We start from the raw sequence: 144,179 nt of genomic DNA, 5'->3' as shown, positions 1-144,179 counted from the left end.
ACTACCACAATAAGTCACTTGACAAGAAACAATCCTGATCTTGTTCTATTGATTGGTGATGTTACTTATGCAAACCTCTACCTCACAAATGGAATTGGCTCTGACTGCTATTCTTGCTCATTTCCAAACTCTCCGATACACGAGACCTATTAGCCTCGATGGGATTACTGGGGAAGGTTAAAACATAAATTGCTTTATTTTTACACGCAATGGCTGCTTTAAATTAGGGCATAGAACTTGTTTTCTTATGTTGTCATTGCTGGGTAATTTGTGTAGGTATATGCAGAGTTTAGTGTCCAAAGTTCCAATAATGGTTGTTGAAGGGAACCATGAAATAGAACAACAGGCTGAAAATAAGACTTTTGAGGCTTATAGTTCTCGGTTTGCAATCACATCTGAAGAAAGCGGATTTTATCATGCTTTGATCATGATTTTACTCATTTAATGCAGGGGGGATTCATTTTATCCTGATTTTATCATGCTTGGAGCCTACACTGATTTTAGCAAATCAGGTAATTAAAGTTTGCCTAAATTTTGAGCTCATTCCTTGCCTAAATATTCCTGTTTTTGCATTTCTTTTTCTTTACAAGTGTTTTCTTTATTTTTTCTATCCCCATTAAATCACTGATTACTTTGCCTACAGGGAGACAATACAAGTGGCTGGAGCAATATTTGGCTAATGTGGACGGATCCACAACTCCCTGGTTGGTAGCTACTTGGCATCCTCCCTGGTATAGTACCTACGAGGCCCATTACCGAGAGGCAGACTGTATGAGGTTGGAAATGGAAGAGCTACTGTACTCTTATGGCGTTGATATAGTGTTCAATGGACATGTAAGTAACGATAACCACCAATGATTGTCACAATCTTTGATAGGTAACAGGTTTCTTTCTTATAGCCAGAAACCATGTGGAAGAAGTGGTATAAAGGTCTTCGACTGAGGGTTTCGTGCATACTAGTAACCACTGGTTTAGGGTTAACCAGATAGTAATAGAAAGTTAGAAGGAACTGCTGTTTATGCTTTAAACTTCTGAGAAAACAAATTTAATGTGAAATTAATTGGTACTTGGTTCCCTCATTGCTAAAACACATAATACAAATCTTATTTGAAACGCTATCAGATGCAATGTCCTTATCTTGAAACTCGTATCACAGCAGTACCATTTGGTTCCGATCCCAAGCATGTTTTTATTAAGTTGTCCTTAGTGTCTATGAATGACGAACAACTTTCCTCATTGTAATTAAATATCTTCTTGCTTTAAAGTGCACTGAATGTTCTTCTGTTTTCTTGAATAAAATAATAGGTTCATGCCTACGAGAGATCGAATCGAGTTTATGATTAGAACTTAGATTCCTGTGGTCCTGTGTATCTCACAGTTGGTGATGGGGGTACTCGGGAGAAGATGGCAGTTCAACATGCTGACGAACCTGCTCATTGCCTAGAGCCATCAACTACTCCTGATCAACACCTAGGTGCTGGTGCCTTTTGCGCAGAGAACTTTACCTCCGGCCCAGCAGCAGTTAAATTTTGTTGGGATTGGCAACCGGATTACAGTGCTTTCAGAGAAAGCAGCTTTGGCCATGGGATCCTTGGGGTACTCCTTTTTGTGTTTTTCTGTTTGGCAAATATCTAGTCTGACAATGCATTCAATTGTCTATAAACGTTATACTTTAATTTGTATGACCCTACACTACATATGATACAACTTGAAAATGATTGATGGAAAGATGAGCATGCGCTTGACAGTCAATGGGCATAGAAAGACCACACATGGATAAATATTATGGAACCAGTTTAAATCATTTTTACCATTCCACTGCAATGTCACGAGAAAATCACTTAGCACCAATATCTGTTTATTCAAAGTGCGCAAATCCTGTGACTCACTTGAACATCCTTGATCGGTTATTGAGTAGCAAACATATAGATGTAGTTACAGCTCAGTTTTGTTGGAATTTTTGATCCTCAAGTGTGGGGTTTTACAGCAAAAGGCCTCGGTGTTAGTTAGAGTGGGGTAATACTATTTAAACCCCCTTTGGTTTTCTTCACCCCATCAATGTGGGACAGTTTTAACACTCCCCCTCACGCATAACCTCATTTATTGGTTCACATATGAAGACTATTTAAACCCCCTTTGGTTTTCTTCACCCCACCAATGTGGGACAGTTTTAACACTCCCCCTCACGTGTAACCTCATTTAGTGGTTCACATATGAAGATCCACATCGGTAATTGAAACTCAGACCCCACCAATGTGGGACAGTTTTAACACTCCCCCTCACGTGTAACCTCATTTAGTGGTTCACATATGAAGATCCATATTTGTTTTCAATGGAACTCAGCGGTCGTCTCTTTGTTCAGAGTTCAGACTTGTTTCCTTCTTGGTGACAAGCTCATTGGCTTGCACGGGCCCGCAACCGTGGGCTCTGATACCATGTTGAAATTTTTGGATCACCAAGCATGCCTCACTCTAACGACACCGATATTGTTCCCAACTTAACCACCTGCACAATCCTCAGGTGTGAGATTTTTACCACAAAAGGCCTCGGTATTAGTTAGAGTGGGGTAATACTATTTAAACCCCTTTGGTTTTCTTCACCCCACCGATGTGGGACAGCTTTAACAAGTTTCATCATCTGGATTATACACTAACCGTGCATTTTGATGTGCATAACTTGCAGGTGAAGAATGAGACTTGGGCTTTGTGGACATGGTACCGGAACCAGGACTTCGACAATAAAATTAGAGATCGAATTTATATAGTGAGGCAGCCTGATAAATGCCGCATCCGCCATGTGTTCGAAAGTTGGCTTGCTGACCTCTAATTCTCACTGCTGCTTGCTAGGAAAATTATTATTGAGATCCCAAATCAAGTGACCATTCTTATCTAGATAGGAATAGGACGGAAGGTGCAAAAAGAGTAGGAAGATGGGGTTTCACCTATGTATACACACTATATATATGGGGAGAGGGAGAGAGGGAGAGAGAGAGAGAGAGAGAGAGAGAGCAGAAGAAGAAGAGCAACTTCGCTATTGTTGTATGTAAATGATAAAATCTCATTTATACATCTCCATTGTAACTTGAATATGTACTCTCAACCAATTTATACAACAACAGACGTGTAAGATTGGTTCCTGGAGCAATTTCAGATATCGAATTCTGAACCATTTGTGTATTTTGTTGAGTTATTGCAAATTGGTTCAACTGATGAACCAAAAATCACCCCCCCTCCCCCTATTGTGAAGCCAACAAATTGTTGGAAGTGACTTTTATTCTGTCACTTAGTGTTACAAGTTCACTAATGTTATGGTGGCACCGCTTATAAGGGTGGTGTTTCGACAAAACCCTTAGCTCCCGAGCTCCCAATGCGCCCCCGCCTATAAGTCATTCGGAGTTTGGAAGGAGCAATGAGGTTTGCTATAACCTCCGTAAAAAAAAAAAAAAAAAAAAAAAAAAAAACCTTCAACAACTTCTCATTCATTGTATTCTCCATTAAATTCCAGGCCAGGGTTTCCACCTCCATCTCATAGAGATTATATCACCTGTTTTTTGTGTGAATAATATAATTTCTTACCGTCTCTTGTCCAAAACATTTGTAATATTGCGCCAATTATGTTATATATTTGCAGGATGCATAGCAATTTGGTGTCAGTAAAACATTGTCCGCCGCATATTTGATCATGTTTTAACTTAGGAATTTCATGGTCTAGTTAATTTTGACGGATTTGAAAGGCTTTTAAAACAAATTAGAATCAAACTTTCGAAATTACTACCCCAAACAAATTGCACTGCAAATTATCATAATCAGAATTCATCAGGTCATGTACATACTACATAACATTTACTTTGGATATGAAATGGTGAGATCTATAAATTCGAAATCATCATTATATTGTTGTTCTTATTACATTAATATAGATACATGCAGCCACTATATATACATGTTAGATCGATAAATTTGTAATCATCATTATATTGTTGTTCTTATTACATTAATATAGATACATGCAGCCACTATATATACATATTAGATCGATAAATTTGAAATCATTGTTGTACTGATCCTCCCAGAAATCCATATTTGTCTGTCTAATGTTGAAGTTGGGCCAGGAATTGGACAAAAGTAATTGCAGATAATGATCAGCATTCATCTGAAGCACAAAGACGAGAAGTTACAAGCATTTCAGAGAGCTGCAGGACAAACTGAAATGAGTATATATATTCGATGTCTACCTCATTTCTGTTGAATATGGTACCAGTGAAGTGTATAGGTGCAGATGGATGGGTAAAGTTGCTCGGCCAGAGGCCGTGCGTCGTAAAGGTATGCGGCAGAACTGGTTGGTTTCCACAAATTCCGTTCGGGAGGCAGAAGACGAATGGGGATTGCTGGACGAACTGGAAGATATCACATGGTGTGGCAGCATTGCTCTTTCCGAGATAAGTGACGAAGCAAAGAGCGATGATAACGAGAACAATCTTGAAGAAGTGCATGGTTGTCAAGCAATTATCAAAAGAACAAAGGGAGGGAGGGAGGATGGGATGAGAAATAATAAGGAAAGCTAAAGAGTGAAGCAAGTATGAATTTTCAAAGAAATGAAGAGGTGTTTAAATAGTTAGAGTTGAGGTTAAGGGTAGGGTTTGGAGAAATTAATTAAGGTGAAGCTAACTAGCAAAGATGATAATGTGTCTGGTGGCCTCAAGACACGATAAAAAGAAACTAAACCTACTGATGGATGAGTTGGAAGCCTTATAGGGCATCACTTTGATACATTAGTCTCTCCAAGTCTGGCTCTCTATTCCAAATCGACAAAGTAGATTCGAACAAAGTGGTGTACTGCAGCATGTTTACTTGCAGCATGGTATAAAATATTGATGATATCGGATATATCGGTAGTCCAAAAACATAGAAATTTCGATGGAAATATCGGGATATTATCGATATCAATAAAAATTGAATAAAAATCACAGAAATTGTAAGAAAAACTTGGAAATTTTTATTGAAACTTTGGAGAATGTTTATTTAGTCAATTATCTATTAGTTTATCAAAAAAAATTAGAAGGAAATGCATTACATGATGGATTTAACTGATTTAAGTTGATTATACAGCAGGCTGGCAAACACCGTGAGTGTAGAAATTATGTAGTAATTAATGAAAAAAAGATTAAACACACCATAATCATTTATATATAATGATTTACTACAATATTTTACACTTTATATATTGCATGGTAAGATACATGAGTGATTTAGTACCACATAAAGTTCCTATGAGGTTCAAAATTTTCCCTGTCTTCATCATCTCTATGTGTAGAGTAAGTTTATTGTGAAGAGTATTCATCAAATGATAAATCCCTAAAATAGTTTTACATGTTATTGTTAACATGCCACTCATATAAATATAAATATTTTAGCATATTATCATTAAAACATAAGTGATATATGGTGGTTACGGTGTTGGAGGAGTAAAATGGGAGGGGTTCAAATCCCCTTTGTGTTTTTTTTTTCCTCCCTTTTTTCCCTTTTTTCCTTCTTTTTTTTTTTTCCTTCCTTTACATCGATATTTCGATATTTTAGCGATATTACACCAATATCGATATTTTCCGATATTATCATCAATATTGTCGATATTTGTACGATATTTATATAGATATGTTCCGAAATATCCGTGATTCGAAAAAACCAAAATATCCTTGATATTTCGTTGATATTATCGATATTTCAGACTATGACTTGCAGCATGTTTACAAACAAGGAAGTTCCTTGACCTCTTTCTTTTTCTTTTCTTTTCTTTGTTTTATACTCCTATTCCATATTTCTTTGTGTCCTAATTACATTGCATTTCTTTCCTTTTAACATTGAGGACAATGTTAATTCAAGTTTGGGGGTAGGGTATTTTATTTTGGTCTTTTAAAAGTTGAAAAGCATGAAAAAAAAATTAAAAATAAATAAATAAACCCAAAAAAATATTTCTTTATATGTTTCTTTCTCTTTTCCTTTGAGTCACTTTCTAAATTCCCATGATGAAATTGAGTTGATAACTTGTATAACTTGAATGAGAAAAGTGTGGTAACATATGGGGTTTTAGCTTTGTTCACTTTATAACATTATTCTGCCATGGTGGGTTTGATGAACAATAGCCTTTGGTTGATATTACGTAAATGTGATTAAGTTGAGCATGCTTAATTTGAATGAAACCCGCACCCATGTGAGCTTTTGTGCCTAAATATAGTGCGTGTATCTTTCATACACTTTTATTCTTTTCATGAGTGCAATCTTATATGTTATGCATCTCCAGAACTTGCTTTGAGACCTTTTTGAGACTTTGTGTCATGTATTGCTTCAACTTGGAGACTTTACCATCATTGCCATATATGCCAGTGTCCTATACATTACTCCTAGTTAGCCCATTTGAGCCTTCAATGGAGCTTTTTCTTTGTGAGCCAAACTCCCTACCATTCTTAACCCCTATTTATATATCCTACCCTTAACTATTCTGAGAAAATGATAGAGTGATTGTTTCATTGGAGCTTAATTTGTTTGCATAAAAGGGATGTATGGATGAAGGTGGTTGGTTATCAAGGCTAGAAGTATGCGCTTTAATGTTATTTAAAAAGAGTTGAAAGCTGGAAGTGGTGACATTGAAAAAAAAGAAAAAAGAAAGAAGAAGAATAAGAAGAACCAATGAAGAAGATGTGAGATTGTGTCATGTACATGCATAAGGGTAATGAAAGCAGCTCGAATTTGTTGGTGATGTCAAGTGCTTATTTTCATATGAATCTGGGGTATGAGAGAACATGTGCTGCTGTCTTTGCTCTGGTGATTTACAGAATTTGTATTGTGCATGAGAGAATATTTGATATAAAAAAAGGAAAAGTAGACTGAAGATGCTACGCTTGTTGATGCTATTTTTTAAAGTGATTTGTGTTTTGTGCTTATGGTAATTAGAAATACTCTAATAGTTTCTCAAAATTTTTGTATTCCTAATCCTTTCATTTGTTTAGCCATTCATCATAAGCCTCTGTTACAACCTTCGATAAAGACCTACTTGATCCAAGGAGAGTAATTTTTTATTTGTGGAGATTAGATCGATCTGCAAGCTTATGGTAAAGCATCGTGTAATGATCTTTTGAGTGTGTACACTTAACCTTAAACACTTTGAGTGCTATTTGAGCGTTTTTTTTTTTTTTTTGTGAGTTTAAGGGTTGAAGTTGGGTTAAGCATGTTGAGCTCACTTGCATTTGTGTTGTATCAACTTTTGGCTATTTTTACACAAGCATGTTATGTCTCTAGAATGTGTTATTTTGTGACTATGGTTTGAGCCTTATATGTTGTTATACTCTATTATTCTTGGTATGCATGTGTGTAGACTCCCTGAGTTGTTTAGAAAGATCAGTTTTTAATTGTGTCTTTTTGTTTTGCTCGAGGATTAGCAAATATAAGTTTGGGGATATTTGATAGACACATAATTATTACATTTATTACATTTATTACCCTTATATTTATATTTAGGGTAAAGTACAAAAAACTACCTGAACTATTGGTGTGACTACACTTTCATACCTCATATTTTTGACAATGTCATACCTCATCTTACGAATTTGTGTCAATGTCGTACCTCCGTCAGTTTTTCTATTAATTTTTCTGTTAAGTACTGACGTGGCTAGATACGGGGGCCACTCACTAATCCAACTGGATTAAAATAATAATTAAAAATTAAAAAATTAATTTTTTTTTATTAAATCTCTCTCTCCCCCATCTATCTCGCCTCTCTCTCTTCTCTGCATCCCCAAAACCCCTTCCCACCCTCCCCCTCCCCCCCCCCCCCCGACCCCTTCCCACCCGTCCCCCTAACCTTCCTCCACCACCCTTTCTCTCTTCTCTCTCTCTAGACACCCACATGCATCCCTCAAACCCTTCCCACCCGTCATCCCCCCAACCTTCCTCCCCCTCACCCTTTACCTAGTGTACATTGTCCCATCATTCGACACTGCCAACGTATTCACGGTGTCCTTATGCGCCTTGACCGACTCGACACAGCGGAGATCCAACCCATCAAATCTTCAGGCTCAACGCAGTAGAGATCCAGAGGCATTTCTCGTGGCCCAATGCAGCGTGGAAGAGGTTGTGGTTGATGGCAAAGCAGGTGGGAGACAGAGAGGTCAATGGGCTCTAGAGGGGAGAGCTTTTGAAGAGAGAGGTTGCGCATAGAAGATGGGAGGGGTGGGAAGAAAGGGTGAGGGGGAGGAAGGTTGGGGGGGACGGGTGGGAAGGGTGGGAAGGGTGGGAAGGTTTTGGGGATGCAGATAGGTGTCTAGAGAGAGAGAAGAGAGAAAGGCGATAAAGAGAGAGGGTGGTGGAAAAAGGTTGGGAAGGACGGGTGGGAAAGGGTTTTGGGGATGCAGATAAGAGATATAAGCGAGAGAGATAGGGGAGAGAGATTTAATAAAAAAATATTTAATTTTTTTTATTTTTAATTATTAAAATATTATATTTTAATCCAATTGGATTAGTGAGTGGCCCCCGTATCTAGCCATGTTGGCACTTAACAGAAAAACTGATGGAGGTACGACATTGACACAAATTCGTAAGATGAGGTATGACATTGTCATTTTAAAAAGATAAGATATGAAAATGTCGTGACACTAATAGTTGAGGTAGTTTTTTGTACCTTACCCTTATATTTATTAGTGCCTGATACTGATTATTTGGAGTAAATTACTTTAGTTTTGTAATTTATAAGAATTATGAGGCTTATTGATAAAACTGGAATTTAACATGGTCTTAATACATCATATATGTTTTAGTCTTCCTAATTTCATTGGCTTCATCCATTTAATTAAATGTTATTTTATTCTTAGGGTGAAGGCCAATAGGCGGGGTGATTTTTGATTACTTATGTGGACCAAAAGCCAATACTTTCAAGGGAGGGCTTTTCGACTTATTTGAGAAGGATGAATCAAATTCACATGCCCAAAAACCAAATTCCAGTCCGTGGCTTTTAAGTGGGGATGTGGAGATATTTTGAGAAAGGAATCTCAACTTGACTTAAACTCCTATTTTTTTTAGAAAACTTGGACTAGAGGCACGGATAAAGAGGAGGGAGAGTGGTGGAACAAATGAGGACTCGAATTTCTTCTTCTGCAGGGGTGAAATAAGGCAGCGACGAGCACCAGCAATTCGATCCTTTCCAGTTTTATTTTATGCAAAATTTTCTTCTTAGAATTACTATGAATTCTTTGTTCATGGGGTTCTAAACTCTTAACTAAGGCTAAGAGGAAGCCCTAATTATGATTACTCTAGTTATTTAATTGTTCAATTTTTGAATTTCAGATTGATGATTAGTTTTCATTCACTGGTGGAATTGCAATTTTGATATTGGGTTCTTTGTGCTTGAACATAGCCTAGGATTTTGAAATTGAAATTATTTGCATATTTATTTATTTCTGACCATGAATTGGATTCTATTGATACTTTGTGAATGAGAATCATGAACTTATATTTTGATCCGACCTTAGACGAATATTGGTTTGTGTGGCTCTTAGAAAATTAGCTATTTGTTTGACGTGGCCAAGTTGATCATTGGTTAATTTGTTTCTCACTTTGCTTAATTGGATTTCTACATGTTTGTGTATACCGGACCATCGATATAGAGACTGTAGGAATAGTTAAGTTTAAGCCTGACCACAGTAAAATTCACATCTCTTTGGGAAATTATTGGCATGTGTACTTGACCGTGGACATATGTACGGAAGTTGTTTTCATTAATTTGATAATTCATGGGTTGACAATTGGACATTAGGGTATGACAATTAGTGGTGGAATGAAAACCTTAGTGTTTTCTTACATTTGTTCTCAATCATATTTTTGTTTAAGCATTGTTCATTTTAATTATTCTTCGATACAAATCCAATCTTTATTTCAAGGGAACTTTAACAAAAAGTTTCCGGTACTGTTCACTTTAACACTACAAAAGTCAATCCTGGTACTATTCATTGTACCCTTTATTTTGTCCTTATCATTAAAACTCCAAGTTTTCAAGCCATTTTCAGTAGTTTTCCTTCATTTCAATTCGTTAAATAATAGTTATAGGATTAAATTGTTAAATCAACTCCGGTGGATTTGATCTCGTATTTACATATTTCCACTACAACTGATTCGTGCACTTGCGAGTAAATTTGGTCTAAATTAATCTATTTATAACACTTCCCGACCCTAATATTCCCCGAATACCAGGATAGACACATGTTGGCCGACATCCGAGGGTGACGAAAGCCATTAATTGATTACAAGAGTAATAATTAGGAGAAAATATTCATGAATAAACATAAGAATTTAAGAGTAATAAACAAAGTTTAAGGAAGTGTCTAGGGTGCACAAGACACAATCTAAAACAAAATTTACAAAAAGGAAAGATCATTACAAGATATCACACAAGTGAGTGATAGATTGCTACTAGTAAGGGAATGCCTCGTATGCCGTCTCGTAGTCCTCGTTTCTATGACCTGAATGGGGGCGCAAAACAAAGGTGAGTGGACCAAGTTCATATATACAATAATAATAAAACAGTTATCAAAGTACTAACCCCCACAGTTTATATAATGAAAACTACTAACATAATAAGTGATGGATTTAGTGAAAATCCTAGCATGCCAAAATATCTCAAAAAGCTATATCGCGGAAATCAAAACAGTAAACGCATCCTAGATCGTCTCGTAAGCGCGGCGTGCTACTAGAAAGATCAATGAATAATATAACTCCCGACCCAATACCTGCTCCGTGGTCTCTGTGCCTGTAGCCAGAGATTACCAACTCCCGACCCAATGCTTGCTCCATGTCCCTCAGCCTGTAGCTAGGGGTTATTTCTCTCGACCTAAATGCCAACACCAGATCCTCACCTCAAGCAGCATAGTGTCCTCTAGGTACGCACAAATAGTTACGCCTCTCATAAATAACCACTTCATAGTATAAAATCGTCCATCGTCTATACTATAAAGAAGGGTTTCTAAAACATGTTCTAGCATCCTATCGTCATCCATCAGGTAGTCTACCAAATCATGGTTTTTATAGAAAATACGATATATTAAAATATAGCTCAAAATAGGCTAACATTTATTTCCTCACCAAAAACACGAGACGAAAATAATAAATTCAGTAAACAAACTTAACATAAATCGAATCATAAATTCGTAGGCATGCTAATCATTTAAGCAATTAAATTATAAAATCATGTAATTTTATAAGGAGTCCACTCACAAATATTCCTTAGCAGAAGAGTCGTGCGGATAAGGATTAAGAATTTCTCCACTAGCAACTTTACCTAAGCACAAAAATGGTAATAAATAAATAAAAAGGATTTTCTAAAAGATTGGGCTTGAACTAAATAAAATAAGGAAATTGGGTTGGATGGGTTAGGCCCTAATAGGTTTTAGAATTCTAAGGTTTTAGGGTTAAAAAGGCTTTAGGGTAAAGAAAGGGGGTTTGGGCTTAAGCCCAAACACACACACACACACTACAAACACACACTACAAACACACACACACACACACACACACACACACACACAAGCATGGCATACACATGCATGCATGGCATGCATATACACACACGCACTAAACGTACACACACACACCCTAAACACACACACACACACACACACACACACACGCCCACACATGGGCTGCATACCCACAGCTCACATACACACACACTCACACAAAGGCCAGCCTTAAGGCCTCACAAAAGGGCAGGGTTTTAAGCCCTTTAATGAAAATCAGCCCAAGGCCTTTCAGAATAAGGCCCGTGGCATTTTGGGGTTTTAAAACAACATAACTAAAAATAAAAATCAAGCGGGCTAAGGTACTGGGCTGGGCCAAAAAGGCTGAAGCCCGATGGTGGTTCTAAACGGCCTAAGAGGCCTGGTTTGCCGAGGAAGAAGTAGGTCGGAGCTGCTACAGCTCCCGTCACCTGAAAACAAGGGCTCTAGGTTCCGATCTAAGTACGAACATGAAGAACAAGAGGAAAGGAAGAGATTGCTACCTTCAAATAATCGTAACACGGTTGAAGGTGACAGGAAATCCCCTCGAAGCTCACGGTTTGTCGGAAAAATGGGTGTGCTCAACCCAACTCGATTCCAAGGTACAACCTACGTAAAAAGGGAAGGATCAAGGTCATAAAATGCAACCAAGCGTCATGCCAACAACAAGAAAGAGAGATTCATGACTTACCTAATAGAAAAAGAGAAAAGGTTCGCCAGAGCTTTTCTTCGTGCCGTCGAACTTGCAGGGCAAGGGTCCTGGGCTAGTTGCGAGCTTCCTCGCTGGTGACATGGTCCTAGTGTCCAGAGGAAGAGAGTGATGATAGAAGTAGAGGGAGAGAGGTACGAGAGAGGTGAGAAAGAGAGCTACGGGTGAGTTGAGAGAGACAGAGTACAGAGAGAGGTCTCGGGGGAGGGGGGACAAAAAGAGAGAAAAGAAAGAGGGTTAGATGGCTGCCACTTGGCAGTCTAGGGTAAAATAGCAAATAAAACAATTATTTGGGGGTGGTTGTAACAATATACCCCCCTTAAAATAATTTCGTCCTCAAAATTGCAAAATTACACGAAAAGAAAAGGATATTGGTTCTGCATTGATTTCTCTATCTCCCAAGTAGCTTCTTCGACTGCATGGTTCCTCCACAATACCTTTACCAAATGAATAACTTTGTTGCGCAATACCTTATCATGCATGTCAAGGATAGCCACTGGTTCTTCTACATAGCTAGCATCCGGATTTACTTCCAATGGTTCTATCTGGATGATATGAGAGGGATCCGGTACATATTTCTGAAGCATGGAAACATGGAAAACGTTATGGATATGAGTTAACTCCGATGGTAGCTCCAACCTATAAGCAACTGCACCAATTCTCTCAATAATCTGGTAGGGACCAACATATCAAGGACTCAGCTTTCCTCACTTACCAAAACGAACAACGCCCTTCCTTCCATGGAGATAATTTCCAGAACACAAAGTCACCCACTGTATACTCACGATCCTTGGAGTGTTTGTCTGCAATGCTTTTCTGTCGGTCTAGTGCTGTTTTCAAATTCGCCTTAATCAAACGGATATTAGTGTTGGTGGTATCCACAATCTCTGGTCCCACCAACGGCCTTTCTCCTGCCTCTGACCAACATAATGGCGTCTTACACACCTTCCCATAAAGTGCTTCAAAAAGCGCCGTCCTAATACTCGAGTGATAACTATTATTATAAGAAAACTCCACCAACGGTAAATAGTTATCCCAACTACCTTTCCATTGTAACACCGACACTCTCAACATGTCCTCTAAAGTCTGAATTGTCCGCTCGGATTGACCATCAGTTTGTGGATGATAAGCAGTGCTGAACAGTAATTGAGTACCCATAGCGGCATTAAAAGCTTTCCAAAACCTTGAAGTAAATCTAGGATCTCTGTCTGACACAATGGAGACGGGTACACCATGTAGACGAACAATATGATCAACAAATAATTTCGCCAATTTCTCCAGCGAGTGGGTCTGTCAAACTGGTAAGAAATGAGCAGTCTTGGTAAGCCGATCAACAATTACCCATATACCATCATACCTTGACGGTGTTCTAGGTAGCCCATACACAAAGTCCATAATGGTATCCTTCCACTTCCAAACTGGTATCGGAAGATTCTGCATCAATCCCCCATGTCTCTGTCTGTCTGCTTTAACCTGCTGACAGATTAAACATCTGCTCACATACTCTGCTACATCTTGTTTCATCCCTTCCTAGTAATAGAAAAGATAAATGGTGTGATACAATTTAGTACTCCCTAGATGCATAGCATAAGCTGAAGTATGAGGCTCATCAAGAATTTCCTTCTTAACCGCTTCATTATCTTTAGGCACGAACAAATGGTTCCCTTTCAATAATGCTCTGTCCTTACGGATGATGAATTTATCATTCTTCCCCTTCAACATTTGTACCTTTAATTCGTCGCATTCTGGATTAAGTTCTTGAGCTTCTATGACCATGTCAACAAAAATAGGTCTAACCTGGAAATGTGCTAGCCAAGCTACGTGCTCACCTGGTTCCAAATTGACACCCATTTCCTGAAGAGAAAATAGTAACGGAACATGTACAATTTGAAGTGATGCAAGTTACTCGTGATGTTTCCGACTAAGAACATCAGCCACTACATTAGCATGCCCAGGGTGGTACTCGATTGAACAATCATAATCACTGATAAGCTCCATCCACCTTCTCTGTCTCAAATTCAGCTCATTCTTAGTGAACACATACTTAAGACTCTTATGATCCGTAAAAATACGACATTTCTTTCCATAAAGGTAGTGCCTCCAAATCTTCAAAGCGAAAATCACTGGTCCAAACTCCAAATCATGAGTGGAATAATTTCTTTCATGGATTTTGAGTTGTCTGGAAGCTTAGGCAATAACTTTTCCATGCTGCATCAGTACACAACCAAAACCTGATAGAGAAGCATCAGTATACACCTCAAATTCACCACTGTCATCTGGAAGAGTGAGAACAGGGGCCTGAGTGAGGCGTCGCTTAAGCACCTGAAAACTTTGCTCACAATTTTCATCCCACATGAACTGAACACCTTTGCGAGTCAACTTAGTAAGAGGTAGAGAAATTGTAGAAAAATTCTAAATAAATCTTCTATAATACCCTACCAAACCTAGAAAACTTCTGATTTCAGTGACACTCTTCGGTTGTTCCCAGTTAGATATTGCTGACACCTTTTGGGGATCCACACTAATTCCTTCAGCAGAAACTATGTGCCCGAGAAAACCAACCTGAGTTAACCAAAATTGGCACTTACTGAACTTGGCATAAAGCTGGTCATCCCTCAATCGTTCCAGCACTAGTCTCAAATGCTTCTTGTGCTCATTAACACTTCTAGAATAAATTAGAATGTCATCAATGAACACAATCACAAATCGATCCAGATACGGTCTAAAGAATCTGTTCATCAAATCCATAAATGTTGCAGGTGCATTTGTCAATCCAAAAAGCATGACACGAAATTCATAATGCCCATACCTTGTACAGAAAGCAGTCTTCAGGACATCATCCTCGCGAATCCTCAATTAATGGTAACCCGATCGAAGATCAATTTTGGAAAATACCTGAGCACATTTCAATTGATCAAACAAATCATCGATCCGAGGCAGAGGGTAACGATTCTTCACTGTCACCTAATTCAGTTGCCTATAATCAATACAAAGTCTTATCGATCCATCTTTCCTTCTCACAAAAAGAACAGGAGCTCCCCACGGGAATGTACTTGGCTGAATGTAACCTTTGTCTACCAATTCCTGGACTTGAATCTTTAATTCTCTCAACTCCGCCGGTGCTATTCGATAAAGTGCCAAGGAAATGGGATTGGTACCTGGAGTAAATTGATAGTAAACTCAATTTCCCTCGTAGGTGGCAATCCTGGTAAATCATCAGGAAACAAATCAATGAAATGCCTTACAACTGGCACATCTTCTGGACGCAAAGAAAATTCATCCTTCACAACTACATGGGCTAAAAACCCCACACAACCCTTATTCAGCAACCTTGTTGCCTGAATGGCAAAAATAATACTATTGGGGAGGACATGTTGCTCACCCATAATTGTCACTGCTAGAAGTCCCAAAATGCGACATTCGCTCGGTGCTTAGATAGGCAATCTATTCCCAAAATGACATCAAACTCAGCCAGTTTAAAAGGAATTAGATCAACCTCTAAGTTTTCCCCTTCCACAATAACTGGACAATTCAAATATTGCCATTGAGCACAAAATAATTCACCACTTGGCATTTGAATCAGCATATCAAAACCTAGTGGCTGAGGTTGAGAAGGCATAACCCGAGTAAAAGATGAAGAAACAAAAGACTGCATAGCACCCGGATCAATTAAAACTCTAGCCCAAGTATTACAAACAGGTAACGTACCGGTAATAACTCGAGGATCCTGCTCAGCCTCCTGCTGAGTCATGGCGTTCATACATCAATGAACCGGGTACCTCGCGTTATTGTTTCGACCGCCATGACCTCGAGAACTACGTCATGCTCTGTTCCCCTGATTATTGCCACCAAAAGATGTTCCAGCCTGCTGCTTGGTCGGAAACTGAGTACTCCGACTATCATTTCCTCTAAAACTCTGGCTACCTCTGCCACCAAATTGCAGACCTCTACTACCTCCATAGTTCAGAATAGTACTGCTACCATAGCTCTAACTACTACTGCCACTACCATCATAGCTTTGTCGAGCGCCAACATTCTGCACTGGCCGATATCCACCGTAGTTTGAGCCAGAGGTACAATTACCAGGTGGTGCTGAAAGACAATCACGAACAAAATGCCCGGTACCTCCACACCTGTGACAAACTACAACAGTCATCCCACAACTCCCTCGATAACGTAACCCACACTAATTACAGACTAAATATCCTGGAGTGAAATGACTGAAATATCGTCTCTCTGACTCGTTGCCTTCATTGGAAGACCCTAAGCCCCATCTTGATCGTTTAAAGGAAAAAGAATGTCTGGGACCCACAGAACTGGAGGGGCCTACTCATTCCCTGGTACTCCGCGACCGAAAATTTTGATTCCGCTGTCTATTCTGTCTTTGGGGTTGGTTCCAAGTCTGAGGTTGATCCTGTATTTCCGTATCCCACTTAGACTGTTCTATACTCAGACTTATCTTGATTATATTCTCATAAGTTCTGGGTCTCTGAGCAGCTACTAGTGTACGGTACTCCTGATTCAGTGCAATTATCGCCTGATCCATCTGTGCATGCAGATTATCATAAGTCCCGTCATGATGTCTAGCCAGGTGCCTGAAAGTGCTGTCAAATTCTGTGATGCTAAGATCACCCTATTGGAACTCTAAGTACTTCTGTCTCTTCCTTAGTCTATAGCTAGGGCTTAGAAAATAGGCAATAAAACGTTTCCTGAAGGCAGCCCAAGTCATCCAAGAACCAGGTGGATGAGATTCCTTCGTTGATTTCCACCAACTCCTAGCTTCACCCTGAATAAAGAAACCTGCAGTGCTTGCCCACTCATTTAGAGGACACTTCATAGCCTGTAAAATATCATCCATTTTCTCCAACCATTGCTCAGCCTCTTCACCATTCCCCATAGATCTCAACTCAACAACTCCATGACTTCTAGCAATTTCTAAGTATGTCTGATTCAGTCTATGACCAGGAAGAACATTCATTAAAGCATTAGTAAACTGTTGGATTCCTCCCATTATAGAAGTACGAGGTTGCCGATGCACATTCCCACCAGGAATAGCCATGATTCTGACAAAGATAACAAGATTTAGAAACACTAAAATTTACCAAATTGGTGGAAAGAAACCCTAACCATGCTCTGATACCATTTGCCACCTCCCGGCTCGGGGTGGACCACTTCCCGGGCCCGCTCCACCACTGTAGCACGATATTGTCCGCTTTAGGCCCCAACTACACCCTCACGGTTTTGTTTTTAGGAACTCACATAAGAACGTCCCAGTGGGTCACCCATCATGGGAGTGCTTTCGTGCGCTACTCGCTTAACTTCGAAGTTCCGATGGAACCCGAAGCTAGTGAGCTCCCAAAAACCCTCGTTCTAGGTAGGGATGGGAATATACATTTGAGGATCACTCCCCTAGGCGATGTGGGATGTTACAATCCACTTCCCTTAAGGGGCCCGTTGACCTCGTCGACACACCACGGCCAAGGTTACGCTCTGATACCAATCTGATACGCCCCAACCTTCATATTCTCCGAATACCAGGATAAACAATTTCTGGTCGACACCCGAGGGTGACGAAAGCCATTAATTGATTACAAGAGTAATAATTAGGAGAAAATATTCATGAATAAACATCAGAATTTAAGAGTAATAAACAAAGTTTAAGGAAGTGTCTAAGGTGCACAAGACACAATCTAAAAGAAAATTTACAAAAAGGAAAGATCATTACAAGATATCACACAAGTGAGTGATAGATTGCTACTGGTAGGGAATGCCTCTCATGCCGTCTCGTAGTCCTCGTTTCTATGACATGAATGGGGGCGTAAAACAAAGGTGAGTGGACCAAGCTCATATATACAATAACAATAAAATAATTATCAAAGTACTAACCCCTACAGTTTGTATAATGAAAACTACTAGCATAATAAGTGATGGATTTAATCAAAATCCTAGCATGCCAAAATATCTCAAAAAGCCATATCGCGGAACAACATCACGGAAATCAAAATAGTAAACGCATCGTAGATCGTCTCGTAAGCGCGGTGTGCTGCTAGAAAGATCACTGAATTATATAACTCCCGGCCCAATACCTGTTCTGTGATCTCTGCGCCCGTAGCCAGAGATTACCAACTCCCGGCCTAATGCTTGCTCCATGTCCCTCAACCTATAGCTAGGGATTATTTCTCCCGGCCTAAATACCAACACCAAATTCTCGCCCCAGGCGGCATAATGTCCTCTAGGTACGCACAAATAGTTACGCCTCTCATAAATAACCACTTCATAGTATAAAGTCATCCATCATCTAAATTATAAAGAGGGGTTTCTAAAACATGTTATGGCATCCTATTGTCATCCATCAGATAGTCTACCAGATCACGATTTTTATAGAAAATATGATATATTAAAATATAGCTCAAAATAGGCTAACATTTATTTCCTCACCAAAAACACGAGACGAAAACAATAAATTCAGTAAACAGGCTTAACATAAATCGAATCATAAATTTGTAGGCATGCTAATCATTTATGCAATTAAATTATAAAATCATGTAATTTTAGAAGGGGTCAACTCACAAATATTCCTTAGCAGAAGAGTCGTGCGGATAAGGATTAAGAATTTCTCCACTAGCAACTTTACCTAAGCACAAAAATGGTAATAAATAAATAAAAAGGATTTTCTAAAAGATTGGGCTTGAACTAAATAAAATAAGGAAATTGGGTTGGATGGGTTAAGCCCTAATAGGTTTTAGAATTCTAAGGTTTTAGGGTCAAAAAGGCTTTAGGGTAAAGAAAAGGGGTTTGGGCTTAAGCCCAAATACACACACACACACACACATACACACACACACGCGCGCAAGCACAACATGCATATGCATGCATGGCATGCATATACACACACGCACCCTAAACACACACACACACGGGCTGCACACCCACTGCTTACATACACACACAAAGGCCGACCCTAAGGCCTCATAAAAGGGCAGGCCTTTAAGCCCTTTAATGAAAACCGACCCAAGGCCTTTCAAAATAAGGCCCGTGGCCTTTTGGGGTTTTAAAACAACATAACTAAAAATAAAAGGTTGAAGCCCAAAGGTGGTTCTAAAAGGCCTAAGAGGCCTGGTTTGCCGAGAAAGAAGAAGGCCAGAGCTGCTACGGCTTCGGTCACCTGAAAACAAGGGCTCTAGGTTCTGATCTAAGTACAAACATGAAGAACAAGAGGAGAGGAAGAGATTGCTACCTTCAAATAATCGTAACACGGTCGGAGGTGACCGGAAATCCCCTCGAAGCTCACGGTTCGCCAGAAAAATAGGTGTGCTCAACCCAACTCGATTCCATGGTACAACCTACGTAAAAAGGGAATGATCAAGCTCATAAAACGCAACCAAGCATCATGCCAACAACGAGAATGAGAGATTCGTGACTTACCTAACAGAAAAAGAGAAAAGGTTCGCCGGAGCTTTGCTCCGTGCCGTCGAACTCGCAGGGCAGGGGTCCTGGGCTCGTTGCAAGCCTCCTCACTGGTGACACGGTCCTAGTGTCCAGAGGAAGAGAGTGATGCGAGAGGTAGAGGGAGAGAGGTACAGGAGAGCTGAGAGAGATAGCTACGGGATAGTTGAGAGAGACAGAGTACAGAGTGAGAGAGATGAAGAATAGAGAGGTCTTGGAGGGAGGGGGACAGAAAAAGAGAAAAGAAATAGGGTTAGATGGCTGCCACATGGCAGTCTACGTTAAAATAACAAATAATACAATTATTTTGGGGGCGGTTGTAACAATTTATTAGGTTAGTTTAAATTCACATCAATGGCTTCTTGAGCTTTAGCCCTATCGGGGCACGTTGCAAGATTTTTGACTTATAGAGTCATTAGCTGGACTCGTGCTTTTCATAGGAAGCAGATGAGGTCCGCATAGCTGCTATAGTCGTGACACTCGACTTTGTGGCTTCTTGAGCTTTGGCCTTTCCGGGGCACATTGCGAGATTTTTTACTTATAGAGCCATCATGCGGAATCGTACTTCTCGTAGGAAGCAGAGGAAGTCCATGTAGCTGCTATAGTTGTGACACACGACCTTGTCCCAGCAAAACTTAAATCATAGACTGATGGCCGGAAGTGCTGCTGTAAGTAAGCAAGCAAGTCCGCGTACTCATAGCAGGTGTAAGTCTCGGCTTACAGGCTACCTTAGGCCTGTAGTCGTAGGGTCGTTGGTTGGGTGTCTTACTTACAGAATCAGACGACCCACGTGACCACTTCAGGAGTAATCTCTGGCTCTTGGATGTGTTTTTTAGTGTGAGGTGTAGGCGAAGTCGTTCCTCAAAAACCATATCCTTCCGATTCGCAACTTTGATCCCATAAGTCGTTTAACTAGTATTGAAACACTTTGAAATCAAGCCACTTCATGAAGATTTGCACGTCAAGGACAGACCATCTTGTTCACGCGACATCTTTCATGGGCAGGGGTCCTGCACTTAATTATCTCTTCCGATTAGAGACTTGGGTCCCACAGAATTGAATCATTCAATTGGCTAAGCCTATTCTCATGGAATGACTATTTTGGCCAATTCTAGGAGTCGTCTAGCTCAGGTAGTCACTGACATCAAGGGAAACTGAGCAGTCGTACTACCCATCCACGTCTAGATATTCCGGATACGCCATGTCTATAAGTGCAGTGGGCGTCTTCTGCTTGTCACAGGGATGTAGTTCCTTCTAACTTTCTATCACTATCTAGTTACTGGTATGCAAGAAAGCCTCAGTCGAATGACCCTTATACCACTTCTTCCACATGGTTTCTGGCTATAAGAAAGAAACTTGTTACCTATCAAAGATTGTGACAATCATTGGTTTGTGACAATTATTGGTGGTTATCGTTACTTACATGTCCATTGAACACTATATCAATGCCATAAGAGCACATTAGCTTTTCCATTTCCAAACTCATACATTCTGCCTCTTTGTAATGGGCCTCGTAGGTATTATACCAGGGAGAATGCCAAGTAGCTACCAACCAAGGAGTTGTAGATCTGTCCACATTAGCCAGATCTTGCTTCAGCCACCTGTATTGTTGCCCTATGGGCAAAGTGATCACTGATTTAATGGGGATAGAAACAATAAAGAAATGACTTGTAAAGAAAAAGAAATGCAAAAAATAAGAATATTTAGGCAAGGAATAAGCTAAAACATCAGGCAAACTTTAATAACCTGATTTGCTAAAGTCAGTGTAAACTCCAAGCATGATAAAATGAACGGACCCGCTGATCGTCGTCCGGCAAATCAAAGGTGTTGCCGCGCAGACTGGGATCAAAAGGGACGGTGAGGGGCTAGGACGGGCCGTCCAAGGTGGTGGGAATTCGAGCCAATAAGAACCCATGACAGCTGCAATCAAACACGTTATCGTAGCAATTGCAGGAATCGAGGAGCACGAAAAAAATGCCATTTCTATTGGGGAAGAAAACACATTGCTTTAGTTCTCGTCCGCCATTAAATTATAATGCAATTGAATGCATTGTCAAACTGGATATTTGCCAAACAGAAAAATGAGTACCTCAAAGATCCCATGGCCAAAGCTACTTTCTCTGAATGCATTGTGAGGTAGAGGTTTGTATAAGTAACATCACCAATCAATAGAACAAGATCAGGATTGTTACTTGTCAAGTGACTTATTGTGGTAGTTGTGTTGTAAGTAAGGCCAATGTCTCCCACAACCGCTATTCTCACAGGGTAGCTCCGAGGACCAAAAACTGGCATAGTCCTGAAATGGTGGATTTCAGTCATTGCAGCTATAGAAGGATCCCCGCATTGATTAAAGTACAGTGTATTCGGTTTCAACCCTACATCGAAACAACAATTGGATCGGCAATTTATCAGAAGAACCACATTCCATCACAACTTATGTTTGGGGGATTTAAAAGTTCAGTCATTTCAGCAAAACCCAACCTTAATTCTCCATTGAAACTTTGAAGAAAATAAGAAGCAAACGAAATCAAACCTGTGAGACAAACATGGTGGATGATTCCGGAAGTGTAATTTTGGAGGCCTTCAAAATGGTAGAGCTGATCGTAAAGAAGAGAATACCCTATGGCTTCATGTGTTGGTGGATATCTCAGCTTCCCATAATGAACAACGCTTGCCACACTTTTGGGGTCCAATAGACATGTGTTACCGTTGTGGTTTCAAAGCGTGATTCTCCAGATCTCAAGACTTTCAACTTCAAGAATAAAGGTAAGACACAACCACCATAGAAATAGACATATGTTACCATTGTGGTTCCAAGGACTATTGGTCATGCATTTGCCGAGCACTTACTCATGTTGTTGCTAAGTATCATTCACGTCGTAAAGTCATACAGACTAACTTTGTTCAAGTTGATAATCCCGAAGTTACCACTATGTAGTTTTTTGATTTTCAAGAGTCATCTACACTGATGGAAGATTATAACTTTTAAACAGGGGCCAACATGTATCCGAGTTCCCCCTAGTGGCTAAACGCCCTCTTAATATTTGGTTCAAGTTTTTGAACAATTTTCTATGGAGTAATGTTAGGATCCTTAGGGAGACTAAATTTAAAGACAATTTTGTGAATTAAATGACATCTAAGTTGTTGATTAGATTATTAATTAAAATGGATGAACGTGATCATTTCTTATTGGTGACACATCATTTGGTTTGCAAATTTTGTCTACAAATTTAGCCTCCTAGCATTACTCTTTTTCTATGTATTTCAATTATTTATTGGTGTTTTGTTTTAAATTTTGGATAATTACTTTATGAGTATGATTCTCGGGTGATTAGTGAATGAATGAAATTTAAATTTCCTTATACATGTGACTAAAGGCGAATTCAAACAAAAGCAATATTGCTAGCCACTGTGAGGTTTGGCCATTCTTCGACCCTTTAGTATAGATAATATCGAATGTATTAAAATAAATAAATTTTAGCAATTTTTGAGATTCAAAGACCGTTTTACAAGTAATTATCGAGTAAGGCTACCAATCCTTGATATTTATATGGTTGGGCATAATGCATGTGGTCCAATATCCTAGTAGATTGGAAGTTGATTTCTACCTTGTGTGTTAAGTTCGAACATCCCTCCTCATCTAAGTTATTATAAAAGTTTCGAATCATCTATTTAATAATAATAATTTTAAAAAATATGGTTGGCATAAGGCTGCGTCCTTTTTATTTTATTTTTATATGCAACGATAGCTTGTATTAACAAGCCATAAATGAGGGAACAAAAAACAAAAAAACAAAAAAAGTTTCTGATTTCTAGAAATCCTTAACTAAACAACAAAAACAACTACTGTGAAGGGCAAATCAAGCTAGCTGATGGATTATGTCGGTGGCTAAAAGGCACACATGGGAAGGTGTTTAGGCCCAAATAGTTTTTAGGGTCAATAAAAGATAAACTCTGGTGATTGTAATCATCATTGGTGTAGATAATATCGTTTGTTCAAAACAAAAAAAGTTTGGGGTAGTATTCAAAACAAGGCCGTAAGACAGTACCCCAAAAGTAACTCATTTAGGAATGTACCAATAATTTCCAGTCAAGTATTCAAACGAAGAATTGCAGACTTCAAGCATTAAAAATCAACTCTAACAAATCCAATAATCTCAACAGTTTACACTTATCAGCAAAATTAGACCGATACTGGAGGCATGAGTATCTCATAGCATGCTTTCTCCTTATCATTTTCTTTGTTCTTGTTCTTCCTTGCAAGACAAAGAGAAAGAGAGCAATCAGCCGGCACTTGAAATCAACTTTCCGATTTCATTCAAGATCAAGCCTCGACGACCCTTGAAGAAATCACAAGTCTGATTCAAGATCAAGTGTCCACCACCCTTGAATCAAATTTAGCTCCGAATAAAAGGAGTAAATTCGGTCATTGGAGGAAGTCTAGCAGAAATAAATAAATAAATAAATAAACCCGCCAGCCCAATTCAAGATTAAGCCTGTGGAAAATCAACCTTTGGAGGAAACCAGAAAACCCTCCAGCTCTGTTCAAGATTAATCCTATGGAAAATCAACAAATTGGAGGAAATTAGAAAATTTTCCAGCCGAATTCAAGATCAAGTCTCGACGGCTCTTGGATCGACATCTACGTTAAGGGACTTCAAAATGCATCTTGTACACATGACAAGCACATGTATATGACGCGTCTTGAAGTGGGGGCATTTGTAGACATCGAAATTTCGATGAAATAAATATTGACCAATGCATTAAAATTTCAACGTTCACGTGTCACATAAATTTTACACGTAGCATGTGACTTAACAAAAAGTCGAAAAGAAATCTTATAAGTCATCAAATACAAATAGGACACGTGTGAACACATGGCAAAAATGATTCATTTCATCTGAATATTATATTCAAAATTAGACCTTGAAAAATTCTATAAATAGAAGCCAATTTAATTCATTTCACTTCACCAATGGACAAATACATTTCTCTACTCCCAAATTGAAAGAGAATTCCCCAAATCCTTGAAGCTTTGAAACTCTAAAGCTTTCAAGCATCCAACCTCCCAAATTCCCAAGAATCCCAAAGGATCAAGAAAGCTCTCTTCATTCTTTGTCAAATCCTTGGAGAAATTGTTCATCAAGATCAAGCCCCGAAGGCCCTTGAAAATCCGTTCATCCTCGTTCATCAAGATCAAGCCTAACGGCCCTTGAAGAAATCCACACAATTGTTCATCAAGATCAAGCCCCGAAGACCCTTGAAGATCTGTTCATCCTCATTCATCAAGATCAAGCCCAACGACCTCTTGAAGAAATCCACACAACTGTTCATCAAGATCAAGCCTCGAAGGCCCTTGAAAATCCGTTCATCCTCGTTCATTAAGATCAAGCCCAAAGGCCCTTGAAGAAATCCACACAACTGTTCATCAAGATCAAGCCCCAACGACCATTTGGATCAACAGTCCATCCACAAATCTACACCTTACGATAATAGAATCAAATGATCAAATTGTAAAAGAGATTGTAACCCCAAAATTAATACAAAATATTATTTTGTACACGTGTTCTCGTTTCATTTGTCACAGGAATTTCCATGTTTACAGGCTCCTTTAACATTGTTACAATATGGGGAAAGGGAACCTCTCCGGATCTCTTCCTCCTAATCCACCAAGTCCAGGAATCTAATGGCTACAAATAAGGGCCCACTTTAAAAGTTATAATAACTTTGGTTGTTGGATCAAATTTCAATGGCCCGGATCCCTAGACTTGGTGGATTATGAGGAAGGGATCGGGAGAGGATCCTTTTCCACAATATGGTAGTTGTGCTCTCAATGATTAAATTTTGTAATCCTCTCTTTGCTCCTTTTTTCCCTAAACATTCTTTAGACCCTACAGTCGCGACCTTAAAGGGGGAGATACCATTATTAATGTAACCTTCCATTAATTTTAATGTAATAAATAAAAACAAATTGAGGGGCCAGGAGTTTGATGTCCCAAAACTAGTGTCTTCATCATGTCTTCTTTCTAACTTTGTGACACTTATGCTTCAACATAACACCAATTCAATAGTGTTTTTTTAGTACATCAATATTTTTTATACTAAGGGGAGAATGAGTTCGGCTAAGCCACACAATGGGCAGCCTAATTTGGTATCAATTTTACCATCCACGAGATTCAAACTTAAGACCTCTCACTTCTAAGTGAAGAGGAATACCACCAGACCGTAGTACTGAGTGGCAACACTAATTCAACAGTGTTAACATTAAAAAAAATTAAAGAAAAACAATAGCATCCCTTAACTACCCAACGACCATCTATCTCAACCAGTCCCACCCGTCGTCTGCGAAGCTCTTCATTAGCGACGAAGCTTACCACTTCACCATTTCTCTCATTTCCTCTCTCTTCAAATTAGAGAAGTGTTGTTGCAAAAACCCTTATATGATGGATCTAGCCCATCAACAAATTTTTGGTATTTTGGAATCTAAGGATTAGCCACAATTCATTATTTTTTTTCTGGAATTTGAGGATAGCCACAATTCATTTTTTTGGTTCTTTCTGAAATTTGAGGATAGCCACATTTTCTAAAAAACCAAAGAAAGCCAAAGATTTCAATTCCTTCAAAAGTATTGTGCGTTGATTTGGATTGCGTTGTTGATTAGTGTGGCCGCCAACGAGCTTGTGTGTGGTTTGGTGGTTGATTATGGGCCAATGTTCTAAAATACGCTAGGCGCTAGTAGGACAGTAGGTTAGGATCTAGAATTTAAGTAAATTATTATATCGTATAAATAACTGCCTATGTACACTTAAAAAAATACATAATTTTTATTGAGAGACATAAATTGCAAATTAGAATGACATAAAGATTATAAAGTATTAACATAATGAAAACATGGAAGCAAACATATAATATGTGTTCAAATAAGTATTTAACAAATCTCGTACAAATTATTGAAAAAGATAAATACAAAATAATGGTTATCTATTTTATGTCTAAATAAGAGTTGCAAACTAAGCAAGTGTCTAGGCGGGTTTGGGCAGCCTAGGCAGGTGCCTAAGCGGTTTAGGCAACCGCTAAGCAGGTCTAGACTCTATTTCTTAATTTTCAAATGCCTAGAGATTAATCGAAACGATAATCAGCCGTCTAGCGCTTAGGCGGAGATTTTTAAAACAGTGTTATCGGGTAGGTGGAGAGTTTGGCACCTTTTGCTTTTCTTTATTTTCTTTTTATTTGTTATATTAGTCTTTTGAAAAAATAACACCGTTAAATTAAAAGTTAAGTTTATAGGCATAGATAACTGTTAAAAAGTTAAGAGAGCAAACACAAATGAGACACTGAAAAGGAGACAGCAAACTGTGGACGAATTTCCGAGGGTAAGTTTGTAAATTTGGGACGGTGTTGAAAAACGGTCGCACAAGAATCAAAATAAAAACCCCTCTCTGCCATCGCATTATCGCAGGCAGCTGCACGAACAAAACGCAGAAGATAGATTTTCTGCGCCGAGTCTGCCCCTTTCCCTCTCACTCGCAGCGCTGCTTCTGCTTCGGTCTCTTCCTCTTCCTACTGCCTAGTATACAACAAGGTAACTTTATTTCTAGCTTTTTATTATTCAATTTCAGTTTATATATATATCTTTTTTTAAATGAAAGAACGATACTTTTTTTGTTTCAATTCTTATTTCGCTTTTGAATTTCAATTGGCATTTTCAGTAGGGTTAAATTTTTTAATGTATCCATGAGTTTTTTTTTTTAATTAGTAAATTAAAGCAAATTCAAATGCTACTGAGTTTTTCAGAATCTTTTAGCCAAGATCATGCTTTTGTCGCTGATTTTAACGTTTGTGCCAGATGATATGAGCTTTTGAGAATCAGCTTAATTAAAGAGAATGTGTAATTGTGGAATCTTCTGATCTTGTTGTGTTGGCTTTTGTGAGTGTAATAGAACAAGGGTGAGGTCGATACTTGACATTGCACGAATGACGAACAAAACATCCAAAATTGGACAAGATTTGTTGGTGAATATTCTGTCAACTTTGCCTCCGAAATCTCTGATACGATTCAAGTGCGTCGCTAAATGGTGGCATGCTCTCATCAACGACCCCTGGTTCGTCGACAAACACCTCTCCCATTCCTTGCTGGACGATCAATCCACTCGTGTCCTTTTAAAAAGAATGTTAGTCCCTCCTACAGAAGACCCAAATGGTGACAAAATTCAATCCGTATTCTCAGTACTTACTTTTGACAATGTCATTGTTGATGATGACGATGATGGTGTGCATAAGTGTAGCACTCTTTCTGGGATCGAGGACATCAATATTCCTCTTTCTATGAGTCTAGAGATTGGAGATGATCGATCATTTCATGTTATAGGTCATTGTGATGGGATCATTTGTCTAGCTCGGCCTAATTCTACTAAGGTGCTTTTGTGGAATCCGGCAATTCAGGAATTCAGGGTCCTTCCCTTGGAGACATACATTCCAGATTGGTTTGACGAAGCATCCCGTAGGGATCCTCATCCTTGGTGGTTGGGTATGCCTTACATGCCACTAACAAGTCGGTTCAACGATGTTTTGGGATTAGGCTATGATCCTAAATCCAAAGATTACAAAGTTGTCAAAATTGGATTTTCTGGTTCAGAATTGCATGGCGACACAAAACATTTGATTATTCATCCTCCCAAGGTAGTAGTGTATACCTTGGGAACAGATTCGTGGAGAGAGATCAAGCCTTGTTCTTTAGAAACGGAAACTACTTTCCTTTGGCCTGAAACTTTTCAGGTGTACTTCAAGGGGATGTGTTATTGGATAGGAAGTGAGCAACAAAAGGAATTTGTCCATAGCTATGATGCCGCCTATCAGGAGGAAGAAAAGATTAGGCGAGTGATCGTGTTGTTTGACATGAGTTGTGAGGTGTTTCATGACATACTGTTACCACATGAGATGCTAGAGTTCAACGATTTCAGAGGAGTTGGCCTTGACATTCGTCTTAAGGTGTGGAATGAATCCATCGCTCTTTTTCGCTTGAATATATATACTTTTGAGGATGGTGATGCACTAACCTTTGAAATGTGGCTAATGGATGATGATTCTGGTGGTGGTGGGACTAATGAAGGTAGTGTTTGGACAAAACACTTTGCATCCAAGATCCCAACGTTCTCAATGTCCCCTGTCCACCTGCGCAACACATTGGCAATGTGGAAGAGCGACGAGGTTCTTCTGTTAACGGATAATGGATGCATAGTCTGCTATAACATCCGTACTAAAAACCTTAAAAATCTTCCAATTCAAACTGCTGTAAGGATTATTCCCTGTTTTCCTCCACCACCGTCTTATTTTCCACTGTGCAAAGCAAATCATTCGCCTCTTGTATATGTGAAGAGTATAGTTTCGGTCATGGAAGGCAACTAGAAGTACAAGAGTACGTAGTACTTGATACAACATGCATCAATAAGGGCGTAGAACTTGGAGTCGATAGAAATTTATATGTTGTATATTTGATTATGTTTGATTATTGTATTAACAATCCGCAACTGTGAAGAAATACAACCGTGAAATGAAATGATGAGTACCCGCAAATATCCACCTTGTGGTGTCGCCTTGCAGCGACCAAGATGGTGTCAATACTCAATAGGGCGATATGAGGGCTTGTGGTAGGTATTTTTACCACCTACAAAAGTAGGGATAAAAACACTTAAAAATACTTGCAAGAGTACAAGGTTGTCGTAGTATAGCAGCTCAAGCAAGGTCGTTTTCCACAGAGATTGATTGAATAATTTGTATTTAAACTAATCCTTAGCTAATTATTTAGAACAAAATTGCTTAAAGGTTGATTTTGGAATTTAAAATAATAAAAACGAATTTTAAAATAAAACAATTAAAGAAGTTAACAAAGAAAAACTAAAGAAAATAATTTTGAAAATAAAGTTAAAAACCTAGGGTTCCGCCGTCCCCTTAACAATCCTATGTAGTTTTACCAATTACTTATGAATTACACATGCAACTTTGAAGGTTAGGTTTTCCTTATGCATATTATCCTCGTGATATTCAAGCAAGAACATATATCTAACACGCAATCCGTCTGTGATATTCAGATCAAATATAAAGATGCAAGACTCATTAAGTTTTATGAAAACCTTTTGAAAAACCATGCAACCCCTAAGAGCGTAATATTCGCCTTAGGTGAAATTACAATTATTAACCACAAGAAGCAATACTCAATCCTCCGGTGATATTCCGATCGAATTGCATCCGATTACTTATCTAAACATCCTAATGGTAGCTAAGCATTAAGACATAGAGACAGTTCAAGCACAATGATTAATAATTCAAAGTATACATGCATAATATCATGAGCAATTGAATAAAGACTACATATTCATGCTAAGGCTCAAGGCTTCGCCCTAGCAAACGAAAATTAGTTACTAACAATCATACAACGAAATATTATTAAAAATAAGGGTAGAGAACACCTTGAAAATAAACTTCAAAGTCTCTCTAAATTAGTGTGTGCGTTCTCTCCTATGTTGCCTCTCCTCCCTCAACCCTAATGGCTAAAAGTCTTATTTATACTATTACAAAATAAAACCCTAAAAGGTCTTAGAATAAAACTAGGAAACCAAATAAATTGAAATAAAATAGGAAACATAATCCTAAATTAACTAGATAAATTCGTCCAAAATCTGCACAGCCTCAAAACAGCCACGTTTCTGGATCTTCAGGTCTCCAAAACAGGTCCAAAACGGCTAGAAATAAAGCTTGAGATGTCCCGAACATAAGTGCAGAAGGCTTTGAACCCAAAAGACATCATCTTAGATGCCAAAAAGCCCAAAGAAACCCAATACGTCAGTTTGACAGCACTGCACGCTGCTCCTTTATTCTATCGCCAGAAAATCATCGCTTGGTAGAAAAATCTGATATTTTGATATGATCAAGCCAAGTGACTCATGAACGTCTTCCAACTAGAATTACTCCAAAATTCATCCATTTGACCACGTTTTGCTCCAAAGGAATTCGAAAGTCCTCTATCGAAAATACAATTCAAAGTATCAAAATTCTTCCAAAATAAGAACCAAAATATACCAAGAATAGGGTTAAATATATAATATAAAATTCACTTATCAGCTAGCACTAGGGTTAGCAGCAGGAAAGGGTTTTAAAACTTCGAGTTTTAACGAAAATGACAAAATAAAGGGTAAAGTGAATAGTACCAGGATTGACATTTTAGTGTTAAAATGTGGTTTTTCGTTAAAGTGAATAGTACCGGGAGCTTTTCATTAAAGTTCCCAATTGAAATAGCTATTTACTTAATCCTTAAGTTAATTAATTATCTGCAAGCGTTATAAGTAAGTTCAAAAGAAACCATGAAGAGGAGAGCTCCAAAATTTCAAAGATAAGAATAACTACTGCTAGAAGGTAGTGGTTGAAACTTCAATAATCAATTGAATGGACGTCCAAATCGAGTGTAGTGTAAGTTGTACGTTTTTAGAAGATAGGATACACAAAAAATGTCCAAATTGTTTATGAATTTATTCGATTAGAACCATGTTTAGCTAGCGTGATCTTGAGTAGATTTTTGAAACAAAATTATAATCTAAAAGTTGAGACTATTAGCTAGCATAGGGTCTGAATCTGATATATGAGGAACCACTGTAATTGGGTTGATTGGGTTCATGATGAATCATCCAATAGACAGTTACTACCCTTTATAGCATGCATATGAGAATGCAATGCCTTGGACATCAAGAAAGAGGCATTCCCTAATTCAGAATATGTTCACACACTCACTTCGCCTTAATTAATTCTTTGCTAGCTATCTTCAACTGAATCTTTCTCTACACTACCCTTAACCTCAATTCTAACTACTCAAACTTGGAGTCGATAAAAATTTATTTGTTGTATATTTGATCATGTTTGATTAATGAATTAACTAAACAAACGGCATGTTGTATTAACAATCTGCAAATATGAAGCAATACAACCATGAAACGAAATGATGATTGACGACTATCCGCAGATATCCATCCTGCGGTGTCGCCTTGCAACGACAAAGCGGGTGTCAATAGGACGATATGAGTTCCCCGGTCTGAAGGCTAGCTCCTGGGTTAGCAGCAGCAAATTGAAATAGCTTTTTACTTTAATCCACAAGTTAATTAATTATCTGCAAGTGGGATAAGTTCAATAGAAGCCATGAAGAGGAGAGCTCCAAAATTTTCAGTAAGAATTATTACTGCTAGAAGGTAGTGGTTGAAAGTTGAAACTTCAATAATCAATTGAATGGACGACCAAATCAAGTGTAGTGTAAGTTGTGCGTTTTTACAAGATAAGATACACAAATAATGTCCAAATCGTTTATGTATTTATTCGATCAGAACCATGTTTAGCTAGCATGGTCCTGAATGGATTTTTGAAACAGAATTATAATCTAAAATTGAGACTATTAGCTAGCTTAGGGTCTGAATCTGATATATGAGAAACCACTATTGGGTTGATTGGGTTGATGATGAATCAACCACTACACGCTTACTGCCCTTTATAGCATGCATATGAGAATGCAATGCCTTGGATAACAAGAAAGAGGCATATTCCCTAATTCAGTATATGTTCACACTTACTTGACCTTAATTATTATCTTGTTTGCTAGCTAGCTTCACCTTAATTCTAACTATTTAAACACCTGTTAATTCCTTGGAAATGTTAATTCACACCTACTTCACTCTTTAGCCTTCTTTATTTTTTCTCCTCCCATCCTCCCTCCCTGTGTTCTTCTGATAACCGCTTGACAATCATGCACTTCTTCAAGATTGCTCTCCTTGTCCTCACTCTTTACTTCATCACCTCTCTCGGAAAGATCAATGCTGCCACACCATATGACATCTTCCAGTTCGTCTAGCAATCCCCATTGGCCTTCTGCTACGGAACCGATATCTGCGGAGACCAACCAGTACTGCCCCGTACCTTTACGACGCACGGCCTCTGGCCAAGCAGCAGCACCAATCCAGCTGCTCCTTTAACCTGCGCTGGTACCGCATTCAGCCGTAGTGAGGTGCACATCGCATACATATACTCATTTCAGTTTTTTTTTTTTTTTTAATGCGGCTTTCTGAAATGCATGTACTTTCTCGTCTTTGTGCTTCAGATGAATGATCCCGACAATCAATATCTGCAACTACTTTTGTCCTATTCCTGGCCCAACTTCAACATTAGACAAACAAATACGGATTTCTGGGAGTATGAGTACAACAAGCACGGCAGGTGCTCGGACAATACATTTTCCCAGACACAATACTTCCGTGAAGCTTATAGATTGTGGTCTACCTACAATGCACTCCATCTATTTTCTCAAACAACTTGGATTGTACCAGGCTATCCATATCGTTATATCGACCTTGAATTGGCCATTCGACGGACTATAGGAGGGAAAGCACCTCTTCTTATGTGCAAGTATGACGGGGTGAGCCCGTATCTGGTGGAAGTCGTCATCTGCTTTGACTACACTGCAGCGAATCCGGTCGATTGTGTCAGGACAACAAATTGTGGAAATCCTAATGCATTGGTATGGTATTTACTCTTCTAGGTATATATAGTGGCTACATATATCTATATTAATGTAATAAGAACAACAATATAATGATGATTTCGAATTTATCGATCTCACCATTTCATATCCTAAGTAAATGTTATGTAGTATGTAGTTATGTACATGACCTGATGAATTCTGATTACGGTAATTTGCAGTGTGTTACTTTTGTGCTTTGATTTTTCTTTGCCAATTTGTTTGGGGTAGTAGATTCCAAAGTTCGGTTCTAATTTGTTTTAAAAGCCTTTCAAATCCGTCAAAATTAATTAGACCATGAAATGCCCCAGTTAAACATGATCAAATATGGGGCAGACAGTTGTACTGAAACCCAATTGCTATGCATCCTGCAAATATATAACATAATTGGCACAATATTACAAATGTTTTGGACAAGAGACGGTAAGAAATTATATCATTCACTCAAACAACAGGTGATAATGATAGAATTACCAAATTCCGACCAACTCTAAAAATTACCAAATTTTACAGGCGAGTAGAGTTCAAGGAGAGGAACAACTTTCACACATGTGACCAAGGCCAATTTGGCCTGGAAAAGCGTCAATTCAACACGAACCCGCCGGAACTCTATAATTTGGGTGTCCTCAATTCGACTCCATAGCAACTCCGACGCCCCCAAACTTGTTTGGGCTTTGTTCCTGAGCTCCAAAGGAGTATTTTGGTGGTGGTAATTGAAGGATTTTGTATCAGATTTGGTGGATTGACACCTATGAACTCACACACCCACCGATGCGGTTTGCATAATTTCAGGGCAAATTTTCATCTAATTTATGGTGGAATAGGCAGAGGGAAGGTCATGGAACCCTTTTTCAGTTGGTTTGGTACCATAGTTCGTCGAAAAAATCGACGAAAAACCATCGGAGGAGGTGGAGAAGGCCGGGTCAGGTCGGAAATATAGAATCGGTTTGAAGGATCCGGTGCACTTCCTCTCCTTTCCCCTCCTTGTTCTCTCTTCTCATTGGCCCATTTCTCTCCTCCTCCCTCTCCTTTGTCCGGTTCCTCCTTTTTCTCTCCTTTCTTTTCCATCTCCACCCTCAATTTCTCTCATTCCTTCAATCTTGGCCACACACGTGGCTCCCCAAATTTTGCTCCAAAAATCTGAAGCCTTCTAGAATGTAGGAAAATTACCAAAATATCCCTAACTTTCAACGTTAATAACTTCTTCGTTATAACTCCGATACACGAACAGTTTGCGCCCACGTGTTCATGAGATCGAGCTCTATTTAAAAATAAAAATTTTGATCTCAAATGGTCTATGGATTTTAAAAAATAAATTTCCAAATTCCAAACTTTGTAATTAGTTTAATTTTAAGACTAAACTCAAATAAATTATTATAAATTCTCAAATAAAAATCATATAAAATCTCAATAATACCAATACATAAATTATAAAAATTTCCGGAAACAAAACACTAAAATTTCCCAAATCTATTTTTATAACTATAAATCGATTTATTTTCGATTTTCTCCACACATTCATATATTTAAATTTTCAGGGTATTACAATTTAATTGGGTCCTTTGGTTTAAAAGGCTAAGGGATTGGGCTGCCCAAATGGGTTGGGTGAAAAGGGTTTTGGGTCTAAGGTTTATGGGTCACCGGACAAAAGGAAGAAGAAGGCCAGAAATCGGCCGGAGAATTCTCGAGCTTCAATGGAGCTCGAAACTTAGTCAAAACAAGTGAACTAAAATACCAAAATGAAGCTCGTGAAGCAAGGAGTCGAAATATACCTTCCTCATGGCTAATCGTGGCCAGAATATGATCAGAAAATGTTTGCAAGTCCCGGCACCTCGTCAAAAAACAGGGAATATAGTCCTTCGAGGTGTTTATTCGTATTTTGACGTCCAAAACACAACAACATGGTCATAAAAGAACTATAGGTGACACGTCCCGATCCCGATGTCCTCGGGACATCGGGATGGCCACGTGTTGGCCGACACCCGAAGGGTGACGAAAGCCATTTAACTAAGTAAAAGCTTAGAAATAAGCTAAAACGGGCAGAAGGAACTAGCAACATAATATAAAAATTCAACTTCTAATTAATAAAATTATGGTCATACACATAATATCAGAGCATACGTCTAGTCACAGAGTACAAATAGAATTCAAGATAGAGGAGTGCTATATTACAATAGATGTCGAAGCAGAGGAAATATAACACTGAATCATTGGTAGGGAAAAGCCTCGTAGCTTAAATCGTAATCCTCGTTCGTATGTCCTGAAGGGGGCGCAAAACAAACATGAGTGGACCAATTTGATATAAATATAATAAAACAGTTATCAACATACTAACCCCTAGGTTTATGAAAACACATATATATAATGAAAAACATAGGTTTTCTGAAACCTAACATGATGTGCAGTGTCTAAAAATCATAACTTGTATATATAATAATCATTAGTGAATTGTCCGATAACCCCCAGACCCCATGCAGGCTCCCCGTCTCTGAGCAGACAGTCAGAGGAAAATAAATTTCAGGCCCCATGCCGGCTCCCCGTCTCTGTGCTAAATAGCCAGAGAAAACACACTCCAGGCCCTATGCCAACACCAAACCGTCGCCCGGGACGAACCGGAATCTATCCCTACGTCCCGTAGCGGAAAGGACAACTAGGTAAGCACAAAACCACTGAACATATATATATTGAAAAGCAACTTCATAGTATAAAGTCATCCATCATCTATACTATAAAGAGGTGTGCAAAACATGTTCTAAATATCATATCGTCATCCATCGGATATTCTATAAGAACATGGGTTATAGGAAAAATAGTAATAATTCAAACTAGCCTCAGTAAGCATGTTATCTCAAAGCGTCTCATAAAACATAATTATTAAATCATGCTTTTCATGTATGCATTTCTACTATCAAAACATGCATTTTAGAAGGGGTCCACTCACAGTACTTCGCCGCCGAAGAGCCACGCAACTAGCGAAGACAGAAACGCCACTATAATTGCTCCTAAGCACATAAAGGGCTCAATTAATAAAACTATGTAATAGAAATTGAATTTGGGAAGACGGACGTTGGAAACGGATTCAGAACATCGAATTACCTTAAGAAGAGTTTCGGTTAAATTCGTAAACGTCAATAGAATATTCCTAGAATATTCCCTAACAGAATATTCCCTAACAGAATATTTCCCATAAAGGGTTTGGACCGGATAGGGTTACGGGTTTAGCTAATTAGGTGGGCTAGGTTTAGAGGAGAAGGCTTAGGGCCCTGGTTCAAAAGGCCAGAAAGCCTTAAGCCTAAGGGTTTTGGGTTTCTAGATAAAAAGGCTTAGGGCCTTAGCTAATTTGGCCCAAAGGCCTTTAACTTAAAACAATTAATAAAATAAATAATAAAACTAAAATGGGTTTTGGGTTGGGCTTGGCAGAAAAGGCCCAAAGGGCCTGGGTTTGGTAGGTCGTCGGACCCAAGGATGAGAAGGCAAGAATTCGGCCAAAAATCCACACCAACTTTAAACGGCCATAACTTTGTCAAAACTCAACGAAATCGAGGGATTCAAAAACAAAACTTGTAGCCCTCGAAGAGAGGAAGAGAATGGTACCTACACGACATCTAACTCGCCGTTTTTTGGCCATAAAACCCCTCGAAAGCCACTAAGGTTGCCGGAAACTGGGTAAGATTCAAATGGATATAACTTCTTCAATACTCAACGAAATTGGGTGAAACAAAAAGGAAAGTTGTAGTACTCAGCGAGACGAAGAGATTGATACCTTGCACACCGGCCAACTCGCCATGGTTTGGCCAAAAATGGCCTCGAAAGTGGCGGGTTCCTCGTCGGAATCTGAGAAAAGGTTTTATCAAGTTGGTTTCTATATAAAACTCACCCAAACTCCCGTGTAAGCTCAAGATCGTGCCAGGAGTAGAAAAACTAAAATGAAATGACGTGATACGGTCCTTACCCAAAGTCGGGGATACAAGGCTCGTCGAGAGATTCGTCAAGGACGACAGCTCTGCTGCGATGGTGAGTAGTAAGGGTGATAGGGGTGAGTGATAGTGATGAAGTTCAAGAAGGGTGGGGGAGAGGAGGCGCACATAGTGGTGGTTGGGTGTGTGCTGCTCGGATAGAGGGAGAGAAAGACAGAGAGAGCGGGTGGGGGAGAGAGCTCGGGGGAAACAAAAGGAGAAAAGAAGAAAGAAAGCTTAGGGAGACTTCCATGTGGCAGCTAAGAAGAGGGGACTGGGGACAAACAGGGGGTGGGCCCCTTGGGCTCACCAATTAAGACACAAAACCATTTTTAAAAGCAAGATAAACTCAAACTTAATGAAAATACAATTTAAATTAGGGGTGGGTGTAACAATAGGGACGAAAAGAGAAGCATTTGGAGTGTTTTGAGGCTTACCCAAATTGGAAAAGTTACAAAATCATTTGAAGTCACGTTGGGGAACTTTGTTCTCGTCGGAGCTTGGAGTTAGAGTCTCACGGCTCGGTTTTTCCCACGTAACAGGGCTCGGGTTCGAGCTCGTGAGGTCTATAAGGTGAAATGGGTGGTTTCTCAGGTGGTGCTTTACCCCACGGCACCCTTCGGTGCTTGCTGAGAAAGAAGGGAAAGAAGTGAGAGTGAGAGAGATAAAGTGAGAGGGAGAGTGAGACTCACGGGAGGGAAGAAAGAGAGAAATAGAGTGAGAGAGAGAGAGAAGGGAGAGGGTAAGGACAAACTCCAAAGGTGGGCCCCTTGGGCACACCTATTAAGGCCCTCAAAAATAATATTTTAAACCAATATCCCAATCCAACATGAAATTACAACATTACCCTTTCATTCTGTAAAAATCCAGGATAGGTTGTTACACATGTACTCCTTAACTCTAGTGTGATAATCAATCAGCTATCTCTCTTGCCAAAAATCCTTTGTTTCATGCTAGAACAAAGCATGTAGAGATTGATTACCACTACATTCGAGAAAAGGTGTTATCAAAGGTCATCTCATTCCATTTTATCTTCACTCAAAATCAAATTTCATATATCCGCACAAAATCTCTTTCTAAAGATCGGTTTTAGCTCTTAAGATCCAAATTGTCCCTTCGAACTCCTTAGTTCAGTTTGAGGGGGGATGTTAAGGATAGTATTGTTAAAGATTCAATTGGTGATAAAACTTAGAGCTAGTTAGTTTGTTGTGGTTGTTGTATTAGACTAGTAATTAGTTAAGATTGTTGTATAGGTGGCAAGGTGGTTAGAAGGCTAGAGTTATATGAGAGTGTGTATATATATAAACATACCACAACATTGTAATTTATTCTCTTAATCAAGGAAATTCATTTTCTCAAACAGAATGCAGCCTCATTGACGAAAGGTTAAGGTGCTTGTCAAGGTGAACGGCGTGAACGTTGCGAAATTGCAGCGAGGAGGCCGACGACGAGGTTCGGGTTGCTGGTGGCACCGATTCAGAGGGCGGTGTTGCTGAGGTGCTCGAGGGTGAGCTAGCGCTTGTAGACGATGGAGCAGGCATCACAGTTGGGCTTGGAGTCGAGCTGCTGGAATACCTCGACGATCTTTTTACTACATAGACTTTCCTCCGAATACTCTATCACCACGGAAACTATTAATTTGATTTACAAATTGAGGGCCAGGAGTCTAATGTCTAGTGTCTTCGTCATGTCTTCTTTCTAACTTAGTGACACATGCTTCAACTTAATACCAATTCCACAGTGTTAACATTTAAAAAAAAAAACTAAAAATTAAAGAAAAACAACAACATTCCCTGAAAAGATAACACTGTTAAATTAAACAGTGATATAGTGTTATCGGGTAGGTGGAGAGTTTTGCACCTTTTATTTTTCTTTTATTTCTTTTTTATTTGTTATATTAGTCTTTTGAAAAGATAGCACCGTTAAATTAAAAGTTAAGTTTATAGACAGCTGTTAAAAAGTTAAGAGAACAGACACAAAGAAGACACTGAATTGGAGGCCGCAAACCAAGGCCGAATTTCGAAGGGTAAGTTCGTAAATTTGGGAGGGTGTTGAAAAACGATCGCACAAGAATCAAAATAAAAACCCCTCTCTGCCATCGCATTATCGCACGAAGCTGCATGAACAAAATGCAGAAAATACATTTTCTGCGCCGAGTCTGCCCCTTTCCCTCTCACTCACAGCGCTGCTTCTGCTTCGGTCTCTTCCTCTTCCTACTGCCTAGTATACAACAAGGTAACCTTATTTCTAACTTTTTATTATTCAATTTCAATTTTCATATTTTTTTTAAATGAAAGAAGGATACTATTTTTTGCTTCAATTCTTATTTCGCTTTTGAATTTCAATTGGCATTTTCAGTAAGGCTAAATTTTTTCGTAAGTTGTACGTTTTTACAAGATGCGATACACAAGCAATATATTGAAAAATATCATATATATATATATATATATATATTGAAAAACAACTTCGTAGTATAAAGTCATCCATCATCTATACTACAAAGAGGTGTTCTAAACATGTTCTAAATATCATATCGTCATCCATCGGATATTCTATAAGAACATGGGTTATAAGAAAAATAGTAATAATTCAATCTAGCATCAGTAAGCATATTATCTCATAAAGTACTTCATAAAACATAAGTATTAAATCATGCTTTTCATGTATGCATTTATATTATTAAAACATGCTTTTGAAGAGGTCCACTCACCGTACACCGATGGTGCAAAGCTATACCAAAAAGGTATAACGGGATCACCGTTAATAATTGCACCTATTCACAAAAAGGAGTACCTTTAGTCAAACTATATTCAAACGATTGAATTTGGGAAAACGGACTTCAAAAACGGGTTCAGGACGTCGAAATTAGCCTAGGAGAGGTCCTGGACGAAACCTCAAAAAGTCAACTTAAAAAGTCAATGTTGATCGTTGATCGGTCAAAGTCAAAGCCAAAGTCAACATCAAAGTCAACTCTGATCGTTGACCAAGTCAACAGTCAGAGTCAACTGGTCAAGGTCAAAGTCAGATAGGGCTTGGGGTTTGGGTTTTAATTAAGCTAAAGGGATTTGGGAAAATGGCTGAAAGCCCACTTTATAATTGGCTCAAGGCCTTATTTATAATTCAGAAAATGAATAAAAACATTAAAAGGTTTTTGGGCTTGACTAATGGGCTACGGCCCTAAACATAAATGGCCCAAAGGCCTTTTGGGTCTTAAACAATAACAATTAATTAAAACAATTAAAAGGAAATAAATGGGCTAGGGCTTGAGCTCCCTCACCACACGGGCCTAAGGCCCGCTTGACATGGAACCGGCCTGGGAGGCCTGTCTCACCGGAGCACCACCACCAGAGCTTCACAGCTCCGCCCGACTACCACACACAACCCTAGACCCCGATCTAGGTACCAAAACGAAGAGCAAGACGAGGGGAGAGTTTTTATACCTTCCTTTCATCATGGAACGGCCGGAGATGGCCGGAAAAACCCCCGGGGTCGCCGGAGTTAGGTGTGCTTACACCCAGCTTCGATTTTGTCCTATAACCTCCAAATATACGAAAAACAACTCAATTAAAACCCATTCTCACAGATTCTAGGACGAAAGAGAAGGATTTGAGGCTTACCAAACCGGAGGAAAAAAAGAAACTCGCCGGAGTTCCTCTCCGGGTTTTACTGGGGTCGCGGGAATGAGAGGGAGAGAGAGAGAGAGAGAGAGAGAGAGAGAGAGAGAGCATGACGAGATGATGATGACGATGGACTTCCTCGTGCGAGGAGATTGGTGCGTGCATGCTGCTGCGGTGCAGAGAAGAGAGAGAGAAGAGAGATATGAGAGAGGTCCGAGAGGGAGAGAGACAGGATAGACAGAAACGAAGAAGAATGAAGAAGGGGTTCACGGGGGGACAGAGAGAGAAGTGAGGTGAGTGAAGGGGGTGCTGCCACGTGGCATCTTAAAGGAAAGAAAGGAATCCATTTTCAAATTGGGTAGATAAAATAGGACAAAATTGATATATTTAAAATGTTTTGGGATAATTACATACATATATCTTTATAATTAGGGGTAGGTGTTACAATCTACCCCCCTTATAAAAATTTCGCCCCCGAAATTTAAAATCATTTACTAAATTGAAGTACTCGAAAATAGTAAGAAGAATATATGTATAAAGAGAAATCAAGTCAGAGTGGGTGCATCAAAGAGAATATGCCACACTGTCGCGAGCAGGTTGCAAAATCCTCTATTATGCCTTCAAGCTCTTACTTTCTTCCCCATCAGTGTGAAAGTAGAAAACATACTTTAATAAGATATAAGGTCGAAAACATAAAATAGCTTAAGGTCAAAAGTAAGTACATAAAATACAATAACGTCAAAATAGAGATGTAATAACATATAGGTCGAAAACTCGTGCTGAACTTAAAATTGAAAACGGAAAACACTTTCCTCAAAACATTTATAACGACTAAAAAAAATTAACTAAATTAAAGGAAGTTAAAATACTTGTACTGAAAATGGAAGTGGGTCTCGCCCAAGAATTCGTAACTTCACGTACTCCGAGAAAAGATGAGTCTTTGGGTCGAGTCCCAAGAATAGCGAATCTGTAACAATTGTCGTAGACGGATCTTCCTGCCCACTTGCTTAACGAACCCAACAAATAAGTTATCGATACAACAGTCGGCCGCTCGTGATATCGATCACACATTTGTTGTCTCGATAAGCAAGCAGTAATTTCCTAAGGGTACACAATTTCACACGTCGTAAATTCAATCCTCCAACTACTAGTTCACAATACTCCTCTATCAACCAGTGTTGTCTGTAGAAACTTTCATACCAGGTCGCAATAATGCCATACTCAAACTGAACAAAATAAGAACTGTCGTCGTAACAACTCCATCCAGGACCAAGCATCATATCCTCCTCAGATCTTCTAAATGTGACCAGTTACTCCAGTGTTTTGCCAGCAAAGAACTCACTTGGAAATTGTACCTTGGAATTCAAGAGAAGTGTAAAGATTATCCAATTCTCACATCGACCGTGCTGTAGTGTCATCCCATAATGCACCAAACAGATATGCTAGAAGTGTTTCGACAACCACGTACTCATCACAATATGGTTCAGAAGTGAAGCAGTGGAAATATGCGCTGAGACGAACACATATCGTTGGAAAATAACCGATGTGATGCCTATGAATTCTAGTAAGATGGTGATACAATATGTTGACCTTTTGTACTAAAACCTTCAACCAACTCTTACTAAAAGACCGCTTAAACCTCATGCCCACGTGCTCTCGAACCGAAAGATCCTGGTGCGAGGAAGTGGAAACCTACGTTGAGGTGCGTTGAGGCGAACACATCACATAATCGAAAAGATCTACCAGAGTACGATATGATGGTTATGAGTTGTAGCAAGATAATGAGTGGTGACCAATCAATTCAACGTGAAGATAGTGATGCAATTTGCTGATCATCTGCCCTACAATCTTCACCGGTCTCTTACCAAAAGATGACTTAAACTTCACACCCACGAGGAACTCTTTCTGGTAAGTCTGGTAAGCTTGTCAAAATATTATGCTCCCAACATTCCTGTCCAAAACGATAAGAATTAGGCACACACTTCCGCCGAATCGATCGATCGTGAATTCCTCACTGATTGAGCGAGAAACCATGTCGAGAAGGCTAAAAGAACACTCAAGAATTTGAGAGTCAAAACAAGTCCATTAAAACTGGAGTACAAGATATCGGGATTTAAACCAAAAACCATGCCGAGAACAAACCTTTTTTTTTTTCCAGCATGATTCAGTTTACATTGAGAAACAAACAAGCGAAGGAAAATGAAGATGCAGAAATAAAAGTCACTGTTTATGATTATTTGACTAATCATCACAATAAGGTCGACTGGTTTCTTAGCCAAAAGGAACAGGTCTAATCTCAAGAATAGTTAAGAACTGTTAATAAGATTCGACGAGGCCAAAGACATTTCGAAATTCACAATACTTTGTGAGATTTGTTTCAAAGTTTAAAATTAAACATAGAACCTCTGAATCAATAGAATAACGATGAAGAAAGATATGAAGCATCCCGCGTACGCATGCAGTGACACAATTGGCTACCTTAAAATGATGCCTCTGAGCAAACCAAAGCTCAATGAGTCCAGAGAAGTTTAGAGTAAGGCTCGATCTTCGTACAATGATTAATATGGTAGAGTCTCAAGTCATTACACTGAAAATTACAAGGCTAAACAGTTAACGGACAAGAGCACTGGTCAGTTGGGCTACAAGCAAGAGGTTAAGTTTACCTCTACTGAAAGTACGAGGACAAGGGGCATTTTACCATCGAGTACCAGACCCAGGTGAAATTCAAGGAATCTGTTTATCTAAACAAGTTTGGATTTTCATCATCTAAGTCCAACTACCACAACAACAAGAATCGTAAGTCCATTTTGGGAAAATTGATGGGAATAGCATCTGCTACCGAGTAGTTTCCCAAGAAAAATGTAATATCTAGACGAAGTCAATTTTTAAAGGATTTGATGTGAAGTTAACGATCAAAGGTTCGAGAACTTGACTTCGTCGTTGAGTAAACAAGAAGGTAACCGATAGAACAATCGCCGAGAATTGTTATAAAGATCCCCACGAATTTCTTCAGTGGTAATAAGTCCAAGAACATTGATTTGCTCCCACCAACTACCACCTACTAACCGTCGTCACCACTAGCACTTACTCACTTTTTTAGCACGCACTTCGAATATTTCAAGCAATTTCCAAGAGATATGACTCTGCCCGCCATTCCTAGGGAACGCATGTTGCAGAGTGATATCATCGCTTCAGATCTCCAGTTGGTAATTCGTATCACCAGGGTTTTTCCGTTTCCCAAGATTTCGATGCAAAGCCGACCCTGCTCGCAATTCCTAGGGAATGCATGTTGTAGAGTGGCATCGCCATTTCGGATTTACAGCTGGTGTTGACCAGGCTTCCTCAAACTAAGATTTCTAAAATACGCTGTTTCCAAGTAACACCGACTTTACCCGTCATTCCCAGGGAATGCACGTCGTAGAGCATCGATCCGAAGTTGAAAGTCGTCCAACAATTCAAACACGTCACTGATGAGGCACAATCCCGACACGAATCCTTGTATATCAACCAGAAGGTGACAATTCAAACAGAGAAAGATTCGCATAACTGCGCCAAACAACACTAAATCCAGAAGTCCTGACATCTAAATGACGTCAAAACCGACACACTACTTTAGTAAGAGAAGATCCTAAGTATGCTCTGAACAAACCACGCTTTGATACCAATCTGACACGCCCCGATCCTGATATTTCCCCGAATACCAGGATAGGCACGTGCTGGCCGACACCCGAGGGTGACGAAAGCCATTTATTAAGTGCAAATGCTGAAAACAAGGAATAATTAAGACTTATAAATATAAAAGAATAATGAATATGCATTTAAGGAACATTTTCAGAGCACACATCTAATCTAGAACATTAAAAGAATTAATATAAAAATTGAATGAACACAGAAGTGGGTCCTACACCGAGAAGACTCGAAGATACCGATGCGAAAGTGCCTGGATGCCGGGATTGTACGCCTCGATTCTTTGTCCTGAAGGGGGCACAAAACAAACATGAGTGGACCAAGTTGATATATATATATATATATATATATAATAAAATAGTTATCAACGTACTAACCCCCAGGTTTTATGAAAACACATATATAATGTTAAACATAGGTTTTCTGAAACCTAGCATGCCGTGCAATGTCTCAAATCATAACTTATATATAATAATCACTAGTAAATTGTCCGATAACCCCCAGGCCCCATGCCGGCTTCCCGTCTCTAAGCAGACAGTCAGAGGAAAATACACTTCAGGCCTCATGCCGGCTCTCATGTCCCTGTGCTAAATAGCCAGAGGAAACACACTTCAGGCCCTATTCCAACACCAAACCGTCGCCCGGGATGGACTGAAATCTATCCCTACGTCCCGTAGCGGAAAGGACCACTAGGTAAGTACAAAACCATTGAACATATATATATTGAAAAACAACTTCGTAGTATAAAGTCATCCATCATCTATACTACAAAGAGGTGTTCTAAACATATTCTAAATATCATATCGTCATCCATTGGATATTCTATAAGAACATGGGTTATAGGAATATCATATCGTCATCCATTGGATATTCTATAAGAACATGGGTTATAGGAAAAATAGTAATAATTCAATCTAGCCTCCTCAGTAAGCATATTATCTCATAAAGTACTTCATAAAACATAATTATTAAATCATGCTTTTCATGTATGCATTTCTATTATTAAAACATGCTTTTGAAGGGGTCCATTCACCGTACACCGATAGTACAAAGCTATACCAAAAAGGTATAATGGGATCACCGTTAATAATTGCACCTATTCACAAAAAGGAGTACCTTTAGTCAAACTATATTCAAACGATTGAATTTGGGAAACGGACTTCAAAAACAGGTTCAGGACGTCGAAATTAGCCTATGAGAGGTCTTGGACGAAATCTCGAAAAGTCAACACAAAAAGTCAACGTTGACTGTTGACCGGTCAAAGTCAAAGCCAAAGTCAACATCAAAGTCAACTCTGACCGTTGACCAAGTCAACAGTCAGAGTTAACTGGTCAAGGTCAAAGTCAGATTGGGCTTGGGGTTTAGGTTTTAATTAAGCTAAAGGGATTTGGGAAAATGGCTGAAAGCCCACTTTATAATTGGCTCAAGGCCTTATTTATAATTCAGAAAATGAATAAAAACATTAAAAGGTTTTTGGGCTTGACTAATGGGCTACGGCTCTAAAGATAAACGGCCCGAAGGCCTTTTGGGTCTTAAACAATAACAATTAATTAAAACAATTAAAAGGAAATAAATGGGCTAGGGCTTGGGCTCCCTCACCACACAGGCCTAAGGCCCGCTTGACATGGAACCGGCCTGGGAGGCCTGTCTCACCGGAGCACCACCATCGGAGCTTCACAGCTCCGGCCGACTACCACACACAATCCTAAACCTCAATCTAGGTACCAAAATGAAGATCAAGACGAGGGGAGAGTTTTATACCTTCCTTTCGTCGTGGAACGGCTGGAGATGGCTGAAAAAACCCCCGAGGTCGCCGGAGTTGGGTATGCTTACACCCGACTTCGATTTCATCCTATAACCTCCAAATATACGAAAAACAACTCAATTAAAACCCATTCACATAGATTCTAGGACGAAAGAGAGGGATTTGAGGCTTACCAAATCGGAGGAAAAAGAGAAACTCGCCGGAGTTCCTCTCCGGGTTTTACTGGGGTCACGGGAACGAGAGCAAGAGAGAGAGAGAGAGAGAGAGAGCAGGACAAGATGATGATGACGATGGACTTCCTCGCGCGGGGAGATGGGTGCGTGCGTGCTGCTGTGGTGCAGAGAAGAGGGAGAAAAGAGAGATATGAGAGAGGTCCGAGAGGGAGAGAGACATGACAGACGGAAATGAATAAGACAGAGAAAGGGGTTCACCGAGGGGGGGACAGATAGAGAAGTGAGGTGAGTGAAGGGGGTGCTGCCACATGGCAGCTTGAGGGAAAGAAAGGAATCCATTTTCAGATTGGGTAGATAAAATGGGACAAAATTGATATATTTAAAATGTTTTGGGATAATTACACACATATATCTTTATAATTAGGGGGCGGGTGTTACAACCTCTCTGTAATGCCAAGTAGCTACCAACCAGGGAGTTGTGGATCTGTCCACATTAGCCAAATCTTGCTCCAGCCACTTGTATTGTTTCCTTGTAGGCAAAGAAATCACTGATTAATGGGGATAGAAACAATAACGAAATCATTTGTAAAGAAAAAGAAATGCAAAAATACAAATATTTGGGCAAGGAATGAGCTCAAAAATTAGGCAAACTTTAATTACCTGATTTGCTAAAGTCAGTGTAGGCTCCAAGCATGATAAAATGAATCCCCCCTAGATTAAATGAGTAGTAGAATGTGGACGAAGATCCGCTTTCTTCAGATGGGAATGCAAACCAAGAACTATAAGCCTCAAAAGTCTTATTTTCAGCCTGTTCTTCTATTTCATGTTTCCCTTCAACAACCATTATTGGAACTTTGGACACTAAACTCTGCATATACCTACACAAATTACCCAGCAATGACAACATAAGAAAACAAGTTCTATACCATAATTTACAGCAGCCATTGCATGCGATAGAAATAAAGCAATTTATGTTTTAACCTTCCCCAATAATCCCATCGAGGCTGATAGGTTTCATGTATCGGAGAGTTTGGAAATGAGCAAGAATAGCAGTCAGAGCCAGTTCCATTTGTGTGTGGTCGAGGTTTGTATAAGTAACATCACCAATCAATAGAACAAGATCAGGATTGTTACTTGTCAAGTGACTTATTGTGGTAGTTGTGTTGTAAGGCCAAGGTCTCCCACAACCGCTATTCTTTCAGGGTAGCTCCGAGGACCAGAAACTAGCATAGTCTTGAAATGGTGGATTTCACTCATTGCAGGTATAGAAGGATCCCCGCATCGTTAAAAGTACAGTGTATTCGGTTTCAACCCTACATCGAAACAGCAATTAGATCACCAACTTATCAAAAGAACCACATTCCATCAAAACTTATGTTTAGGGGATTTAAAAGTTTAGTCATTTCAGCAAAACCCAACTTTGTAAATCTCCATTGAAACTTTGAAGAAAATAAGAAGCAAAGGAAATCAAACCTGTGAGACAAACATTGTGGATGATTCCGGAAGTGTAATTTCGGAGGCCTTCAAAAGGGTGAAGCTGATTGTAAACAAGAGAATACCGTGGCTTCATGTGTTGGTGGATATCTCAGCTTCCCATAACGAACGCCGCTTGCCACACTTTTGGGGTCCAATAGACATGTGTTACCGTTGTGGTTTCAACGCACAATTCTCTAGATCCCAAAACTTTTAACCTTAAGAATAAAGGTAAGGCACAACCACCATAGAAATAGACATATGTTACCGTTGTGGTTCCAATGACTATTGGTCATGCATCTGCCGAACACTTGCTCATGTTGTTGCTAAGTATCATTCACGTCGTAAAGTCATACAGACTAACTTTGTTAAAGTTGATAATCCTGAACATACCACTATGTAATTTTTTTATTTTCAAAAGTCATCTACACCGATGGAAGATTAAATCTTTTAAACAAGGGCCAACATGTGTCCAAGTTCCCCCTATTGGCTAAACGCCCTCTTAATATTTGGTTCAAGTTTTTGAACAATTTTCTATGGAGTAATGTTAGGGTCCTTAGGGAGACTAAATTTAAAGACAATTTTGTGAATTAAATGACATCGAAGTTGTTGATTGGATTATTAATTAAAAAAGGATAAATGTGATCATTCCTTATTGGTGACACATCATTTGGTTTGCAAATTTTGTCTACAAATTTAGCCTCCCTAGCATTACTCTTTTTCTATGTATTTGGTGTTTTGTTTTAAATTTTGGATAATTACTTTATGAATATGATTCTCGGGTGATTAGTGAATGAACGAAATTTAAATTTCCTTATACATGTGACTAAAGGCGAATTCAAACAAAAGAAATATTACTAGCCGCTGTGAGGTTTGGCCATTCTTCGACCCTTTAGTATAGATAATATCGAATGTATTAAAATAAATAAATTTTACCAATTTTTGAGATTCAAAGATCATTTAACAGGAAATTATCGAGTAAGGCTACCAATCCATGATATTTATAAGGTTGGGCATAATGCATGTGGTCCATTATCCTAGTAGATTGGAAGTTGATTTCTACCTTGCATGTTAGGTTCGAACATCCCTCCTCATCTAAGTTATTATAAAAGTTTCGAATCATCCATTTAATAATAATAATTTTAAAAAATATGGTTGTCTTTTTTTTTAACAAGCCATAAATGAGGGAACAAAAAAAAAGTTTCTGATTTCTAGAAATCCTTAACTAAACAACAAAAACAACTACTGTGAAGGGCAAATCGAGCTTGCTGATGGATTATGTCGATGGCTAAAAGGCACACAAGGGAAGGTGTTTAGGCCCAAATAGTTTTTAGGGTCAACAAAAAATAAACTCAAGGGATTGTAGTCATCATTGGTATAAATAATATCGTTTGTTCCAAAAAAAAGTTTAGGGTAGTATTCAAAACAAGATTGCAAGATGGTACCCCAAAAGTAACCCATTTAGGAATGTACCAATAATTTCTAGTTAAGTATTCAAACGAAGAATTGCAGGCTTCAAGCATTCAAATTCAACTCTAAAAAATCCAATGATTTCAACAATTTACACTTATCAACAAAATTAGACCGATACTAGAGGCATTGGAGCACCAGATTAAGCTCAGATTTTTTAGCCTAAGGAATCTATCGCTGATAGCAGTCATACTGGAGTCCTATAAGCTATTCAAATCAAGCAAGTTGTTGTCGGAGCCATTGGCAAAATGTGTTAAGGATAGTATTGTTAAAGATTAAATTGGTGATAAAACTTAGAGCTAGTTAGTTTGTTGTGATTGTTGTATTAGACTAGTAATTAGTTAAGATTGTTGTTTAGGTGGCAAGGTGGTTAGAATGTTAGAGTTATGTGAGAGTGTATATATATATATACACACACACACCACAACATTGTAATTTTATTCTCTTAATCAATGAAATTCATTTTCTCTAACATGGTATCACCCGCCTTCTATCTACCGACTTGATCCAATCCACATTTTCCTTTCTCCAGCTTCTTCGCTAAGCTTTCTTCCTTCCTAAGCTTCTTCGCTAAGCTTTCACTGCCAAACCCTAACTCTCTCCCATGGCGACCTCAGCTTCTCCCTCTTCCGAATCGGCAACACAAATTCATCCTAATTCTCTCTCAAATTGCAATTATACTCTTTCCACACCTTCAATCACGATCCAGAATATCGGATCCATGGTGCCGATCAAGCTGACTCTGACCAATTATCTCACCTTGAGTGCGTTGTTTGCTCCGATCTTCCTTCATTATAATCTCACTAGAACTCTTGATGGATCAATGCCTCCTCCATCTCAATTCATCTCTGATGCCGTTGGAAATCAAATTCTAAATCTTACATATGTTTATTGGTTTGAGAACGATAAGAACATCCTCATCTGGATCAATTCCACGTTCTCTAAATCGATCATCCTTACATTGTTGGAGTTACTACATCCAGAGAGCTTTGGGTAAAATTGGAGTCACGCCTTGCGATGACGTCTCAATTGTACATCCACGAGCTCTGATCATGTCTGCACAACATTTTGAAGGGCGATTCCACAGCTGCTCAATATCTTCAACAAATTGAAGAGATCATTGATGTTCTTGCTAGTGTCGGTGCTCCAGTTGAGGATTCTGAATTAACCTCTGTCACACATCATGATTTACCACTAGAGTACAAATCTTTTGTTGATGCGATACAATTCCGGCTTGGTTCCACCACACTTGTGTTGGAAATGTGCCCTAAAGCCAATCATATGATGATACTTTACGAACATTTCACATGTTAAACTAATTTAGTTTACATATAAAGGGCAAAGATTATTGTTTGAGCCGTCTCATATAAATGTTATATGCTTAAACGATAAGTCCAAGGAATATGTGATTGGGAGAATACGATCTAAAGAAGTTAGATTCATGAGACCATTCTTTCGTAGACACATCCTAAACGTTCTTAATCATAGGATTGCCAATTGGGCATTGACAGTCCGTTAAGATCGGTACGTGATGTGTCTTCTCTCAGGAAGAGTGACTAGTCTCGAGTCATTGGTGTGTGTGACATCAAGACAAGTACGTAGGTGCTCAATAGAGAATGAGTTCACTGAACACGATCAACGAAGAGTTCTCATATTCATGTCATATGAGATCTCATGGTTGGGATAATGCAAATTAGTCCTTTGACCTGAGGCATCACAGTTGTCTTGTGGTTAAGTCTTTGATCTTTGATTATGTCAAAGTCACCCCATCGGGGTGTCCACGGCATCATTGGGGTTAAGCCACTTAGTCATGGAGGCAAGTGAATGCGCAACAAGGGATCTCTAACCTTCAAGCCGTTTGAGGGAGAATACTCTATGATATGATTAAGAATCTTTGGCCAAAGTATGAATGAGATTTAGGAAAGCGTTCCAAATCACATTCAAGGTAATCATATAAGCACACGAATCACATTGGATAGTAGACATGAATAAATAAACTATCAAACCAAACAATGTGGTCAAGAGTATTGTATTAGAGAAAGACCGTATTGCATTTGTAATCCTAAACTGAATAGGTTCTCCACCTCTTCTGATTAGCTTGGGTAACCATGATATGCTGCTAGGTGTCACTCATGGTTTGTGGAAGCCCTAAACGTGTGTAATCACTAAAGGGAGAATTGAAAGTAAGCTTCAATTCACAATCAATGTGAAATGGTTTTAATCGCCCACTGCCTCGCTAAAAGGAACCTAATGGATCGTACACCGTGTAAGGTGGAGATTGAAGAAACAATTGAGATGAGTAAGAATAATTAAATGGTTTAATTATTTATGGCAAGGATTAATTAATATGTTAATTAATCAAACAAATAAGTTCGTTAAAGACCACGGGTTAGTTTTGGGCCTCAAGGCCCAATGGGCTTCGAACGTCAAGTCCATTGACTTAAGTTGTATGACAACTTAATTCACAAAGGCCCAAAAGCCCAAACAAAACCCCATGGCCGGCCATTTAGAGGAAGGGTAGTGAACTTGCTTTAATTACAAGTTTGCCACTCAAATGAATAAAGGTATAAATATGACTTTATAGCCAAAATTCATTTAGGGTTTGTTTTGGAGAAAATTGGAGAGAACATGTCTCTCCATTTCTCTCTAAAGAGGCTGGCCCCTTGGAGGGTGCATCTAGCAATCCCACTACTCCAAGGTCACTCATTTCTTCTCCAATCTAACTTTGGTGAAGAGACTTAGAGGTTCTCAATTTTGGGAACTTGGAGAAACCTATTCTTCCATCCAAATCCATAGATTTTAGATGCAAGGAATGAAGGCCCTCTCTTTGGGTGATTAGCCTTTGCTTATGCAAAGAGGAATCTACAAAGGTATATTTCTCAACTCACTTTGATTTGAGTTGAGTATTGGTTCACCAATCTACTAGGCTTTGAATTTCATGGGTAATGTTTTGTTTTTTAATGCATGCAAGCATGATTCCGCCTTTTAATTGTTAATTGCATGCTATATGATGTTATTCAAATGAACATGTTTTTCACAAATCATCCTTCAAGTGGTATCAGAGCCTAGGTCTAGTAGTTGGTGAATCCTTTTGGGTTTTGTAGTTCATAGTTTGTGATTTAAAAGTTGTAATATGTTACAAGCTTTATTCTTGTTTCTTTGAATGTAAATTTTGTTAGAAAATTTGCCATCTCAAATGTTGTAGATGTAGTTCATATGAGCATGAATATTGGAGCTAAAATTTGGTGCCATGCTTTTGGGAATTTTCGGCCAAATACAAAGGGTGATTTTTTGGGTTCTTGTTTGACTTGTTAAAAGTGTTTTCAAGTGACTTTTGGAACCCCTATGTACCCTAGTTTGGTTAGATGTTATTTCCCTTAAGTTTGAATGGTTTTGGAATGTTTTTGGGTGAAAAAAGTTCATGGAAAAATTTTGGGTTTTTCATGAATGTTCTTCATTGTTCTTGACATTTTTGCCAAGAACAAAAAGGTTTGTGTTTTGATTCAAAGTTTTGATTAATTTCATAAAATTTATGTTTTATGCATTTTCAAATGTTTAAATGTTTTAGATTTTTGTTTAAATGGCAATAGAAATAATGGTGGGTGTAAAAGGATTAATTCCCTTTCACACACACCACTTGTGCACTTGCATGCTTTATGTCAAAACTCACAAATCAACACACACATCACTCCATTTCTTCTTCCAAAACCGGCCACCCCCTAGTGGGGTACTTTTGGGGCTTTTATGCAAATTACATAAAGTTTTGATACTTTTTTGTATTTGCACTTTGGCCCAAAAGTTTACGTTTTTACGTTAAGGTCCAAAAACGCTAAAGGACAAATTGTTTTGCTCCTTTAATGAAGTTTTTGCATTGATTAAATTTTGGGTTCTAATGTAATTACATGAAGTAGTGGACTTTTGTGTCTTTACAAAGTGACCCCAAAAGTTTTGCAATATAGCCCAAAAGTTGAGGTTAATTGCTTTATGACCCAAATAAGTTGTGGTTATTGCATGATGGCCCAAATTAGGTTGAGAACAAAATTGTTTTGTCTCTTTAAATGAGAATTGGATTTTCATTTTATTTAGCTCCATTTAAATCAATTTTATGGATACAAAAACCAAATGAAAATGTTGCATTCAATTTAATTAGTTAAAGTGTTGATTAATTAAAGGGTGATTATGAACCTAAGCCTACGATAATTGAGCTATGTGAAAAGGCCGTTTCAAATTTGTTTGAACCATGGAAATGTGTAGATTAATTTTGGTTGTAATTTGATTTGATCAAATGTTGTAAAAGGGCTTAAGCTCTTCTTTACTTTAAAGTAATTTGTTTTATGCAAATGTTGTAATGAGCATAAGCTCACCTTTACTTTGAAGTACTTCTTTCTTGCTTTATTTGATATGCATGAAAATGAAGTAGTTGGGTCCAACGCCCCTAAGACAACACGCCTTAATGTGATTAAATGCGTAACTAAAATCAATCACCATCCCTAGACCGAGATTCAACACAAGGCTCGTGTTGAATCTAAACAAAGGTTCATAATCATCCTAAGGCCCTAAGGCAACTATATAGTCCATTAAATGAATGCAAACCTTATGTTAGTAGTATCATATACTCTTGCTTTAAAAACCGTTTTATAAGCATAGTGGGAGTATTATATACAACTAAATTCAATCCAATGGACCAATAGTTGTAATAGGACCAAAATTGTTTTAATAAAGATTAAAATGAATATTTGTATGTGATGAGACCTAAAACCCTCAACCAAACCATTATTAAGTTGATAAGCGTGAGAGTGCTTTGAACACTCTTTCGTGGCCTTCCACCGTGGTGGGATCCAATCGTTTATGACTTGTACACCAGCTTCACCCTATCATGGGGGAGTACAAAGTGCATGCTTATACTCAGGAGGAATCCATAAACATATGATGAGGTTAGTGTAGGCAACGAGGATAGCCAATATCATATCATTGTGAGGCTATTCTTGAACCCCTTCACAAACTAAGCATGGTGGGAATGACTTAACTAAGTGCAATGGAGCCAATATCATATCATTGTGAGGTAACATTCTCTAGAGGCCAAATAAGATGGGTACTTGCAAGAGGTTGTTGCAAATGAGTAAGTGTACTATCTCATTATTATTAATGCTAGCCAATATCATATCATTGTGAGGTGGGCTTGGTAGTAGTGAGTCTCCCATACCCTACTAAGAGTTTCATCCAAAACTCTCGAATTCCGATGAGGGATATGGAATTTGCCAAAAATAGTGGGTGGTGCTATTTGATTTAAAGACCCGAATCAAATGGCTTAAAATCAATCAATTTATATTCGTTATGTATTTGTTTACCAATATATTTGCAAACGCTATCCAACACTTGACAAATAAAACCGAATGTTTTAGTTTCCGGACTTAGTACCACAATCCCAAAGAATGTCTTAAAAGGATTGCATATGTATCTAAGTAGTCTCATCCTCACAATCTTCCTAATGATAATGTATCATTGGAAGAACATGTTAGAAAAGTCTATCATGAAGAGGACAACACAAACAACCAATGCTTAATCCTTTGTTAAATGAACAAAGGAACTTACGAAGATTAGTATAAAGAAAATGACACTTTTAGTGTTATTAGTTCTTCACTTACAAATCGTTGTATGAAGAAATAATGAGTTGTTTTGAACAACCCTTAGTCAATGCAAACACTTAGTGCTTGTTTCTTTGTTACATGAACAAGGAACTTAAGAAGAAAGCACAAAGGCATGGACACTTAATGTGCCATGATTCTTCACTTACAAATTGTTGTATGAAGAAATCAGAGTTGTCTTAAACAACTCTTGAAAGTTTGTAATTATGTTTAGAACATAATGGTTGGTTGACAAAAATAGTCCATAAACATGGACTTATGATGATTTTGAATCATTGAGTGTTGAAGTGTTAAAACACTTCTAGAGACGGGAACTTGGCAAGGACTTCACCTTTGTGTCCCTATCCTAATCGTTCACTAAGTTTATTGTAAACTATGTAGTGTACAATAAACACATGCTCTCCAAAATGTTTGATGTGTATAACACAATTGAAATAAGTTTCAAGAGAGATAGTGGGAGTTTAGGGACCTTGACTATGGTAGTCAAAGGAGAAGTCAAATGAAGAAAGCGAAATAACTCCAAGGGAACAAACTTTCTTTATGAAAGGATGGACATTGGAAGGGGTATTTGCAAGAAATATCTTGCAAGTGTCAAGAACACACCTTTCGAAGGCGTTGTAAATTGTTCTTGAATAGTTCAAAACAGTTGGTTCTTCTATTTTGAATGCTTGATTCCGTATTAGTAACAATGTTTTACAATCGTTGTAAAAGTGTGGCTAATAAGAAGTAGAAGATTAATGAGAGAAGAGAAAGTACTTCACATTCGGAAAGTGAATCAAATATAGATCTCTGCGAAAGCAGATGGTACTTACTTCCTCATATGAACTACCAAAGAAATTGGAAAAACATAGATTGTCTTTATATTCCAATTTTAAGGAACTAAATTCCGTCACTATGTGAAATGGATAAATGTTTTGTTTGACAAAACATTGTTCTTTATTAATGAATGATTAGATTATTGTAATCTAATTAATTATTATCTCTATAGTAGAGATGATATGGTAGTGTTAACTGTTTAGAATACAACGATGCTTAAAACCCAAAAGGTTGCAAGGTAGTGATTAATCCCAACTAAAGTTGTGATACCTCTAAAAACATAAATTACGAGTTAGTCATAGATGGATACTTAGGATCGTTAGATCCGGATCCAATGCCTTCTTGTTAAAATTGTATGGAGGCAAAATGTTTGAATCTTCATTCTTTTGGAAAGAATAAAGAATCACAAAGTTGTTGAGGTTAATTCACTTAGATGTTAGTGGCACTTGTCCACAACATAATACTACTCATGTTGTATGACATTCACCGAAGATCACCCTCGGTTGGACTATAGTTTATTTTAAATAAACACAAGTCCGAATACTTTGCAAAATGTTTCAAAGAATTCAAGAAATGTAAGTTGATGAGTAAGACGTCTAAAATGTTTACATCCTTAGATTTGATCCAAGGAATGGTAACACTTTAGAATAGTTTCCTTGAAAGACATTCAAGGAAAATAGCATCATAAGATAATGAATTTCTCCATTAGGAGAAGAACGAACTTGAATAAGATTTGGTTCGTTGGATATTATCAATTACCCATATATAGGATATATACTTCTAAAACAATATGATTGTCAATTAGAAGATCTTCCAAAATTTTCATAACTCCATAAGATGTAGTTGGAAAGAAAGACAAATCTCAAGCATGTTAAGATTTGGGGTTGTGTGCCAATAAGCAATATTTGTTTGAGAATTATCTTGTGAATATCCTTAAATTAACATTTGGATATCACTTCTATAAACCAACTAACAAATGTTGTTTGTTGGGTAGTTCATTGTAATCCTACACTAGGATTTGCCCAAGATAGAGCAAATGAACAAGAGATAGAACTCAAAGAATGGGTTCTTTGAGAGACAAGATGATAATCAACAAATATAACAACCTAGTTCCTATACCACAAGCTCCAAGGTAGTCGAGAAGGATTTATAAACCGTCTCAGTTGAATGGTTTGAACTTTATGACTATGTCATAGAGTTACACCTCTTAATTCGAAAGAAATAAGAATGAAAATCCTTATGACTACATTGAGTGTATATATGACATATACTCAAGGAAATGGTAAAGTACCATTTGACTCGTAATAATGAAACCTTCATAGCTAATTGGTAGCTTAAGGTGACTACAATCAAAGAGAATGGTTGACTTTGAAGGAACCATTTTTGACGTAGTCTTGGTTTCAATTAATTCGAAGATTGCTAGCTACAACTAAATGGTGATTCAATGTTTGGACATAATATGGGTTTCCGAAACCATTATTAAGATAGTCTTGATAATATATGTCTAAAACTATGAATCACAAGACATGTGAGTTGTAGAGATCCATCCATCATGAATCTTAAACAAGCTAGTGGGAGCCATAAGCGTCTTATGAGAGAAAGATCAAATCGTTTGATTTCTCATAAAGATGTAAATGAATCTTTTGTTTACTAGGTTTACAAAAGATTAGTGGGAGTTAATCATGTTCCTAAAATTTAAATATATATGATATATTAATTTTGGAAATGAAATGAATACTTCTTTGTTAAAATTATGACTTTAAATATTCGTTAAAGTTATAACTTTAAACATTCTATAAAGATAGAATGTATATGGGAGACATAGTCTATATACATGGGATGGAAATCTATATTGATAGATTTCAGCATATAATTAGATTATATCAAGCCCTGGTGATAGACAAAAGATGATAGGAAGTTTCTCATATGATGAAGAACTTCAATCAAAAGGACAACTCTAGTGAGACTAATAAGTTGCTCTTCTCAAAAAGAACGTACTCTTTGACTCCCAAAGAAATAATGCATAAATAGAATCCTTTATGCATACGCAGAAAGGTGATTTACGTATTTCATATTGTATGAAAAACGTTGATATGAGTTGTACCTAGAACGGTACAAGACGATATCAGTGCAAGCCCAGGATCAGAACCATGGCAACTGTCAAGTGAGTCCTTAAGTATTTAAGAAATACTAAAGAATAGATTCCTCAAAAAATGAGGAAGAATTAGAGTAACGTAAAGGAAGCGTAAATGTATTAGATTATGAATCTAATCCATCATTGGATATTTCTTCATTATGAATGAAGAGATAATCAAATATCTCTTTATTAGGACTAAAGAGATATTTGGATGGAAACATTAAAAGTAATGACTTTAGTATGTTCCATTATGAATGCAAAATATATTGCCATATAGAAGCTTACAACAATGTTGTTTGGATGGGAAAGTTCATTTATGAACTCTCTATTCGATTCCAACCAGAAAGTGTATCTAGTGTACTGACACTATGACACTAATGGGGCGATAGCTCAAGCCAAGGAATCAAGGTCTCATCAAGATCCGAACTCATATGAGAGACTGAACCACATAATTGAGAATCATGTATAATGGTGACGTCGATATTCTCAAGGTTGCTTCTATGGATAACATATAGATATCCATTGCCTAGGCCTACTACTCAGCCATTTATGAAATGACTACAGAAAAGGTATCATCACTGATGACAAAGCTGATTGGCTCTAGTGCAAGTGGGAGATTGTTGGAAATGTGCCCTAAAGCCAATCATATGATGATACTTTACGGACATTTCACATGTTAAACTAATTTTGTTTACATATAAAGGGCAAAGATTATTGTTTGAGCCGTCTCATATAAATGTTATATGCTTAAACGATAAGTCCAAGGAATATGTGATTGGGAGAATACGATCTAAAGAAGTTAGATTCATGAGACCATTCTTTCGTAGACACATCCTAAACGTTCCTGATCATAGGATTGCCAATTGGGTATTGACAGTCCGTTAAGATCGGTACGTGCTGTGTCTTCTCTCAGGGAGAGTGACTAGTCTCGAGTCATTGGTGTGTGTGACATCAAGACAAGTACGTAGGTGCTCAATAGAGAATGAGTTCACTGAACACGATCAACGAAGAGTTCTCATATTCATGTCATATGAGAACTCATGGTTGGGATAATGCAAATTAGTCATTTGACCTGAGGCATCACAGTTGTCTTGTGGTTAAGTCCTTGATCTTTGATTATGTCAAAGTTACCCCATCGGGGTGTCCACAGCATCATTGGGGTTAAGCCACTTAGTCATGGAGGCAAGTGAATGCGCAACAAGGGATCTCTAACCTTCAAGCCGTTTGAGGGAGAATACTCTATGATATGATTAAGAATCTTTGGCCAAAGTATGAATGAGATTTAGGAAAGCGTTCCAAATCACATTCAAGGTAATCATATAAGCACACGAATCACATTGGATAGTAGACATGAATAAATAAACTATCAAACCAAACAATGTGGTCAAGAGTATTGTATTAGAGAAAGACCGTATTGCATTTGTAATCCTAAACTGAATAGGTTCTCCACCTCTTCTGATTAGCTTGGGTAACCATGATATGCTGCTAGGTGTCACTCATGGTTTGTGGAAGCCCTAAACGTGTGTAATCACTAAAGGGAGAATTGAAAGTAAGTTTCAATTCACAATCGATGTGAAATGGTTTTAATCGCCCACTGCCTCGCTAAAAGGAACCTAATGGATCGTACACCGTGTAAGGTGGAGATTGAAGAAACAATGGAGATGAGTAAGAATAATTAAATGGTTTAATTATTTATGGCAAGGATTAATTAATATGTTAATTAATCAAACGAATAAGTTCGTTAAAGACCACGGGTTAGTTTTGGGCCTTAAGGCCCAATGGGCTTCGAACGTCAAGTCCATTGACTTAAGTTGTATGACAACTTAATTCACAAAGGCCCAAAAGCCCAAACAAAACCCCATGGCCGGCCATTTAGAGGAAGGGTAGTGAACTTGCTTCAATTACAAGTTTGCCACTCAAATGAATAAAGGTATAAATATGACTTTATAGCCAAAATTCATTTAGGGTTTGTTTTGGAGAAAATTGGAGAGAACATGTCTCTCCATTTCTCTCTAAAGAGGCCGGCCCCTTGGAGGGTGCATCTAGCAATCCCACTACTCCAAGGTCACTCATTTCTTCTCCAATCTAACCTTGGTGAAGAGACTTAGAGGTTCTCAATTTTGGGAACTTGGAGAAACCTATTCTTCCATCCAAATCCATAGATTTTAGATGCAAGGAATGAAGGCCCTCTCTTTGGGTGATTAGCCTTTGCTTATGTAAAGAGGAATCTACAAAGGTATATTTCTCAACTCACTTTGATTTGAGTTGAGTATTGGTTCACCAATCTACTAGGCTTTGAATTTCATGGGTAATGTTTTGTTTTTTAATGCATGCAAGCATGATTCCGCCTTTTAATTGTTAATTGCATGCTATATGATGTTATTCAAATGAACATGTTTTTCACAAATCATCCTTCAACTTGATGAGCAGCGTCTCCTTCTCAATAAAGAGATTCAGCTAACAAATTAGATGAAAACTACTTCGACAGTGCCAATTCAGGCGTACAACTCCACGACCGGAATTCTTCCTACTTCACCTTCTCAAGCTTTTGTTGCTCAACATAATCCTCCAGGTCGTGGTGGTGATCATAATTTCTCTCAAGGTCGTGGTGGCGATCGTGGTTTCTCTAACCCTAGAAACATTCAGGGACGAAGCAACTTCCGTTCTAACAACTATTGTCCAAATTCTTCTCGCAACAATTCTCAGCGCTACAACTGTGGTGGTCGATCATCCTTCAATTACTCTGGAAGGAGGATTCCATGCCAAATTTGTTGCTAGTTTGAGCATGATGCAATCGAGTGTCCCCAGCGCATGAATCCACATTATTCCAGCAATGCTTCTCATTCTGCTATGGCTGCAAGCACACATTCTCATCAACCTACTTGGATTGTTGACTCCGGTGCTAGTACTCACGTGACCAATTCTTACAACACTCTTTAAAGGTTTGCCTATTCTCCACTCTAGTTTTTCTACATTAAATACTCCTCATCATAATTTTCAACTTCAAAATATGTTACATGTTCCTGATTTGAAACAAAATCTGCTTTCTGCAAATCCGTTTCTTGTTGACAATTAGTGTTCTATGAATCTTTATCATTTTCATTTCGTTGTGAAGGATATTTCTTCGAGGAAGATGCTCTTTAAAGGTCCTGTGAGAAATGCCTTCTATCCATTTCAACCACAGCCTTCCAGTTTTGTGATCCACAATCACAATGTGTTTACTGCTTCTGTTAACACATCCAGAAATATTTGGCACCAAAGACTTGGCCATCATTCGGTGAAGATTCTCAATAAGTTGGCTACTAAGTCTTGTATTTCTTTTTCTAGTGATTCCAATAAGTCTTTCTGTAATGGTTGTGCCTTAAGCAAAAGTTCTAGATTGCCATTTGCTTTTGTAACTTGTCATACCAGTAAGCCTTTGGAGCTACTTCACACAGATGTTTGGGGGCCAACATCTATCACTTATGTGAACAATTTCAGATATTTTTCATACCAGTAAGCCTTTGAAGCTACTTCACACAGATGTTTGGGGGCCAACATCTATCATTTATGCGAACAATTTCAGATACTATGTCATATTTGTAGATTATTTTACAAAATATTGTTGGCTTTATCTTTGTAATATAAATCTGATGTGTTTCCTACTTTTGTTAAGTTCAAAAGTCTTGTTGAGAACCTGCTGCATACTAAAATTGTTGCTCTCAGATCATATTATGGTGGGGAATATCTTAGCACTCAATGCTCTAATTTCCTTATTGAGAAAGGTATCAATCATTGACTAAGTTATCTATACACCCCTCAACAGAATAGTTGTGCTGAACCTAAGCACATATACATAGTTGAGACTGCCAGAACACTTTTAACAGTTTCTAAGGTCCCTCACACCTATTGGGATCATGTTTTTTCCACTGCTGTGTTTCTCATAAATAGATTACCTACTCTATCCAGATTGTCTCCATGGGAACGTCTCTTGCACAGATCACCTAACTATGCCACCTTGAAGGTTTTTGGGTGTAGTTGTTTTCCATGGTTGCAACCTTACTCTGAGTCTAAATTGGATCCCAAAAGCAAGCTCTGTGTATTCCTTGGTTACAGCCTCAACCACAAAGGTTACAAATGTTTGGATCTCACTACCAACAAGTTATACATCTCACGAAATGTGATCTTTGATAAAGGCAATTTTCCCTTTCACACTATTACAGCTTCACAGTGCTCTCTTTCCTCAGTAGTAGCTTCATCTCTCAATACCATTCCCACTCACCTCACATTCACTTAACCACAGATTCACTCTTATATTGCCAAGTAGCTCTTCTCCAACAACCTTTATACCTATATCTCCTATACCTACATCTCACTCGGTTCATACTAATACTCACCTTATGCAAACCAGGTCCAAATCTTGTATTTACAAACCAAAAGCCTTTTCTGCAACCAAACATCCTCTCATTTCTTATCTTTCCAATGAATTTGTTCCCACTACATATCTCCAAGCTTCCAAATATCCACATTGGGTTAAGCCAATGCAAGAGGAGTTTCTTGCCTTACAACAAACTGGTACTTGGTCCTTAGTACCCAAAACTGCTCATCAAAACATTGTAGGATGTAAGTGGGTTTTCAGGATTAAAAGAAAACCTGATGGTATCATAGATAAGTACAAAGCTTGCTTAGCTGCCAAAGGTTTTCATCAGTAAGAATGACTTGATTATACTGAGACTTTTAGTCCAGTAGCCAAGCATGTGACAATTCGACTCCTACTCACTCTTGCTGCCCAATTTGATTGGAGTCTCAGTCAACTAGATGAAAGCAATGTTTTTCTGCATAGGACATTGTCTGAATCTGTTTATATGCAACAGTTGCCTGGTTTTGAAGATGCTATTCATCCTACTCATGTTTTTCAATTGCATAAATCCCTATATGGTCTTAAACAGGCTCCCCGAGCCTGGTATGAAAAACTCCATGGAGCATTACACACTTTTGGCTTCACTGGTTCCAAATCAGATCATTCATTGTTTGTCAAAAGGGATCCTATGGTCTTTGTTCTGATATATGTTGATGACATTACTGTCACAGGGCCATCTGCAGCAGCTTGCAAGCATGTTATTTCTTAACTTAGCTCTCTCTTTCCCATTAAAGACCTTGGTGCACTTCATTATTTTCTAGGAATTGAAGCCACGCGATCCTCCAAAGGCATCTTCATTTCACAAACTAAGTATATCTTGGATGTGTTAAAAAAGGCTAACATGGCTGGAGCAAAACTATGTGCTACCCCACTTAGTACATCCAAGATGGATCTTTCTTCTCCATTGCTTGGTAATCCTGCAGATATCGACCTTTGGTTGGTGCATTACAATATCTTACTTGGACTCGGCCAGATTTATCATTTGCAGTTAATTCATGCATAGTCTAAGGCAGTCTCATTTTCAAGCTGTCAAAAGGACCATTCGATATCTTAAAGGGTTCCATTGACATTGGTCTTTGGTATACAAAATCTATCTCTATTCCATCTTTCAAAGCCTTCTCAGATGCTGACTGGGCAGGTTGCACACTTCATCCTGGGTTCATCTATCATCAGTTGGAGTGCTAAGAAGCAACCAATAGTGGTTCATTCTTCAACAGAGGCAGAGTATCGGTCTTTAGCTAATACTATAGATGAAATTACATGGATATGTCAGTTACTTGCTGATATTGGTTTCCATCTTCCATGTTGACACGCCCGACCTTGATATTCCCCAAACACCAAGGTAGGAACATGCTGGCCAATACCCGAAGGTGACGAAGCCATATTAGAATGCATGAGAACCCGAAATATATAAGACTTATAAATTTAATTATATTTAATATGCAAATGATGAACGTGTTCAGAGCATACAACTAATCTAAAACACTAAAAAGAAAATAATATAACATTGAAGGAGCAAAGGAATGGGTCTTACACCGAGAGGACTCAAAGATGCCGAAGGGGAAATGCCTTGCATCAAGATTGTACGTCGTGATTCTAAGTCCTGATGGGGCACAAAACAAACATGGGTGGACCAACTTGATACACACACACACACACACACACACACACACACACACACACACACACACTAAAACATTTATCAACATACTAACCACCAAAGTTTTATGGAAATTCAAAAGTATAATATGTAATAGGTTTTCCGAAAACCCTAGCATGCCATAAAACCTTCATAAAACATATCTCCTATATAATGTGATACATAGTGGTATCCAATAATAATATCTCCCGACCCAATGCCCGCTTCTATGTCTCTGCACCCGTAGCCATAAATCATTTCTCCCGGCCCAATGCCAGCTCCGTGTCTCTCGGCCCGAAACCAGAGATTATTTCTCTCAGCCTGCAGCCAACAACTATAATCCTCACCCGTGGCAGTATAGTGACCACTAGATAAGCACGCAACCATTGAACATAGTCCTCCGAGGTGTTTCTTCGTATTTTGATGTCCAAAACACAACAACGTGGTCAGAAAAGAACTACAGGGACGAAAAGATAAGCATTTGGAGTGTTTTAAGGCTTACCCAAACCGGAAAAGTTACAAAATCATTCAAAGTCGCGTTGGGGAACTTTGTTCTCGTCGGAGCTCGGAGTTAGAGTCTCACGGCTTAGTTTTTCCTACGTAACAGGGCTCAAGTTTGAACTCATGATAGGGTGAAATGGGTGGTTTCTCTGGTGGTGCTTTTCCCCATGGCACCATTCGGTGCTTGCCGAGAGAGAAGGGAGAGAAGTGAGAGTGAGAGAGATAAAGTGAAAAGGAGAGTGAGACTCACAAGAGGGAAGAAAAAGAGAGAGAGAGAGAGAGAAAGAGAGAGAGAGAGAGAAGGGAGAGGGTCGCAAACAAACTTCATAAGTGGGCCCCTTGGGCACACCTATTAAGGCCCTCAAAAACAATATTTTAAACCAATATCCTAACCCAACATGAAATTACAACATTACCCTTTCGTTCCGTAAAAATCTGGGACGGGTTGTTACACATATACTCCTCAACTCTGGTGTGATAATCAATCAGCTATCTCTCTTGCCAAAAATCCTTTGTTTCATGCTAGAACAAAGCATGTAGAGATCAACTACCACAACATTCAAGAAAAGCTGCTATCGAAGGCCATCTCAGTCCATTTTATCTGTACTCAAAATCAAATTTCATATATCCGCACAAAATCTCTTTCTAAAGATCGGTTTCAGCTCTTAAGATCCAAACTGTCCCTTTGAACTCCTCAGTTTAGTTTGAGGGGGGATGTTATGGATAGTATTGTTAAAGATTCAATTGGTGATAAAACTTAGAGCTAGTTAGTTTGTTTTGGTTGTTGTATTAGATTAGTAATTAGTTGAGATTGTTGTATAGGTCGCAAGGTGGTTAGAAGGTTAGAGTTATGTGAGAGTGTGTATATATATATATATACACACATACCACAACATTGTAATTTTATTCTCTTAATCAATGAAATTCATTTTCTCAAACAAAATGCAGCCTCATCGACAAAAGGTTAAGGTGCTCGTCAAGGTGAACGGCGCAGACGTTGCGAAATTGGTAGTGAGGAGGCCGACAACAAGGTCTAGGCTGCTGGTGGCGCCAATGCAGAGGGCGGTGCTGCTGAAGCGCTTGAGGGCAAGCTACCTTTTGCAGACGAGGGAGCAGGCATCACAGCTGGGGTTGGAGTTGAGCCGCCAGAAGACCTCAGCGATCTACATAAACTATCCTCCAAATATTCTATCACCACGGAGACTATTAATTTGATGTCCATAAACTAGTGTCTTCGTCATGTCTTCTTTCTAACTTAGTGACACATGCTTCAACTTAATACCAATTCAACAATGTTTACATTAAAAAAAAACTAAAAATTAAAGAAAAACAACAGTACCCCTTAAAAGATAACACCGTTAAATTAAACAGTAATAACACCAATTAAATAGTGTAATTGGGTAGGTGGAGAGTTAGGCACCTTTTGTTTTTGTTTTATTTCTTTTTATTTGTTATATTAGTGACACACCCCGACCTTGATATTCCCTGAATACCAGGATAGACACGTGCTAGCCGACACCCGAGGGTGACGAAAGCCATTAATTGATACAAAAGCTAAGAATAAGAAGTAAATAAGGGTTAGAAATTTTAAATATAATGAATTAACAATTTAGGAACGTGTTCAGAGCATACAACCAAACCTAGTCACTAAAAAGAATTTAGATAAAATTGAATGAATAAAGAAGTGAGTCCTACATCGAGAGGATCCGAAAATGCTGCTGCGGAAGTGTCTTGACGCCGGGATTGTATGCCTCGATTCTAAATCCTGAATGGGGGCGCAAAACAAAGGTGAGTGGACCAAGTTCATATATATAATAATAATAAAACAGTTATCAAGGTACTATCCTCCACAGTTTATATAATGAAAACTACTAGCATAATAATTGATAGGTTTACTGAAAACACTAGCATGCCAAAAACATCTCAAAGACATATCGCGGGAAAACATCGCATAAAACCAAAGCATGAATCGTCTCACAGATCGTCTCGTAAGCGCGGTGTGCTGCTAGTTAGATCACTGAATAAATATAACTCCCGACCCAATGCCTGCTTCGTGGTCTCTGCGCCCGTAGCCAGAGATTACCAACTCCCGACCCAATGCCTGCTCCATGTCCCTCAGCCCGTAGCTAGGGATTATTTCTCCCGGCCTAAATGCCAACACCATATTCTCGCCCCAGGCGGCATAGTGTCTACTAGGTACGCACAAATAGTTACGACTCTCATAAATAACCACTTCATAGTATAAATACCAATCATCGTTTATACTATAAAGAGGGGTTCAAAAACATGTTCTAGCATCCTATCGTCATCTATCAGATAGTCTACCAGTTCATGGTTTTTATAGAAAATACGATATATTAAAATATAGCTCAATATAGGCTAACAATTAATTCCTCACCAAAAACACGAGACGATAATCAATATATTAAATCAACAGGCTTCACATAAATTAGATCATAAATTCGTAGGCATGCTAATCATTTATGCAATTGAACTATAAAATCATGTAATTTTAGAAGGGGTCCACTCACAGTACTTAGTTGCCAAAAGCTGCGCCACTAGCGAAGACGGAAACATCACAATAATTGCCCCTAAGCACATAAATAGCACATTTAGTCAAACTATACTTAAACGATTGACTTTGGAAACGGATTCAGAACATCGAATTACCCTAAGGAGGGTCCCGGACGAAAACCCGAAAAATCAACCCTAAAGTCAACGTTGACCGAGGGTCAACGGTCAAATTAGGTCTAACAGGTTTTAGGCTTGAAATCCGGATTAGGGTTTAGGTTAAATAGGTTAGGATCTATTGGGTTTTGGAATTCTAACATTTTTGGGTTAAAAGGGTTTAGGGTGAAGAAATGTGGTTTAGGCTTAAACCCAAACACACACACGCACACCACAAACACACACACACACGGGCTGCACATGCAGTGCACAGCCCACACAACACACACACACAGAGGCCGGCCTTAAAGCTAAAAAGGGCTGGGCTTGAGCCCTTTAGCAAAAACTGGCCCAAGGCCCTTTGGGTTTTCAAAAACAAATAAACAAAAACAAAAAGGATGCGAGCTGGGGTTTTGGGCTGAGATATAACAGGCTTAAGGCCCGTGGGGTTTTCTAAACTGCCTGAGAGGCCTGGTTTTGCCGAAGAAGAAGGTTGGAAATTCGGCCGGAAAACCACCCAACTTTAAATAGCCATAACTTTGTCACTACTCAACGAAATCAAGCGAGACAAAAACAAAAGTTGTAGCCCTTGAAGAGACGAAGATAATGGTACCTACACGACATCTAACTCGCTGTGGTTTGGCCGAAAAATGCCTCGAAAGCCTCGGAGGTCGCCGGAAACTGGGTAAGATTCAACTGAGTAAAACTTCTTCAATACTCAACGAAATTGAGTGAAACAAAAAGGAAAGTTGTAGTTCTCAGCGAGACGAAAAGATTGATACCTTGCACGCCGGCCAAATCACCGTGGTTTGGCCGAAAATGGCCTTGAAAGGGGCGGTGCTTGCCGGAGGCTCCTGGGATTTCGTCGTCCTTTCTACAACGGGAGAGAGAAAACTACAGAGGTTTTGATGGTGATGTCCTCAGCAGATGGCAAGGCTGAGTGTGTTGCTCGGGGAAGAGGGAGTTGCAGCGAGGGAGAGAGATGAGGTCCGAGAGAGAGACACGGGAGAGGTGAGGGAGAAGAGAGAACTGAGAGAAGAAAGAGACCGGAAAACATAAAAATAAAACAAGATGGGCCCTATGGGCTCACCAATTAAGGCTTTAAAACAGTTTTTTAAATAAAATGGGGTTGGGGTGTTTCAATTAATCTTTTGAAAAGATAGCACCGTTAAATTAAAAGTTAAGTTTATAGACCGCTGTTAAAAAGTTAGAGAGCAAACACAAATGAGACACTGAATTGGCAACAGCAAACTGCAGCCGAATTTCGGAGGGTAAGTTCGTAAAATTGGGAGGTGTTTGGACAAAACACTTTGCTGCCAAGATCCCATCATTCTCAATGTCCCGCTTGCCCCTGCACTCCACATTGGCAATGTGGAAAAGCGACGAGGTTCTTACAGTAGAGGAAAATGGAGGCATAGTCTGCTATAACTTCCGTACTAAGAAGCTTAAAAATCTTCCCATTCAAACTGCTGTAAGGATCACTCCCATTTTTCCTCCGCAACCGTATTATTTGCCACTGTGCAAAGCAAATCATTCGCCCGTTGTATATGTGAAGAGTATGGTTTCGGTCACGGAAGGCAACAACAAGTACATGTGTACGTAGATATTGAAAGTAATGAAATCCTTTTGTTGTCCAAATTATGGATGTCTTTAAGAAACTTAGAGTCGATAAAAATTTACGAGTATATTTGATCATGTTTGATTAATGAATTAACTATACAGAAGAGGCATGTGGTATCAACAATCTGCAAATATGAAGCAATACAACCAAGAAACGAAATGATGGCTACCCGCAGATATCCACCCTGCGGTGTTGCCTTTCAACGAAGAAGATGAGATACTCAAACAATGTTCGAAATTAAGTGTATTGTAAGTTGTACATTTTTACAAGATGAGATACACAAGCAATGCCTAAATCGTTTCTGTATTTTTTCGTTCGGAACCGTGTTTAGCTAGCGTTGTCCTGAATGGATTTTTGAAACAGAATTATAATCTAAAATTTGGACTACTAGCTAGCTTAGGGTTTGAATCTGATATATGATGAACCACTTTATATAATTGGGTTGATGATGAATCATCCACTACACAGTTACTACCCTTTATAGCATGAGAATGCATTGCCGTGGGCAACAAGAAAGATGCATTCCTTAATTCCGAATGTGTTCACACTCACTTGACCTTAATTATTATCACCTTTGCTAGCTAGCTTCAACTTAATCTTTCTCTACACTCTACACTTAACCTCAATTCTAACAATTTGTATGTTGTATATTTGATCATGTTTGATTAATGAATTAACTAAACAGAAGGCATGTTGTGTTAACAATCTGCAAATGTGAAGCAATACAACCATGAAATGAAATGATGAGTACCCGCAGATATCCACCCTGCGGTGTCGCCTTGCAGCGACGAAGCGGGTGTCTAGGACAATATGATTTCCCCGGTCCGAAGGCTAGCTCCAGGGTGAGTAGCAGCAAATTGAAATAGCTATTTACTTAATCCACAAGTTAATTAATTATCTGCAACCGGGATAAGTAAGTTGAATAGAAACCATGAAGAGGAGAGCTCCTAAATTTCAAAGATAAGAATTACCACTGCTAGAAGGTAGTGGTTGAAACTTCAATTTACAAGATAAGATACACAAACAATGTCCAAATCGTTTCTGTATTTATTCGATTGGAACCATATTTAGCTAGCGTGGTCCTGAATGGCTTTCTGAAATAGAATTATAATCTAAAATTTGAGACTATTAGCTTGCTTAGGGTCTGAATCTGATATATGAGGAACCGCTATAATTGGGTTGATTGGGTTGTTGATGAATCAACCACTACACGGTTACCACCCTTTATAGCATGCATATGAGAATGCAAAGCCTTGCATAACAAGAAAGAGGCATTCCCTAGTTCAGGATCTGTTCACACTTACTTGACCTTAATTATTATCATCTTTGCTAGTTAGCTTCACCTTAATTAATTTCTCCAAACCCTACCCTTAACCTCAACTCTAACTATTTAAACACCTCTTCATTTCTTTGAAAATTCACACTTCATTCACTCTTTAGCTTTCCTTATTATTTCTCATCCCATCCTCCCTCCCTCCCCTTGTTCTTTTGATAATTGCTTGACAACCATGCACTTCTTCAAGATTGTTCTGTTGGATTTTGTGGCTCAATACTTCTTGGGCCTTTAGTTTTTTGTCTCAAGCCCAAATAGGTTTGGCCTTTTGTTACCCATTTGAAAGCCACATTGCAGCTAGGGTTTAATTAAAAGGCACCAGCCTTATATAAGGCAATTCATGCCTTTTGGTCAGTAAAGAGAGCAGAAACTCAGCGGCAGCAGATAGCAAAAAAAAGAGAGCAGAAACTCAGCGGCAGCAGATAGCAGAAAACAAAGAGCAGCCGATAGAGAAGAAAATTGAGTGTTGCTGTTTTACTGTTCTCCATTTGTGCAATCATTCATTCAAAGATATATTGCTACATTTTGTGGCTTTTGGGAGAGAAGGATTTGGTATGTGTTTCTTCTTCTCCATTTGTTCTTTGTATGAGTGAAAGCTATTGGGTGTATGTCGGATTTGGGTTTGAGTGTTGAACTCTATTTGTAATCTCCTTTTATATTAGTGGAATTTCCTCGCCGTCTCGAAACTGGACGTAGGATTACGCCGAACCAGTATAAATCCTTGTGTCATTTGGATTATTTGTCTTATCATATTTTGCCGTTGTAGTTTATTGGTTTCATATTTGACGCTTCCGCACAACATGTTCTCGTTGTCATCGCTCTTTGCTTCGTCACTTATGTCGGAAAGAGCAATGCTGCCACACCATATGATATCTTCCAATACGTCTTCTGCCTTGGGAATGGAATTTGTGGAAACCAACCAGTTCTGCGGCATACCTTTACGACACACGGCCTCTGGCCGAGCAACTTTACCGATCCATCTGCACCTATACTCTGCGCTTGGACCCTATTCGACAGAAGTCAGGTACACATTGAATATATATACTCATTTCAGTTTGTTTTTTTTCTCCTGCAGCTCTCTGAAATGCTTGTAACTTCTCGTCTTTGTGCTTCAGATGATTGCTGATCATAATCTGCAATTACTTTTGTCCAATTCCTGGCCCAGCTTCAACATTAGACGGACAAATATGGATTTCTGGGCGCATGAGTACAACAAGCACGGCAGGTGCTCGGACAATAAATTTTCCCAGACACAATACTTCCACGAAGCTCATAGATTATGGTTGACCTACAATGCACAATATCTATTTTCTCAAACAACTGGGATTGTACCAGGATATCAATATCATTACATCGACCTTGAATCGGCCATTCGACAGACTATAGGAGGGAAAACACCTCTTCTTATGTGCAAGTATGACGGGCGGATCGCGTATCTGCTGGACGTCGTCATCTGTTTTGACTACAACGCAGCGAATCCGGTCGATTGTGTCAGGACAACAAATTGTGGGCCATTGGTATCGTATTCACTCTAATAGGTATATATAGTGGCTACATATATCTATATTAATGTAATAAGAACAACAATATAATGATGATTTCGAATTTATCGATCTCACCATTTCATATCCTAAGTAAATGTTATGTAGTACGTACATGACCTGATGAATTCTGATTATGGTAATTTGCAGTGCAATTTGTTTGGGGTAGTAAATTCGAAAGTTTGATTCTAATTTGTTTTAAAAGCCTTTCAAAATCCGTCAAAATTAACTAAACCATGAAATTCCGAAGTTAAAACATGATCAAATATGCGGCAGACAAAGTTTTACTGACACCATATTGCTATGCATCCTGCAAATATATAATATAATTGGCACAATATTACAAATGTTTTGGACAAGGGACGGTAAGAAATTACATTATTCACAGAAACAACAGGTGATGATAATCTCTATGAGATGGAGGTGGAACCCCTGGCCTGGAATTTAATGGAGAATACAATGAATGGGAAGTTGTTGAAGGTTTTTTGTACGCATGTTATAGCGAACCTCATCGCTCCGTCCAAACTCCGAATGACTTATAGACGGGGGTGCATTGTGAGCTCGGGAGCTAAGGATTTTGTCGAAACACACCCCCCCCCCTTAAAGCAGTACCACCATAACATCAGTGAACTGGTAACACCACGTGATAGTATAAAAGTCACTTCCAACAATTTCTCGGCTTCACAATAAGGGGAGTGGAAATTTTTGGTTCATCAGTTGAACCAATTTGCAATAACTCAACAAAATACGCAATTAGTTTAGAATTCGATATCCGAAATTGCTCTAGGAACCAATCTTACACGTTTGTTGTTGTATAAATTGGTTGAGAGAGTACATATTCAAGTTACAAAGGAGACGTATAAATGAGATTTTATCATTTACATACAACAACAGCGGAGTTGCTCTTCTTCTGCTCTCTCTCTCTCTCTCTCCCCGCCCCCTCCCCCACCCCCCACCCCCCCAACCCCCCTCCTCTTATATATATAGTGTGTATACATAGGTGAAACCCCATCTTCCTACTCTTTCTGCAACCTTCCATCCTATTCCTATCTAGATAAGAATGGTCAATTGATTTGGGATCTTAATAATAAATTTTTCCCAGCAAGCAGCAGTGAGAATTAGAGGTCAGCAAGCCAACTTTCGAACAAATGGCGGATGCGGCATTTATCAGGCTGCCTCACTATATAAATTTGATCTCCAATTTTATTGTCGGAGTCCTGGTTCCGGTACCATGTCCACAAAGCCCAAGTCTCATTCTTCACCTGCAAGTTATGCACATCAAAATGCACGCTTAGTGTATAATCCAGGTAGCCTACTAGCCTACATCTATATGTTTGCTACTCAATAACCGATCAAGGGTATTCAAGTCAGTCACAGGATTTTCGCACTCCGTATAAACAGATATTGGTGCTAAGTGATTTTCTCTTGACATTGCAGTGGAATGGTAAAAATGATTTAAACTGGTTCCATAACATTTACCCATGTGTGGTCTTTCTATGCACATTGACAGTCAAGCACATGCTCATCTTTCCATCAATCATTTTCAAGTTGTATCATATGTAGTGTAGGGTCATACAAATTAAAGTATAACGTTTATAGACAATTGAATGCATTGTCAGACTGGATATTTGCCAAACAGAAACACAGAAAAAGGAGTACCTCAAGGATCCCATGGCCAAAGCTGCTTTCTCTGAAAGCACTGTAATCCGGTTGCCGATCCCAACAAAATTTACCTGCTGCTGGGCCGGAGGTAAAGTTCTCTGCACAAAAGGCACCATCACCTAGGTGTTGATCAGGAGTAGTTGATGGCTCTGGGCAACGACCAGGTTCGTCAGCATGTTGAACTGCCATCTTCTCCCGATTACCCCCGTCACCAACGGTGAGATATACAGGACCACAGGGATCTAAGTTGTAATCATAAACTCGATTCGATCGCTCGTAGGCATGAACCTATTGTTTTATTCAAGAAAACAGAAGAACATTCAGTGCACTTTAAAGCGAAAAGATATTTAGTTACAATGAGGAAAATTGTCATCATTCATAGACACTAAGGACAACTTAATAAAATCATGCTTGGGATCGGAACCAAATGGTACTGCTGTGATACGAGTTTCAAGATAAGGTCATTGTTTCTGATAGCGTTTCAAATAAGTTTGTGTTATGTGTTTTAGCAATAAGGGAACCAAGTACCAATTAATTTCATATTAAATTTGTTTTCTCAAAAGTTTAAAGCATAAACTGCAGTTCCTTCTAGCTTTCTATCACTATCTGGTTACTGGTATGAAAGAAAGCCTCAGTCGAAGGACCCTTATACCACTTCTTCCACATAGTTTCTGGCTATAAGAAAGAAACCTGTTACCTATCAAAGATTGTGACAATCATTGGTGGTTATCGTTACTTACATGTCCATTGAACACTATATCAACGCCATAAGAGTACAGTAGCTCTTCCATTTCCAACCTCATACATTCTGCCTCTCTGTAATGGGCCTCGTAGGTACTATACCAGGGAGGATGCCAAGTAGCTGCCAACCAGGGAGTTGTGGATCTGTCCACATTAGCCAAATCTTGCTCCAGCCACTTGTATTGTTTCCCTGTAGGCAAAGAAATCACTGATTAATGGGGATAGAAACAATAACGAAATCATTTGTAAAGAAAAAGAAATGCAAAAATATGAATATTTAGGCAAGGAATGAGCTAATTAGGCAAACTTTAATTACCTGATTTGCTAAAGTCAGTGTAGGCTCCAAGCATGATAAAATGAATCCCCCCTGCATTAAATGAGTAGTAGAATGTGGACGAAGATCCGCTTTCTTCAGATGGGAATGCAAACCGAGAACTATAAGCCTCAAAAGTCTTATTTTCAGCCTGTTCTTCTATTTCATGGTTCCCTTCAACAACCATTATTGGAACCTTGGACACTAAACTCTGCATATACCTACACAAATTACCCAGCAATGACAACATAAGAAAACAAGTTCTATGCCATAATTTACAGCAGCCATGGCATGCGATAGAAATAAAGCAATTTATGTTTTAACCTTCCCCAGTAATCCCATCGAGGCTGATAGGTCTCATGTATCGGAGAGTTTGGAAATGAGCAAGAATAGCAGTCAGAGCCAGTTCCATTTGTGAGGTAGAGGTTTGCATAAGTAACATCACCAATCAATAGAACAAGATCAGGATTGTTACTTGTCAAGTGACTTATTGTGGTAGTTGTGTTGTAAGTAAGGCCAAGGTCTCCCACAACTGCTATTCTCTCCGGGTAGCTCCGAGGACCAGAAACTGGCATGGTCCTGTAATGGTGGATTTTGCTCATTGCAGGTATAGAAGGATCCCCACATCGATAAAAGTACAGTGTATTCGGTTTCAACCCTACATCAAAACAACAACTAGATCACCAACTTAACAGAAGAACCACATCTCCATCACAACTTATGTTTGGGGCATTTAAACGTTCAGTCATTTCAGCCAAACCCAACTTTGTAATTCTCCATAAAAAACTTTGAAGCAAAATAAGAAGCGAACGAAATCAAACCTGTGAGACGAACATGGTGGATAATTCCGGAAGTGTAATTTTGGAGGCCTTCAAAAGGGTAGAGCTGATTGTAAACCAGAGAATACCCTGTGGCTTCATGCGTTGGTGGATATCTCAGCTTCCCATAACGAACAACGCTTGCCACACTTTTCGGGTCCAATGGCTTTATCTTGTCTCCAATCTGATACTCCCCTGCAACAACAATCCATGAAAAATCAAACTCAATTGGCCAAACCCAAAAATACTAAAATCCCATTCTCACATGCCATAAAAGCTTTAAAGCTTTTACTAACAAACCCGGGCCCTGTATGCGAGTGCTTCTATAGGAAGTACTTCTGCTCATAAGTGCTTTTATTAAAAACACAACAACCCAGAAAAGCGATTCTATCATCCAAAAAGAATTCAAGTTTTTATGTCAAAGGTTATCGGAAGCGCTTTTAATTGCCAGAAAGTGCTTTCTACCAGAAGCAGTTTCAAACAGCCCCAATTAACCAAAGCCAAAAAATGAAAAATCCCAATTCTCAAATCCTGAAATTGCATTTCCAGAAAAAGCATACCGCTTTAAACACCAGCACCCAAAAAAAAAAAATATCAAAACCTGTAATCCAGGAGATCCAAACGGAGTCGTAATCAGCGGATAGCGAGACGGAAATCTGCTCGGGCTCAAACCCTTTAACCCGGCGACGGACCCGCTGATCATCATCCGGCAAATCGACGGCGTTGCCGCGCAGACTGGGATCAAAGGGGACGGTGAGGGGCTCGAACGGGCCGTCCAAGGTGGTGGGAATTCGGGCCTCAACGGGCGAATAACAACCCACGACAACCGCAATCAAACACGTTATCGCAGCAACTGCAGGAACGGAGGAGCACGAAGAAAATGCCATTTCTATTGGGGAAGAAAACGCATTGCTTTAGTTCTCGTCCGCCATTGGAGCACGAAGATATACAGGGGAAGATATGAAGATATGGAATAAACGAATATTTCTGGATTCTGATGGTGACGTGGTAATGAGGTTTTATGTGTTTTTGGAGGCAAAAGTTGCTGCTTTTTATCCTGTCCCGTAACTTCTGTCCCGCGCAATCCCATATGTCCTGGTTCGGACAAAATAGGGCGGCGGTTTTTAACTGGGACCCGCCAATGAAAGCACGCCTTCGGCCATGTTAAGTTTTGATAGGACATATTGAGATGGGTCCAAGTTGAGAAGGAAATTTCGGTATTTGAGCTGTTTTCATGTTGAATTGATTCCAACGATCGGAAATTTTTCATTTTACATATTTCTTAAGAATGTACAATTGAAATTTAATTAAATCTCGTTTAATTCAATCTTAAAAAGTCTTATTATATTAACATTTTACAAATTGTTGAATAATTTCTACATACTTAATACATCTCATATTTGTTTTTTCACTTAAAAATTATCTTAATACACCTCATATACTTCCCCATAATACCCCGCATCCCACATTCTCAATATACACCTTATATTTTCTACGTACACCCCACATTTTTTTTATACACTCCACATTTTTCAAATCTTTTAACACTCGTTTTTAATTTTCAAGAACTAAATCTAAACATTTGAATGTTTAGTTTGACGAATGATTTCAAATCATCTGAACGTTTAGTTTGCCGAATGATTTGAAAAATGTTTAGATTCATTTGAACTTTTTCAATAATGAAGAGAAAAAAGGTAAGAGTTTTATGGGACTAATGCAATGGTAATGTTCTGGATGGTTTGTCTATAAAGAAATACCAGGATGTTTAAGCATAAATTTGGAGAGTGAATTAAAAAATAAAGGATAAGTAATGGGAATTGTTTTGGGTCTCGGTTTCTAATGACTTAAAGAATGCCTTTTCTTGTTGAATGTGAACATTTTCTTCGATTTCTCTTGGCTAAAGGGTTATGTGTCTTTTAACTGCATTTCGCATTCTTTGACACTGTCTAACATTCAATTGAAATAGATTCCTATTGTGAAATCCCGTTCCTGGATTTCACTGTTATAATCTATGTATTGGTATTATTGAGATTTTATATTATTTTTTTTTAGGAATTTATATTAATTTATTTGAATTTAGATTTTAATTAAACTAGTTACAAAGAGTGAAGTTTGGAAATTGTTTATTTAAAATCCGTAGGCCTATCGAGGTCACAATTTATATTTTCGAATAGAACTCGATCTCACGAACGCGTAGGCGCAAACCGTTCATGAAACAGAGCCAACGAAGGAATTATTAACGTTTAAAGTAATTTTCTTCAATTTGGAAGGCTCCAGATTATGGAGCAAAGATCTGTGAAGCCACGTGTGTGGCTGAAAAAAAAAAAAAAAGGCTTCTGGAAGGGGGAGGAGGAGAAGAAGAAAAAAAAGGGGGAGATGGCGTTGAAAAAATGGAAGGGGGGATTACAAGGAATCCCACTGCCCCGAACTATAAATCAAAAAAGGGGGACGAGGATGGAAACTATATCTGGATCTTTGAGAGAAGTTGAAGGAAACATGGAAGAAGATGCAAGGGGAAACAAAGAGGAATAAGGAATTAAGATGTTAACTAGGAACTGAGAGGAAAGGTGTACAAGCATGTTGTCTGAATCATAACAAAAATATGATTGTTTTTGCCAAGCTGCAGCATAGGTAACGAGTCCCATCTCTCTTTATTCCTTCCATGGCTGCTTTGTATCAATCTTTCGTATTGCTTTTAATTTTATACTTTGGGTGTTTTGATCAAAATATCTGGTTATAGAATTTGGATTAAAATGTCAATTCTTGTTAATTGTTGAATATAATTGAAATAGAAGTTATAGACATGAATTCAAAATTGTGTGGAAGCATTCTATAAATGTAATTTGAATAAAAAGAGTATAGGTTCTAGGTTGCAGAAAAACTATGTTTCAAGTAGCCTACTTTGACTCTTGAGTTCCTTGTCCTTATGAATTCCTTTTGAGCGTATAGTACGTGGTTTAAAACTAGACATCTTAGTGATCTAAACCCATCTAATTTCACATAATTCCATTGAGTATTGATATGTCAAAATCATATTCAAACTTGAGTCTCGAGACTACTAGATAGTAGCAAATACAACGTTTTTTAGACTCTATTTTGTAACTTGCATAACTTTCAAATTAGAATCCCGTTATCTACAAATCTTTTATGCTTTTAAAGTACACAAAATAAGTTTTGAAACCCATGTAAGTTTGCATCAATCGGTATAGTTATGGGTGTTCGAAATTAGGTTTAATCTTGATTGACTGAAACTGCTTTTCTGCAGTTTTTGTGGGGAAGAGGTTGCTACTTTTGCAATATTCGTTCTTCTCTCAGTTTTAATTCTAAATTACTCATCCATATTGAGTTTGTGACTAAACCACTTTATATGGTTATGTTTTGGGTTTCAAAGAACCATTTTCATATACAATTATAAGCTTAATGACTTAATGTATTGGTGCTTTTATACCTATTGAAACGCATAAATCACTTATGGTCTAGAATTATTTCCATTCATACGTACTGGCAGCGATGAAGTTATTATATATCAACCAAAAAGGGCATGTGAATTGGGTGCTATTAAATTAGTAATTCCAAGTACTTTGACTAGAATTAAAGTTCATGTCATGCATTTAGTAATGTCTTATATTCGTGGAAATGGAATTGGCCATGTTGAAGGATCCGTGTATTAGTAACTAAGAGCAAGGCTTAGGAGTCTAGTTAGGAGAAATACTACGGACATTTACGGAGTTTGATTATACTAAACTTCGTGGATTGTTATATTATTGTTTATCTCATTGGTTAACTACTCTTGTTGGGTGTTACTTGATCGTGTGCATAATTGGATGACTTGGATGGCAATTGAATTATTGCTTTTGTTGGATGTCTATTGGTGTGATTATGGCTTGCTTTGATATGAGATGAAATTCTCATCAAACTTTGTAATAACGTGAGGTATGTAAGGAACTACGAATGACTTGATCCATTCTTAGGGTACGTAGGCAGTTTAACGAGGATGTTAGATGCAGCCATAAAGTATATGAAAATTACTATGTGAACTGATGCTCGAGTTTTGCTTTGCCATATTCCGGAGGTGAGGTATGTTAGATATACGGAGACTTGAGGACGTCACGTGTCGATCCTGGATGTATGTCGAGATCGGGGCGTGACACCTATAATTGCTACCCTTCTTGTCAAGGGTGGCCATAGAAAATGTTGCCTTTCTTAATCGCTAAACTTTTCTCTTTGGGATGACAAGGCTGGTTTTCCTAGACATATGCTGTCATTCATATATTTAAGAACTAGGTCTCCATCTTTCTAATACAAAGAACATAAAAGAACCAACAAATTTGATGGGGATTGGCACCAAATGATTCCATTAGACTTTCAAAATTACCTTCTCTCAATACATGTGGAAGGTACATTGATTCCGTTTTCCATTTGTCAAAAATAATTGTTCTCAATCAATATGTCTGTAGTTTCATTGGTTAGGGTTTTGTTCAACAATAGAGAGTAGAAGGGGTTTTGATAGTTGAAGAAGATAAATAATACGCTACAAGTGATTTGGGGTGCATTTAGAAATTTTTTATTTTTTTAAACCTAATAAGGTCAAAATTGTCATTGCATAGTGGGGTAAATAAATTATTTAATATTAAATTTTAAAGTGGGGTGCATTCAACATTTTTTAGGATGCTAATATAAAAAGCCAATAAAAAACATTTTAGTGCCAACTTTTCTTTTTCGTTGGGAGAAAATGTTTTCTAAAATTTGACTAAACTTAAACAGGTTGAAACTTAGGCTGCGATTTAGTGGTATTCCTCTTCACTTGTAAGTGAAAGGTCTTAGGTTCAATTCTTATCAAAGACGAATTTGAACCACAATATTGTTAGCTCCTTATGAGGCTAAGTTTACCCCTCATCTTTAATGTAGATAATATCGTTTTTTTTTTTTTAGAAAACTGTAGATAATATCGTTTGATAAACAAAAAAAGTTGACAATGAGCATGTGATATGGGGGTTGGGTTTGGAGGCTGGTTTATTAAGATAGGTTGGAATTTATGTTACATTTATTTTTTGTTGGGCTAGATTGGGTCACAGTTCCTATTAAACAGCTTATACAAGAATTTTTTTTTTCCAGTACAGATGATATCGTTTGATAAACAAAAAAACAAAAAAAAAAATTGTCAATAACCATGTGATATGGGGGTTGGGTTTGGAGGCTGGTTATTAACATAGGTTGGAATTTATGTTACATTTATTTTTTGTTGGGCTAGATTGGGTTACGGTTCCTATTAAACAGCTTATACAAGAAATTTTTTTTTTAATACAATGATATATTTTACACTAAGGGAAGAGGGAGTTCGAATAAGCCATATAATGAGCAACCTAATTTGGTATCGAATTCGTCATCCATGAGATTTGAACTTAATACCTCTCAGTTACAACTAAGGGGAGAGGGAGTTCGAATAAGCCATATAATGAGCAACCTAATTTGGTGTCGAATTCAACATCTACGAGATTCGAACCTAAAACCTCTTAGTAACAAGTGAAGAGGAATATCACTAAGTCATAGTAGTGAGTGACTATACAAGATATTAAGAGAGAATAAAATCAGACACATACACGTTTATTCGACAGCAATGTAAATACTCTTAATAACTAAGCTAGGGTGTCAAAATGTACTAGCCAATCACCCATTTAGTTAAATTTGGCTTAATTTTTCATACTAGATTATTAAGAGATGCCAACATCAATGCATTTCCAAATGATTTGAGGTAGATCTTAGCATGCCTTTGGATCCAAGCTAGATCTAAATCTAATGGTAATTGGTTTAGTGAACGATATTTATAGACTGAAATGTTATTTTAATAGACTTAACCACTCAGTTACGTGGGACAAAAGACAAAATCTAAAGGACAAGATGGGACAACAATTTTCATGAGACTCGAAAACACATCAAAGGGCAACTGAGTAATTAGCCATTTCAATATTGACTGGTTTGGTCAAAAATAGGCAAAATTTCACTCCCATTTCAAAAAAATACCCAAAAATATTCTCTGTCACCAAGCGGGAGCCAAACCACTTCTCTTCTATTTATTCTCCCATTATCCCTTTAATTTTGGCTAATTAAGTAGAGAAGTGAGTCCTAATTGTAAAGTTAATCACCTGAACCTTTTTAACCCATTTAAATTTTAAAGCATGTGAAGTTGATACAGAATACCAGAGTGGGTGGATGTCTGCTTTTCTGTTTCAACAATGCTTTGCCTTTTCCCCTTCCCCTTTAAAAGCCTGCCACAAGCAAGCATGCTCTACCCTCTTTGTTTTAATTCCCCAAGGAGACCAAGTGAAATGTCTCTGTGGCCCTTGTTAGCGCGGATGTATATCTCCGTCTGTCTATCTCTCTTATGCAAAGGGAGAGAACTAAGCACAGAGATATGCAAAGAGGGACCGCTAAGAATCTCCGCCAGTATACACAAGGCGTGAATACTATACAAACTACAAAGAGAGGTTTAGGCGAAATGAAGTTAATGAACATGCAAACCAGATAAAGTCTACACTTGTCATTTCATCTTAACACCTTTCAGATTCAGACATAAATCGAAATACACAATGTTATGAGTATTATGTTCCTGAAAGGATTACCAAGGTTTTTGAGAAACCGAAATCAACGAGTACCTAGTAGACTTTTGAGATTCTCAGTCATACAATGTATAGAACCGCTACTATTTGACAGCTAGAGACACTTGGAAACATGAACACTTTGCCGTGACTTATGATTTCCGAAAACAACCCAAAAGAAAGAAAAACAAATGAAGTTAACTTCTGTACCTGACTGCCCATGAATATTACGGGGAAAAATCATCCCAAAAAAATAGGGAAAGCAGAAGGGCAGCAAGACGGGAAGTTGGGAGTACCGCTTCTCTACTGCCTCTTAGCCTTTGGTTCTCATAATTGTAATGCTGCCTTTCCCTCCTTCAGTGTGGATTTTAGTTTTTCCAACCACAGGCTTCCCTGAAAAGGCCGAAGTGGGGTAAGCAGCAGGGTCTTCCTGTTTTTGCTTTGATTTTGAAGGTGGTGGAGTGCGGATCCGCTGGTTTATGTCCTTCAGAGTTACATCTCCATGGGCGCCAGAGGGTTTAATGAAGGCAAATGGATATGCCACACAAGTAGCTAGCTTAGTGGGAGTCCGAATGTAAGACTTCCTACCTATGAACGCAAACAGAGAACGTTGAGGATTAATTTTCATTTCAACATATATATATATACATATGAATGACCTAAGAAAGGACAGGGAGCTGATAACGAGTACATTCGAAACAGGAAACAAACAATGTCAATAACATGACAGTACCTTTAAAAATAACATTTCGAGGTGTTTGGGTAACTCGTTGTTGAACCACATTCACTTCATGCTCAGGTTGGAGATCACAGAGCTCTGCAATAGGGAATTGAACTTGTAGACTTAGAACTAATTGACGGATAAGGGTATAAAGGAACAAAGGCTAAAGTACAAATTTAATGGAAAGAAGCAATGTAATTTACTTGTGATGTCAAGTTGAACATCCGATGCCCCTGAGAAATTCCTGAGTATCAAATGATAAAGCAATCAGATTATAGTAAATTACTAAATGATTTTTAAAAAACTTAAAAATAGAGAGCCCCCAAAAGCATACAACTCATCAGGGCTGAAATGCATATCGGTATCGTTGAAGCATTCAGTAATCCACTCATCAGGTGACGGATCCAGGCCTTCAAAGCCAGATGAAGATGGATTTCCTAACATAAACAATATGATTATCGGGAAAACCCTAGGCATAAACGTTCAAGTAAATTTAGTAAGACATATTCTGGAAGAGACAAACCTGCAAACCCTGACACCCATTGCGACGCTTCAGAAAAAGCCTCTTCAATTGAATCTGCCCTCTCCTATATATAGAGCAGAAAAATTAGTATACAATAAATACATGGCACATGTCATATGCTGTTTATGTACTGAAATCCTGTCTCCATGGAAAAACTCAAGTTCTGAGTCTTCCAACTTCTTACTGCAGACAATACAACTTGAAACTCCCTTATCAAAGTAAAACCCAAAGCTAGACTACTAGAGAAACCGCAGCCCTGTCAACATTGTTACTCAAGGCTGGCATAAGAAATAACATATGAAACACGCCAATTTGAATTGCCTACTTCAAATGAGTAGCAGATATAATGCAAAAGTCATCTTCCTACTGAACACCCATATCACCATTGCAATGCAGTAGCATTGAGATAGAAAAGATTATGCACTAACTGATTCGTGCCGCAAATTCAAAAGTAGTTCGTCAAGCAGCCGTTGAATAATACAGCGTTCCTTATAGATGTGATAATTCAGACAAGAAAGAACTACCCAGCACATACACTTGTATTCAAGAATGAAGATGACAACTCGTCACATGAAAGGGAAGGATCTAAATCATGAGTGTCAAATTGTAGCATCCGGCGCCTCTTTATTTGTGAGAAAGACTGTTCTTCTGGTTCTGGTTCCTGGGTCCTATTATCTGAAATCCACATCTTTGATATCAAAACACAAACATAAAAGCAATGTTTCTGAATTGCGCATGCAACAAAAGCAAGAAAATGCCAAGAACAATGAGGAGGGAAGATAACAAGGAAGCCTAACCTCTAAAGTTAACACGATATGCCAAATCCCCACAAGCCTTAACTGGTGTTGTTTCATCATCGAACATGTAGGAAATGTCTTCTTCGTTCTGTGGCACTCCATTCCACATGCATTCAGACATGTCTGCTCAAAATAATAGTACCAAGCAAGAAATCACTAACTTCATCCTCGTATAGCAATATATTAGCAAATTACGAACTGTGGTGAGAACATACCATGATTTGAGTCCTTTTGGGCACGCTGATTATTCCTTTTCCAATTCCAGTGCTCACTATTATCATTTCACACAATAGAAAGGAAAGCAAAATGATGTCAGAAATAAGTACTTGTATCTTCAACTTACTGAACCGAAAACCACAAACTGCAACCATCTCAAAGGATGAGCCACAGTGGAACGTTTGCACAATGTACACAATAAGCTCGGGCTCCAAGACTACAAAAGCAGCATATTTAGGTAATGTCTTGTAGAATCTACATTTTGAATCAGTCCTTATTTTTTACTTTCTGTCAATGCTGGTAGATTCAACATAGTTGGAATGAAACAAATCAATAGCTAAAAGAGCAATGTAATCAGTGAAACTGCCGATTGAAAACAATGCTAAAAGGAAATGTGACCAAACAATAAGCAGAAACCAAACAAATGAACTTCACTCCAAATCAGAAAGTGACAGTAAACCCGAAAAAGAAGACTACTAAAGAAACATATGATCCACTGCTAGGATGCTAAACATGTATCCATAGAGGGATTCTTCTGCAATAAGGATCTGGAAGTATAAACATAGATATACGAGCAGGATATGATAATCTACATTTGGGCATTCTGCTTAAGCCATACAGTACAAAAATTAAGCTAAAGCACAAAACAATGACCCACCAAGTAAAATCAGAGAGCCCACATCATCCTCGTATCAGCCTTAAAGTCCCAAATAAATCACAATCATCTCCAAATAATTAAAAACCCCAAAAATTGAAGCAAACCCAATTCACAGAACCATCATCCAATCCCCCAAATCAATATTCCAGCTACATTGCCACAACAATCCCAAAACCCACAAAAAATCAACACTTTTATCACCAAAAATAAAAAATAAAAAATAAAAAATAAAAAATCCGAGAAACCCAGAAGCCAGAACGACAGAAAGAGGGGGTCTTTATATTTACTTGTCAATATTGTAATCCATTTATGAAGCAGCAGCAGCAACTCAACCGTCGTCGCCCAAATGCCAGAGCCTCTTTGCTATCTCTCTCAACTTCTCTCACCAAAAGTAGCCGTTACACAGAGACCGATTTGCTGAGTATATATAATAGCATTTTTCACTCCCTGTGACTGCTTAGGATGCGTGCTATCTATCTATGGAGACGAAGTAAAAAGCAACCAACCCTCTCTCTCCGGAGACTGCCTTTCTCTCTCCTGCTCTCTCTCTTGTATATGGAAGTTTTGATATATAGTCGGATGAGTGATCCTCTCGGATCCTTTTGTGTCGTTCATAGTATATACCACTCTCTTGCAGATGCTATTTGTATTTAATTTTAAATAAAAAATTTAAAATAATTTATAACTATATAATAACTGATAAATAAACACGATAAAATTATTCTTAAAATCTAATAAGATCCGTATAGCATCCCAAGTGGACCCGTCAAGTCCGTTACTCCTGGGATTAGCCTCACTAAATATTAACTTTAGTTTTTTTTTTCTTTCTTCTTTAAACTTGTCTCATTGACTAATATTTTTAAGTCTTTGTTTAAAATTCTTATGGTCATCCGCCCTAAGATTTGACGTTGAAATTTAGTTTTATGCCGTGATACTCGATTTCCATTTTCTTGTATAGATATGACAGTTGATGACTGCGCTGCATTTGCATAGTACTAGAAAGCATGTGGTCGAGACTCTTTTTTTGTTCTGTTACATTTGCTTATAGATTTAATCACATAATAACTAGCATGCTGGTTTAATAGGGTTGTTTTTTCACATGACTCTTTGGACGCACGTGGGAGGACTTCGTCTTTGTGATGAAATTATTTACTTGGTAATTGACATTGTGCAAATGAGACTCGTCATTTTGTTATATGTACTTATGAATTTCATACCATATAACATGTAAAGTTATTAGATTTTTCATTTACGTGCCTCTTATGGTGCATGTTAGGAGGATGATAGACCAAAAATGGAGAAAAAATGTGCCATGTTTGTGTTGGGATAAAAAAAGGCACATGAGTGCCATTGAATTTCGTTATGAAGTTTCAAATATCTTTTATTGTGAAATGAAATAAAGAGAATCAAACTATTATCGTGGCGTATAAATTTTATGTGTTGGTTTGATCATAAATGATTTTTCTCTGTCTTTTCCATATATGTTATTAAATTATTGACATTGCATGTGTGACATGTCATTTGGTGACCTAGATATTAATACATAAAATACATCTACATCCTATTTTTTTTTGGTGTTAATTGGGTGTTTAGACAATTATTCTTTCATTATATAACATGGTAAATGCCAAGGTATTGAAGCTTCCCACTTTTGTCCTTATTGTGTGCCCCAATTTTTCACACTTTTGTCTTTATTGTGTGTCCAATCTTTCACTTTGTCCAACTCATGGACTTCATTTATTTATTTTTTCTTTCAATTCTTTTTAATAGTTTGGTTTGATTGTTGACAATACATCATTTGATAACATTTTCATGGGATTTGGATCCTCTCCTAAGCTAATGGAGAGGATTCTCCTGACCAGTTATCATGGGCCGTTGGATTTTTATCTAACGGCTATAATTATTATAACTTTAAAGGGATCCCCCTGTTTGTAGCCGTTGGATTTATCCAACGGCCCATGATGACTGGTCAGGAGGATCCTCTTCATTAGCTCAGGAGAGGATCCAAATCCATTTTCATGGATCTCGGTTTACACTTTCTATCGTTTTAATAGTATAATATTCGAAAAGGCATAAGGGTCGGTTAGAATTTGGATTAATTTATACATTTACAGTTAAAAGATGTAAGTTAGTTTTTTCATAAGAATTATTTGGAGGAAGTTGATTGATTAGTATAGATACAGAATGGGAGCATACTAGAAATATGTGATTTGTAATGATCCTATCATTATCGCTAACAAAACGTATTGCATTTTGTTGATTAATTTACTTACTTTTTATTTTTATTTTTTTTTGTCAGAGGTGGAGGGGGGGGTTTGGAAAAAAAGGGCCCAAAGTAGTCATAAGACCCATGACTGTAGCAAAAGCCCGTTTAGGACATAGGAGGCCCAAATTCACGACTGAAGCAGAAGGAAGTCGTGCAAACAGATCTACCCTCTGAGATTTCGTCACTGGAAACCAGAAGCTCAAAAAAACCCAGAGGAAAAGATTGAACGCAGCTGCTGTATCTCTCTGTGCCTTTCGACACCGATTGGCAGAGAAGCAAACAGTAAACCCATTTCATTTCACAAGCTAAACCAGAGAGATCCGAAGACAAACGCGTCACTCGGATCCAGCAAAAATGAATATATTCAGATTAGCAGGCGACATGACCCACCTGGCCAGCGTCCTCGTCTTGCTCCTCAAGATCCACACTATCAAATCGTGCGCCGGTACCGCCATTTCCCCCTTTTTTTTACCTCTCTGCATTTTTGTGTATAATTTAAATGCTTTGCAAGCAATGTAATTTCGTGTTAGCTGCATTTAAATTCTGTTTTGAATTGAACCCAGTTGAGAAGTGAAGTTTTTATTGCGTTAATCGTGTATGAAATTGCGTTAATCGTGTATTTTATGCCTTTGAAGTTTTGATTTTTTTGCTTAAAAGAGCATTTGGGTTCTGTGTTCTAACTTGTATAATCCAGCTGACAGTGGAAAAATTCCAGATTGTTGTGCTTTTTGAGAATTTAGAATGAGGGCTTAACTTGAACTTTTATTAGCATTGAGTATTTGGGTTATATGGGATTGGTTGCTGTTGCATTTTTCTCGATCTGAGATATTCAGAAATGGCCCTTTTTTCGGGTTGTTTATTTGGTTATTAGTACTAGCTACATTATTTGTTGATGTGTTTCATTGTGTTTAGGTATTTCTTTGAAGACTCAAGAACTCTATGCCATTGTTTTTGCTGCTCGCTACCTGGACATTTTCACCGATTTTATATCTCTGTATAATACCGTCATGAAGTTGATATTCCTGGGGAGTTCGTTTTCAATTGTTTGGTACATTAGGGAGCACAAGATTGTTCGTAGGTCCTATGATAAAGACCAAGACACCTTCCGCCATGTTTTTCTTTTGCTGCCATGTGTGTTCTTTGCCCTAATAATCAATGAGAAATTCACCTTTATGGAGGTTCGTTTGCATAGTTTTTTAGTTTCTTTTTATTCGTATTTGGTACCCCTCACTGCTAAGTACAAATTCAAACTGTTCAACTGTCTTTACATCTTTCCGCTTCATCTTTCATTATTTTCTTATATGCTATATGATAATGTGGATCAGGTCTTGTGGACATTTTCATTATATTTAGAAGCCGTTGCTATACTTCCTCAGCTTGTGCTGTTGCAGAGAACAAGAAACATTGACAACTTGACCGGCCATTATGTGTTACTTCTTGGGTATATATTTTCTAAACAAACTTTTGATTCACCATGCCATATCAATTTTTTTTGTTTCTTTAGTTGCCTAATACATAGCCACGCAAATTGGCATTTATTTCTCAGGTAAAGATTCTTTATACAAGTTTATTCCCTTTTCTTTTATTTTTGGGATATTTTGCCCAGAAATCCTCTGCGTTGGTGTCATCCAAAACTGTTTTCTAATGCCACATGTTACGTATAATATTTTATCAATGCTAATGGTGTTTTATGATATATTGGTTGGGGTTTCTATTGACGTGCTCAACTATTTCTGCAGTGCATACCGAGCTTTATACATTCTCAACTGGATTTACCGCTACTTCACTGAACCACACTATATCCATTGGATACGTATGACTCTCTCTCTCTCTCTCTCTCTCTCTCTCTGTGGGATGCATCTATGCCCTTTGTTGTGTATGTGTTCCTGTATGCATGCACTTGCATATTTATGTTTCCATATTTTACAAGGATCGAGGTATTAGGTAGAGATGTTGTGATGCACAGGTATTGTACTTGGTGATATGCTCAGTGCAGGCAAAATTATGACATACAATAAGTTTTCTTGTATGATGTTTGCACTCATCTAGGCATCATTTTATTTTTCGTTGCTGGTGAATCCACATTCATGTATTGAATTATTGTGATATGAATAACATTCAAATTCTTTATATTTATACTCGTATTTTGAGACCTTTTCTCATTGTATTGATTTTAAATTAGGGGGATTCATGGACCTACTGCTTCGATAAGTAGTGTCTCTGTTTACAACTTTACACCAATATGCACATATATGTTACTTATATTAGCAACTGTATTCTCTTTAATTAGAAAGCACTTGTTTCCTACTTGTTTCTTCTACTTTTGCATGGTATATTGAATCGTCAGATTGTAAACTTAATTTTTGTTCATTAGTTCTTCTCAAAGAAAACTTAATTTTTGTTCATTAGTGAATTTCGATAATTTCCATGTTTGAATGTGGAAATAGTTGACAACTCTCGAGCATAAGCCTTCACAATCTGAGTTCCCATTCCACATATTGAAACCATAGTTGAGTTCATCAGCATCTTTGAGACACCACATCCTCAGTATCCTGGCACATTTTCCCTTTCTTGTTTGCCTAGTAGACTTCTTCTTTCGACCATAAACTATATGCTTACGTTCTTCTTTGGCCGTTGCAGCATGGATTTCCGGGCTTGTTCAAACACTGCTGTATGCCGATTTCTTCTACTACTATTTCCACAGGTAAATATTCGTAAATGTTACAAATAATTTGCATTCATCTGAGCCTTCCCTCATATATATTTGTACAATTGTGGTTTGCAGCTGGAAAAACAACAAAAAGCTCCAGTTACCGGCTTGAGTTCAGCCGCCCTTTACTCAGTGTTTAGTTTTCCATTCATTGCCTTAGAATACTACGCAAAAGGATCAAATATGTTGCTCGGTAAATGCTCATTGTTGGGACTGTCAAAACGGTGTATTTTTTTCCGTCTTACCCTGTTTTGCTCAGTCACACATGGCTTCTCAAACCAACACTGTTTTCGGCATTTAGGAAACGTATACTTCGCAGAATTATCATTTTTTTGAGTTATGATTATATTATACTTGTCAAAATGTCATATGTGTTGAGTCATGATATTCAATCTTTAACTCCAATTTGTGAACATTTTGAAGACTTGTATAACGCATGAGTTAGTTTCTTTCTCTCTCTCTCTCTCTCTCTCTCTCTCTCTCTCTCTCTCTCTCTCTCTCTCTCTCTCAAGATAAAGAATTTTCCCCAGGAAAACATTTATTTCAATATTCATCTCATCAGAACTCCATTACAATTATCATGAACATACAGAAACTTAAAATTTCATAATTTTCTATTAAATATAAAAATTATAAGAAAAAAAGGGGTTCAACAACCTTCATGCTCACCCTCCAGTTTGGTGCAGCATTGCATCAATCTCATCACCATCTTCCATCTCAAGCTAACAAACACCAACAACAAAAATGAGCTGCAAATTCAATTTAAATAGCCAAATACTGAGTTCAGATCTGAGAAACAACTCAATATCTAACCTCCTCTGGAGTCTGCTCAGGCCGGAGTCTCCGGCCATCGAACAAGAAGGCGATCGAGTTCATGTCCACTGACTGCCGATCACAGTATGCAGTCATGAGCTTCTTCAGTTGGGTGGTATGTTTAATTCTAAAAAACACCTCGTTACCATCCTGTAAATTTAACAAAAAATAAGAAAAATTATTGTCAAAATTAGGATTGTTAATGGTTATTAAGGATTGTACTTAATTAATCTATAGCTGTGTAAACAAACACGACCCAAATTGGGAATATTAAGAATAAAAGAAACCAACCAGAATTTCAAAATTCACTAGCAACAATCATGAAAATATGAAACATACAAACATGTGAATATGTCGAAGGAACTTGTCTACAACATGATGTGACTACAATGATATTCCAAGTAAACTACAAACGCGTGACAAAACGTAATTGGTTTGAGATATCGATGCAAATGTATACCTGGCCCTTGACTTTGAGGTTAATGTGGGCAGGCTGATCCAGGGGTTTCTTCTCTTCCTCCCTCCCACCACCACCTCTACCTCCATCTGTTGCTGACATCTTCCTACAATCTCTCTCTCTCTCTCACACACACACACACACACACAACGGAAATTACTCTTTGACACAGAGACACAACCCTCTGATGCTTCAAACTTAAAAAGGAGAAGAGTTGCCCAAGCGTAATATAAACGCTACAGAGAGAGAGACAGAGAGAGACATAGAGGGGGGGGGGGGTGATCGTTGTATGTACGACGGCTGAAAACGATTGAGAGGGAATCTGACGTGTGAGATTGCGCATGTGTAGGACTTTTTGCGGTAGGAGTGGAATCAAGAGTCATTTTCTTACTTTCTCTTCCCTCCCTCTGGTGATGTGTACTTCTATTAAAAAGAAGTTTTGGGGAATTCTTATTTTTTGTAAATCTTATCCACTTATAAAGAGAGATTTTTTAGTGTAATTGGAACATGGAGTGGTACAATTCGTGTTGCTATACAAATGATGAGATATATGTACTAAAAAGTTAATGTTGGAGCGAGATTTCCTACAAGAAGAAATACCTCCACAGACTTGTTGACCACAATCCTCACGTTCGCCGAATCCTTCTTTGAGGTGTCCCAGAATAGTCTTCCTCCGTAGCTTGCCCAGGCGGGGTACCTGCAAAAGATACTCTGACGCTCAAGTCAGTTGATTAGTTCCTTTTTCTCTGGATTCTCTTGGGTTTTCCTTCCCTCCTTTGTTCTTTGGCTCCTATCCCTATTTATAAGATTGCATGCTTGAGGATCAAGTACCATGACCAATCCTCCTTTCCCACTCCCTTAGTGATCATTCGTCATATGACTGCATGCTTTGGGAACAAGTACCACGACTCGTCTTCCTCTCCCACTTCTCCTCCATAGTGGGGTAGTTATCTAGGCACATTTCCATCCGTATATTTCTTGTGGGCTTTTTATCTTGCACAACACTTTCTCCTTGGATCTTTGGTCTTGGCCCATGAGTCGAAATCGGATTTTATCCTCCCACAATGCCCCCTTTTCCCCTTTTTTACGCATGTAAAATAGGGGAAAATTAAGTTTTTCGATTTCATGAGGCCTTGAAACTATACTCTTTAAGCCAAGCTAAAACTTTAAGCACTTCTTGCTAAGGCCAAATTTGTGGAAGTTGCTTTTTCTAAAAACAAATTTACTTAAGGTAAATTTACCGAAGCCTTTGTTTTGTTCGCTTGACTTACAGATGCTCAACTAGCTTTCTTCGCCCTGTCATATCTTCGCATAATTTACAAGCGTCAATAGACACCATCACAAAATTTACGAAGGAGGGCTGACACCTTCCCACTGGACACTTCATATGATTTTCGAACGAGGATTTACGGATAAGGACTGAGTATGATTTGCGAGTGAGGATTTACGAACGAAAACTGACATGTTACAAGGCGGATTGACATGGTTTACGAACGAGGATTTACGAACGTGGACTGACATGTTACGAAAGTGGATTGACATGATTTACGAACAAGGATTTACGAACGTGGACTGACATGATTTACGAACGAGGATTTACGAACAAGGACTGACATGTTACGAAAGTGGACTGACATGATTTACAACCGAGGACTGACATGTTACGAAAGTGAACTGACATGATTTACGAACGAGGATTTACGAACGAGGATTGACATGTTACGAAAGTGGACTGACATGATTTACGTACGTTGCCTGACGAACTTTAACTGAGTAGGTTGTCTAACAGGCTATACATATATGTATCTATTATATAAACCACTATCCCATCTTGTCGAACTGACGAAAGCAGCAGCTGTAGCACAGAGGTCTAAAAACGCATCTCCCGTGCCAAACATGCCTAGTCTGCATACCCATCTGCTTTTATACACACACGCATCCATATATATCAACACCGACACCAACACTTGCCTTACCCTATATATACATATATATACACATGCATTCCGACACTGGTACTTGCTTTTCTATATATATATATATATATATATATATACACATGCATTCCGACACTGGTACTTGCTTTTCTATATATATATATATATATATATATATATATATATATATTCATGTTCTTTGCTAAGAGCATAAGCTTTTTCAACTATCTTGACATGGTGTTCACTTTTAAATGAGGCTACTGACCATTTCTTTTTATAAATATTTTTACTTGAAACCTTGGGGATATTCCAATCTCCAAAGTCAACACTATCATCAGTTTGAAAATCAAGTTTTTGTTCTTCATTGACAATATCAGGTATAGCGCCTAAACTGGATCTAGAGCTAGTGCTGGCTATTGAATTAGATCTAAATAATCTACTCATAAAGTTCACAAATCAAACAAACAAAATACATAAAGCTTATACTGATTCACATTCCTCGTGCGTTAACTAAACTTTTTCCCTGCTCATGCGATCCGTTCATGCCTCTACTGGGTCTTATTGTTTGGAACATGCCTTACTGTTTGGTTAGGGAATTTAAACAAATGACTATGAGGACCGACATATAAGATAAACTGTAAATTGAGAGTTTAAATATGAACCTAACTAGTAGAATATAAAGATGCTAATGCAATTACCACTTACTTGGCTCTGATACCAAATGGGGGCGGATCACATGAGCGGGGAAGGAGTTTAGCTAACGCACGAGGAAGGTGAATCAATATAAGTTTTCTGTATTTTATTTGTTTGATTTGTGAACTTTATGAGTAGATTATTTTGATCTAATTCAATGACCAGCACTAGCTCTAGGTCCAGTTTAGGCGTTATACCTGATATTGTCAATGAAGAACAAAAACTTGATTTTCAAACTGGTAGTAATTATAACGCACCACAAAGTCGCCCACAATAATCCTATTAATTTTCCTTATTAACACTAAAATTTGTCGATTGTAGCATATGAAAATAAGGGTCTTTCCCCGCAGAAGATTGTTTTATCCAAATACTTAAAATGTCACAAAAACGAGGTGGCTGTCTCCACTGACCAGCCACCGAACAATAATTATTAGACTAACTTACACTTATCCAAATGCAACGAAATTTTATACACATAAACTAGACACACCAAGCTATTCTCACACATATTTTTGGGATTTTTGGAGTTGATTAGCTATTTAAATTAAATCGGACAAAACAGGACCTCAACAAGTTTTAAATAATACCAATAGATTTTAATTCACAAGTTAAGAAAACGAGTTAGGGGACATGCTATCCACCACCAAATAATCATGCAAGCATGTTATGTTTCATTCAAATCCCTTTTATTTCTGGATGAAGATGCTCAAGTTGGCTCACTGTTAGAACTCAACCTATTACTCTTTCTTACGTAGTATGTTAAGAGAATGGCGTTTTCAACTTAACTTAGTCCCTAGCATGCAATCTAGAATGGTGTGTTCATAGATTTAACAAGTAGAAATCATTAAGAATAAAAAGAGTTTGAGTCATCACAAGGCATCGTAAGTACTGGCGTTGTCTTACTTATCCTAGAAATCGGTTCACATGTTAACCACAATTAACAAGTGCTACTCTAGAACATATGTAGGTCCTCATTCAACAAGGGCAGGTAAACATATATTCATAGCATTAAAATCCTAGATATGCTCACTATGTATGCATCCATAGAAACACATAAAGAATTTATCAATGACATAAGTAGTGAAATAATTTTCATCCTTTCATAAAAGTCATTCAAACAAAATATCACAACAAACTTACAATCATATTCGGGGCTTCAAAACAGCCCCTAACTACTAAAAATTAGTTACACATTATTCTCAAATTAAACCAAAAGTAAAACATGGGTTTGAGAAGATAAAACCAAGAAAATAGAGTGAAGCTTTGCTCTCTGTCAGTCGCTCTTCTCTCTCTGCGCCTCCCTCTTCTTTTTTTCTTTCTCCGCACAGTTTTCTGTGCTTCTGCTTCTGTGCTCTGCTGCGTCTCTGCTTCTGTGCTCTGCTTGTTTCTGCTTCTGTGCCGTGCTTGTTTCTGCTTCTGTGCCGTTTTCTTCTTTTATTCTTTTCCTTTTCTGCTGTCTTCTATTTCTTTTCTGTTTTCTTGTCAGTCTCTCCTCTCTCTCTGCGCCCTGCCTCACCCGTCTGCTCTCTCTCTGGTATTATTTCCGATTTTTCTTTCTTTTTGCCGTGTGCTCCCCCCACTTAATTTCTTTTCTATTATTTTCTTTTTAGTCCGCCCTCCACTGCTTCTTATTCTTTTATTCTTTTTCTTCCTGCGCACTCCACTTCCTTCCTTTCAATTATATTGCTTGTCCGTGCTCTCCCACTCCTCATCCTTTTCTTATATTTTTTTCTTTTCTTTTCCTTCCACTCCTCTCTGTCTTCCTTTGTTTATTCCTTTGTCAGCTTCCACCTTCTAGTGCTCCACCTTCTAGTGCTTTTATTTGTTTTTTTTTTATTTCATTTTCTCCATTTTGCTTGACATTGATCCTAAAACAAAATTAACTGCACATTAACACAAGGTAAGGTAAAATGCCACAATTTTAACACAAAAACATCACAAAGATTTTAGAAATGGATGGTATAAATGCATGAAATATATGAGTGATCAAATACCCCCAAACTTACATTTTTGCTAGTCCTCTAGCAAAACAAAACACAAAACAAAACCACTCAACTAAGACTAGATTCAACAACTTAGTAGCCAACTTCTCAATTTCGATTTCAGAGATAAGTGCTAACCATGAAACAAACAACCAAAAACTAAGCAAGAGCTCAAAACATCATCCAATAGTTAACCAAATTTCCTTCAAACAAAACGTTGAAAAGCCATGTGTGAGCTAGCCATGTCAATGCAATTCCAAGCTCCTTTAAATCATCATATGCAAACATGTGAGTTTCTCACAAGACATACGCTCATTCACTCATAAGTTTTGGTTAATGTGTTTCACTCAAGTGATCTCATTGTACATGCCGTCATATGCTTGCTTGTCCACCTAACTCGCTTATCAATATTTAAGTAATACCTTGGATCAATAGGACTTTATTACGGTTGTAATGGGGCTAAAGGTGATAGGCTAATGAAAGAAAGGATATGGAAATAAAAATTTTTGAGAAAGTATACTTTGGTAGTTTTCCAACACCTCAATATCACACCACCTCAAATTGAAAGCAAAATAATAAAACCTTGAGCACCAGTTACTCCCCAAATTTAACTTCAAAAGGAAATTTATACTCTACCGACACATTTTCAACAAATCAACACTCTCCAATTTTCATATATTTCGTTTTTTTTTTAATGAAAGAAACAAATCTGCAAAAGCCACATCACCCATCAAATTCACATTTCATTGTAATACACATGCTCCATCCATCTTTCTACATAAATGAAACCCCCAAAAGCACAACCCATGTAATACTTTCTCAAAACAATAAGGAATCGATTTTTGTGTATGGGCTCAACTCTAATATTGGAGCAAGGTAAAGAGATGTGGCTAACAAAGAAATGGCTTAGTTAAAGGCTCAATGGGCTACTACAGATAAACATAGCATATAAGGTAGGCATGAAAGGCTCAAACGATCCAAAGATGGCCTATATCACTTCCAAGTTATTACATGAATTGATTAATGAATCGAGCAGCATAAAGCAAGTTCTAGAGATACATGTACAGTGAGATCATACGCACAAGAAAGAATGAGATTGATGCATAATGATTCAATCATGTAAAGGCTCAAAAACTCACAAGGTTTACATAATTTCACATGATTCACATATAAAACGCTAAATCATGCTCAAGTTTCACATTGACAAGACTAGGCACATTTATTTTTCAAGTTGACTTCTGGAAATCACCGTTAACACAAAGACAATGAAAAGAACTTAGACTTCTTGAAAGTAAGAAGGAAATTAAGATCAAATCTCATCATTGAATTGAGAAGTAGCTACAAACAATAATAAAAATGCAAAAATTTCATTTTTTTTTTAATTTTTTCATTTACATTTTTTAATAGAGAAATAAACTAACGAAATATATTTCCACCCCCAAACTTAATTATAGCATTGTCCCCAATGATAATGAAAGGAATTTTTGAACAATAAGACATAAAAATGGAAGGAAAGAAATATAAAATGAAATAAAGACACATAAAGAAAAGGAAAGAACACACCAATTTGTGTAGGCGAATCTCGAACTGGTTTGGAATCCTGAGCGAGGAATATCAGAGTTCCTTGGTTTCAAATCAGACTCCTTCTGCTGGGTTGATTTGATTGTGCAGTCTGCATTCTTCTCTGCTTGTTTCTTCTGCACGGCAGGCAGGCACGAGGTAGAGGTGTTGGTCTGTTTCTTTCTTCAATCTTTCCAAGTGCCCACCTCTTGCTTTCTTTCTCCTAGTCCCTAGCTGAGGATGAATTGGCAAATTGTCTCCACATGCTTCGAGGTATCATTTTCACTTCCCTTATCTGTTCCCCAGGCAGATGTGGTAGACGAAGAGGAAGCATAAGATGATGAAGATGAGTACTCGAGAGCAAGGCTATGTAAGCAATCAGGAATGGGTTCCAGGCAGTTGGCTCCAGATCGGAAGATTAATACCAAGTGCTGGCTGATTGCTTTCTTTCTCCTTGTCGTAAAACAAAGACAAGGAGAAGGACAGGGAGAAAGCATGATATGAGATACTCTTGCTTTCAACCTTCATGATATGAAATACTTTTGCTTTGGATGGGTTGTTTGCAGAGGTACCCCAAGGAATAAGGAACACTGAGTGACTCGAGAGGGTTTGTTGGAAAGGCATTCTCGGAGATGATGGAAGGTTATGTATGTCTTCCTTGCCATGGAGGGTGAAGGTCGACATTTATAGGAAATAATAACCGGTACTGTTCTTTCACCCTTGTCGGCAACCGTTGGATGATTGAACAGTAAACTTCACGTGCTTTCTACTTTACCAGAAATCGTCGACAGATTGCCCGTAATTTCCGCAAAGCAGACTCTGCATGTGACAGATGTTGACACGTCTGGAAAAGGCAGATTCCTCTCCGATTTCTGAGCTTGCCTCTTCGAAATCTGAGCTCCGTTGAGTGCAGAGGGTGCATGTGACGAGTGCGGACAAATCTGGAAAAGAAGATTTACCATGGTTTCTGAGCAAGCTCAGCTTTTGAGAAAGCTAGCGCCTCTTTGATTTTTTTAGTTGGCCTCTTCGATTTCTGAGCTCGCCTCTTTGTTCTCTGAAATCCCATCGCGTGCTGCTTTTTATAGAGGTATGCAGGACGTTCAAAGCACACTTGAATTTCTGCCTGTAAAAACTCCCTCTTTGCATTTCTACGATCTTGACTTGTCCGACCTCTTCTTTCTTTAACACCTCTGAAAAATGTCTGGCCCTTCCGACCGTCGTTTTGACTTGAACCTTGGTGAAGAGGCAGCTCCGCCTTCTCCAGACAACATATGGCGCCCATCCTTCATATCCCTTACTGGTCCCCTTATCGTTGGGGATTCGGTGATGAAGAATGATATGACAGCTGCGGTGGTGGCCAGGAACCTTGTCACTCCCAAAGATAACAGACTACTCGCCAAACGGTCTGATGAGTTGGCTGTTAAGGAATCTCTGGCTCTTAGTGTGCAGTGTACAGGTTCCGGGTCCAATATGGCCCAACGCCTATTTGCCCGAACCCGTCAAGTTGAATCATTGGCGGCTGAAGTGATGAGTCTCAAGTAGGAGATTAAAGGGCTTAAGCATGAAAATAAACAATTGCACATGCTCGCACATAATTATGCTACAAACATGAAGAGGAAGATTGACCAGATGCAGGAATCTGATGGTCAGATTTTACTTGATCATCAGCGGTTTGTGGGTTTGTTCCAACAGCATTTGCCTTCGTCTTCTGGGGCTGTACCGCGTAGTGAAGCTCCAAATGATCAACCTCTGATGCCTCCTCCTTCTGGGGCTCCGCCGACTGCTGAAGCTCCGCCGACTACTGAGACTTCTCTTAAGCAGCCTTTGTGAAGGCTCCCTCTTGTATTTATATGCTTAATGTTCCTTTCGTTTTTATGAATGTAAAAATACCTTGCAAGAAGTTGTGGTAGAGATTGCAAAATCATTACCTGCATAAAGGAACAAAAGTAGGACTTAAACACAAAAACCAGAAAACAAGGGAAAAACAGAACAAGAACATTTAAAATTATTCAAAATAAAGATGAAAGATAGAAAGCTTGGGTTGCCTCCCAAGAAGCGCTTTCTTTAACGTCTTGCAGTCGGACGATGCCTCCAATCACACTCCCCTAGGTTCCATGGCATGGAAGTGAACTTCGAATGGAAGGTGATACTTGAAGTGATCCGGCATTTGGACTAAAAACTTCCCCAATTTGCAGTAAAATCAAATGATGACCCCCAAACTATAATTCTGCAATCAACTCCAAGGGTGGACATAACCCAAATACAAAGAAAAGAAATAATTCAGTTTAGCACGCAAGAAAATTGAAAATGATAGAAAAAGGCAATGAATAGAAATATTGGGTTGCCTCCCAATAAGCGCTTGCTTTTACGTCCGCAGCCAGACGGTACCAAGAGTAATTATCCAAAGGGAACTGGTTCTTGGAGAGGTACAACCTCCACATCATGCTCCGCAAAAGACTCGTAATATGGCTTGAGTCTATGCCCATTCACTTTGAACACGTATCCGGTCTTTGCACTTTGGATTTCCACTGCACCATGAGGAAAAATATTTGTTATAACAAATGGACCAACCCATCGAGAACGAAGCTTACCTGGAAATAACCGAAGGCGAGAATTAAATAGAAGAACTTTCTGTCCAATGACAAAGCTCTTCCTTAAGATCATCTTGTCATGAAATGCCTTTGATTTCTTCTTGTATATTCTACTAGACTCGTATGCATCATTCCGGATTTCGTTTAACTCATTTAATTGAAGCTTCCTTTGCTTTCTGGCAACACTCATGTCCATGTTGTAGGCTTTGATCGCCCAATAAGCTTTGTGCTCTAACTTCACTGGAAGACGGCATGGTTTCCCATAAATTAACCGAAATGGGGACATTCCAATAGGAGTCTTATAGGTAGTCCTATAAGCCCACAATGCATCGTTCAAGCGCATGCTCCAATCCTTCCTACTAGGACTCACAGTTTTCTCCAAAATTTGCTTCACCTCACGATTTGATACTTCTGCTTGACCGCTAGTTTGCGGATGATAAGGTGTAGACACCTTATGTGTGACATTGTACTTCCTAAGCAACGCTTCAAATGTTCGATTGCAAAAATGACTCACTCCATCGCTAATGATTGCTCTAGGTATTCCAAATCTTGCAAAGATGTTACTCTTAATAAAATCTGAAACAACTTTTGAATCATTAGTTTTTGTGGTTTTTGCTTCCACCCATTTAGAAACATAATCCACAGCCAATAAAATGTAAAGAAAACCATTTGAAGATGGAAAAGGTCCCATGAAATCAATGCCCCACACATCAAAGATCTCAACAACCAAAATAGGGGTTTGTGGCATTTGATTTCTTGGGCCCAAGTTACCTGTTCGTTGACAACGATCACATGTTGCACAAAACTCGTACGCATCCTTAAACAAACTAGGCCAATAAAAACCACTCTCTAACACCTTCAGGGCTGTCCTCTTTGCTCCAAAATGGCCACCACATGCATAAGAATGACAAAACGTTAGAATAGATTTAAACTCAGATTCAGGGACACACCTTCTAATCAATTGATCAGTGCAATATTTCCACAAATAAGGATCATCCCACTCATAGTATTTGGCGGTTTTGACAAGCTTATCTTTTTGAGCACGTGTAAAATCATCCGGAATCTTTTTGATGACCTTATAATTGATAATATCTGCATACCAAGGGTCAGTAATCTTTAATGAAAACAGTTGCTCATCTGGAAAACTTTCACGTAAAGGGATGAGATCTTCCTCTGTGTTTGAATTCACAAGTCGGCTAAGATGATCTGCTACAACATTCTCACTCCCTTTCTTATCCTTGATCTCCAAGTCAAACTCTTGAAGCAGAAGTATCCATCGAATGAGTCGTGGTTTTGCATCATTTTTTGTGAGTAGATACTTCAAAGCTGCATGGTCAGAAAACACAATAACTTTAGTCCCAATCAGATAAGATCTAAATTTTTCTAAAGCAAATACAACAGCTAGAAGCTCATTCTCTGTTGTTGAATAATTCAACTGTGCATCATTGAGTGTTCGAGATGCATAATAGATGACATGTGGCAATTTGTTGACACGCTGCCCTAGAACTGCACCAACAACATAGTCTGAAGCATCGCACATTAACTCAAAAGGTAAACTCCAATCTGGTGGCATGATTACAGGAGCCGTGGATAACAACTCCTTAAGCTTATTGAATGCTACCACACACTCTTCATTCACATCAAATGTTACATCCTTTTGAAGTAAACGACACAAGGGTCTAGAAATCATTGAGAAGTCCTTCGTAAACCTACGGTAGAAACCTGCATGTCCAAGAAAAGAACGAACCTCCCTGACAGTAGTAGGGATGGGTAAAGAACTAACAAGTTCTACTTTAGATTTATCAACTTCAATTCCCTTTTCAGATATGATATGCCCTAGAACTAATCCATGCGAAACCATGAAATGACATTTTTCCCAATTTAACACTAAATTAGTTTCTTGACAACGTTTTAAAACTAGGGACAGATTATGTAGACATGTATCAAAAGAATCACCATAAACTAAAAAATCATCCATGAACACTTCAATTATTTTCTCAATCATATCAGAAAAGATACTTACCATACACCTCTGAAATGTGGCAGGGGCGTTGCACAGTCCAAACGGCATCCTCCGGTATGCAAATGTGCCAAATGGACATGTGAAAGTCATCTTTTCTTGATCCTCCGGAGCAACTGCAATTTGATTATACCCAGAATAGCCATCAAGAAAACAATAATGAGAATGACCAGTTAGCCTTTCTAACATTTGATCAATGAATGGGAGTGGAAAGTGATCCTTGCGTGTGGTGCTATTTATCTTTCGATAGTCTGTACAGACTCTCCAACTATTTTGCACATGTGTAGGCATTAGCTCATTAGCTTCATTCTTAACAACTGTGACTCCAGATCATTTAGGGACTACTTGAATAGGGCTTACCCACTTGCTATCTGAAATAGGATATATGATGCCAACATCAAGAAGTTTGATAACCTCTTTTTTTACGACTTCCATCATGAGTGGGTTTAAACGGCGTTGAGCTTCCCTTGTTGGTTTTGCACCTTCCTCCAACAGAATCCTATGCATGCATGTAGCTGGATTTATACCTTTGATATCTGCAATGCTCCAAGCTATGGCAGTTTTGTGATCCTTCAGTACCCAGATCAGTTTTTCCCCCTCTTCTGTTGAAAGTTGTGACGATATGATGACCGGTAATGTTTCATCCTCTCCCAAAAATGCATACTTCAAATGTTCAGGAATTGGTTTAAGCTCCAATTTGGGTGCCTGAATCACAGAAGGAAGAGTTTTTTCGTTAGAAGTAGGAAGAGAAATAAAATAGGAAGAACATTTACCACGAATTGGTGAAAGAGACTCAAGAGAGGCCACTGTTTGGATTAATTCTTCTTCAATGTGCTCTGAATAATTAAAATTTCCATGTGTAATGCTATGCACTAATGCCTTCTCTAAATTATCTTGTCCCACACCTTCATTAAAACAATCCTGCACAAAATAGTCAAACACATCAATAGACAAACAAGATTCTAATTCACTAGGATACCTCATAGCATTGAAGATTCTGAACTTGACGCTTTCCCCATCAATTTCCATGGTTAAGGTACCATCGTAGACATCAATCTTCGTCCGTGCTGTTCTAAGGAATGGTCTTCCCAATATAAGAGGAAGTGCAGTAGGCATAGGATCATGTTCCATCTCAAGAACAAAAAAGTTAGCGGGAAAAATGAGCTCATTCACTTGCATAAGTACATCCTCCAATAGGCCTTTGGGATATCTATTTGAACGATCTGCCAACTGGATTACTACCTTTGTTTCCTTCAAGTCTCCAAGGTTCAATGACTCATACACTGAATATGGCATCAGATTGATGGATGCCCCCAAATCACACAATGCTCTCCCAAACTCTTTGCCTCCAATTACACATGGAATGGTAAAGCTACCGGCATCTTTTAACTTCGGTGGCAGCTTTCTCTAAAACAGCTGATACTTCCTCGCTTAATGCCACAGTTTCTTGATCATTGAATCTCCTCTTGTTCGTACAAAGCTCTTTAAGGAACTTTGCATACTTGGGCACTTGTTTTATGGCATCTAAAAGAGGTAAGTTCACTTGGACTTTCCGGAAAGTATCCAAGATTTCCTTATCAGTTTGCTCTTTCTTAGACTTCATAAACCTACGAGGAAAAGGAATAGGGACACATGAGTTAAATGAATTTTGAACTTCTTTACTTACCTTATCAGAATCTTTTTTGTTCAATTATGTATCTTTATGAGACTTTTCAGTTTCTGTTGAAGCCTCATCTTGCTCAAAAACTTCTTTTCCACTCCTTAAAGTCACAACATTCATCTACTCCGCATTTGGATTCACCACGGTTTGGCTAGGCAACCTTCCTGGTTGGTGTTGTTGCCCCATCAAACTTGCTAACTGACTCATTTGGCGCTCAAGGTTTTCAATTGCTTTGTCTGTTTTCTGTTGATGAGATTGAGTAGAGTTAGCTAAAGAAGCAATTAAATCCTCAAGAGACTTACTTGGAGCTTGTTGTTGTTGAGGCTGAAATGGTGCCTGCGGTCTTGCTTGAAAGAAGCCAGGCGGACGGTTATAGTTGTTGGGAACAGATTGTTGTCCGTTATCTTGATTGTTCCACTTTAAGTGTGGATGATCGCGCCATCCTGCATTATAGTTGTTGGAATATGGATCATACTTTTGCCTTTGTTGCCCTTGAAATCCTCCTAATGCATTAGCTTGCTCAAGACCACCTTGATCCATCAACGAAGGGCACATGTCTGTGGCATGTCCCATTATTGAACATACACCTCACACCTGTTTTGGAGCCACAATAACCTGTTGCACAAGATTAGTCAAGTTAGCTAATTGTAATTCAATACTAGAATTAGCACTTACCTCGTTAACTTTTTTAAAAGGTAGCTCATCTCTCCCTCCAAATTGTCATGTGTTGCCAGCAATGTTCTTTAGCAATGCCTTAGCATTAGTAGGCGTCTTGTCCATGAATGCTCCTCCACTTGCTGCATCAAGCATTACACGATCAGTACTATACAATCCCTCATAAAAGTATTGTATTAGTAAATGCTCTGAAATCTGATGGTTAGGACAAGATGCAACCAAATGTGTGAACCGCTCATAGTAATCTCCAAAGGGCTCTCCATGTTGTTGTCGGATTGCACATATGTCTTTCTTTATGCTTGCAGCTTTTGTGGCCGGAAAATATTGCTCCAAGAATGCTTGCTTCACCTAGTGCCATGTGTTCATTGATCCCGAAGGTAAATTGTAAAGCCACTCCTTTGCCTTAGCTTCTAATGTAAATGGGAATGCCTTCAACTTGACTTGCTCCTCATCTACATTTTTTGGTCTCATTCATGAGCATACCACGTGAAACTCCATGAGATGCTTGTTGGCATCCTCTGTTGAGAAGCCATGGAACTTAGGCAAGTAGTGAATCATACCGGACTTAAGCTCAAATCCTCCTTCTGCATTTGGATATGTGATGCACAATGCTTGTTGATCCGTATTTGGCATTGCCAACTCCCTCAATGTACGGTTATCAGCCATGCCTTCTTGTGGTTCCTCCTCCTCTTCTGAACTTAAATGTGGTGGAGAAGATGGTGGTAAAGACACCGATGCACACTTTTGCTTGATTTTTCTCTGAAGCTTTCGAAGTGTTCGTTCAATCTCTGGATCGTATGAAGCTAGATCAATGCTCTTAGACTTTCGAGTATGCATGTACTACAAAGAGTACCTGAAATAAAAACAAAAACACTAATTGGACAAGAAAAGAAAACAATAGAAAAATAAGTAATTTAGAAATAACAATCCCCGGCAACACGGCGCCAAAATTTGGTAGTAATTATAACGCACCACAAAGTAGCCCACAATAATCCTATTAATTTTCCTTATTAACACTAAAATTTGTCGATTGTAGCATATGAAAATAAGGGTCTTTCCCGCAGAAGATTGTTTTATCCAAATACTTAAAATGTCACAAAAACGAGGTGGCTGTCTCCACTGACCAGCCACCGAACAATAATTATTAGACTAACTTACACTTATCCAAATGCAACGAAATTTTATACACATAAACTAGACACACCAAGCTATGCTCACACAAATTTTTGGGATTTGTGAAGTTGATTAGCTATTTAAATTAAATCGGACAAAACAGGACCTCAACAAGTTTTAAATAATACCAATAGATTTTAATTCACAAGTTAAGAAAACGAGTTAGGGGACATGCTATCCACCACCAAATAATCATGCAAGTATGTTATGTTTCATTCAAATCCCTTTTATTTCCGGATGAAGATGCTCAAGTTGGCTCACTGTTAGAACTCAACCTATTACTCTTTCTTACGTAGTATGTTAAGAGAATGGCGTTTTCAACTTAACTTAGTCCCTAGCATGCAATCTAGAATGGTGTGTTCATAGATTTAACAAGTAGAAATCATTAAGAATAAAAAGAGTTTGAGTCATCACAAGGCATCGTAAGTACTGGCGTTGTCTTACTTATCCTAGAAATCGGTTCACATGTTAACCACAATTAACAAGTGCTACTCTAGAACATATGTAGGTCCTCATTCAACAGGGGCAGGTAAACATATATTCATAGCATTAAAATCCTAGATATACTCACTATGTATGCATCCATAGAAACACATAAAGAATTTATCAATGACATAAGTAGTGAAACAATTTTCATCCTTTCATAAAAGTCATTCAAACAAAATATCACAACAAACTTACAATCATATTCGGGGCTTCAAAACAGCCCCTAACTACTAAAAATTAGTTACACATTATTCTCAAATTAAACCAAAAGTAAAACATGGGTTTGAGAAGATAAAACCAAGAAAATAGAGTGAAGCTTTGCTCTCTGTCAGTCGCTCTTCTCTATCTGCGCCTCCCTCTTCTTTTTTTCTTTCTCCGCACAGTTTTCTGTGCTTCTGCTTCTGTGCTCTGCTGCGTCTCTGCTTCTGTGCTCTGCTTGTTTATGCTTCTGTGCCGTGCTTGTTCTGCTTCTGTGCCGTTTTCTTCTTTTATTCTTTTCCTTTTCTGCTGTCTTCTATTTCTTTTCTGTTTTCTTGTCAGTCTCTCCTCTCTCTCTGCGCCCTGCCTCACCCGTTTGCTCTCTCTCTGGTATTATTTCCGATTTTTCTTTCTTTTTGCCGTGTGCTCCCCCCACTTAATTTCTTTTCTATTATTTTTTTTAGTTCGCCCTCCACTGCTTCTTATTCTTTTATTCTTTTTCTTCCTGCGCACTCCACTTCCTTCATTTCAATTATATTGCTTGTCCGTGCTCTCCCACTCCTCATCCTTTTCTTATATTTTTTTCTTTTCTTTTCCTTCCACTCCTCTCTGTCTTCCTTTGTTTATTCCTTTGTCAGCTTCCACCTTCTAGTGCTCCACCTTCTAGTGCTTTTATTTGTTTTTTTTTTATTTCATTTTCTCCATTTTGCTTGACATTGATCCTAAAACAAAATTAACTGCACATTAACACAAGGTAAGGTAAAATGCCACAATTTTAACACAAAAACATCACAAAGACTTTAGAAATGGATGGTATAAATGCATGAAATATATGAGTGATCACAAACTAATGATAGTGTTGACTTTGGAGATTGGAATATCCCCAAGGTTTCAAGTAAAAATATTTATAAAAAGAAATGGTCAGTAGCCTCATTTAGAAGTGAACACCATGTCAAGATAGTTGAAAAAGCTTATGGTCTTAGTAAAGAACATGAGACTTGTCAATTATTTTCATCTGAACAAATTAAATCCCATAGGAAAGACGGTCATAACTACATTCACATTGGCTTAGTTCAGATAGCCGTAAAACCATTAACACGTAGAGGCCTTAATACCTCTATTTTGTTGTGTTTCCGAGATGCTAGATTCACTAACTTTAGTGGTAGTATCCTTGGAATGATCGAGTCAAGTTTATACAATGGACCTATCCATTTTGATTGTTTCCCAGATCTTACCATAAGTCTTTCAGATCGCCACATGCTAAAAGCACTCACATTAAACATCAAAACTTCAAGATATCAAGTCCTTGAAGGAACACAGCCTTTGACATTAATTTATCGAGTCTATTACAAAGTCACTAGCACAAATATGAATTTCCAGACTTTAACTAAAAGTCCTAGAGATCATACACTCTTAATTCAAACCAATAAAGAAAATGCAAACATTAAAGTACCCATAACCATTAGGTGGTCAGATATTAGTCTACCTTTAGATTGGTGTTTGATAAATGAAAGCAAGCCAGTAGCTATCCATAACAGTCTAGTTAATTTAGACAAAGAACAATACTTTGATGGGACTGTCAAAATTAATTTTGATCATCCAGCTAGAAGATCTTGTGAGTTTGTCCACTCACATAAATCATTTGCTCATAGTAGAAATTCTTTTTCTGGATCCATACCAACCGATAGGATGGGTCAAGATCAAGAGCTAATCAATTCATTAGCCAATAGGAAACTAAAAGCAGTAGACACTAGTTTATATGTCACACAACAAGAATTAATCAATGATTTGATTAATATCAAGTTAAAATCAGTACAAACAACCTCTCAGGTCACACATCCGATTTACCAAACCAAAGATCAAGGAGAACAAACTTCTCTTACAGAATCTGACTTTGAAGCAGGTCAGATTAATCATCAGCTTTTAGTTTTAAACAAACCATTTAAAAAGAACAACAAAAGGCTCAATGCTGTTATTGAAGCCGAAGAAAACATTCCACGAAGGAATATTTTCCGAAACAAATACACTCAAGAAGAAAAATTAGAAATTTATAAAAAATGGAATGAATTTATGGAAACGCACAGATTTGAAGTATTTTTCTTCGATTATGTTGAAAAATACCATGAGTCTGAAAAGAAATTAGAGGTAATAACCAAAGAAAATTGGCTTAAAGAAGACAAAACTATTGTCTCCTCTAGCCATCCTCCCCAAGAAACAATCCTAATTATAAAGGGTAATACCCAAATTCCAGCAACTCCTTTCAAATCCCCTAAGAAAGATTTAGGAATTAAACCAGTTATTGAACAAAATAATTTCACTAATCAAAGTCTCCATACAATTAGAAAACAATTAGATATAATTGAAACTAAAATTGAGAAACTCTCTCAACCAAAACCCATAGTCAGGGAAAAACCCCTAGTTAATTTCCCAGAATCTTCTTCAAAGGCAGTAGCCTTGAAAACAACCTCAACTTCAACAAGTAAAAAAATTGATCAGTTGTTACTTGAATTAAAAAAGGAAAAAAACAGTTCATGTTTTAAAACATCCTACTGAAATTCAATCAGAAATATCTTCATCATCAGCTGAGTCAAAGTGATTCAGATTCCATTCGAAAGTTTGAACAAGCTTTTCAAAATTTAGAACTCAAAAGAGTTACAAACAAACAAGTCAATCTAACACCTCTTACCAAGAATTGGTATCCCAGACCAACACCTCCTGATCTTCAATTTGAAGAACGAAATATTCAAAATCAATTTTTTGTCTCTTCTGATAAACTCTATGAATGGAATATAGATGGTTTATCAGAACAAGAACTTCTCAACAAACTCCAACATATCTCTATGGTTGCTAATAGTTATACTAACAATCATAATTTTAGTCAACCACAAGTTGTCGACCTTTTGGTCACTGGATTTACAGGAATGTTTCATTCCTGGTGGGAGAAACATCTCACTGAACAGTCCAGAAATGAAATAATAAACACTATTAAAAGAGACGAAGAGGGAATACCTATTTTTGATGAACACATTGGACAAGGCGTCCCTGACGCAGTCAACACATTACTTTTCACAATCATAGAACACTTCATAGGAACACATAGTAATGTCACCTCTAAGATCCATGATCAACTCAGCAATTTGAGATGTCCAACTCTAAGCGACTTTAGATGGTACAAAGATGTGTTCATGTCTAGAGTCATGCTTAGAGAAAACAGTAATCAACCGTTTTGGAAAGAAAAAAAATTATAAATGAATTACCATATCTCTTTGCACATAAAATCATAAATGTTTTAGTAAATGAAGATAGTATCATACCATATCATACCCTTACTTATGGAAATATAATTAATATTATCCAGAAGGAAGGCTTGAAAATGTGTATAGATATGAAAATTTCAAAACAAGTTAATAAAGACAAATCCATCGCTAAATATGAATTAGGAACGTTCTGTGAACAATATGGATTACCTCATATTGCTCATTCTAATAAGAAGAAAAGGTCAGATACCTACAATAGGTATCTAACCAAATACTCCAAAAGAAATCCCAAATATAATAAATACAAAAATAAGAATTTTGAAAGAAATTAATTTTATGAAAAACCTAAATATTCTAAATGGAAAAAGAAATTTACTAAGAAATTTCAAACCAAAGACCAAAGCCAGAAAGGCAAATGCTACAAATGTGGCAAATTTGGTCATTACGCCAACAAATGTCGAGTTAAGAAAATTTAGGGGTAAGATGGTTTTGACTATTTTTTCTGGGGATTGTTTTTTGTTAATATGACTTGGTATGCTGAAAAGGAATTCCATTGGATTTTTCTTGACATATGGAGATGTTTTAGCAAAGCTGGGTGTTCTGGAGGTTGAGGGTGACGGCATTGATGAGTAAGGGTCATATGGACGGGCTAAGGCCATTTGGTAATTTGGTCGAAATTGACCTACAGTTGATCCTAAAGGAATAAATCTGTTGGTAATGGCTAGGGCCGATGATAAGGAATCGGGAATAGATTCCTGTTTTACTGGTGGTGGGGGTGGAAGAGTGGCTGGAAGCCTTATCTGGCTATTGCTGTTTCCTGACATTCTTCCCTTGCAGAAATTCTCTTGTTAAAAAATATGGGATGCAATTATGACTGCTTTTAATGTATTCAATTTCAAAATAAAAAATGCTTAATATGGCTTGCCATTGTGCAAAAATCTGTTTGGATGCAATGTTTTGAAACATCTTTTTGTAAAACATGTTTTGCAGATTTGCAATCGACTCTAACAAAAAAATTTTGATTTAATAAATTATCTTGAAATTTACTAATGCATAATACAATAGATAATATCTCTTTCTTAATAGTACTATAATTAGTTTGTGCAGGATTCCAAATTCCTGAATGGAAACGAACAATCTATTCAGGAGATTCAGAAGAAGTCTTTTGCTTGAGGATATCTCCATAACCAATGTCAGATGCATCAGTTTCAACTATCTTAAAAGAGTTGGGAGTTGGAATGCCAAGACAGGGCAATGTCTTAACATGAGTTTTAATTTGCTTGACAATGGATGTATGAATGGGAGACCATGATGGAGGATTATCTTTGAGACAATCAAACAATGGTTTACACTGTTGAAGAAGATGAGGATAGAATTCTGAAACATAGTTTAACGATCAAGGAATCTTTGCAACTGGGTTTTGTAAGTAATCTGATCTGGGAATTATCAGCAAATTGAATGACTCGATCTATAGGTTGAATTGTAGACTGGTGGATGTTGTATCCTAAAAATCTAATATTACTCTGAAACATTTTGATCTTAGAACCAGAAACAACTAATCCATTGGACTTAATAATTCTAACAAACAAATGTAAGTGTTTCCAGTGTTCGTCTATTGACTTTGAATAAATGAGCACATCATCAATATAAACAATTGAAAAATGGCTATATAGATTAAAAATCTCATTCATAATATTTTGAAATTTACTTGGTGCATTCTTTAAGCCGAAAGGCATTACATTCCATTCATAATGTCCAAAAGGAGTTACAAAAGTTGTTTCGTATTTATCATTTTCATGAATTTGAATTTGCCAAAAGCCTGATTTCATATCAAATTTTGAAAAAATAACTACTTGAGAAAGTCTCTTTATCAAATCTCTTTTGTTGGGGATTGGATACCGAATCCATTCCAAAACTTCATTCAAAGGTTTATAGTTAATAACTAATCTGGGAGTTTCTCTTTCTAATTCTGCATTCTTTTGAACATAAAATGCAGGGCATGACCATGGTGACTTACTTTTCCTAATGATACATTTATTAAGAAGTTCTTGGGTCTCTGTTTTGCAGAATTCCGTAACTTCTTGACTCATTTGAATAGGTCTGGCCTTAGTAGGAATTTTTTATTCATTAAATTCCTTTATGTAAGGAAGTTTAACAATGTGTTGTTTACGGTGCCAAAAGACATTGGGAATATCAAAACAAACTTCATTAATAAGTTTCTTTTGAAAATTATTAATAGTTTCTAACAAAGACTTATTTGTTAGATGTTCTTCAATTCTTTTGTGATTAATTTCTTCTTTTAAGAAATTAATGTGTTGTGTCTTATTAGTGATAATACTAATAGTTTTTGAAATATTATTTTTCTGAAGATGTCTTAATTTTTTGAGATCTGTTTCCAAGCAGAACTTAAACGTGACCTTTTGTCCTAAGACTCTGGTGGTAATCCTATTGTGATGAACCTTAAAAGGATATATGAGTGCCAAAAAAGGGAGACCTAAAATGATTGGATCAGAAATATTTTTTATTAAAACAAATGGAGTTTTAAAACAAATATTGTTTTGATGCACATGTGCTTTAGGTATTTCATAATTTAATTGCATTGGTGACTGGTTTGCAACACTAAGTATTTCTATTGACTTATGAAAATACTTAGTAGGTATTAACCCTTCTTGAATACAATTCAAGTCTGCACTTGAATCAATCAAAACAATTGTTTCTAAGTGAAAATCTTCAATTATTATTTTGATTTTAGAATACCATTTCTGGATTCTTATCTTGTCTAAAAGACCTCAGACTAAATCTTGTGTGGAATGTTTACTTGACTGAGTACTCGAAGAGGAACTGTTATTGCATTCTTCTTCTTCAAGTATGATTTTTGTTTGGATTTTGCTAAGGCGAGTACAGACTTCTAGGTTTTTAGGGAATCCTATTGCATTCTTCTTCTCCATCCCGCTTTTCTTCACCTCATCTGCTCAATTTCTCCACCAAGCCTGTGATTTCTCAAGTGGCCTCTTGGCTTACAGGTAACTTTTTATCTCAAACCCCTCTTGTGGGAATACTCCACACATTCCGTTTACATTTACGGGTACTAATTCCTCTTTTTATCTTCTCGAATCAATTTTGATCGGCAAGTTTCCCACCCCGCTTCTTATGTCGAGATGTACACCTTCGTCTAAATATGGTGATACTCCACCACACTTTGAAATCGTCAAGGCTTATGACCAAGGTCGTGTTCCAAATGACGTTCACCTCAGCCCACTTCCTGCTTGGGCCGACATGTATTCGGGCTACGGTATCCTAACCGGGTTTATCGTTTTGTCTTCGGACCACCTAGGGGTCATTAATTTCCCACTTCACCCCATGATTCATCTCATCTTATTCTTCACAAATACTCACCCTATGAAACTGAACCCAAACTCGTACTTGATTATGTCGACCTTTCTGGTATTGGGTCTGAAGCTAGGTGTATCCTTAGGTTTTAGAGATTTCCTCTATCTCTTCGACTTGACTACCATTAAGGGTGCAACTAGCTTCTTTAATTTTAAACCTAGATATCACAAGAAATTATTGTCATTGGACCTCTCGAGAGCTAGAGATCTCAACTATCTATCCCTTCTACTTTTAGTCCTAAACCTGGTATATGAATTTACCTTTGTTATTAGTTTTTCCATAAATATGCGAACATTACTTACCATGAGCTTCTTTCGTAGCTTTATCGGATGTTCCCGAACAAATAATCTCTAAAGACTGAAAATGTTGGCTAAAGAGGTTTGTGACGAGGAAGGTATAGAGCTCTAAAGAAGTTACTGACACTCTTACTCAAATCACCTCTCTCCGCAACTCCATCATTTACTTCCTGTACTCTTTGGTCGACCAATCGTTGCCCCCAGGTTGATTAGTTAACACCACAATGGTGTGTGCCTCGAATTATTGACGGAGCTTCTTCTTTGCAGTTACTAAGGCCAGCACCACCTTCTCAGTGGGCGAATAACTCTTATCTGCATCGATTAAACTTTTGCTCACGTAAAATATGGGTTGTTGGACCGAGCCTTCCTCTATGAATAACGCAACATTTATGGCCCCTTCGCTTACGGCTAGGTACATGTATAACGGCTCCCCTTGCTTGGGAATGGTTAATAGCAATGAGCTTGTTTTTAGTTGTTCGAAAGCTTCCTTTGCTCATTCCCCCACACATCTCATTTTCGGTTTCGTATGGCTTGAAAAAAAGGTTTGCATCGATCGGATGATCATGAGATGAAACGACTAAGGGTAGCGATTTGCCCCATTAACACTTGAATGTCTCTGGGTGTTACTAGATCTGGCATGTTACACAAGGCTTCAACTTTCGCTGGGTTCGGTTCAATACCTCGTTTGTTCACTATGTGCCCTAAGAACTGCCCCAATGATACACCGAATACGCATTTTGCCAGGTTTAGCCGCAAGCGATATCTTCTCAATACGTCAAAAGTGTTGCGTAAATGATCAATGTGTTGGCACCTTTCTCGGCTTTTGACGACCATATCGTCAATGTAAACTTCCATTGTATTTCTGATTTGATTGTTAAACATCTTGTTCATTAACCTTTGATAAGTCGAGCCGACATTCTTGAGTCCGAAAGGCATGACGATGTAACAATACAACCTATGCTCAGTGATAAAAGCAGTTTTCTCTTGATCTTCAATAACCATAGGAATTTGGTTATAACCGGAGTAAGCATCTAAGAAAGACAATAATGCGTACCCAGCCGTAGCATCCACCGTCTAGTTAATTTTTGGAATTGGAAAACAGTCTTTCCGACATGCTTGGTTCAGGTTGGTATAAACCACACACATGCGCCATTTTCCTTTTTCTTTCTTGCCTACCACCACGACATTCGAAACCCAAGTTGGACACCAAACATCACGAATGAATCCAACTTAGAGGAGTTTATTGACTTTTGCACTGATAATTTGATTTCGTTTTGGCGCAAATCTCTTCCGCTTTTGACGGTGTGAAGGAAAACTCAGATCAACATTCAGTTGATGGCATGCCATTTCAGGGTCAATTCCCGGCATGTCCCTATGTGACCATGAAAAAACATCAATGTTGCTCTTCAGAAATTTCAGCAACTCTTCGACTCGCATCAGATAGAAGGGAGCCCACCCATATTCGTTTCTTAGGATCAGTTGGATCCAAAACGTCTTCCCTCAGTGGTTCTATAGTTGGGGGTTCTTAATCGTCGTTTTCTTGATCCTGTTATGGTGGGTTTTCCTGATCTATTGCACTTCTCTGGTTGTCTTGATGTCTGTTGCCATGCTGTAGCATTTTCTGGCCTCCAGCTGATCCCCTTTGATGTCAATGGTCGTTTGACCATCCGTCGATAAACACCTCATTACTTGACATCTGGTTGACGCTTCCCCATCCATTCGATAGATCCAATCCCTTCCCATAATGGCATTATATGCACTCGGTGCATCGATGATGACAAAAGTGACGAAAAGAGTCTTACCTGCTGCAGTGACAGGAAGGGTTAAGTCTCCAATGGGCTGGGCCTTAGTTCCTTCAAACGCATAGATGGGAGTTGGATTTGGCCTTATCTCTTTCTCGTCTAATTTCATTATTCTAAATGTGCTCCAAAATAGAACATATGTGCAGTTTCCCCCATCTATCATTATCCTTTTCACTCTTGAATTGGCAACACGTAGCGTCACGACTAGTGCGTCATTGTGAGGGAATTGAATTCCTTCGAGGTCTTTTTGGCTAAAGAAGATGACTCTGAGATTCTCTAAAGCTTTAGACGCTTTAGGGGCTGATGTTATGTTGTGTATGTGTCTAGACTTCTCGGCCTCCCGTCTTTACGACTGATAACGTGCTTCACGTCCCTCAAGGGGTTGGGGTCCACCATGTATGACATTGATATCCAACAACCCCTCATCCGCTCCGATGTTTCCTGTTATTACTTGAAGTCCTCCGTCGTTCTTGTGTTCGTCTCTCGATTTTATACGGTACTGTGACAACATTCACTTCTTCAGTATAGCTTCCGCTTGGTTCCTTAGGCTTCGACAATCATTAGTGGCATGACCAAAGTCGTTGTGATGAGCACACATCTTGTTCCTATCTTGCTTCTCTAGCGGCATTCGAATTGGGGCTGGTGCACGAAAGATTCATTTTCCTTTATTCTCGTGGAAAATTTTCCCAGGCTCACTGTCAGCTTGGTGTTTGGGCGATCAAGTCTAGATCTTTCATTAAACCCATCATTCGGATCACGTGAGAATCTTCTTTCTTACCTCGGTTGAGCCGTGGGTTTCAAGGTAGGCGCGGTAGTGCCCACTGAAGATGCAGCAATAGTCGCGGTGGCCCACTTTGATTGGATAAGTTCCTCTTCCTCTAATCTGATGATTCCATCAGCTCAGGCCATCACTTCCCTCGTGTCCAGTGGTGGTGTTTCGATTAATGACCTACGCATCTTCGTTCCAGGCAACACCCATTCTCAGAATGCCAAAGACGCAGTGTGAGAATCATATTCTTCTAGGATGGACATCTCTTCCGTGAACCTAGTTATGTAGCTTTTGAGGCTTTCGTCAACATTTTGTTTGGTGCTGAACAAGATCGTAACATCTTTTCTTGGCCTCCGATTACGGACATATTGAGATATAAATGCTTCACAAAGCTCTGTGAAACTTCCGATAAACCTCGGTTTCAGTTGTCTAAACCAAGTTAAAGATGATCCCGAAAGACTTGAGGGGAACAACTTACAAGGAGAGCCTTGTCGTCTTCTTTAAGCTCCATCTGCTGTTGAAAGTGGTAAATGTGTTCGACATGATCAGTCGTGCCTTCAAACAACCTAAACTTTGGTTGGGTGAACTTGGCAGGTTTTTTAGCTTTCAGGATATCCTCTGTGAACGGCGATTTGCGAATCCCTCTAGCCACTTCTAAGGCAAGTTTCGCTGGGGTTTTTGGTTTGTACCCTTTCACAATCTTCTCAATTTGTTCTCGCAAATCAACATCTTATACCTTTTTTTATCCTTTTCCCCTGTGACCCCCTTCGCCCTGATTTTTTGTCACTTCAACAGTGCTACAAGATGGCGCGTTACTAGAGCTGCCTTCCTTATCTACCTCTTCTGCATGCTGTCTCTTGGTGCCGGTTACATCTTCTATTGCATTTCTCGCTTCAGTCTTATTCAATGCCTTATCTGCTATCTTTTTAATTTCACGCAATTCCCTCGTTAGCCTTCTAAATTGTTCTATGGCGAGACTGGGTTCATTATTTTGGGATTGAGACCTCTCATGTACCGATCGAGTCCCTGCGTCTTCTGAGGGATTAAGAACTTCTTGTGCGGTTCCAGTCATGCTTGTAGCTTGATTTTGTTTCATTTCCCACAGACGGCGCCAATTGTTGGAGCGAGATTTCCTACAAGAAGAAATACCTCCATAGACTTGTTGACCGTAATCCTCACATTCGCCGAATCCTTCTTTGAGGTGTCCCAGAATAGTCTTCCTTCGTAGCTTACCTAGGCGGGGTACCTGCAAAAGATACTCTGACGCTTAAGTCAGTCGATTAGTTCCTTTTTTTTTTTGGATTCTCTCGGGTTTTCCTTCCCTCATTTCTTTGGCTCCTATCCCTATTTATAAGATTGCATGCTTGAGGATCAAGGACCATGACCAATCCTCTTTTCCCACTCCCTTAGTAGTCATTCGTCATATGACTGCATGCTTTGGGAACAAGTACCACAACTTGTCTTCCTCTCCCACTTCTCCTCCGTAGTGGAGTAGTTATCTAGGCACGTTTCCATCCGTATATTTCTTGTGGGCTTTTTATTTTGCACAACACTTTCTCCTTGGATCTTCGGTCTTGGCCCATGAGTCGAAATCGGATTTTATCCTATCATAGTTAATAACTTAAAAAATAAAAAATTTCATCACTTATATAAAAATACATGATGTATCATCCGTATTCCCGTTACAATAACAAATTTCTTCACTTATAAGTATAAAAGTCAACAAGACCTTGACTGTGCTAGTTGGTTTGGAGAAGTTCTCCTGTCCGGACGCCCAAAATATTTAATTGTTTGACCATGAGGAGTTGGTGGGTGAGCTCGAAATCTTGGGGCAGTTGGTTCACATGGAATGTTTTTGTGTCTCAGGCGGATGTGTCATGTGTGAGGCAACACAATAGCTTGCACATCCAGAATTCTTGTTGGAATATTTTTTTGAACAAGCTTGAACTATTTGATCATTTAGGGATGGTTTCTTGATGGATAAGATTACTGAAGTTTTTAATTATTTTTTAGCCAGATCCTATTACTTGGATTGGTTTGATAAACACACTCAACTTACATTTAAGAGGGAAGCTTGAAGACCGAAGGGAATTTTAGAGACAGAGAGAGGGGAAAGCTAAATTTAAGAGGGAAGCTTGAAGACCGAAGGGAACTGTAGAGTTCTTGGGAATCTCGAGCGATTTCTGCAGTCGATCTCTCCGTGCATCCACACCCAGTACCTCTCTAAAGGTAGAGTTGCGGGCGATGAGTCGGAATTGGGTGGGCGCAAAGGAGAGAATATAGGGAGGTTTAGGTGGGAGCGGCGGGGAGGAGATGTACCACTCTGGGAGGTTTGGGAGGAGACGTATCAGAAAGAATGGAGGGAGGGTTGGGTTGGAAGCGGTGGTGAGGAGAGGTAGAAGACGGCGCCCAGATTTTTTATTTATTTTTATTTTTTTAAATTTTATTAATTTATTAATTTATCAATTTTTTAATATTTAGAGGGGACACGTGACTCTCAATTATTGTCAAAGTAGGTGCCATGTCACAAATTAACGGTTGATTTAATAGTATCCTTAACGGATGTATGAAAGTGTACCAAAATTACAATTTTAGGTATCACTCTGGGATAAAAAAAACTTCACATACCAAATATTAAAAACCAAGAAACATTATAGTAGTAAACTGAGATTAATTCTACATTTAATTGTATTTATCAAACTGTCATACATACAAACAATATTCGAAGTATCACCTTTACTCCCATGTCTTTAATTCGAATCACTTTTTCCTCTGAATTATCACTTTTGTGTCTCACATTATCCCAATTCCTCAACTATGTCTATTCACTCGTTAACTTTTGATTACGCAGTGCTCAAGAGTCAAGACAATGACATCCGTATCGTTGATTTATCAATAAGAAAAAAGTTTACGCTTCAATAGGTGACTGACTTGGTGTGAGATATTGAATGAAAGTCCCTAAGGGATTCGGGAAGATATAGTTGCAATTGTTTAGGGACATATTGATTATTAAACCATTCTTTTTGGTTTGTTTTGCAAATAGTCCTTCGTATATTTTTTTCCCTTCTTCTGTTCACTCAGTGTGCTGGTATGCCTCATCAGCTTTAAATATACAAACTTGGACACAGCTAGTAGATTTGCCAAAAAAAGATACATAAAATGGCTGCCAGTGCCACTTGTGGTTGTGGATGCTTCTGTTTTTTGTGTGATTTCCTGCAGCCTCCCTCTTTGACATGGTTGGTCTAGGTGTTTCTAATTGACCTAATTGCATATTCTGCGGCATACGTTAAACATGGATAACTTCGATCGACTGGAGCAAGAAAACTTTATCTCCGATCTGAATTAACGTTTCAAAAGCTTGATTTAAACAAAATAATAATGATAATTAGAGGCTAGTTACTGCAAATATCGAAGTTTTAAGCAATCTATTCTATTATAAATAAAACTGTATATAGTTTTCATTAGAGCTTGTATGAAAAGCACCCTAGCTGCTTCCTCAATATCTTTGCTTAATCACAACATTTTTCTTAATAATATAATAATGACAATTGTTTTAAAGCCTTTAAACTGAAAGTTGAAAAACAATTAGAAAAGACTAGCTAGCTCGGAAATAATAATAATAATAATAACGACATTTGTTGATATCTTTGCTAGTTGTCTCTTATAATGAAAATTTGTCCTTAACGACAATTGTTGACACTGAAAAAAACTAAAATGAGAACTTAAACATAGGTCCCTTACATTGGGCCATCGCAACCTCCAACTCCCGCCACCCGCACTTGCCTAGGTTTGCATAATTTGCTGTCGGTGTCGTCGTAGGGAGAAATTGGGCAATCCTTGTCCCAGTGAAGACCATCTTCCAGACAATGAAAGCAATATTTTTCCTCAGCACGTCCTTCCCAGTTGTCGCGGCCAGGGTGCCCACCAATCTTACCACACATCGTACAAACTATTTCATAGCGAGGGCCAATAGTAGTGCCGTGTGGAACATACTTCAGGTACGGGCATTTGTCACTCCAGTGCACATCCTCCTTCAGGCAAACTGCACAGCGGCCGAAAGTAGGACGTTGAGTTCGAGTTGAGTCATCTGTGTTGTCCGGTTTGAGTTGAAGTTTAGCCAAAGACTCTCCAAGTTCCTGCTTTTCTGTAAGGTATTCATTGCTGCGGCTACCTGTTTTCATTGCAGAATAATCACTACAATGCTGATGCTAATTAATGAAACAGAATAATCAGAAAAGCCTTATACCAACGTCTAAAGCTTAAAATCCCACCAAACGGATTGATAAGAGACATAAAGTTTAAGTGATATAAATCTGAATTCTGAAAATTACAGCAGCGAACTAGTCTGGTGTTTAATGGAGTTTCATAGACACCATGTAAATTTTGGGTGAAACTATTAGAAATCTTAGGGGAGATGCCTGATTTCCTGAAGCTTAACAAACACAATAAAATCCCTCCAAATACTTTAAATCCTTCATCTATTTTTGAACCACTTTAAATTCCGGAAGAAATTCAATCGAATTTCTAAACCGAGAACAAAACCTTAGATTTCTCTATTTCTTGATTTCCACCGTATTTACCCACTCGCTCACTCACTCACAAAGACACCTACGAGAGAGGGAGGGGGCTCTGAGCCTGTCTCTGGACGTGGGTTTCCATTCTGATCAATCTGAGGGCAAGCCATTCCCCTCTCTCTGTAATGAGCAAATAAAATCAAAAGGATGTCTCCGTAATGTAACACAATAAAACCCATCGAGTTGCAGATTTTCACCAAAACAAATATATATAAATATATATATATATATATATATATATATATATATATATATATATAAAGCGAAACGAAAAAAAAAGGAGAGAGATTATCTTGTTCCCCTCCCCAGCGGTCACGAATTAGGCCTAACCTAAACCCTAAAAATAAAAAAACATACCTTCAGAATTCTCACCTTCTCCAAAAATTTCCTTCGTCTTCCGATTTCCCAACTTCGGTATTACGCTCTCCATCTTCGTCAAAGAGAGAAAGAGCGAGAGATCCCAGAGAGAGAGAGAGAGAGAGAGAGAGAGAATGCTTTTAGGGTTTCGGCGATAATAAGGGGTTGAGACCGTAAGAGACAGAGTGCGTCCGTTATTGTGGTTTACTTGTTTATATAGGTGAGAGATAAGCCGACGTCGTAATGTGAATACAAACGTGGTGCACAATTCATATAATTATAAACTTTTTACTAATTGATGAGAGATGACCACTCTATGACTAGCTTTTGGCATTTCTCGTTCATTTAGGCTTCTGCGTAGACACAACGCGAGTCTAAAAATTCACCATCCCAAAACTATATGCTTTTGTTCACACCAGTGAGAGTAAACCAATACCTACTACACGGTATTCTTCCCATTTAACTTAGCCATCAAAATTAATGGATTTGAGATTCAGGGTAAACTGCCATTTTCCCCTCAAACTATCACCCTATTGTCAATTTACCCCTTAAACAATTTTTTTCAGCCAACTTACCCCCAGAGTTAAAAAAATTGCTTTTAAATAATGTTGGGTAAAGTACAAAAAACTACCTCAATTATTGGTGTCACGACACTTTCATATCTCATCTTTTAAAATTGACAATGTCATACCTCATTTTTAGAATTTGGTCCAATGTTATACCTTTCGTTACTTGACCGTTTATTTTTCGGTTAAATACTGACGTAGCTTAATTTGAGGCCCATTTTCTATTAAAAAAATTAATAAAATATTATTAAAAACAAAAAAAAAATTATTTAATATTTTTTAAATAATAATGAAAAGTAAAAAAAAAAATCCCTCTGTTCGTCCCTTCCCCCCCTCCCTCTCTCCCCATCTTCATCTTCTTCCCTGCTTAATCTTCGACCAAAAAAAAAATTGAAAACCCATCAACCCCCTAACCCCCCCCCCGGAACCCCCTGCAACCCAGAAAGAAGAAGGAGGATGAAGAAGAAGGAGGAAGAAGAAAAAGAAAAAAAAAACCCCAACCCAGTTCGTCCCCCTCCCCCCCCCCCCAAACCTAACCCCCTGCCAATCCCAAATCCACCACTCTCATCCATTCTCCACATCATTTTCCGCACCCATCCTCCACCTTCTCCGTGCACCCATCTTCCCGCCGACGGGATCTGGGTTTTTTTTTTTCCTGGGTTGCAGGAAGGAGAAGAGGGGGGGTGGGGGGGGAGACAAACTGTGGGTGGGTGAGAGGGAAGACAAATTGGATTTTTTTTTTGTTGGGGGTTGCAGGTGGGGGGAAGAAGATGAAGATGGGGAGAAGAGAGAGGGGGGAGGGGGAGGGACGAACTGAGGGTTGTTTTGTTTTTTTTTACTTTCCTTTATTATTTTAATATTTAAATAATTTTAAATAATTTTTTTAGTTTTTAATAATATTTTAATGATTTTTTAATAGAAAGTGGGCTCCGAATCAAGCCATGTCAACATTTAACTGAAAAGTAAACGGCCAAGTAACGGAAGGTATAACATTAGACCAAATTCTAAAGATGAGGTATGACATTGTCAATTTTAAAAGATGAGGTATGAAAGTGTCGTGACACCAATAGTTGAGGTAGTTTTTTGTACTTTACCCAATAATTTTTCTTTAATTTTAAAAAGAAAATCAATTTTAACTATTAAAGTAAAAAAATAATAAAATTTAAAAAAGAATAAAAAGAATCCTCTACTCTTCGAGAAAAACTTGTATGGAACTTGTCATATAATTTTACTAAATGGAAGTATCTAGAAAACACTCTAAGTGTTTCGAAATCCATTCTTTACAAGGGGACACTCATTCTACGAAACTAGTTTCCACGATCCAACCACCAGGGACGGAGCTAGAAATTTCTCCTAATGGGGACAACCCGAAAAACAACTAAGAAGACCTTATTATAGGATGGCTTATACCCAATATGATAATAGGGATGATTTCAAATGATGATGTATCACAATTTCAATGTTACCAAAATTCCAGTCCAGTAGTGGAAAATGGCAAAGTGATGAGAAAAATATTACTACAGATAGGCATGAGAGGGGTTTGTCGGTTTGAATGACATAACAAGAGCATTTTTGCTCATATAGTATTTGATATGACGTGAAGTAGTATGAAGGTATGTTGGATATAGATACTAAATTTACTTCAAAGATAACGCGTGTATATTATATAAAACAAACGAATTACTTTAGTGGGGGCATCTACCCCGAGTGAGCCTTTATTGGCCCCGTCCATGCCAATCATCAACGTGTTTGCATATAATTCGAGATCTCCTAAGTCAAAAATCATCCAAAAAAAAAAGTTCGGAGATTAGGTAATGAGATGAAATCTTTCGATGGTTAGAAACTAAAATTCACGATTTAATGGTCGTTTTAGCTCCGCGCAACGCACAAGACCCAGGTTCGTGTTGAGATGAATCGACAACCTTCGATAAGTATACAATTACTTTCTTACTTTAATAAATTTTCCCTTAACTTATTTTATGTGGTTTTAAGCTAAACCTTTTTTTGGGGAAATTTCAAGCCAACTTCGAGTGGAACAAGCGAGACAAAGCTTGTATTGATTACATAGACCAGATATGGAATGGTCGGTATAAGGAGTGGAAATATGAGCTGCACAGGTACTATGACAATTTTCCGATGCCTGAGGCAGCTATTGCAGAACCATCTTAGGAGTTTATGGAGAAGGTGGTTGAGTGGTAGTGGTTGTGTATTCATTTTCAGAGTGAAAAATATTATGTTATTAAATTTTATTTAAATTTAAAATTTAATTTAGTTTTATACTTTTTTAATTAAGTTAAATTAATATTTTTTAATGGATAGAAACAATTGGTGGCAAGTAAAGGTAACTAGGAGAAGAAGCCGTACCTCCACTACTCGATCCGGCTCTTGGCCCCTAGAATGGTGGGCGGTTAGGGAGCATTTCCCGAAGGTGGTGGTTTGGGGGGAGACGCACGCCAATTAGGGCAATGAGGTTACGAACGAAGTTTATGTAAGTATTCATTTCTATGTTTTAATTGTAAATTTCATTACAATAAATAAGGTTTAAATTAAAATCAATACCAAATTAAGTTGTCACTCAGTACTACGTACGGTCTAGTGGTATTCCTCTTCACTTGTAAGTGAGAGGTCTTAGGTTCGAATATCATGGATGACGAATTATACCATATTTGGTTGCCCATTTTGTGGCTTAGCCGAACTCCTCCTTCCCTTACTGTAAAAATATTATCATTGTACTAAAAAAAACATTAAGATCGATGGTCTTACTTTTTTCCCTTTTTATTTTGTAGGCTTCTATGATTCAAAAGAAGGACGAGTACCTCACCAACCTTTTCCAACAACAACTAGACATGCCTATGGAGGAGCTGACACTTGATCCAAAGATGTTTCTCCAGTTGTTAATGGACGCGGTTGGGCAAAGAACATGCAATGTTGGAACCGAATTCGTGCACCGCCGTTAGTGGTGGTTGTGAACAAACTCGAGCGACCTACAAAACATTAAATAACCGTGAGCAAGCCTAGGACCCAGAGGGTGGATGTGTTGTCACATCCCAGTATCGACTTCGCCATAGCACAATATTGTCTTCTTTGGGCCTTGGCCATGCCCTCATGGTTTTGTTTCTAGGAACTCACACGAGAACTTCCCAGTGGGTCACCCATCTTGGGAATGCTCTCGTCCGAACTTTCTTAACTTTGGAGTTCAGATGGAATCCGAAGCCAGTGAGTCCCCAAAAGGCATCGTGCTATAGGGAGAGGAACATGTACATATAAGGAAAATTACCCCTTCTCCGTTGGTCGATGTGGGATCTCACAATCCACCCCACTTAAGGGGAACCCGGCATCTTCGCCGGCATATACGTACCGAACGGCAAAGTGGCTTTGATACCATTCTGTCACATCCCAGTCTCGACTCCATCATAGCATAATATTGTCCGCTTTGGGCCCTGACCACGCCCTCACAATTTTATTTTTGGAAACTCACATGAGAACTTCCTAGTGGGTCACCCATCCTGGGAACTCACACGAGAACTTCCTAATGAGCATGTACATAGAAGGCACATCACCCCATCTCTGTGGGAAGTTAAGTGAGTTTGGGCAAGAGCATTCCTAGGATAAGTGACCCACTGGGAAGTTCTTGTGTGAATTCCCAGAAACAAAACCGTGAAGGCGTGGCTGAGGCCCAAAACGGACAATATCGTGCTACGGTGGAGTCGAGACTGGGATGTGACAGAATGGTATTAGAGCCACTCTACCGTGTAGTGCAAGTGTGCCGACGAGGACGTCGGGCCCCTAAGAGGGGTGGATTGTAACATCCCACATCGACCAACAGAGAGGGGGTGATGTGCTTTATATGTACATGCCCTCATCCATATAGCACGAGGTCTTTTGGGAACTCACTGGGTTCGAATTCCATCAGAATTCTGAAGTTAAGTGAGTTTGAGCGAGAGCAATCCTAGGATGGGTGACTCACTGGGAAGTTCTCGTATAAGTTCCTAGAAACAAAACCGTGAGGGCGTGGCCGGGGCCCAAAACGGACAATATTCTGCTATGTCGGAGTCGAGACTGGGATGTGACATGTGCTGCCAGCCAAAGTCTCTCCAACGGTCAAGTTAGTGAACAATTTTATAATCAAGCAGTGGGCAAGAGATTTCAAGTGTTTAGATTGCGTTACTAGAGATGAACCCTAGATGAGTGTATTCCTACCATGGGAAGAGAGATCTTTTTAGGATATAATCATTGTTCTAAGTCGGGAGAATCCTACAGAATATCTAGAATTAGATATTGCACACCCTTAGGAACTGTTATTACTTACGGCACATGGCGTGCGTCAATCCCCTAGAGTATAGGAACTTTAAGACTTAAAGGATATGGTTGTGTCCACATCCATATCAGATCGCGTGTCTTACGGAACAAGCATGGTCATCTAGCGAGTCGCTACGACTCCGCATATTACCCGGAGTAGAGTGATGGTGGCACTGCTACTCTGTCTGATCCAGCTCCGCTCGGAGCTGTTGAGTCCATGACCAAACTTCTGAGGTAGCTGTATTTGGATCAGCCTTACTTCGGCCCTAGAAAATCATGGTCCCACAGGCAAGGAAGTTTGCGGCCTAGGATCAAGTCGGATTAGGGAAGTCAGGGGGTTTTCTTTTTTAGCCAGCTTTAATCCATCGACCTAGACTGATTCCAGACTTGAGCAATTGGAGATGGAGCTAGCATGCCAAAGGAAAGAAGTTTAACGCTTGGCACAACCTGCTGCGAAAGACCGAGAATTATTGCACCTGTACTTTGCTGTCGTAGCAATCCTTGTTAGCTTTTGACATCAGGATTACTGAGCCCCTAATCGAGATTTTGCATCCATTCCCCCAACCATTCCAGCAGCCATCGTAGTAGTTTACATTTTATGTTTAGTTTTTGTAATATAATTGTACAAACAATTTTATATGGTTGTAAATATTATTTTTTTCATTTTTATTAAAATTATTGTTGTTTTCAAATTTAAAATTAAATAAATTACTTAAAACATTGTTTTTAATATTTTTAATTAAAAAAAAATCCATGACCTTTCTTCCGTAAAAGGTTTGTTTAACAGAATTTTAAATTTGGTTTCATAGAGTTTGCCTGATGATTGGGACGTCGGGTCAAGCTCATTATATTATTTAATTATGTTCTAGCCGACGAGAAAACATTTGTCGGGCAAGTGAACTCCGTCGGGTCAATTCGGTCAATACATGTCGCCTCACGACCATTTTCGTTGGGTTAACGTATATTTGCCCAAGGAAATTGTGTATTTGTCGTTTAAGGTTTCATGCGAAGTGTTTTGCCTGACTATTCTATCCCGACGAACTTCCGCTAAACTCTCCAACGATAAATGAAGCTTTTAGCCGACAAAGTTGTTCCGTCTGGGTAAGTGTTTTTTTAGTAGTGGTTTTGACCAAATTGCATCGTCAGATATGGAACTGATCATTTCTTGAAACTAAACCAAGGAATAGATGTTCAGCCTTCTTTGGACCTAAGGGATGGACAAATACACATTGGTTATAGGTGAACGGTTATGGATGACCGCAGTTACCCGTTCATTTAAATTTCACGGTTATGGTTATGGGTAACTGTTTAGAAAATTAAATGGTTATGGGTATAACTATTTACCCGTTAAATTTAAATGGATGGTTAATGTGTATTAACTAGTTATAGTGGGTACCCATTTAACTGTTTATTTTAATATATGTAAAATAAAAAAAAACTAAAAACTCTAAATTGTTCGACCACTCCCAGACTCCCGCTGCTTATCTCTCTCATTGCTGCCCTATCTCTCATCTCCGCGTCTCTCTAATCGTCGGCAAAACAGTGGATTCGTTGCCCATTTTCAGTCGTCGATGATCGCGGCACCTCGTTCTGACTTCCATCAACCACAAAAACCACTTCTCTTCTCTTTTTGTTTTTATTCAATTAATTCAATGATTTATATTTTGGATTAATTGGATTGGAGGTTTGGATTGGTCTGACATGTGATAAATAATTGAGGAAGTGAAGCAATTGTCTGTGGTGCCGCTGACTAATCTCTAGGCGAGAGTCCCAAACTGCTTCGTAATTTATTTTCATGGACACACTGAGTTCCTATTTTGATACCTCGCTCAGTATTTGTTTTATTTTCTCTTTTTTTTATAATATTAATTGATTGCCAACCACACAAGTTTCGTAACGATAACGACTTGCATGACATGAGCATACATCAATCGCAATATTTTTCACCAATGATAAAATAATATGTATAAGTTTTTTGAGGACTTAAAATATTAAAATATGGAAATGCATGTTAAATGTACCTACAACGGTGTTTAATTGTCAGAAAAAAATTATGACAAATTTCTATTTTAATTTTCAAGTTGTTAAAAAAACATGACGGGTGAAAAAAGGGGTAAAATGAGTAAAAACGGGTAAATAGGTAAAGGGTTACGGTTAAATGGGTACGCGATGATGAGTATGGTTATAGATATGAGTATAACCGTTTATGCAATTACCTAACAGATAAACGGTTATGCGGGTAAGAGATTAAATGGTTATGGGTGAATAACCGCTGTTACTCACCCCCATAACCGTTGCCTATCTCTATTTGGACCAAACTACAGGTTCTAATTCTAATTCACGTATATTATTAATGCACGCTAAGATTCGAATTTAATTCCAAGAACGGATATGGTTCGGGTTTGTTTGAAATGAAGCTGAAATTGCCATCAAGCCATTCTCTAGGAGTTGTCACCACATTTTATGTCGATGTATATATCATTTATAAACAAAACATGCATAAATTTGCTTGATACGAGTATATATCGTTCCCACTAGAGCAAGCCTGAAGTTGCAGGTGTAATGTAATGAAAAAGAAGGCAAAATCACATTGTAGGCCTTACAAACAGTTAAATCAAGACAAATGCGTTGAATGTTGACCCTTTTGAAGTAGATTGAAAATCGAACTTAAGTGGCTACAAACTTTGCAATTTGCCAATCCAACTAACCCCTAGGGTTTAATATCAAAGTTCCTTTGTTGCATGCATAACTCCACAAAACTATGCATTAATTTCTTGCATGCATTATTTTGGAGATTAACTATCATTAAAACTGTTTTTGGATTGATAGATGACATTCAGTTATCTTCACATCCGGATAATAAGCCTGGAAACCATGATGAGATGGACTTCGAGTTCTTGGGTATCGCTTGTTAGGATCAACAGTACTATAGGATAGAGAAAAACACAAAATAAAGTAGAAATATAGACACTAAGAATTTATGTGGTTCGACAATTTGGACCTACATCTACGAGACAACGATCAATCTTCCACTATATCAAAATAATGGGTACAACCAGAATAATCTTACCAAGCCAAAGACAAGACTTGATGAGTACAAGAAAGTATAACATGCACTCTCTCACTAAAAATCTCACTCACACAATGTATGGTGGAACACTCTCTCTCTTAACCTTGGAGTAGAACAACTCTTAAAACTCCCACTCTTTGTCTTGGAGTGGTATTCTTGCTTTTGGATCATCCTTTCGAATGATCCTCAATGGTGAAATGCCACTTCTATTTATATGCACGAAACATCCAAGTGAGTCCAAGAATTAACTGTACCACAAGTAACTCCACTGCGAATATTGGAAGTCAAAACCTTCATGCACATGCAATGCATTAACCTTGGAACTTCATATATTCATGCACCACTTAGACCACCTCAATTCTTGGGTTAAAACCAAAAATTTTTAACCCAAAAAATTTAGGTTTTAACCCAGAAACAATTTTTTTTGGTCCAACCTTTCTGTGTTAAAATTTTAGCTCTAGATTATTAAAGAATGAATTTAGGCTAATTTTGTTTTTCTTAAAGTAACTTTTTTAAAAGAAAAAGTTATGCAGACTATCCTAATTTAATTTTATGAACATTTTAACCTAAAAATATTTAGATTCCAACAAATATTGAAAAATCACAAACCGATAGCAAAAAACTCATGAAACACTATGAAAGAATATGAAACACATAAAAGAATTTTTTTTTAATTACTTTAGCCGTTGAATTTATAAATGTAAAACTAAAAAAAATATACATATATGGTGGCCCAGCCCCGCTAACCTATGGGGAATCCTAGGCTAAATTTGGCCCAGAAATGAGTTTTGAGTTTTAACTCATATTTGCCCCAAGAGTTGGAGCAAGTTAAGATAAGTTTAGAACCTAAAATATGAGTTTTACTCAAAAGGTTGAAGTATATCTTAAAGTTCCCATGATTAATTAAATGAACCAATCATTAAATTCCTCTGAATGTAGTAGTCTCCAATGCATAATTAGTTCTCTAGAAACTTCTAGAGATTCTAAACTATCCTTCATCATGGGCTGGACCCACGGTATACCATCATCGATGGGCCAACATATCCTTACAAGCGAATATTTTGCCGAATGCCAATGGGGTTAGAGAACAAAGGCTTCATCTCTGGTTTGGTCCCACAAAGGATTTACATAATTATGGAATCTTATGGAACTATCGCCAAGTAGTGTAAGCAAACTCGAATACTGTCGGGAATAAGAGAGATCTTCCCTCACATGCTTTTATTGTAGGTTTTTTAAGGACAACATCCCAATTAGAGTGTTCAAAGAAGAGAACAATGTTGGGAGCAAGGTACCCTGCACAAAAGATGTTTGTGGAAGGAAGGAAGCATATGGAATGGAGAATCTTGGGCATCAAATGGCAAAAAAGTAAATTGGTCCCAGTCACCCTTCCAAGCACATTATCAAATATTTAATATAAATGGATGCCAATTTGGAGCCAAATGCTCTTCTCAATCTCATAACTACGTACCGGTGGAGCCCCAGCAGAGCAACAAAGATCCTATGAGAATGTGACTCAAAAATCTCTGTTTTATGATAATTTGTTTTAAGGAATGCCGAGTGAAATAATTAAGCTGTAAATTGGTCTATCTTTCTACATTATACTTGCGTGTAACACTTATTTCAGTTTTTTTATGCATGCATTCATAACACAATTATACACTACTTTCTTATTATAAAATATATATTTTTAATTAAAAATAGATAAAATAATTTTATAAGTAATGAAGTTACTAATGATACTTTAATCTTTTTTAGTCTTAAAATAAATTCAATAAATATATGATCTAGTCTGAATCAGTACTTATTGAATATTAAAATTAGGATAATGCTTAAGGGGATGAGCTCATCCCCTCACTTACTGATAACATATTTTTACCATAAATTTTTCATAATAAAAACCGTTCGGTATTATAATCTTCATTTGAAGATCATATCATGAATGTGCTACTTGGTACCTACAATGTTGATTTATTTTGATATATTTGGATGACTAAGTGATATCCAATACGAATAATTTTTTATAAGGATGATCTTCAAATGAAGATTAATAGATTGAACGGTTTCGATTATGAAATTTCTACGGTGAAGATACATTATTTGTAAGTGGGGGAATGAGCTCATCCCTAAATGGTAATGCAAGTATATTATCTATCCACTTCATATCTTTGTTTGCAAATAATGTGAATACAAAAGTGGTGCATAATGCATATAATTAAAAACTTTTTACTTAATAATGAGAGATTACCATTCTATGACTAGCTTGCTACATATGTTGTGCCACTCAAATATATTTCCTTTTAACCTTTTGGCATTGTTCTTTCATTTAGGGCTTCTACCTAGACATAGAGCATTAAAGGATAAAAAGTAATTTCAACGCTAGTCTAAAAAATCACTATCCCAAAAATAACCTTTCATATCTCATGTTATCTCTATTCCTTTTGTTCATACCAGTGAGGGTGAACCAACACCTACTACGCGGTATTCTTCCCATTTAACATATTCCCCTTTGCTATTTACTATTTACAGAGGTTTTTTTTTTTGGGTTTTCTTAATTTCTTTGTTTTTTGCTCATTACTATTTGGCCTTTTAGCAAAAATTGTCCCTGAGATTTGCATAACTCCTCATTTTGCTCTCTGAGATTTGAAATCAATAATAGACCTAACAATTTCTTACACGACTTGTTAACATGACACGTAAACGATACAAAAATAACGAGTTTCGAGTCAACACGATAACTAATCGGATCACACGATAAAAACACGTTAATAACGGGTCCTTAACAAGTTTACATGAAGGTGACACGCGCGTAACCCATTTCGACACATTTATTTGTTATACTAAAAAAACTCACTATAAAATACAATAGCCATAGAGTATATGTATATATTGTATATTAAATATGCATTATTGTATTATTATTCTATATATATATATATATAAAGTTTAAGTTTTTTTATTTTTATTTTTATAATATACTATAGACAAAGAGTGAGATTTAAAAAATTATAAAACACATTAAAGTCTAATGAAAACATCATCAATATAACTCTTGAAAACAATATATCAAGCCAAAATTCAAATACCATTTCCATTGGTGATTGATGAAAATTGAAGGGTTTTATTGTAAAAAACGTGCAAGGTTCCTCAACCTTGAAACGCAACTCCCTTCATTTTATTAAAATACCCTCATTTTAATAAACAATAGGCCAAAATGATTTGATAAAATTGAGGGTATTTTGCCATTTTATTCTGATTTAATGAAATTTTTTTACAGAATGGCTAAAATGATTGATGATGGACAAACTCAAAGATCAATTCTATCGATTTCAAATCTTAAAGACCAAAGTGAGGAGTTATGTAAATCTCAGAGACTATTCTTACTATCTTACCTTGTAAATGACAAAATCACGCTAATTTTTAACAGCAAATTGGATGGAACCCATATATACTTTTAGGTCACTATATAAATGCATCAACTTTCTTGCTCAACTTACTTGCTCATCTCAACTTTCATACAATATTTTAAGTTCATTTCTTTGGCTTTTTTTTTTATTGGATTCTTCTTTTTGCTCTAAAAATAGAGCAAAAAATGCCGCATCATGCAAGGTTATGTGGTGGAACTACAAACCTTGTGATAATCATACCTGGAGGAGCAATACTGGGATTGGACACTAGAACAACAAGAAGCGATAATGGTCGCATAGGTAAACCTATTTCAGCCTCTTCTTTGCCACTCATTTGCCAGTGACAAGAATTGAACCTAGTTTTGTATACCATTCAGCCTCCCCCTCCCACTAAAACACGTTGTCCTTCATCTATAGTTATTTGCATTATGTTTAGATTTTCTTGTTCTTATTTATATGTCCAGTGTTGTTTTAAATTTTTAAGTCCTTTGTTCTTATTTTATTAATACATATTATTTTTATTTCAGTTTCAGAAGCACAGACCAAGTATGAAAAATTGTCTGAAACTTCACCCATTGTTGCAACGATGACGGGGAATGTAGTAAAATGCGAAGAAACTTGGCAATTCTTGAAGGATGACAAATCAGTTGAAAAATTGGAAGGTCCTGAACCTGTTACTTATGTAGCAAACTTGGGACTTAAATATATACGTGCTTTTCCAGTACCTACTGTGAAATTTGGCTTCTTTATCGTTGGCATGCAGTTGGAGGTACTTATGTAGTGATTTTATATTGATATCATAATAAATGTGTTAACTGTTAGTTATTTAATTTTATATAATTGTGTGCAGAGGCCAAAGGCATTTCTACTCTCATTGGATGATAAACGCACAGGGTTTACGAGAACGTTGGATGAGATACTCGAAATTCGCACACTAGGCTCAGGACAAATTATTGCTGAAAATGCAATAAAAAGAAAATTTAGACATCTTAACAAGGACGTCAACAATGTTACTGAAAGTGAAGCAAGGATTGTAGCCGAATATGCATTACTTTTTGCAGCACTGCGTGATTTCCAGACAGGAGGACATTTACAAGGTTAGATATTTCTTACTTTGGACTTTTCTACCATCTTATCACTTAATGTGTTAATCATATGTTTTATTGGTTGACAGTGATACATATTACAGCGCTTGGAGTTGAGGTTCTCTCCCAGAAAAACGTAGTGGAATTGTATTTGCAGTTCTTCAATGAGTTAACCCCTGAAAACACCAAATCAGTATTGGTCTTTTATAAGTTGGAAGTTGGTGAAACTCAACTAAGGAGTTGGCTTGGGTATGTAAATTTATAAACTTCTTTTGGTTCGTGCCTCTGTTGTTTTTTGTCGTTTTGGTATTTCTTGTGGCTTTTGTTTTTTCTTTTTTTATCCCCTAGTCTGTTCGGGCTTGGTGCATTTACACATATTTGGCTTTTTAATCTTCAGGAGGGCAGGAGATATAGATAAAGATGGGCATGCGTTGACAAAACTGGCGGGAAACTATTATGTTCGCCGTGTGAAATACATGAAAGATTCATCAGTTGATGCAGCGCTTGGTATGGCAGCTGATGTACCCAAACCCACAGTGCTTCCTTTTACCAGTTCTCAGTTTGGAGTGAAATTTTTTGATGTGGAAGATAACCTAGCGAACCGAATTTACATTGCCAAGGTTGATGCAGAAGTCTTGAGGGGTTTGTTGGTAGATTTATGAAGCTGCTGAATGCTCTTGCATATTATCATATTACATAGAGATGTGTGGTTGTATGTTCTGACTTTTGAACATAAAGGGCAGGAAACGAATTGACGAAGTTTTTAATATTAGCTAGGTATATGAATTATATGATAGTGAAAATAAAACTGAAATTTATTGTTAGAGAATTTTTATTGGCTTGATATGTATTTTGAAATCAATGAATTTATGGAGTTAGAAGATCTTATTTTAGTAGTACTGATTCTCTCTTTAATTTGGAAGTTAAGTAATAATTGATATGTACAAGTTCACATGACTAAAGGCAGTAATCATTGGAGCTAAGAACCTCGTATACTTTGTTTTACTACAAGTGTCTAGGCAGCAAAATGAATCTTATGAAAAGAATGGAGAGTCATGAATTTACTGATCAAAGTAATCCCCTAAATAGGAATAATAGAAACATGTGTATTATTGACTCAACTTTAAGAACTCCAGTACCAATGTTGGATTCGTACGTTTAAGAAATAAATTTACCGATGTTAATGTGGAAATACGTCTCGGAGTACAAGTATATAAGGTGAAGTTATTGTAGAATGCAAGATTTCAATCCTTGATAAATTAATACATGCATGACATTGTTGGTTAGTAGAGGATTAGAATAGTGATAACTTGGACTATTAGTTGTTTAGTGGAATCATGAATTCAGTTTCAGATTGACATCATAAAGTAATAAATTGTTGTAAACTTTTAGTTTCTCAATATGTGATTTAGTGGTGATACTTCAAAGATGATTTAATTATTTTGGATTTGGAGATATAAGCAATGCATGTACAAATTTATAAAAATACTTAAAGATTATTAAATTTAAGTTGAACTCCTTTGACTAAATTTGAGATGAGATCTAAAAAATTAATATTGGTGACATAATATTTGGAAGATATTAGTTGACAGTTGTATTATGATAGACTTATGGGATAAAGATTTTAATGGTTCTTTGATACAAAGTAAATATTGCATATATTTGAGAGTTGACAATGCAAATGGTGATTGGTGATCAGAGATTTTCCTAGAACTTACTGCTATCTGGAATATATCTTCTTTTTTGGGAATGGAATCAAAATGGTGGATTGAAGATGAGTCACAATTTTGAATGTTGTGAACCATTGAACCATTAGAAATATGACTTGTAGTTGTTGTGTATGTGATACTAGAATTAGCTAAGATGAATAATTGTGCTATACACACAAATGAGTAGTAAGTTCGATTTTTGATAGTGGAAAAAAACTATATTTAAGAAAAGAACATTTTCTTTGGTGAGGATATTATGATGTTATTAGAATGATATTGGAAGAGTGAAAATGGAGAAATTTCTTAAATGAATGATAATGAAATGTTTCTAAGTTTCAAGGGAAGAAGAGAGTGATCAATTAAGGATTAGAATTGAATTGGCAAAATATTTGACTTACTGGAGAGAAATATTATGAGGTTAGACTTGAGGTTATAAGATGTATTTTTGTGGTAGAATTTGGTCATTAATTTGTATTAGCTTGATGATAATTTACAGTCAAGAGATGTACTTGAATTATAGATGTGTTGGTTTTTCAGTCCATAACTTGAAAATACTGTTTGAAACACTTTTCATGGTATAAGTTGTTGTGGGAGTGTTGATATATAAGGTCTAATACTTGATGAGTTTTAGAATAAGGTTAAATAGCCAAAATGGTTTTTGAGATTTGCATAACTCATCACTTTGGTCCCTAACATTTCAAATCGATAAAAGTGGTCTCTGAGATTGTCCACCATCCATCATTTTGGTCATTCCGTTAAAAACTCCGTTAAGTATCCCAGAGCTCTTGGCCGGAAGTTTGGACAATTTTCAAAGCTTCGTAACTCAATTGTTTCTTAACCAAATTCGACCCATAATATATCAAAATGAAGATAGGAAAGTTTAGAATAAGATTATACCTATTTGGAACCCCAATGGCTGTCAGAGATAGCCGAAAAATAGCCTCAAAATTGATTGGTCCGAAGGAAAACTGGAAAACTCGCCGGAAACTGGGTAAATTTTAAATGTTCATAACTTCTTTAATACTCAATGAAATCAAGTGATTCAAAAACAAAAATCATACTTCTTGACGAGACGAAGAGAATGGTATCTTTTTAGACGGCTAACTCGCCGTGGTTTGGCAGGAAAACGGCTCGAAAGTAGCTGTCTTGGTCTCGAGTTAGCCATTTTCGAGCTATTTTTCGGTCAAACCACGATGACTTAGCCATCTACAAAGGTACCATTCTCTTTGTCGCATCGGGAAGTATGCTTTTTGTTTTTGAATCACTTGATTTCGTTGAGTATTGAAGAAGTTATGAACGTTTAAAGTTTACCCAGTTTCCGACGAGTTTTCTAGTTTTCCCTCAGACCAGTCAACTTTGAGGCTATTTTCCGGCCATCTCCAGCATCCATTGGGGTTCCAAATAGGTATAATCTTATTCTACACTTTCCTATCTTCATTTGATATATTATGAGTTGAATTTGGTTAAGAAACGATTGAGTTAAGAAGCTTTGAAAATTGCCCAAACTTCCGGCCAAGAGCTCCGGGACACTTAACGGAGTTTTTAATGGAAGGACCAAAATGATGGATGATGGACAATCTCAGGGATCACTTTTATCAATTTGAAATGTTAGGGACCAAAGTGATGAGTTATGCAAATCTCAGGGACCATTTGGCTATTTAGCCTTAGAATAATTTACAAGAGTAAGGTAGTCAACTTTGGATTTAGACATTATAAAATAAAGGGACACTTTGTATGCGGTCCCTAACTATCAATATTCTTTAATTGAAACCTTGTTAGTTTTTAGTTTTTGATTGAGGTCCCTGACATTAATGTAATAATGTAAGTTACTATGTTTTTAAATTAAAAATTAAAAATTGAAATTTGTAATTGTTTATATTAATGAGATTTTAAATAAAACCCATAATTTATGGGATTAAAAATAATAAAATATAAATTATACTCTCTATTATATTGTGTGTGTGTGTACATATATGTATGGGTACATTAACCAAAATTAACAAAAAAATTATTGTACCAAAACATGGATACATTCTCAAATCAACGAAAAAGAATGTACCCATATAAGTTTAAACATGGATTAAAAAATTTGAATGGATTTTATATTTAAAAAGGGTACATTTTACATATAACAAATTGATATATTTGAGAATGGGTACATTTAAGATTAAAAAAATTGAAAAATTATATGAATGAGTACATTTAAGATTAAAAAAAATTGAGAATCTTTTTATATATAAAAAAAACTAATAGGTACAAACTTAATTTAATTTAATTTTTTATTATTTTGGAAATGTTTGAATTGAAAATTAATTAGAAGTTTAATAGAGGTGTGAGTATTAAACCCTAAATTAATTACTAATTTTTATATTAAAAATTATATAATAAACATGTAAATTCATTATCACATTAATGATAGGGACTTGAATCAAAATTTGAGAACTAATAAGGTCTTAGTCAATGAACAATAAGAACTAGGGACCGGATACTAATTTTTCCTTAAATAAATGATCAAATTTTTTTAAGAGAAAATGCAATAATAATAATAAAAATTTAACAAAGAACATTCAATTAATTATTACATTGACACGTTGACGTTGATTTTTTTTGGTCAAACTAATTTACTTCTAATAAATAAAAAGGCAAGTACAGGAAAAAGGGAGCCCAAAGAGCAGTCCACTACCTAAATACAAGTCTTACAACCAAAAAAAAAAAACAATAGATAGAAGACTGTAACGAAACCAACAGCCACCAAATGTGCCTTGATCGCAAGATCACCACCACCACCAAGAGAACGAATCAACGGAAAATGGGGGTGAGCAAGCCACCCGCACAGTTAGTGCTCCCATAATCCTACTAGATAGTGCTAAAAGCACTTTGACAACCACCCAACACCTGAGAAGAAACACACGGGCCGAGTAGCAGAGGTCGGTGGTTGAGGACGCGCGACAAAAAGTAGCACCGAAGTAGGAGAGGGCCATGAAGGTCTAGATATGAGACTAGCTCATGGGAATTGAGATAGAGTTCATAAAAGAAAGCTCAAGGAAAGCCAAAACAAAGACCAAAAGAGAAAAAAGTTCAGAAATTAAAATAAAACTTTTGAGTGGAAGGAAGGAAGGGAGAAGGATGAAGGATAGTAGGGGAAAAAAAGAAGATGTAGAGAGTGGAGGTGGATGGGAAAGAGGGAAGAAGAGCTAGATAACTGTGGGAAAGACGGGGGCAAAGAAGGGAGAGGGAAGATGCAGAGGGTGGAGAAGGACGAGAAAGAGTGGGGAGTCAGGCTGTCGCCGAACCTAAGCCGGAGCAAGGAGCGACGACTAGGAAGGTTTCTTTTTACTTGAAGGCAGAGGGGAGGAAAGGTTACCCGTTCACATTGATTAGAAACAAGAAAGAAGTAGGACGGTCAACTCAACATTAATTATAATAAATGAATAAACTAATAAAAAATTAATAAAAGACATTTGATAATTAATAAAAAAAAAACACTTGAAGCTGCTGCAGAATTTGGCAGCAATCCCCTTTGCTATCATTCCATGTCATCACCATATAGGAATTGGCATTTCGGTTGGAGAACGTTAATGTAGATTCCTTTTACTGTTATAACTGATGTGGATATTTTGACATCTCATTTGGAGTTGCTCTTAGGGTACGAGCATAATTTGTCTCCCTAAGGACAACATTCTTTGCAAAAAATACAAGGAGACGGACTTTTGTTAGGCAAAAGTGGTTGCGCAAAAAATATAAGGCGATATACCTGTGTCGGGTAAAAGTGGTTGCGCAAAAACCGTCTTAAGACACGTTTTCCGATGGATATAAATATTTGTCGGGCAATAAGTCTTTGCCCGGCAAATGTGGCGACAAAACTTCGTTGGTTAAGTTAGCGTTGACCTCCCACGCCCGACAAACGATGATTCACTCGACGAAAACATGTCGTCATGCAAAAATTAATTTTTCTTTAATTTTTTTGCTCTTAACTTTGCCCAACGAGCATGTCATCGGGTTAGTGGTGCTTTAACTGAAGAAAAATAATTACTTGATATCGTTAGCCGTCGGAAACGTATACTTCGCAGAACATCATGTTTTCTGAGTCATGATTCTATTATACTTCTCTTTGACAAAAAAAAAAAAAGATTATATTATACTTCTCAAAATGTCATACGTGTTGGGTCATGATATTCAAATCCCTTTCCTTCAATCTTCAACCCCAATTTGTGAACATTTTGAAGACTTGTTTTGACACGAGTTTCTCTCTCTCTCAAGATAAAGAATTTTCCCCTGAAAATATTTATTTCAATATTCATCTCATCAGAACTTCATTGCAATTATCATCAACATACAGAAACTTAAAATTTCATAATTTTGAAATTATAAGAAAATAAGGGTTTCAACAACTTTCATGCTCACTCTCCAGTTTGGTGCAGCATTGCATCAATCTCATCACCATCTTCCATCGCAAGCTAACAACCACCAATAACAAAAAATGAGTTGCAAGTTCAATTTAAATATCCAAATACTGAGTTCAGATCTGAGAAAAAACTCAATGTATAACCTCCTCTGGAGTCTGCTCCGCCGGAGTCTCCGGCCATCAAACGAGAAGGCAATCGAGTTCATGTCCACTGACTGCCGATCACTGTATGCAGTCATGAGCTTCTTCAGTTGGGTCGTATGTTTAATTCTAAAAAAGACCTTATTAAGGATTGTACTTAATTTTATAGCCATGTAAACAAGCACCACCCAAATTGGGAATATTTAGAATAAAAGAAAACAACCAGAATTAACCTTCAAAAATCACTAACAAGTAACGATCACGAAAATATTAAACGTACAAACATGTGAAGAAGGAGAAGAACTTATCTACAACATGATGTAACTATAGCGATATTTCAAGTGAACTATAACGGAAATTACTCTTTGGCACACATACACATCACCCTCTGCTGCTTCAAACTTAAAAAGCAGGAGAGAAGTTGCCCAAGCGTAATATAAACGCTACAGAGAGGGAGAGAGGGAGAGAGAGAGAGAATCGTAATATGACGGTTGAAATCGATTGAGAGGGAATCCGACGGGTGAGATTGCGCATGTGTAGGACGTTTGCGGTGGGATTGGATTAAGAGTCATTTTCTTGCTTTCCCTTCCCTCCTTATGGTGATGTCTACTTTCTATTAAAAGAGGTTTTGGGGAATTCTGATCTTTTTTTTTTATCAGAAAGTCAACTTTCATTAAGATAAAAACTAGTACAAGGCTTGAAAAAGATTGAGTAACAACTACAGGGAAAGTAAAAGGCACAAACAAAATTAGAGCAGCAACCCAAGATACAACGGCAGACCCACATAAGCTTAGGCTCGAAGGTAGTAGAAAAAAGAAAATAAAAAACCCTAATCTCCAGCAGCAAAGACCACATAGCCACCGCCATATCCTCGGATGAAGCCAAACTATGGACCGAGAAAGTAGACACTAGAAATCCCTTTCACGAACCCCTGCAAATATATACAAACAAAGTATCATATGGGTAGAGGGTGAGGCTAAGGGGTATGTAAAATACCCAACACTTGGGCTCGATGGGGATTCAATATAGGTATGTTGGTTGGGGGAGGGGAAGTGAAGGAGGGTAGTAGATTTGGTATCCTTCCCTTGATCAGAGCCTGCCTATCCGAGTACATGGTGGGATGGGGATGTGGTATCACAGCTAAGGAGGAGGGAGGACAAAAAGTTAAAAGACAGAAAGCAGTAAAATTAGGCAAAAAATGCCGGATAAGGGGCATGAAACCCAGATCTAAGACAAGCTTAGGGGATAGTTGAGACCCAGCTCAAGCAAAACTGAGATAAACTTTGGGAGAAAAAGGAATAAATGAAAGAAGGAGACTGGAAAAAAGGGAGGAAGAGATGGATGCAAGGAGGGGGATGGAGCAGAGGAGAGGGGATGAAAAGAAGGAAAAGGAAAATGAGGGAAGGAGAGAAAGAGAGAAGGAGAGGGAAGAAGAAGACTAGAAAGAGGAGGGGGTAGCGGGTTGCCACCTACCTCGAGCAAGAGCAAGAGGCAGCATCTGAAAGTTGAAGTCGGAAAAGAGGCTCTGGGTCTGGGTTTCGAGAGAGAGAAAGCGCGTATGATCTTTGGTAATTAGGAACTCAAAATGGGGGAATTCTGATTGGATATTGATTCTTTGTTAAATCTTATCCACTTATACTTATAAGTCAACTAACTTTGACTGTGTTGGTTGGTTTAGAGAAGTTCTTCAATTCGGATGCCTAAAACATTTAATTGGTCGACCGAAGCACCACTGGATAGGATGAGGAGTTATGCCCCGATCTTGATGTCCATGAGACATCGAGATGGTCACATACTAGCCGACACCCGAGGGTGACGCAAGCCATTTAGAAAGTATGAGAACAAGAATTAAATAAGACTTGTCAAATTTAACTATAAAACAAATAATGCCTTGATTCTAAGTCCTGAAAGGGCGCAAAACAAACATGAGTGAACCAAGTTGATTATATATAATACTGAAACAGTTATCAACATACTAACCCCCAAGGTTTTATGAAAACTTAATAGCATAGTATATAATAGGTTTTCCAAAAACCCTAGCATGCCATAAAACCTGTCAAAACATATCTCGTATATAGCGTATTAAATAGTGGTATCCAGTCTCAACTCCAGGCCCTATGCCCACTTCCTGTCTCTGCGCCGTAGCCAGAGGATATTTCTTCAGGCCCTATGCCAGCTCCATGTCTCTCAGCCCGTAGTTAGAGATTATTTATCCCGGCCCTATGCCAACACCATATACCTCGCCCGTAGGTGGAATAAGGACCACTAGATAAGCACAAAACCATTGAACATAGTCTTTCCAAACATAGGTACATATATCTCAAAAACATCTTCATAGTATAAAGTCATCCATCATCTATACTATAAAGAAGTGTGTAAAAACATGTTTTAAATTGTATATCATCATCCATCAGATATACTATAAAGAACATGGGTTCGATAGAAAATATGGTATTCCAAAATATTCAAAGTAAGCATGATAACCTAATAAGGTAAATCCAATTTACTCATAAAACGTTATCTAAAACGTGATCATTAAATCATGAGTTTTATGTATGCATTTCTACTATTACAACATGCAGTTTAAAAGGGGTCTACTGACAGATACTTCATAGTCGAAGAGCCGTACGAAAAAAGAATGACAGAAACGTCGCTAATAATTGTACCTAAGCACATAAAGGGTATAATTAATAAAACTCTATTCAAATGATTGAATTTGAGAAAACGGATGTTAAAAACGGATCCCGATCGAAACCTAAAAAAAGTCAAGGAAAGTCAACGTTGACCGTTGATTGGTCAAAGTCAATGGGTCAAAGTCAACAGGTCAAAACTACAGGTCAAACGGGTCAGGCTTCGGCTTGGTTTTGGGTTGGGCCTAAATGGGTTTGGGTTTTTGGGTTAAGGTTTTGGGTTTGGGGTAATTGGGCTGGGTTCCATGGGTTTAGGCTTTAGGCTGGGCTACTTGGCCCAAAGGAATCTAGGTTGGGGGTTCGGTTTCAGGCCAAAGGATTTGGCCGGTTGTTGGCACACTTTCAAACGCTCATAACTTCTCCGATACTCAACCAAATTAAGTGATTCCAAAATCAAAGTTGTAGTACTCGAGGAGATGAAGAGTTTGATATCTTGCATGCCAGCTAACTCATCGTGGTTTGGCCGAAAATCGCCTCAAAAAGGGTGGTGCTTGCCGAAAAACTGGGTAAACTTTAAACGTTCATAACTTCTTTAATATTCAACGAAATCAAGTGATTTAAAAAAAAAATCATACTTCTCGACGAGACAAAGAGAATGGTACTTTTTTAACAGCTAACTTCCAAGTGAAAATAATGACTGGTGATGTAATCCATTGACCACCCATACTTCACAAATCCCTTACTCAGAGGCAACTCAAACCTCACACCCACGTGGGACTCTTCCACCAAATCGATCGATCGTGAATTCCTCACTGATTGAGCGACAAACCATGTCAAGAAGGCTAAAAGAACACTCAAGAATTTAAAGGTCAAAACAAGTCCAACAAATCTAAAGTACAAGATAACTAGATTGAAAGACATGTAGGTATCTAGCTTGATTATGTGGTCGTAAGTCGAGATGGTTGAATATGGACTCGACTCGAGTGATCGTCCAAACGAATCAGATAGGCGGGAACTCAGACTTTTTCCCAATCCAACTTTCATAACAACTTGTTACAATGATAAACTTAGGGATATTCAACACTAGTGGTAATGATTTGATTGATGGGATGTTAGTAGGTGGTTAAATGACTGATGGTTCCGGCTAAAACTTTCAGATTTGAGTGGTTTTCCCCGAATAGTCTATCTACTTTAGAAAAGATACGAAGTGAAAAGATATGAAGTGTTGTAGGGTAAGCACGAACCCAACATTGACTAAAATACTTTCTAGTACCCAGAGGTGAAACTGGGATTACGGTTGAAATCGATGTCAAAACGAGATGTCAATCAACCAAGTCTAGAATGAAGAATTCTGCCAAGTGATCAAAAGTATAGTTCTCGTGGTAGATGATACATTAGGTGAGTTGACCAACGAGTATCGAAACGTCATCATAGTCTCCACGTGTGCACGGTGGTTTGTACAGGAATTCTATGGTGACACTCACCCACCTCCGTTCACATCCCTCTTGGGTCTTTGACAACCCAAGAAGGACAACCATGGGAATTTCTTCCCATATCCAAGCAGGAATAGAAGAAGATTGAAATAAACCCGATGGCTTCCATTTACCAGTAAAACAGACGTTTACTCACATATTCAATGATATCATATTCATAAAAAAATAGTACTAAAATGGATGAAAATTGTGGTACAATTTAATACTGCAAGCATGCATGACATACGCTGAAAAGTGAGCCTCACCAAATTTTTTCCAATTTCATCGCCTTTAGGCAAAAGTAACTTAATGGTACGACAGTTGTCCATGAGATTTCTAACTAAAAGTATCAGCTACGACAGTTGTCTGCCCCTGATGGTACTCAAAGGTGCAATCAACTCACCAATGAGTTTCATCCACCTCTTTTGTCTCCAATTCAACTATTTCTGTGTGAAAACACATTACAACTTCTTAGGTAAAAAAGAATGCAACATTCTCGCTGTAGAGAAAACGTCACTAGATTTTACAATAAGGAAGATCGTTACCAGCTCTAGGTCAAGGATAGGATGGTTCACATCATGCTGTTTCAATTGTCAAGAGGCACGCGCGTGATTTGATCCTGCTGCATCAGTATGTAGCCAAACATTTAATAATACATCACCGCAGAATTCGAAAAGTGTAAGAACTTTGATCAAATGAGACGATACCCCGTTGTCAGAAACTTCGTTCACCTTCAACATCACAATACAATTGATTGGTTTCTTAGCCAAAAAGAAATAAATTTAAGCTCAAAGAAAGTTAAGACCTGCTGATAAGATTTGACGAGGTCGAAGGCATTTCGTATTTCACAACACCATATGAGGATTTTCAATTTCCAAAGATCGTTACCCTCTTTTGGAATTTGATAAGAATAACTTCTGCTGCCAAAGAAACTTCCGAGAAAAGTATCTACTCTATAAACAACACTTGAAGAATTAACGTACAGCTGACTGTCGATGTTTAGTGAAC

General features: G+C 37.9%; 9 protein-coding genes and 2 pseudogenes across 9 annotated transcripts; 4 read left to right on the top strand and 7 right to left on the bottom strand.

The window, feature by feature from the left end:
- LOC126584394 (purple acid phosphatase 15-like) overlaps positions 1–2,845 on the top strand; it is a 5,290-nt pseudogene extending 2,445 nt beyond the window's left edge.
- A 12,796-nt stretch (positions 2,846–15,641) lies between these two features.
- On the bottom strand, positions 15,642–15,995 carry LOC126584393 (uncharacterized). The gene has a single exon (XM_050248795.1). The coding sequence runs from the start codon at positions 15,993–15,995 to the stop codon at positions 15,642–15,644; it is 354 nt and encodes a 117-aa protein (XP_050104752.1).
- Positions 15,996–27,135: 11,140 nt separating this feature from the next.
- On the top strand, positions 27,136–29,263 carry LOC126587598 (protein SUPPRESSOR OF NIM1 1-like). The gene is made up of 2 exons (XM_050252682.1): positions 27,136–27,272; positions 27,631–29,263. The coding sequence occupies exon 2, from the start codon at positions 27,665–27,667 to the stop codon at positions 29,093–29,095; it is 1,431 nt and encodes a 476-aa protein (XP_050108639.1). The 5' UTR covers positions 27,136–27,272; positions 27,631–27,664; the 3' UTR covers positions 29,096–29,263.
- A 16,991-nt stretch (positions 29,264–46,254) lies between these two features.
- Positions 46,255–46,845, bottom strand: LOC126584392 (uncharacterized; annotated as a pseudogene).
- A 21,675-nt stretch (positions 46,846–68,520) lies between these two features.
- On the top strand, positions 68,521–71,840 carry LOC126584391 (ribonuclease MC-like). The gene is made up of 3 exons (XM_050248793.1): positions 68,521–68,655; positions 70,905–71,162; positions 71,254–71,840. The coding sequence occupies exons 1-3, from the start codon at positions 68,521–68,523 to the stop codon at positions 71,671–71,673; spliced, it is 813 nt and encodes a 270-aa protein (XP_050104750.1). The 3' UTR covers positions 71,674–71,840.
- An 801-nt stretch (positions 71,841–72,641) lies between these two features.
- Positions 72,642–76,246, bottom strand: LOC126587587 (purple acid phosphatase 15-like). The gene is made up of 7 exons (XM_050252671.1): positions 75,815–76,246; positions 75,217–75,408; positions 74,720–75,053; positions 74,399–74,616; positions 74,082–74,272; positions 73,339–73,629; positions 72,642–72,941 (listed from the first exon to the last, which is right to left on the bottom strand). The coding sequence occupies exons 1-7, from the start codon at positions 76,098–76,100 to the stop codon at positions 72,798–72,800; spliced, it is 1,656 nt and encodes a 551-aa protein (XP_050108628.1). The 5' UTR covers positions 76,101–76,246; the 3' UTR covers positions 72,642–72,797.
- A 5,508-nt stretch (positions 76,247–81,754) lies between these two features.
- LOC126587600 (protein XRI1-like) lies at positions 81,755–85,293 on the bottom strand. Its single transcript, XM_050252684.1, has 9 exons — positions 85,012–85,293; positions 84,066–84,121; positions 83,851–83,973; positions 83,589–83,728; positions 83,054–83,117; positions 82,865–82,967; positions 82,734–82,774; positions 82,543–82,626; positions 81,755–82,397 (listed from the first exon to the last, which is right to left on the bottom strand). Exons 1-9 carry the CDS (start codon positions 85,029–85,031, stop codon positions 82,123–82,125), a joined length of 906 nt encoding a protein of 301 aa, XP_050108641.1. The 5' UTR covers positions 85,032–85,293; the 3' UTR covers positions 81,755–82,122.
- Positions 85,294–87,148: 1,855 nt separating this feature from the next.
- LOC126587603 (ER lumen protein-retaining receptor-like) lies at positions 87,149–90,153 on the top strand. Its single transcript, XM_050252687.1, has 6 exons — positions 87,149–87,435; positions 87,903–88,168; positions 88,316–88,431; positions 88,730–88,803; positions 89,631–89,694; positions 89,776–90,153. Exons 1-6 carry the CDS (start codon positions 87,345–87,347, stop codon positions 89,810–89,812), a joined length of 648 nt encoding a protein of 215 aa, XP_050108644.1. The 5' UTR covers positions 87,149–87,344; the 3' UTR covers positions 89,813–90,153.
- Positions 90,154–90,220: 67 nt separating this feature from the next.
- Positions 90,221–139,457, bottom strand: LOC126587607 (small ubiquitin-related modifier 1-like). The gene is made up of 4 exons (XM_050252690.1): positions 139,417–139,457; positions 90,974–91,091; positions 90,514–90,663; positions 90,221–90,422 (listed from the first exon to the last, which is right to left on the bottom strand). Exons 2-4 carry the CDS (start codon positions 91,070–91,072, stop codon positions 90,366–90,368), a joined length of 306 nt encoding a protein of 101 aa, XP_050108647.1. The 5' UTR covers positions 91,073–91,091; positions 139,417–139,457; the 3' UTR covers positions 90,221–90,365.
- LOC126584390 (uncharacterized) lies at positions 99,540–103,049 on the bottom strand. The gene is made up of 5 exons (XM_050248792.1): positions 102,118–103,049; positions 101,757–101,869; positions 100,505–101,455; positions 99,734–100,309; positions 99,540–99,670 (listed from the first exon to the last, which is right to left on the bottom strand). The coding sequence occupies exons 1-5, from the start codon at positions 103,047–103,049 to the stop codon at positions 99,540–99,542; spliced, it is 2,703 nt and encodes a 900-aa protein (XP_050104749.1).
- Positions 119,008–120,556, bottom strand: LOC126587605 (uncharacterized). Its single transcript, XM_050252689.1, has 2 exons — positions 120,391–120,556; positions 119,008–119,630 (listed from the first exon to the last, which is right to left on the bottom strand). The coding sequence occupies exons 1-2, from the start codon at positions 120,461–120,463 to the stop codon at positions 119,197–119,199; spliced, it is 507 nt and encodes a 168-aa protein (XP_050108646.1). The 5' UTR covers positions 120,464–120,556; the 3' UTR covers positions 119,008–119,196.
- Positions 139,458–144,179: the final 4,722 nt, after the last annotated feature.

The sequence above is a fragment of the Malus sylvestris genome, chromosome 10 (genome assembly GCF_916048215.2).
Source record: "Malus sylvestris chromosome 10, drMalSylv7.2, whole genome shotgun sequence".
In the NCBI taxonomy this organism is placed as follows: Eukaryota; Viridiplantae; Streptophyta; class Magnoliopsida; order Rosales; family Rosaceae; genus Malus; species Malus sylvestris.
Note: the sequence above shows the minus strand (reverse complement) of the source record. Positions and strands in the feature narration are given on the sequence as shown.

What these genes read in the sequence shown, in the direction of transcription:
- LOC126587587 (XM_050252671.1), bottom strand. Translation starts at nt 76,100, where the DNA reads ATGGCATTTTCTTCGTGCTCCTCCGTTCCTGCAGTTGCTGCGATAACG. An exon ending in CGATGGGATTACTGGGGAAG is followed by an intron (nt 74,617 to 74,719) that starts GTTAAAACATAA and finishes TAATTTGTGTAG; the next exon opens with GTATATGCAGAGTTTAGTGT. An exon ending in CACTGACTTTAGCAAATCAG is followed by an intron (nt 74,273 to 74,398) that starts GTAATTAAAGTT and finishes CTTTGCCTACAG; the next exon opens with GGAAACAATACAAGTGGCTG.
- LOC126587605 (XM_050252689.1), bottom strand. Translation starts at nt 120,463, where the DNA reads ATGGAGAGCGTAATACCGAAGTTGGGAAATCGGAAGACGAAGGAAATT. An exon ending in AGAAGGTGAGAATTCTGAAG is followed by an intron (nt 119,631 to 120,390) that starts GTATGTTTTTTT and finishes CAATGAAAACAG; the next exon opens with GTAGCCGCAGCAATGAATAC.
- LOC126584393 (XM_050248795.1), bottom strand. Translation starts at nt 15,995, where the DNA reads ATGACTCAGCAGGAGGCTGAGCAGGATCCTCGAGTTATTACCGGTACG.
- LOC126587607 (XM_050252690.1), bottom strand. Translation starts at nt 91,072, where the DNA reads ATGTCAGCAACAGATGGAGGTAGAGGTGGTGGTGGGAGGGAGGAAGAG. An exon ending in ACCTCAAAGTCAAGGGCCAG is followed by an intron (nt 90,664 to 90,973) that starts GTATACATTTGC and finishes TTAAATTTACAG; the next exon opens with GATGGTAACGAGGTGTTTTT. An exon ending in CTGAGCAGACTCCAGAGGAG is followed by an intron (nt 90,423 to 90,513) that starts GTTAGATATTGA and finishes GGTGTTTGTTAG; the next exon opens with CTTGAGATGGAAGATGGTGA.
- LOC126587603 (XM_050252687.1), top strand. Translation starts at nt 87,345, where the DNA reads ATGAATATATTCAGATTAGCAGGCGACATGACCCACCTGGCCAGCGTC. An exon ending in CATTATGTGTTACTTCTTGG is followed by an intron (nt 88,432 to 88,729) that starts GTATATATTTTC and finishes CTATTTCTGCAG; the next exon opens with TGCATACCGAGCTTTATACA. An exon ending in TTCTACTACTATTTCCACAG is followed by an intron (nt 89,695 to 89,775) that starts GTAAATATTCGT and finishes TGTGGTTTGCAG; the next exon opens with CTGGAAAAACAACAAAAAGC.
- LOC126587600 (XM_050252684.1), bottom strand. Translation starts at nt 85,031, where the DNA reads ATGGATTACAATATTGACAA. An exon ending in CATTTCAGCCCTGATGAGTT is followed by an intron (nt 82,775 to 82,864) that starts GTATGCTTTTGG and finishes TTTGATACTCAG; the next exon opens with GAATTTCTCAGGGGCATCGG. An exon ending in TCGAAATGTTATTTTTAAAG is followed by an intron (nt 82,398 to 82,542) that starts GTACTGTCATGT and finishes TTGCGTTCATAG; the next exon opens with GTAGGAAGTCTTACATTCGG.
- LOC126584391 (XM_050248793.1), top strand. Translation starts at nt 68,521, where the DNA reads ATGTCCCGCTTGCCCCTGCACTCCACATTGGCAATGTGGAAAAGCGAC. An exon ending in ATCTTCCCATTCAAACTGCT is followed by an intron (nt 68,656 to 70,904) that starts GTAAGGATCACT and finishes TTGCCGTTGTAG; the next exon opens with TTTATTGGTTTCATATTTGA. An exon ending in CCCTATTCGACAGAAGTCAG is followed by an intron (nt 71,163 to 71,253) that starts GTACACATTGAA and finishes TTTGTGCTTCAG; the next exon opens with ATGATTGCTGATCATAATCT.
- LOC126584390 (XM_050248792.1), bottom strand. Translation starts at nt 103,049, where the DNA reads ATGCCATATTCAGTGTATGAGTCATTGAACCTTGGAGACTTGAAGGAA. An exon ending in CCACATTTCAGAGGTGTATG is followed by an intron (nt 101,456 to 101,756) that starts GTAAGTATCTTT and finishes TTGGACATGCAG; the next exon opens with GTTTCTACCGTAGGTTTACG. An exon ending in TGATCGTTGTCAACGAACAG is followed by an intron (nt 100,310 to 100,504) that starts GTAACTTGGGCC and finishes AAGTTGTTTCAG; the next exon opens with ATTTTATTAAGAGTAACATC.
- LOC126587598 (XM_050252682.1), top strand. Translation starts at nt 27,665, where the DNA reads ATGACGAACAAAACATCCAAAATTGGACAAGATTTGTTGGTGAATATT.